General features: G+C 33.1%; 5 protein-coding genes and 1 long non-coding RNA gene across 7 annotated transcripts; 4 read left to right on the forward strand and 2 right to left on the reverse strand.

Moving 5' to 3' along the window:
• The first annotated feature begins 24,159 nt into the window (after positions 1-24,159).
• On the forward strand, positions 24,160-31,210 carry LOC126662226 (cellulose synthase A catalytic subunit 3 [UDP-forming]). The gene is made up of 14 exons (XM_050356134.2): positions 24,160-24,477; positions 24,792-24,987; positions 25,152-25,375; positions 25,456-25,570; positions 25,668-25,872; positions 26,467-26,733; positions 26,857-27,202; positions 27,286-27,423; positions 27,660-27,785; positions 27,867-28,079; positions 28,251-28,515; positions 29,356-29,558; positions 29,655-30,005; positions 30,364-31,210. Exons 2-14 carry the CDS (start codon positions 24,801-24,803, stop codon positions 30,946-30,948), a joined length of 3,225 nt encoding a protein of 1,074 aa, XP_050212091.1. The 5' UTR covers positions 24,160-24,477; positions 24,792-24,800; the 3' UTR covers positions 30,949-31,210.
• A 3,127-nt stretch (positions 31,211-34,337) lies between these two features.
• Positions 34,338-36,380, forward strand: LOC126661037 (uncharacterized). Of its 2 annotated transcripts, none has more exons than XM_050354790.2 (3): positions 34,338-34,475; positions 35,304-35,534; positions 36,093-36,380. In XM_050354790.2, exons 1-3 carry the CDS (start codon positions 34,347-34,349, stop codon positions 36,222-36,224), a joined length of 492 nt encoding a protein of 163 aa, XP_050210747.1. In that variant the 5' UTR covers positions 34,338-34,346; the 3' UTR covers positions 36,225-36,380. The 2 variants fall into 2 exon arrangements, with proteins under 2 accessions (XP_050210747.1, XP_050210746.2); XM_050354789.2 differs by having other exon boundaries at positions 34,353-34,475; positions 36,081-36,380.
• Positions 36,381-37,739: 1,359 nt separating this feature from the next.
• LOC126661602 (pentatricopeptide repeat-containing protein At3g51320-like) lies at positions 37,740-39,673 on the forward strand. Its single transcript, XM_050355455.1, has 5 exons — positions 37,740-37,871; positions 38,020-38,133; positions 39,190-39,246; positions 39,396-39,533; positions 39,611-39,673. Exons 1-5 carry the CDS (start codon positions 37,740-37,742, stop codon positions 39,671-39,673), a joined length of 504 nt encoding a protein of 167 aa, XP_050211412.1.
• Positions 39,674-45,388: 5,715 nt separating this feature from the next.
• LOC126659694 (protein DETOXIFICATION 43-like) lies at positions 45,389-53,335 on the reverse strand. Its single transcript, XM_050353020.2, has 14 exons — positions 53,225-53,335; positions 49,396-49,497; positions 49,191-49,312; positions 48,693-48,977; positions 48,195-48,400; positions 47,793-47,928; positions 47,595-47,691; positions 47,411-47,511; positions 46,927-47,090; positions 46,554-46,625; positions 46,348-46,464; positions 46,167-46,262; positions 45,948-46,069; positions 45,389-45,584 (listed from the first exon to the last, which is right to left on the reverse strand). The coding sequence occupies exons 2-14, from the start codon at positions 49,470-49,472 to the stop codon at positions 45,533-45,535; spliced, it is 1,647 nt and encodes a 548-aa protein (XP_050208977.1). The 5' UTR covers positions 49,473-49,497; positions 53,225-53,335; the 3' UTR covers positions 45,389-45,532.
• Positions 53,336-56,143: 2,808 nt separating this feature from the next.
• Positions 56,144-56,997, forward strand: LOC126662150 (uncharacterized). Its single transcript, XR_007635695.2, has 2 exons — positions 56,144-56,310; positions 56,504-56,997. It is a non-coding gene; the product is annotated as an uncharacterized LOC126662150 (long non-coding RNA).
• A 75,394-nt stretch (positions 56,998-132,391) lies between these two features.
• Positions 132,392-139,672, reverse strand: LOC126659459 (uncharacterized). The gene is made up of 3 exons (XM_050352752.2): positions 139,073-139,672; positions 133,560-133,745; positions 132,392-132,874 (listed from the first exon to the last, which is right to left on the reverse strand). The coding sequence occupies exons 1-3, from the start codon at positions 139,610-139,612 to the stop codon at positions 132,587-132,589; spliced, it is 1,014 nt and encodes a 337-aa protein (XP_050208709.1). The 5' UTR covers positions 139,613-139,672; the 3' UTR covers positions 132,392-132,586.
• Between the last annotated feature and the right edge of the window lie 4,507 nt (positions 139,673-144,179).

A 144,179-nucleotide genomic window follows, 5' to 3' on the forward strand; every position in this document is an offset into this window, starting at 1 on the left:
ACTAAGAACAGGCCCAAAACAGTTATGGGTTGTACAAGCCCAATGTGATTAAGTGATTAATTATATATATATATATATAAATATATAATTCGTAATATATATATATTAATAAATATATATATTAATTCGAAATTTAAGGATAAGTGTTTTCCTTAATTTATTATTTTTGGAAGATAATAAATATAGTAATTAATATATATGGATAATTATCAAAAAGGAGTTTTTGATAAACATAAACTTGTAGAATTGCAATGAGATTGAAATTCGAATTTGTCTCAAACCCTAGTGTTATTTATCACTATAAATACTCATTAAGCAGTTGGTTTGAGAATCACGAAATTCATTATTCACTAAATCACTAAAATTCGAAATTGCTTGTGAAGCAATAGTGCTAGCACACAAGCACTAGTTTTGGCTAAGGTCTGTTCGTGTGGATACTCGTAGAGGACGCATTCTTTTGGAGGCGTTTCTGATCCGAGGCCAGGTATCACCAAAGTGAACCACCTCCTTCCTTCCTACATTGCTGTTGAATTCGACATACAAGTAAGTAATTATTCTGTTAATTCGAATTACATGGATCTTGGTTTGGGTTTTTGGATAAATTTTTGAAATTCCGGTGCGTTATGAACCTATAAAACCCAACAGTCTGAAAGCTGACAGGGTATAGTAAGACCCCATTAACTCGTGATCGAATCGTTAGATCAGTTTGATAATGGGATATGATAGTCTCAAGACGGTTATCTAAGTTTTAGCCGTTGCGATCGTTGAACGGAGCGTTAGAAGATGCTCGATTATGGAGATGTTGTCGTGGAACTTGCGTGAAATTTTGGCGGTAAGCCAAAAGTGCAAGTGGCAAGAATGATAAGCATAAACTTTAATTAACTTGGAATTGTCAACATAAGCTCCATATATGTATATAAATGAATTTGAAAACTGTAGTGAGACAGTAATTTCAAAAGATGAAGATTCCGAGATCCGAGCCTTATGACTATGAGGTCTAGGCTGGCTGGTAACGGAGTATACATGTCATATACATGTATTTTGAATGTCGGGTCAGAAATGTATAAAGTATGGCCGACTAAAAGTGGAAAAAAATGTTTAATGAACATTTTATTTTCAAAGTGAAATGTTTTGAAAACGGAGCTAAAGTTGATAGTCAGTTAATTAAATGCGATAGTAACAGCTATTGTACAATTATAATAACTGTTAGCTGCGAACAAGGAAGCTATGTGTATGGGAAAGCGGTTAAAAAGTCTAATTAACATTGGAGGTACCGTAAACTAGTAACGGGAGTAAATTTGTTCTATGATTGTGGAGTAAGTTGGAAGGTGTTTCATGGGAGATGATTAGTTTATAACTACCCCTACACCTATACGACCACATCATTAGTGAGAAAAGAGATTAGCTATTCAATCTGTAACAGGAAGTTACTATAGATTGATAAGGGGGAACAGACATTCTATACAAGGTATAGAATCATAAGGAGTATAAAAGATGAGTAGTCTGTTTTTGGAACAAGAGTCCAAATAGACGAAGCGGGTAAGGTTAGAGATTGAAAATACTTAACCAACATTACCCTAAAACGATACAAAAAAAATTTGTAATAAGATTAAAAATCTTAATTATAAAATATACAGTAAAATGTACGATCAATAATAAACAGTGAACTCGAGTTCAAAGAGTAAAAGAGAAAGTGAATTCGAAGGTGATATCCTTACACTTGAGCTGATATCCCATAAGTGAATTCAACATTTGTACTGTCTATAATGAAGTACAATGAAAAGGAAAAGTAATAAAATGTATTAAGAATACAAGTTTGGCTAGTTGCCAACTTCAAGGACGATTTCGGAAACTGAAAAGAGGTCGGATTGAGTTCGACTCTTCACGGAAGTTGTAGAACACATTGCCAACTACAAGAATACCAAATTTATTTGGTAAACGGACGCTTCGAGATAAGCGATCCGGGTAGTCAAAGTAAGCTCGAAGAGAAATAGCATAAGGGAATAGCCCGAGGTGAATGAGTATCAAGATTTCTGATAACATAAGTCATGGTTATAGGTTGAGAACCTATAAGTGAAAGTATAATGAGATGAGATGGAAAGCTATGAGAGGTATGAGATGCAGTTAGAGGAGAACTGCAAGATGCTAATATAAGCATTCGTATACTAGAAAAGAATATGGACTATTAGGACAAGTAAAGTAGAGATAGAAAAGTTGATAGACAAAAGATAGTAGTGCACAGCTGTGCAATTGTGCCATAGACGACAGCAATTGTGCCACAGATGACAACAGTATTGTTTATGTTGTGCCATAGAAGACAGCAGTAATATTTATGTTGTGAGAAGAATAGAACATGAAGTGGAAAGAGTATTATTTGGTTGTATAAGTAAAAGAAGAAGTATATGTAAATTCGAGGACGAATTTATATAAGGGGGAGAGAATGTAATAACTTGGAATTTTAAGAGATAAATATTGCCACGTGTCTAATATTTTATTGGACGGGAGTAGGTAAATTAAATTTAAAGATAAATTTAATTTACAAGTATCCCTAAATTAATATTGTGGCAATAGGAATTTAAATTTAAATTTTAGAAGATTAAATTTGAATATTTATATAGTTAACGGGGACAATATAGACTTATGAATTGGGTGCAGAATAATTCATAAGTCCCATGCGAATAGTTTTGGTGTCAATACTCGCATAATAATTTTTAAAAATTATCGTGAAAATTCGATAAAATTTAGGAGTAGAAATTTTATCAAGCGCGGTCAACGTGGACCTAATAAATCGAAAATGATTTATTAAAAATAAAATATAAGTCGGATGAGAATAAAAATTATATTTTTATTCTTTTTATATTTTATTTGATTTTTGGGTAAATTTTCACGAAATTTGAAAGTCGTTTTCGTTTGAGCTACGGACGACTAGTTTAGAAGTTAGTTTGAAGTGCATGATTGAACTAGTACTAAACAGCACTTTAACCTTTACTATATATATATGTTATGTTACATTAAATGGATACAGAAAACCATTTCTTTCATTTTGAATGAAAGAATAGAGCAGCTTTGCTCTCAGAGGCGAGGGCGATTAGGGTTTCGGCCAATCCGTCCGTTTCTCGATTCTAACTCCGTTTCTTCGACGATTACTCAAGTAATCGAGGTATTAATCCCGTATTAAACTTTTATTTCGATATATTTTTATATATTTCGATATATATATATATATATATATATATATATATATATATATATACGTCCGAATTACGTTTGGATTGTGTTTTTGTGATTTTGGACATTTGATAACACGTTTGCAGCGTTCCGGGCGTTCCGAGCACGTCGGAAACGCCCCAGAAATCGTGTTTCCGGGGCTGGAAACACGGCTGCACGAACGTGCAGCAAATAGGCTGCACGAACGTGCAACATTGTTGCTGCACGAACTTGCAACTGAAGCTGCACGGTCGTGCAACGACCTGCTGTGCCATGCATAGTAGGTCCGTCGCTAAATGACTGTTTTCTAGTAGTGAATGATCTAGATTCCTAATGTTCAAACGTTAAATCCGGCTAAACCATTTACAACATCTAAAATAATCGCAGGGTCTAAACAAAGGTTCAAATCGCACATCAACACCAACACGGAAATTAAGCCAAAGAAAGCAAGAAAGTAATGTCCTTAAGTGATACTCCACACAATGAGGTAAACGAGAATAATAACTACTATGGCATAACTTAACCAAAAAGGAGAGACTTTATAAGAGCACAGTAATATAAGTCATGAATTTTTTTTCCACACAACTAAAAGCCACCCAAAAATCATGCAATAAAACAAATCATCATTAGAGTAGGTAAACAACTTAATATCAAAAGAATTTAGCATGCAACATCTTATCTGATCAACAAATTCATACCGAGATGGCAACAAACTCAAATAGCTCAGAAATGATTACAATATTAAATAATATAATAACATGCTCAAAACGTCAAATTAGATCAAGACAAATTCTGATATTGATCCGTAAGTACGCATCCAAACCTACTTGAAAATATAAAATTAACAAAATATATTTTGAGTTCATGTCGAGCCCCACAGTTTTAAAAGTCATTTTCCGGAAAACTGCTTTTATAAAACAATGGTTATAAATTTTTCCAAATGCCTCAATTTATAAATCATCGAGTTAGCCGAGTAATTAAAACTTCCAAGCTCAACTCCAAATTTGGGTGACCCAAGTCAAACCCGCAATAACCATTTATAAAATGTATAGACACATTTTCAAATCCGGAAAAACGCATTTTAAAGCAAATTTCAATCTTTTCGAAATAAGCAACTCGACGTCACCCAAATAACAAACATCAAACTCATCACTCAAGTGAGAAAACATTTTTTTTAACCTTTTCAGAAACACAAGCTTCAGTCAAAACTAGCAAATCGAGCACAAGACCAACAACACTAAAATGTTGACAAACCAAAATATGGTAAAATTACAAAAGTAGTATTAAATTGTCAAAACGGTAACGCCTTTAAAAAAAATTAGTTCAAAATAATTATTTTGGAAACACCAAACTAGACGTAACATTTTACTTTTTGAGATACGAGAAATTCATTTTATTTCAAAAGAACAACCCTTCTGCAATCCTCAGTCAAAATTAAAAATTTGAAATACATAAATTTCATTTTACCGGTAAAGTACTACAATCATATTTTAGTGTGTCATGTACAGACTACCCATTTGACTTTTTGCGTCAAAACACCAGTTAGGCAAAAATAATTTCTTTAAGGTAATTTAAAATCAATACATGTTCAGCAACGTAATCCACAAAACGGGATAAAGATTTTTCAGTAAAAAAAATCATTTAAACCCGAAACAATGTCAAAATCTGACAAAACATCTTTTTTTTTTTCAAAATCGAGACTCTCGGCCAAAGCCAAAAGTACTCACAAAATAATTCAACGTCAATATTTTTATTAAAGGCATAAAAGCCAGAATACTATCACCCAGTAAAACGCATCACCAACATGATAAGGAAAATAACATCATGCCCAATCATGAATTAAAGCAATTTACCAAAATAAAATTTCCCGAGAAATCAAAGGCAATTAAAATCACCCAAGTGAAAGGTATCAACAGCAAAAATATTAGCATCAAATCAAGACATAAAAATGACTAGCTCGACACACTCCTATCGGTGTAGGCAGAAAGTTTAAAATTAAAAGATGATGTTTCAAAGACAAGACACGAATCCTAATTCCGTAGTAGTACCTATTGTTAGTGATATGCACTAGGTCAATCATGTTTGACCATGTTTTGACTTTATCATTTTGTTATTTATTGATTGGCAGTTTTTATCATTTTATATTAATGATTAAAATACTTGAATGGTTAATTCTTTCTAAGGTCATCAAGTATGTGACTTGATACTAGAACCCTTAGGTTTAATAAAAGAATTATATACCATCTATCCCTAGTCTTAATAGAACATTGAGACTAGTATGATGTTGACTGATGATTATGTTTTACTAATCATGTATATGAGATATTAAGTCAAATCATAGGTGCTATTTGAGAAATAAGGCACTGGATGACCCACTGTGAGAATACTACATAGATCACTGTCATAAGTAATTCTCATTACAGTTCTATTAGTATAATCCTTTGACCTTGAAATCATCATGGATTTCTACATAGCTATTTCATGTTTTGATACAGTCTTACATTGTCTTTAACAAGATAATGGAATAGATTGTCATTGGATATGAAAGTAACTATGTGAGAAATGTGATTGACTGAGAAGGAATTTGTCCCTCATTTATTTGAGTAAGATATCTATGGGCCCCTTGAAAAACATAGGCTGAAGGAAATGCATGGCCATACTAATTGATAAGGAGTTATCATTTTAAGTCTACTTAGAGTCAAGAAACTAATGATTGAATATTATAAGGATGACAGGACTATGCCTTATATTCAATCAGGATATCGAGAGACAAAGGGATTAAAATATTATTGTAAATGGTTAAATCGGATTATCGATATTCGTATAACTTGGGTAGTCATAATGTCTTGCTAGAGACCACTTATGACTTGTGGGCTGAAATAGAGATTTCGAGCCTACTGCCAACGTTATATGAACCTACAGGGTCGCACACTAAGAACAGGCCCAAAACAGTTATGGGTTGTACAAGCCCAATGTGATTAAGTGATTAATTATATATATATATATATATATATATATATATATATATATATATATATATATATAATTCGTAATATATATATTAATAAATATATATATTAATTCGAAATTTAAGGATAAGTGTTTTCCTTAATTTATTATTTTTGGAAGATAATAAATACAGTAATTAATATATATGGATAATTATCAAAAGGAGTTCTTGATAAACATAAACTTGTAGAATTGCAATGAGATTGAAATTCGAATTTGTCTCAAACCCTAGTGTTGTTTATCACTATAAATACACATTAAGCAATTGGTTTGAGAATCACGAAATTTATTATTCACTAAATCACTAAAATTCGAAATTGCTTGTGAAGCAATAGTGCTAGCACACAAGCACTAGTTTTGGCTAAGGTATGTTCGTGTGGATACTCGTAGAGGACGCGTTCTTTTGGAGGCGTTTCTGATCCGAGGCCAGGTATCACCAAAGTGAACCACCTCCTTCCTTCCTACATTGCTGTTGAATTCGACATACAAGTAAGTAATTATTCTGTTAATTCGAATTACATGGATCTTGGTTTGGGTTTTTAGATAAATTTTTGAAATTACGCTGCGTTATGAACCAATAAAACCCAACACCTATGACTCAATAACAACTTAACATAATAAACAAAGAGCATGCGAATGGCCTTGGTTTAAAACCAAAGCTCTGATATCAAGTTTGTCACGACCCAATTTCATGAATCGTGACCGGCGCTAGGGTATGGGTATGGTCGTACCAAAAACCCGTAGCAAGCCTCGCAGAAATCAATCAAACACATCAACCTACAGAAACTGCTCGGGGGCAACCGAGACTCCAACCTAAGTCTAGCAATTTATATTACAGTTCTAATACAAATAACTTAAATATCCAAAATGCTCAACAACATGTCTTAAATATAATATTAAAATAATCCAGAGTAAACATGCCACTAATAAATAATCGATCAAATTGACAATCCCAAAGTGCAATAACAAATGTAATATATAAACTAGTTCTACTGCGGTTTAAGAGTTCGAAAACAGTAACTAGTTAAATTAACATAAAACCTCTAAGGAATCAAAATAATCGGAGTGGACCAGCTTTCTAATCATAAACCTGGAAAATTTGGAAAAACAACGGGGTCAGATATACTGAGATGAGTTCGCAATACTATTTACATTTATTAAGTTTAAAACCCTTAAATCAAAACATTTTATACTAATATAGTATGATTATGGGAAACATTATTGAAATGATCCCAGCATAAGTATGACATAGCATACTGATAAACTCAGAGTGGACGGGAACATATCCTCGTCAAATACCAGCGTAAGCAAGACATTAGTCTGCCGATCCCAGAGTACTTACCGGTGCACACAGTCTCGATACAAGCCTATCGAGTAGCTCGTTTAAATCCAGATCCATAATCGCTTAAAACAGTTTAAAAGCATTTATAATACTAAAATAAATTGTGTTACTTAATAAAGCGCTAAATAGCACTACAAACTCACTGCTTGCTAATCCACGTGAAAACCTGGCAAGCGACAAAACCTGAATCGATTCCGAAGTACGTACAGTCGACGAGTCTAAGAACAGAGTAAAAACAATTATTAAAATCAACCCCTAACTCTAGAGAGTACTAGACACCACATAGGACTAGCACAATACCGAGTCAAGCATAAACATAACTAGAATAGAATGAACAATTAATCACGTAATGACCCGAGTCAAAAACGAACCACATCGAGTAATCCAATACTCAAAAAATAAATAAGGCAAGTCTATTGGGTTTCCACTTTAAAATTCGCTCCGGAGAATATTACTTAAATAATATTTAAATAATAACTTAAATTCATTTCCTCAAATACTGGGTTAGCCGAGTTACCAATAACTACCAAGCTACCTCTCATGTCGGGTGACCCAAGTCTAACCCGACCCAAAATATTTTATCAAAATATAAATCAGAGTTTTTAATTCCCAAAAATAATATGATAAAATAAATATAATCATATCCAATTATAAACCATTGTTTATAATTATAGAAACCACTTTGGTAAAATAATAAATCAAAATTTAAAACGGAACCCAATAGCTTTAACTTCAAGTAACCCAAGTTACAACCAATTTACTTAATTAAAGTAAATTAAGAAAATAATTTAAAAGCTAAATTGAAATTTAGTCAAATTGGCACGCCAAACCAATATTTTAATAAATTATAATTACCCAAATAATTATACGAATATAAGTTAAAATATAATTATCGTTTTCCGATTATAATTATCAAAACAATTAAAATTATAAACGAAACTATCATTATTTTCATTTTTAAAATAATGTTAGCTTTAATTAATTTAGAATCGAAACGATAATTGAAAGTCCGATATAAAATCAATAATTATTCAAATCAATAATCTCATTTGAACATAATTGAATTATTAAGAATAATAAAGAAAAAAACAATCAACCCTTAACCAATAGAATTTAAAGATTATAAATGGCCAACAATAGAATTAGTTTCTGGGCCAAAAGAACAAAACAGAAGAACATAAAATCATAACCAAAGATAACCTCATGCACGGGAATTCATTACCAAGAAAAGAACTTAAATTAACAATATCCAATTAAACACATATAATTATCAAATGAACACAATTCACAGCTAACCTTCAATCAAGGCAAAAAGAATAACGTTCATTCTGCCAATCATAATCATCACAAGACTCAAACTGAAAGTGGACAAATCAATATACCGAAATCAATCTCCATTGGATTACAAAACTTCCGCCAAGAACAAAACATTGGACACAGATAATCAACAAATTCCTAAAGATCAAAAGAACACTGCCAACCCACATTTGAAAATAAATCAATCCCCCCACAATAAAACCCGCTGTAACAAGAACCATGCCCAGGAAATAATAACAACTCAAAACCTTAAATTCAAACCTTAGAATCATTAGTCACTCAAGGATAAATAATTTATAACCATTAAAACGCATGAGCACATCAGTTTGAATTTGAACCAAAAGGCAGCAAATAACATTCCAAAAACAATGAAACGACGGCGATTGAAACAGAGAGATTAACGTACCGTTTTGCGATTTCGAAGTTTTGGGATTGAAGAGGAAGACGTTAACTACAGCAGCGAGGAAACGGTTCTCAATTTGGTATTAAAACGAAAGTGTAAGGATCAAGGAACGAAAGTGACGCTAAAGAACCAAAACTGAAATTAATGAGAAACTTACCGAAAATTAAAGAGCCAAAATAGAGGGACTTGCAACGATGATTTCAGTATTTGATTAGCGTTTAGAGATGGCTAGAGTTTAGTGATGAATAATTTAGGGTTGAAAAGTAACGTATAAATAGGAATGGAAATTAACGAATTATTTAAGGAAACAATATGGTTTGATGGGCACTACTACATGTATAAACAATCAAGGAAAATAATAAGAAGAGGGTCTTGTGGCCCATGCAAGAAAGAAAAGAACCCTCTAGTCCAACCAAAGAGACCCAAATGAGAAATTGATCAAACCATGGCCAAACGACCCAAAATACAAACCAAAATATTTACTCAACCTACTAATCGAACCAAGAATTTGCAAAACGATCCAAATTTATTACCGGAAACTCATCAGAAAATTTTAAAAAATACGGGATATTACAACTTGTTTGGATGAGAGTAGGTGAGGGGATTTTTGATACGAAAACGCAAGTTTTGGGTTTATTTATACCAAAAAAGAGGCGAGATTGACTCATTTGATATTTTATGCCAACTTGAGGGGGTGATTTGATCCTTTGTTCAAAAACAAATATATGGATTACATATGACTATGGTGAGCTGGTTACAAGATACAGTTCATATCTATAAACGATACAGAATGTGTTTTGGACTTTTATGTGTCCATTATCCACTAGGTAATAAGCACAAGTATAGAGTGTTGATTTTTCGTAACGGTATATCATGTTATATATTTATCATTATTGTCAAATCCAAATTGGACCAGCCGTTTCGACCGAAAAACCTGCAAACCGAATAGGTTAACGGTTCGGTTTGCACTTAAAACCCTTATAATTAGAAACCCGATGGTTTTTTACTAAACCGTCCGGGTTAACCGTTAAATTGGAACAATTAACCGTAAAACCCGGATCCTGTTTGATTAGCAATAATTGAAACAACATAATAGTTAGAAATCAACGGGAATGTCAGGAATCGAACTTAGTCCCTCAAAGAATAGAAAGTTTAGTCACTAAGCCATCAAACCAACTTGGATTTTTGTATATTTTCTTGTTACATATTGTATAGATTGCTGTAATTTCAAATAAAACTTATTTTTAACATCGGTTTAATTATGGTTTGACCCCTGTTGAACTTTAATCTTTTAACACTTTAATATCATCGATTCAAGCATCGGGTGAGGTTTGACAACATTGATATTTATAATAAGTTAATGAACATTTGTAATAATAGAATATTCAATTATCATTTTGTTAGTGATATGCACTAGGTCAATCATGTTTGACCATGTTTTGACTTTATCATTTTATTATTTATTGATTGGCAGTTTTTATCATTTTATATTAATGATTAAAATACTTGAATGGTTAATTCTTTCTAAGGTCATCGAGTATGTGACTTGATAGTGGAACCCTTAGGTTTAATAAAAGAATTATATACCATCTATCCCTAGTCTTAATAGAACATTGAGACTAGTATGATGTTGACTGATGATTATGTTTTACTAATCATGTATATGAGATATTAAGTCAAATCATAGGTGCTATTTGAGAAATAAGGCACTGGATGACCCACTGTGAGAATACTACATAGATCACTGTCATAAGTAATTCTCATTACAGTTCTATTAGTATAATCCTTTGACCTTGAAATCATCATGGATTTCTACATAGCTATTTCATATTTTGATACAGTCTTACATTATCTTTAACAGGATAATGGAATAGATTGTCATTGGATATGAAAGTAACTATGTGAGAAATGTGAGTGACTGAGAAGGAATTTGTCCCTCATTTATTTGAGTAAGATATCTATGGGCCCCTTGAAGAAGATAGACTGAAGAAAATGCATGGCCATGCTAATTGATAAGAAGTTATCATTTTCAGTCTACTTAGAGTCAAGAAACTAATGATTGAATGTTATAAGGATGACATAACTATGCCTTATATTCAATCTGGATATCGAGAGACAAAGGGATTAAAATATTATTGTAAATAGTTAAATCGGATTATCGATATTCATATAACTTGGGTAGTTATAATGTCTTGCTAGAGGCCACTTATGACTTGTGGGCTGAAATAGGGATTTCGAGCCTACTGCCAACGTTATATGAACCTACAGGGTCGCACACTAAGAACAGGCCCAAAACAGTTATGGGTTGTACAAGCCCAATGTGATTAAGTGATTATTATATATATATATATATATATATATATATATATATATATATATATATATATATATATATATATATATATATATATATATATATATATATATAATTCGTAATATATATATATTAATAAATATATATATTAATTCGAAATTTAAGGATAAGTGTTTTCCTTAATTTATTATTTTTGGAAGATAATAAATATAGTAATTAATATATATGGATAATTATCAAAAAGGAGTTTTTGATAAACATAAACTTGTAGAATTGCAATGAGATTGAAATTCGAATTTGTCTCAAACCCTAGTGTTATTTATCACTATAAATACTCATTAAGCAGTTGGTTTGAGAATCACGAAATTCATTAGTCACTAAATCACTAAAATTCGAAATTGCTTGTGAAGCAATAGTGCTAGCACACAAGCACTAGTTTTGGCTAAGGTCTGTTCGTGTGGATACTCGTAGAGGACGCGTTCTTTTGGAGGCGTTTCTGATCCGAGGCCAGGTATCACCAAAGTGAACCACCTCCTTCCTTCCTACATTGCTGTTGAATTCGACATACAAGTAAGTAATTGTTCTGTTTAATTCGAATTACATGGATCTTGGTTTGGGTTTTTAGATAATTTTTTGAAATTCCGCTGCGTTATGAACCAATAAAACCCAACACATTTATCTTTATATCATTAAATACCATATAGCATTACAAAAGTCTCATTGATTTGGACCCTTATGTGACTGTAAGGCCCCAAAATCTTGCACTTGCAGCTTCGCTTCAATCCACTTGCTTTCGGTCGATTACCGATGCCGTAAAAACTTGCTAGTTTGCATGATGTATGTTTTTTCTCCTCGGCACAAATTATGTAATAAATTTCTGAAACATGAGAGATTTGTTTGTTCATTAATAAAACCAAATAGATTAAGGTTTTTTTATTTTCTTGATTCGCAAATTTTAATCATGAAAATAAAAAAAATCTATATCTTTGTGATATGGGAGTGTGAAGTAAAGATAGAAATTAGGAAAATAGAGTTTGAGGTAATAAATGAGACTAACTGAACATCGAGCTGTATCTTTTGTAGATTCTGCTTCACTCTAATAGTCTGCTAATTAATAGTTGTAATACTAATACTATCTATTATGTCTCGTAATTTTTTTACTATGGATAATAGTTTCTTAATTACACTCGGTACTTTTAATATCCAATCTTATCATTAATTTTGGGTGATGTGGCAATACCCAACTAATGTTGAGATTTTTTGGAAATTTGATTAAATTGTGATTAATAAAGAGAAAATAGCATTTTGCAATTTAACTAGTAGTGTTAGTGTAATGATATAAGTTTAATTTTGGTAGATGAATTATATGTTAACTTTCTCCATATTTGATTTTTTTCTAGAACTTGAGATATGACTACATATATTTAAGTTATTTTTATTTTCTTATTTATAATACATAAATACATTTTCATCTTTGAACAAAGAGTTATTACCAGTCAACGGACTGCGACAATATTATTTTAGTGTTTTATGTGTTTTTAATGCAATTTTTCTAAATAAAATTAAAAGCGTTAATTTTTTTTAGTCTGGTTTTTAAATTTTTACCATTGTGTAAGCTCCTAGGGATCAGGGGCTAAGGGCATTAAGCTAATGAATTTATCTTTTTCAAGACAACCTGATTTTTTATATTAATAAGGGATAATGTCAAAAAAAATGACACACTTTACATGTTTTTTCATTTTAATCACGTAGTTTAAATTTTGTCATTTTCATGCACGAATTACCACTTTTTTCCAAATTCATACACGGTGCTGAGATGTCACGGCCCATTGGTGTAATTCACTGAGGTGAAGGTCATTTTACACCAATGAATGAGTGCCACCTCAGTGCCGTGTATGAATTTGACAAAAAGTGGTAGTTCGTGCATGAAAATGACAAAATATACACTGTGTGATTAAAATGAAAAAACATGTAAAGTTCGTGATTTTTTTTTGGCATTAACCCTATTATCATCAGATATTAATTATAATTTTCTCTTGTAATAACAATAATAATAATAAACTAGTACAATTTCCGGAAAAAAAAAACAATAGCATAAAACTAACTTAAATAATTGTAGAATAACATAAAATGAAATACTAAAGGGAAAAGGGTTATTTATGCTCTTAAAATTTGACTCCAAGATCAAATAAGTCCTAACGTCCGAAAATGTTCAAATATGCTCCTAACGTCTTAAAAAATGAACAATCGTACCTCGATTATGACAACCAGACCAACTGATTCTTCGTACTCAACATATAATTGAAGGTAATTCATCTGAACTTTAGGCTACTATCTTCAAGGTGCGAGTTTAACGAGCGGGAGAGTGATTTGGCCCATAGAAGCAAGGATGCGGAAGGCCTCCACTTCTGTCCATTTTGTGAAAATAATTAACTGCTACAAAAAATGAAATTTTTTTAGTTTTTCGACATTAGGAAGGCCCCCATGATATCTATCCCCCATGTTGCAAACGGCTATGGACTGTTCATGGGTTTTGTTTCCTGGGACGGTACGTGTGACCTATTCCTATGCTTTTAGCAATTATCATATTTCTTGACTATTAATTTTGCGTCTGCTTCCATTGTTGGCAAATAGTATTCTTATAGCGATGATTTCCTTGCTACCGCTGTTGGTCCTTCTTGTTCTCCACATATTCCCTCATGCATCTCCCGCAAAAACATATTATCCCTATCTTTTTGAAACATATCTAGACTAGTGGTGGCTGATTGATGTTCTATATAATGTGTCGTGATAGATAACTTACATGCTAGCCGTCCTTCTGAGCTTTTTCGCCTCCTTCTAGTCAACTGGGGTCTCTCTCGTTTCAAGGTAATTCATGATTGGTTGTATCTATGGGTCTACCTCCTATGATTAGTAGTTTGCTGGTGTGTCGACTGTTGGGATGCTTATTTCTTATTTTAACTCCAAGAGTTGAAATTTCTCGTTCTTTTCTAAGGTTGCATTTTCTACCAGGTCCGCTTCAGCATTGTCCTCCCTTTCTATTTTGATGATCTTCCACTATCCTCCTTTATTTTTTGTCTCTCTTAGTATTTCTTTTTCTCTTTTTTGATATTTTTCCAGATTTTTCTCTTTTATGGTGAAGGTTCCTCCGATTTGTCCTATCACCAGTTGAGAGTCGCGGTAGATTTTTATGTTTTTTGTTCTTACATATACTGCTAATGCCAATTCTATCAGGAGTGATTCGTATTCTGAACATTGTTCGTTGTGCAAAGTCCATGCTGGTTTCCTATTCGGTTCGCACCTTGTGTGGCCCTTTTTGGACGACGCCTGTTCCTGTTGCTTTTTCGTTCTTTGCCCCATCTATGTAGAGCTACCACTGAGTGTCGGGGTTCGTCTCTATTTTTAAGTAGCTAGTTAGTTCAACTACACAATCTGTTAACGTTTGTGCTTTCATTTCTTATCTTGACTCATATTGGATGTCATGTTTTCCCAATTGTACAGACCACTTGACCAGTATGCCGGACAGCTCGGGTATCTGGAGCGCTTGTCTTAGTGGTTGGTTGGTTCGTACTACCACTGGTGACTTTGGAAATATGGATTTAGCTTCTTAGCTGCGAGCATTAGTGCTAGCACCATCTTCACGATTTATGGGTACATATTTTCGGCATCTTTCATCATTCGGCTGACGTAGTATACCGAGAGCTGATGTTCTCCTTCTTCTCTTACTAGGATCGTTTTTATAGTGTCTTTTCATACCGCGATATACAAGTACAGGACTTCTGATTCTGTGGGTCTGCTCAGCAGCGGTGGTTTGAGAAGAAATTCTTTTAAATCTTCGAACGTCTTTTCATATTATTTTCCCCATTTGAATGTCTTGTTTTTTAATGTGTTGTATAATGAAATAGATTGTCGTTGAATATGAAAGTAACTATGTGAGTGGCTGGGAAGGAATTTGTCCCTCATTTGTTTGAGTAAGATATCTATAGTCTTCTTAAAAGATATACTAAAAGAAATTTATGGTCATACTAAATGAATTGATAAACAGTTATCACTTTTAGTTTATTTGGAATCAGGAAACAAATGATTGAATAATGTAAAGATGACAATATTATGCTTTATATTCAATCTGGATTAAATATTTATTATAAAAGATTAAATTGAATAATTAATATTCATATTACTTGAGTAGTCATAATCTCTTATCAGATGTCACTTATGACTTCTGGGCCGAAATAAGAATTTTGGGACCACTGCCTAATTATATGTACAGGGTTGCACACTAAAAATAGACCAAAAATAGGAAAAGAGTTATCTTATTTATAGCTATATTTAATTATTAGTTATTATTTAAGGATAAATGTTATTTTAAATATAAATAACTATTAGTTAAATAAATTTTGAAATTAAAGATAAGCAATATCTTAAATTATTATCTTTTGAAGATAATTAGTTAAGTATATTTATCAAAAGGAGTTTTTATGATATAAACTTACATAGTTATCAAATATGTAGTGTTTCAATGGGATTGAAACACACGTATTTGACTCAACGCCTAGTAGTGTTGTATGCCTATAAATACACACTTAAGTGTAGGGTTTTGAGGTATGAATTTTTGAAATAAAACACAGTACACATAATTCAAAATTAGTTAAAAATCACATAAATCGAAATAGCTTTGAGAAGAAAAGATGCTAGCACACAAGCATTTGTTTTGGTAAAGGTCTGTTCGTGTGGATACTCGTAGAGGACATATTTTTTTGGAGGCGTTTTGATCTGAGGCAAGGTATCACCAAAGTGAACCACCTCTCTTCCTTCTTACATTGGCTTTTGAATTCGACATTCCGTAAGTTTTATTTGTACCACTGTGTTTGTCTTTTCAAATTACATGCATCTTGTTTTTGGATTTTTAATATTGTTTTTTTGAAATTCCGCTGCGTTGTCAACCTAGAAAACCCAACAATACCGGCAAACACTTGGGAAAAAAACAAACAAAAATACATCAGAAAAGCACAGAGCATTACACCAAGACCATATGTCCTTAGTTTCTCAAAATTTTCAAGACTAAATACCACCTCAGGAGTGAGTTTCTCCAAGGAAGCTAGTTTGCAACACTAGTTGCGTGTGGTAAAGTATCATGCTTGAATTAGCACTGACGTAGAGAGCAGTGGATGGGGGCACATATCGATATTAAGAAGGATAATTGTATAATACCGTCATTCACTTTGAAAAAGCCTATGTTGTCAACCTTAATTCTGGAAGGGATAAAGGTTAGTCACTTATCAATAATGGTGGTCGATTTCGGGATAAAATAGTATTAAGTCGCTGATAAAGGGTGAAAGAGGTAATGGCAGTCTTAAGCATCCTTATTAGCCACCATCGTCCACTGTATAGGTTGTTCTAGTTCCTGATTCGTAATGGAGACAACAATACAAAAACACGCCGCCACCAAGCTCTTTCTCTTTCGGGCAACAAGAGCCATGATACCTCAAACTTTCAACAACATGCTAATTGATGGAAGATGATTTGGAATTGCAACACACCATAAAAAATTAAGCATTTTTTTAGAGAGTGGGCATCAAGATTATCTCGTGCAACTCAAGCTTAGTTCGAAGATGAATGCTGATATCACCGCTGTGTCCTCAATTCAATGTTGAGGAAAAAAATTGAGCATGCCCTTATAGACTGCCAGCATATCCAAGGTTTGTGGTTCATTTTGGCAATGAATTTAAAAATTGACGGACAGTCTGGACAAACAATGGAGAATTGGGTTTCTCATTGATAGGGCTACTATAGAGTGAGAATTTTTGATGTTTTAGTGTGTCCTTTTGGACGATTTGGAACAATAGGAATAATTTGGTCTTTAGCAATAAGAGATGGTAGGCTAATAATCACCCACGGCCCCTGACTTTAGGGGTATCTTACGCTAAACCCCCTGATCTAAAAAAAGCTGCCGTAAACCCCCTAAACTTTACCTAATGATCAGCTAAACCCCTTTTACCCTAAAACCGCCCCAAAAAACCGCCCCAAGCTCTTTATTTTTTCAAAAATACCTAAAATACCCCTAAGGTCAATAATAAAAACCAAACCAACCTAATCTAACCAAATCTAAAATCATTCACCTAACCAAATCAGATATAAACCATCCAAATGATACTTAAATCACCAATCAACTCAATTAAATCAAACCATCCAACCGAAACTTTCACCCGCCGCCGCCGGTTTTTTCCGGCCACCACCGTCCATTGCCGGAAAAAAAATTATCCAAATAATAACTCCTTTAATTTTAAAAAATAATAATTATTATTTTTAATTAAAATTTTTTTTTTAAAATTAATTTAAACCCACCGCGGTGGGTCTGCTCACCGGAGAGCAGACCCACCACGGTGGGTCTGCTGTGCAGCAGACCCACCGACCGGTGGGTCTGCTCTGTGCAGCAGACCCACCGGCGTGGGTCTGCTGCAAAGAGCAGACCCACCACGGGTCTGCTCTTTGAAGCAGACCCACGGTGGGTCTGCTATTTGCAGCAGACCCACCGGCGCCGGTGGGTCTGCTCTTTGCAGCAGACCCACCGGCGCCGGTGGGTCTGCTCTTTGCAGCAGACCCACCGGCGCGGTGGATCTGCTGCAAAGAGCAGACCCACCGTGGGTCTGCTGCAAAGAGCAGACCCGTGGTGGGTCTGCTCTTTGCAGCAGACCCACGCCGGTGGGTCTGCTGCACAGAGCAGACCCACGCCGGTGGGTCTGCTGCACAGAGCAGACCCACCGGCCGGTGGGTCTGCTGCACAGCAGACCCACCGTGGTGGGTCTGCTCTCCGGTGAGCAGACCCACCGCGGTGGGTCTGCTCACCGGCATGAATTAAAAAAAGTATTTTTTTTTTATTTTTTTATTTAAATTAAAAATAATTATTTATTTAATTTTTAAATAAATTTAGGTTTGATTAGATTTGTTTGGTTTGATTTGATTGGGTCGGTTTTAAGTGTGGTTAGATTGAAGTTGTCTGGTTTGTTTGTATTTATTTACAGTTTTGAAGGGTATTTTGGTCAATTTATGCGAAAAGGGGTTTAGCGAGCGCCGCCACAAAGATTAGGGGGTTTACTGATCGTTTTTTTTTATCAGGGGGTTTGTCGTAAGGTACCCCTAAAGTCAGGGGCCGTGGGTGATTATTAGCCGAGATGGTACGAAGCCAATTTGTTTCATGCAGTTACAACATTACTTCAGCAAGCATTAAAGAAGCTTGGGCTTGTTCCTGCGCAACAGCATGCAACACACACCACCTGAAAACTATTGCGCAACACACACCACCTAAAAACCACTGCACAAATGCTGGCTGAAAGTAAACTCCAAAGTAGCCATGTCGAAGGAGAACCAATATGTCGCAAGGGTCGTGATTACCAGACATAATTTTGATGCGATGCTCTATCACATGACTCGCTTATTACCCGATGTTAATGATGTAGGAAAGAGAAGAGCTCATGGAAATGAGGTTCAGAACGAAGATGGCTTCAAATGCCAAACATAATAGCATTCACTTTGTATCGACTACAAATAAATTAATAAAAGTTATATATATAATGTCATATTTATACATTTCATCATATTTATACAATTCATCACATAACTATAATTTTTCGCCATAATACTCTAATACATACATATATATAAAATAAGGTACTCAAATAAAATAAGGTACTCAAAGAAAATCACAGTCAAAAAACTAAGGTACTCAAACAATTTATATAGTAAACTTTACAACTTCAATAAAAACAAATTAAACAAAAAAGGAGAGTCAAATATTAAAGAATGAACTGTTGAAGCAGGCAATTGTAAATTTAATTACTTGGCCCTGGAAAATGTCTATTTCAAAAATGAGATAACAAAAGGTAAGAAATAGAAATGTTATAATGATTTCTACCAAAAGGAGTAGTAATGTATTCAAACGGGTTTCTTTGAATTGAAACCTGCAAGTGCTTGCTCATTGACATTATCTATAAGAGGAGATGAAATAGTTGTTTGTATGGGAAATTGAAAAGATTTGGTAGCTTTAGATTATTGTAACGTTTTTTTAAAGCAATAAATGGTCTTATAATTGTTGTAACGTTTTCTGGAGTAACATATGATGTTGTTTTAATGTGAATTTAAAAGTTATCAAGTAACTTACGGTGTTTAAAACTGTAAGAAAATGAAAAGTTGTGAGAATTAAAAAACTAATAAGTTTTAAAAAATATTATAGTACACATGTTTGAAGCATAAGAGTCCACATGGCAGAATTATGTTGAAAGTGTTTTGGAAGTTCAGAATTATATTATAGTATAGAGTAACGTTTTCTGGAGTAACATATGATGTTGTTTTAATGTGAATTTAAAAGTTGTCAAGTAACTTACGATGTTTAAAACTGTAAGAAAATGAAAAGTTGTGAGAATTAAAAAACTAATAAGTTTAAAAAATATTATAGTACACATGTTTGAAGCATAAGAGTCCACATGGCAGAATTATGTTGAAAGTGTTTTGGAAGCTCATAATTATATTATAGTATAGATATAAATATAGATATAAATTTATAAATTGAAATAGAAAAAAGTATACCATTCATCTTTTTAAAATTTATTTATAAAAATACTGTAAAATTTTAAAAATTGCACTTCATATTTTATTATTTAAACATTTTTATTTTTCTTTAATTTTTATTTATTGTAATACTACATTTAAGAAAAAACACTAGAAACACTAGAAAAACATTAAAGATACACTGTCGGAGTTCGGTGACCGGTCGACAGAATGTGGCTGGAAAAAATTTCGACTAGAGGGAGGTCAACAACGGTCAATACGTGGTATGCTCACTGTTGACCCGTAAATTATCAATTTTGTTGATTATTGTGTATGAGTGTTTTTGAAATTCTTTTTTTGATGTATCTTTTTATTTTTGTTGACTATTATGTACAAGTGTTTTTTTTACAATTAAACTAAGACTTTCATTAATTCAAATCGGATAACAAAACATCCACCAAACAGTTCGGAGCATCGTTAACCCACTCCCTTCGTCCTGACATAGAATTTGTTGTTCTCACAAAAGTATGAGCAACAAAATTCGTAGAATGGTAAACAAAATGAACTTTTACATGCGGTAAGGTTTTTAGAATGTCAACACTATCACAAACTAAACAAAGGATGTAAGTAGTAGGCTGTCCATCAGAGTACAACCATTGAACAATTTGCAAACAGTCCACCTCTACAATAACATTGCTTTTATTCTTCTCCTTTATCCATGAGAGAGCCTCCTTGAGGGCCCAAGCTTCAGTCATAACCGAAGGTAGCTTTTCCATAATTGTATGAAAAATCGCTTCTACCCAGCAGCCCCTAACACCACGTTCAAAAGCAACATAACCAGTACAAGGGGCAGTCTAAAAACAAGCGGCATCAACATTTATCTTTGTCCATCCCTCCTCTGGTTTTTCCCTACTAATAGTGCCTCCTCCAAATTCTTTATTCATAGCCAGCCGTGTAGAAGATTTTTGGACCATCTGCCATTGATGAAGGACGCAGGTAACTCGATTCACCACTTGCTTTTTGATGCTCCTTAATCTCATTCCACAACAGATTGTTCCGCACATGCCACACGCTCCATAAGACCATCACAGTGAGGAGTTTAAAGTCTTCCTTTTTTCCTGTGAATATCCAGTTCAGAAAATAAAGCAAAGAATGCCAAGGATGAGTAATAGAATTAAGACCTACTAACAACCAACAACGGTTAACAAAAGCACAATTGACAAACAAATGAGACACCGACTCCAAATCTGCTTCATACAACAAACACTCATAAGTGATGTCACATCTTTTGCCCTTAACGCATCCCTTGTAGGCAACAGATTACGCATCGCTCTCCATAAGAGCACTTTGCATTTTCCAGGAATTTCACATTGCCATAACCATTTCTAGAATCTCTCCTCCCCGTTCTCAAATTACCAGCATTACCAGTAGAAAGACGGTATGCACTTCTCACCGAAAAATCACCTTTCACTTCTGGAAGCCAAATCGGCTTGTCTTCTAGAGGTCGATTGCTCAGAATAATCTGGTTAATGAGCTGCCTGTCTTCCACCGAGAAAAGAGCCTTTAACTTAGAATTGTCCCATTTTTCTACATTCATTGCCATTTAACATAAGCGATTCAACTCTATTATTCAACACATCATCATCTAAATTAGGTTTCACAAGCCCTGATTCACTATCCGGTAACCATCTATCAATCCTAATACGAACCATGTTGCCTTTACCAATTCTCCATCTTGTACCCTTTCTTGAGCATCTATTAAAATTTCTCCGCACATAATTAACGGTTTCGAGTTCAATTTAGCATTAAGAAAATCTGAATCATGGAAATATCTGGCTTTGCAAATTCTACTCACTAGAGAATTTAAAGACTTTAGGAAACGCCATCCCTACTTTCCGAGCATTGTGAAATTGGAATCTCTAAGTTTCTTACACCCCATACCACCAAACTGTTTCGGCATACATAACTTATCCCAATCGCTCCAGTTTATGCCCCTCGACTCTTTATTCTTCTTGTTTCCCCACCAAAAAGAGTTCAACATTCTTTCAATATCAGCAACAATATTGAAAGGGATAAGAAAAACATTAAAATAGTAATTTGGGATAGGTAGTAAAACTGTTTTAATTAACAATTCCTTACTAGCGGCAGAGAGGAAATTATTTTTTTCAGCCTTGAATTTGGGCCCAAATACGGTTCTTTAACATGCCAAAAACAACTACTTTATTTTTCCCAATCGTAATCGGTATACTTTCATTGCTTTTTAAGTATATTTTCGGCATACTAATACCGAAAAATAAACCATAAACAAATCTAAATTAAATTTTTTTAGTGAAATAAACCAAAAATAAAAATTAAATCAAAAATAAACCGGTTAATTTCCGTTTACTATATATTTTTTTTTATATTTTTTAATCCAATACTTTTATAAATATTTTTTTCAGTACTTGAAAATTTATTTTTCTTGCCAATACTTTCGTATTTTTTTTGAATAATTAAATTAAGTAAAATCCCTTGAAATATTATATAGTGGTAACTTCCTGAAATACATGTTTTGTTAACTTATTTGCATCTTTACCTGCCAAGTTTTGATTTTTCTTTTTCACCTATTTTTATTTACGAAAAATACCCTTTTGTTTTTTAAATTTCAAAAATACCTTTTTTTCGGTTTCCAATTTTGATTTTCGGTTTTTTCGGTCCGGTCGACCAAAACCGACCGAACCGACTGACGGTTTTTTCATATAGTGTAAGATTAGCGTATATAGTGTATATATAGTGTATATATATTGTTAATTTTTATATTTTATAGATTTGTTTCTGGAATTTTTTTATAGTGTAACAGTAGTGTATATATAGTGTTTTTATGGTGTTTATATAGTGTAAGATTAGTATATATATAGTGTATATTAGTGTATAAGTAGTGTATATATAGTGTATTTTTAGTGTATTTATGGTTTTTGTAGTGTTTTTGGTGGTTTACACCATGAAACATTGCAAATACATCATAAACACTGCAAATACACCATAAACACTGTAAATGCACCATAAATATAGTAAAAACGGCAGAAATACACTATATATACCAAAAATACACTAAAACGTAAGTATATTATAAAATTACTACAAATACACCATAAATCAATTTTTTCTTTACAAAATCAGTAGCAAAAAACAAATTTATGAATAAGAGAAGACAAAATAAATAATTATATGAATAATAGAACAATTTTATAAACAAAAAATTATAGATTTACAATAATTTATTTATAAAATATTTAAATCATTACAAAAAACCTAAAAAATTACACAAATCTAAAAACGAGTCGAGAAATCCATAGCGCGAACGGAAGAGACGAACGGATTAGCGCGAACGGAAAAACGACCGGAAACGACGAGAAATCCATCGGAAGTAGACGAACGGAAGCGCGACCGGAAAAACACACGGAAAAGACGAACAGAAAAATAATCGGAGGAGATAAACTGAAAATCAAATGAAAAAGAAGAAGAAAAGAAGAAAAAAACAAGAGAGAACTTTAAGAGAAAAAAGAGAAAAAAAGGTGTCTATGTAAAAATTTAACTTAAAATGAGATAATGCTTCTTTATATAGTGAATATTTTTTTTAAATAAGTTAGCTTATTAGGTAATGTAAGATAATAGGAAAAGATGGAACAAAATGGTGTAAATACTTTACCAAAAACAAATATTTGAAAAATAATCCTTATTATATACATAGAATACACATATTTTAAAATGGGAAATTGGAAAACAAAATAAAACGGATAATATAAAAATAAAAAAAATTACATTTTATGTAAAGTTTTCTTTTAAAAGCAAACAACAGATCCAAACTAAATAAAAAAGACAAAAAGAGTTGATAAATTCTTACAACAACAAATACAAGAAATAAAAAAAATTAATGATTGGAGAATATATGAATGAATGTTGTTCTGTTTTTTAAAATTTAATCTCATAAATTTTTAATTTTTTCACTCACAATTCTCACATGCAGTGTCGGTGGACTTCTCCACTAGGTGTAGTGTCGCTTTCTTGTCTTATGAGCAGCACATTCATTTCCAGCTATCTACACTTCTTTTTTTATTCAATACATTAACATTATTTGACAAATAAATAAATTACAGATTCAGTATCAAAAAGTTGTTAGCTTTTGTATTTTAATCTGATAAATATCATCATCATCATCTTCAATCTTTCATTTTCTTGTATCAGTTTATAGATTTTTCTTGAGATTTTTTTGTGTTTTTCTTGTGAGATCTGATGAATTTGTGAGTAAAGTATACTTAGGGGAACCTCTAATTTTCCAAACCCTAGACACAGCAGCCGCAGGTCAGTCCATCTCTTCTTCTTCTTCCTTCATTTCCTTTTTGGTCTGGTTAACAGAGGTTTTAATTTAAAAAAAAATGCCTCAAGTCACAGAGGCGCACGCCTCTGGCCTCTCACCTGAGGCGGCAGAGGCGCGCGCCTTTGTGACTCGGCCATCGCCTGAGTCGCCTCTTATGGCAGTATCTTTGTGTAATTATTATAGTAAATTTTGGTGGAGAAATAGTGCTGTTTAGATATTTTAGCTTTTGATGCTTGGTTGATTATGAGTTGCTGTTCAGTTTCTGATATGTGTGCTTTTCTAATCTTTGGTTGTGCAGTGAAAGGCCATGAAGAATGTAGGTGGACAGATCTGCCAGATCTGTGGTGACAACGCTGGAAAAACTTTGGATGGTGATCCATTCATTGCTTGCGATGTTTGTGCCTTTCCAGTATGTAGACCTTGCTATGAGTACGAGAGGAAAGACGGAAATCAGTCTTGCCCTCAATGCAAAACCCGATACAAGAGACAAAAAGGTTCTTTGAATATAAATGTTAATGCAGATTAGTAAACTTAGCTTGTTGGAAATTGAACAAGTCGTAAACTTAGCTTGTTGGAAACTGAACAAGTCGTAAACTTAGTTCAATGATTTTACTAGTTTCTGTGTTTATTTTCGGAACTGATTGTGGGATGACTCCAGGTAGCCCTGCCATTCTTGGTGATGGAGAAGAAGATGGTGATGTCGATGATGGTGCTCGGGTTTTCAGTTATTCTACAGAAACTCAAAACCAGAAGCAAAAAATTTCAGAGCGCATGTTAAGCTGGAAAATGAATTATGGACGAGGAGAGGAGGAAGTTGGAGCTCCAAATTATGATAAAGAGGTTTCACATAATCATATTCCCCTGCTCACCAATGGACATGAGGTAGCTTAACAAGTATCTGGTTTTGTCACTCTCAGTGAGCTTGAAAGTGAACTTAACTTTCAGCTATTGGCCTCTTTTAGGTTTCTGGAGAGCTGTCAGCTGCATCACCCGAGCATATTTCTATGGCATCTCCTGGAGTTGGTGGTGCAAAGCGCATCCATACCCTACCTTATTCAGCTGATTTCAATTCCTTACGTACTATTCCTTCTCATGGAACATGCTCTATATTTATGTTTGGCGAATCATCTCTGTTATTGATTTTACATGTTGGTCACATCCTTTTTTTTTGCAGCTAATGCAAGGGTGGTGGACCCGGTAAGGGAGTTTGGCTCGCCAGGATTGGGCAATGTAGCTTGGAAAGAGAGAGTTGATGGCTGGAAGATGAAGCAGGATCCAGTTAAGAATGCTGTTCCTATGAGCACTGGCCATGCTCCATCTGAAAGGGGTGTTGGAGATATTGATGCAGCCACTGATGTGCTGGTGGATGACTCTCTTTTGTAAGTTCCAACATCTGATGCAAAAGTCACTTTGTTGTAAAACAAAAATGGTGCTTCACGCTGCATGTTTTACAAAAGGTTTCACCATTTGGGAATCACTATGCTAGAAACCCTCACACCGCCTAGAATCTTTACTGATATTTCTCATACATCAATTTTGATGGTGAAGCTTATCGAATAAACAATTCACCTAAAAGTTTAAGATGTCATTATCTTTAACTCACCCTGCACTTGAATGCTCATTAGATTTGAAGTTTGTACAAGCACAAGCCTACTTTATCTTGTGCTCAACTCAAATATTTAATTAAACAAATAGGGTGGCCAAAGATCGAACTCTACATCTTTTGGTCACAAAGACTCTTTACATCTTATCAAATAACCAATTCACCTAAAAGTTTAAGCCGTTAGGTGAGACTCCAACTATGGCTTATTATCTCTATTTCTAACAATGGTGAGATGAAGGGTTAGAAGCTAACTACACAAAACTAATTGTATGTTAGGCTTTATTCATGTACAATATTCTTCTCTGTTCTGTATGTCTTAATTCCAGTTCAAGAAGGGTACTTCTTATGCTTGCACCCTTTGGTTTTGCAGGAATGATGAAGCTCGACAGCCTCTATCAAGGAAGGTTTCAATTCCATCATCTAAAATTAATCCCTACAGGATGGTCATTGTCGTTCGGCTGGTTGTCCTCTGCATTTTCTTGCATTACCGACTAACAAATCCCGTGCCTAATGCATTTGCACTTTGGTTATTATCTGTCATTTGTGAGATTTGGTTTGCTATATCCTGGATATTGGATCAGTTTCCTAAGTGGCTGCCTGTAAACCGTGAAACATATCTTGACAGGCTTGCAATAAGGTATAGTATTGTCTATATAAATATCCTTGTGTACTGTGCTCACCTTTCCTATTCCATGTGGTTTTAATAGCTAAAATTCTGTCATATTAAGACCACTAATTGATTTTTCCCATATTTTTCTAGATATGATCGTGAAGGAGAACCATCACAGTTAGCTTCTGTTGACATTTTTGTCAGTACTGTGGATCCATTAAAGGAACCTCCTCTTGTGACAGCAAACACTGTGCTATCAATTCTTGCAGTTGATTACCCAGTTGATAAGGTCTCTTGCTATGTCTCTGATGATGGTGCTGCAATGTTGACATTTGAAGCTTTAGCGGAGACTGCAGAGTTTGCAAGGAAATGGGTGCCTTTCTGCAAGAAATATGCCATTGAGCCACGGGCTCCAGAATGGTACTTTGTGCAGAAAATTGATTACTTGAAGGATAAAATTCAAACATCATTTGTGAAAGAACGCAGAGCTATGAAGGTAGATACTGAGACATGCATGCTCTGCTAATTTTTTGGAGTTTGTAAATTTGTCATGATCATGGTCATTCTTTTGCTTTGCAGAGAGAATATGAAGAGTTTAAAGTTCGTATCAACGGGCTTGTTGCAAAGGCAACAAAGGTTCCTGAAGAAGGATGGATTATGCAAGACGGTACTCCATGGCCAGGAAATAACACCAGAGATCATCCAGGAATGATTCAGGTAACAACTTTTGAGTATTCTAAAATCTGTACACTAGTTGCATTCTTGAAACTCACTAAATGGTTTTTGGGATATTTGTGTTTTGGTAGGATTAGATACTGTTAATTCTGTATTTACCCTGCTCATTGTTCTGCATTCAATTTTGCATCTTTGAGCTGCCAGGATTTAGTTCCCTTTATTTTGGTATTTAGTTTATGTTATCATTATGCCTCTAAATCCTTGTAATTTTGTTTCAGGTTTTCTTAGGCCAAAATGGAGGTCTTGATGCTGATGGCAATGAGCTGGCACGACTAGTTTATGTTTCTCGTGAAAAGCGGCCTGGGTTCCAACACCACAAGAAAGCTGGTGCTATGAATGCCCTTGTAAGCAGTTAAAAAAATAACGTCAGTATTTTCTTTTAATCTGTGGGTTAAACTCACCACTAGTCACATCCAACATTGCAGGTCAGAGTATCAGCTGTTCTTACTAATGGACCTTTCCTGTTGAATCTTGATTGTGATCATTACATAAATAACAGCAAGGCTTTGAGAGAAGCTATGTGTTTTATGATGGACCCGAACCTTGGGAAACAAGTCTGTTATGTTCAGTTTCCGCAAAGGTTTGATGGTATTGATAGGAATGATCGATATGCTAACCGCAATACTGTTTTCTTTGATGTAAGTTTTTGATTTCTTCCTAAATTAGCAACTCTTGTTCAACATTATTACACAATGGGTTACTAGCATATTTTCTTACTGTGTACTATGACTTCATGGCAAACATGTTACAGATAACTACTTGTGTCACTTCCCATCAGTTTTAATGTTACTAACCGTATGAAATTCCAGATCAACTTGAGGGGTTTGGATGGCGTTCAAGGTCCTGTTTACGTGGGTACTGGATGTGTCTTCAATAGAACAGCCTTGTATGGATATGAACCTCCTCTCAAAACCAAAAACACAAAACCTGGACTATTATCTTCTCTTTGTGGTGGATCACGAAACAAAAGTTCAAAATCTGGTAAAAAAGGCTCAGACAAAAAGAAATCTGGAAAGCATGTAGACCCCACTGTGCCAATTTTCAGCCTGGAAGATATAGAAGAGGGAGTTGAAGGTACATTTGTCGACTTCCATTTTTCCATTATTTCATTCTTGATACAGTGATAATACAATATCAGTTCAGTTTACCTTGTCCTATTTAGTGATTTATTATAATAGTACTGTTAAGATTGATGTGTTGACAATAATGGATAGAATAAGCAATGAATATGCTTCTAGATAAGGCAATAATGGATAGATTGAGAAAAATGATTATATTCAAGAAAAAGTAGAAGTTATTTCTATTGAAGAGAAGTTACAAAAATATAGATTAAAATTGTTTGGTCATGTGGGTTGTAGACTCGATGATGCTCGAGTTAGAAAGGTTAAACATTTTAAGTCAAATGTAGTGATGAAAGGGAGAGGAAGACCTCAGCAAATTTTGACAAAAGTTGTTCAAACTGATCTAGCAGCTCTTGGTCTTTCTGAATAGGTTGTCCAAAATCATATTGAGTGGAGAAAGAGATTCCATGTAGCCAGCCCAATTAGCTTGAGAATAAGGCTGATTTGAGTTGAGATGAGCAGCTCAGCAAATTTTGACAAAAGTTGTTCAAACTGATCTAGCAGCTCTTGATCTTTCTGAATAGGTTGTCCAAAATCATATTGAGTGGAGAAAGAGATTCCATGTAGCCAGCCCAATTAGCTTGAGAATAAGGCTGATTTGAGTTGAGATGAGTTGCTAGATAAGGCAATAACATTATTTTGGGATTTTTGTTGGTCAATAGCTCTTTGTTTACGGAGGCTGCATTCGAGCTCAGATGGCTTGAATTTATTCAAAAGACAATCTTTGGGTTTTCGATTAGCTGATTTTGTTAGATGTACTGACTTTATCTTTCCATGAACGTTGTTAATTCAGGTGCTGGATTTGATGATGAGAAGGCACTTCTGATGTCACAAATGAGCCTGGAAAAAAGGTTTGGCCAGTCTGCTGTTTTTGTTGCCTCAACACTCATGGAGAATGGCGGCGTTCCTCAGTCTGCAACATCAGAGACTCTTCTTAAAGAGGCTATTCATGTTATTAGCTGTGGGTACGAGGATAAAACTGACTGGGGAACTGAGGTATGTTGATTGCTCTCTTTGCTATGCTCTCGCTTTATTATGTTTTGGCTGGCTTTATTCTTCTATAAGCATTAATGCTGATCTCTTGGTCTACAGATTGGATGGATCTATGGTTCTGTTACTGAGGATATTCTTACTGGATTCAAGATGCATGCTCGTGGTTGGCGTTCAATTTACTGCATGCCCAAACGTCCGGCCTTTAAAGGATCTGCTCCTATCAATCTTTCAGATCGTCTAAATCAAGTGCTTCGATGGGCTTTAGGTTCTGTGGAAATTCTTTTCAGTCGGCATTGTCCCATTTGGTATGGTTATGGTGGTAGACTGAAATGGCTTGAGAGGTTTGCATATATAAACACCACCATTTATCCAATTACGGCCATTCCGCTTCTTGTGTACTGCACACTTCCAGCTGTGTGCCTGCTTACAAACAAGTTCATTATTCCACAGGTCAGTGATACTTTTAGTTATCTGCAGATTATATGCAATCTATGTTTTATGGAAATGGAAATATTGAAATTAAAAACACTGAAACAGAAAATGACAAATTTTACTTCAATAAATCATATGTATAATTTTCAGAGTTTCAAAAGCTTTTCTGGTAAATGACAACAAAAAGCCAAAACGTAGCCAAAATGTGAATTAGACAAATTTCCATGTATCATATGAACAATTACCTCATAAGGACCGCCGAATTATAACCATTCATTATGCAATCATCAATTTCTAATTTGTTATTTCTGCAGTGTTTCCTGCATTAAATTAAAATGTACTAAGTTTACCTGTGCTCGACTTATTCTGGTTGCAGATCAGTAACCTCGCAAGTATATGGTTTATCTCTCTCTTTCTTTCCATCTTTGCTACCGGTATTCTGGAGATGAGGTGGAGTGGTGTTGGAATTGACGAATGGTGGAGAAATGAACAATTTTGGGTTATTGGAGGTGTTTCAGCCCATCTTTTCGCTGTTTTCCAAGGTCTACTTAAAGTACTTGCCGGTATTGACACAAACTTTACTGTCACCTCCAAGGCATCAGACGAGGACGGTGACTCCGCTGAACTTTATCTATTCAAATGGACAACTCTTCTAATCCCGCCCACAACTCTCCTCATCATTAACATTGTTGGCGTTGTTGCCGGGATATCCTACGCCATCAACAGTGGTTACCAGGCGTGGGGTCCTCTCTTCGGCAAGCTTTTCTTCGCTTTTTGGGTGATCGTCCATCTTTATCCTTTCCTCAAAGGTCTCATGGGTCGTCAGAATCGGACACCAACCATTGTCGTGGTGTGGTCCGTTCTACTCGCATCTATTTTCTCGTTGTTGTGGGTGCGGGTTGATCCTTTCACTACAAGAGTAACGGGTCCAGATATTGAGCAGTGTGGAATCAACTGCTAAAGATAAAAATCTGATACCTACAATCTTGAAGTAAGCATTTGTTGCATATTTTTGTACTCATTTTGATCAATTTGTATGTATTTATATAATGTGTATTAGATCATATACATAGGTGAGGTATTAACTTATTTTGTTGTGCCATGGGATGGGATAATCAAACTGTAATATTGTGGATATAAACAAAGTTATGGACTCCAGCGGAAAAAGAAATATAGTTCTGCATGTTGTATTCTCACATGCAACCATTATTTTAAAAGTTGAACCGGTGGCTAAAAGGGTGATTTATTGATTTATAGCTTAACCTGTCGGACTAATTCATCTGGGTGGTTCAATTGGTCTGTTTTTTTTGTGTTCCTATAATTTCAAACCCATTGATTTCTTGGGTCAAAATTGATCACAAATTGAACTAGTCCAAATTCTGATAAAAATTCTGATCTGTTGGAGTTTTTGTTCCCTCTCTTATTTTGTTTGATGTTCATACGCCTAAATTGGTTTGCTTGTCCTCTCAACCAAAAAAAAAAAACTGATTTGCTTGTATATACATGGAAAATGTTCAAGGGGATAGTCCCTAAAATAAGTTGATATAAAAACTCAATTTTCTTTTTTTTTAATAGTCCTTGAAAAACTAGAGTTAAATATTTTTTTTTGTTTTAATAATATAATATATAAAAAAATTAATTAATTGGTCGGAATTCAGTTCTAGGTCAAAACTCGGTTTATAGTTGGGTCGGGATTTGAGGTCAGGCTGGGATTCATTTCAGTTAGTGTCAAGACTCGTGTTTGATTGGCGTCATGATTTAGGTTAAGTTTAGGTCGATTTGGGGTTTGGATTCGAATTTGATTTGATTCATTCAGAATTTAAATTCAGGTCGGGTCCGAGATCAGGTTTGAGTCAGGTCAAATTTTGGTTTTGGTTAGATTTGAACTCGACTACAAGATCATCACTCCATTCGAGTTTGAGTCTTAACTATTTTAGTTCAAATTGAGTTCGATACTCGATATAAGTTTGGAGTGGTTCTGTTAGGGTAGGACTCGAGATTCATGAGTTCTTTTTGGACTCTGTTTCCATTCATTGTATTAGTTTAGAACAATTACTAGCATTTTGTTACATACAACTTTCTCAATAAATTCTCTAAAATTATTGTATATTAATTTTTATATTGATTGTTTGTTGTTTTTTAAGGAAATATTAATTTCTATACGTAGTTTTTTTTTATGAAAGAGATTTAATTTTTAAAGTTAGTTATTTTTTTTTATGAAATAGAGGTTTAATTTTTAAAAAAATTATAAAGCTAGGGGTTCAACTTAGAACAGATACCATTTTTACAATTTGAATAAGTTTAATAAATTTAGATCAAACAGTGAATATATGTTAATTATTTTGTTAATTTTTAAAACTAGATCAAGCTATTTTTTATTGATCAGTTTTTAATTTATTAGAACAACAGATTAACCCCTTCACATGCATTTGAGATTTTATAAAATATAACTTATTCAATTTTTTGTTTGCCAAAATTATAGATAGCTTACTGTTTACGTCAAAATTAAAAATATGGCCCGAAGGCCATAAAAGCCCTTATTCTTTTAAAAGATAGAAAAAGTTACGTCGATAATTTCAAAAATTTCAGAGATTGATTTCAGAAGATTTGACCTTTGAGAAGATTAATTTCAAAGGTTTGACCATTAATTTCAGAGGTTTTGACCTTGACCTTTGACTTTGACAGAAGATTAATTTGATTTTAGAAGATTTGACCTTTGAGAAGATTAATATCAGAGGTTTGACCATTAATCTCAGAGGTTTTGACCTTAATCTTTGACAGAAGATTAATTTGATTTCAAAAGATTTGACCTTTGAGAAGATTAATTTCAGAGGTTTGACCATTAATCTCAGAAGTTTTGACCTTGACCTTTGATAGAAGATTAATTTGATTTCAGAAGATTTGATCTTTGAGAAGATTAATTTTAGAGGTTCGACCATTAATTTCAGAGGTTTTGACTTTGACCTTTGACTTTGACAGAAGATTAATTTGATTTCAGAAGATTTGACCTTTGAGAAGATTAATTTCAGAGGTTTGACCATTAATCTCAGAGGTTTTGACCTTAATCTTTGACAGAAGATTAATTTGATTTCAAAAGATTTGACCTTTGAGAAGATTAATTTCAGAGGTTTGACCATTAATCTCAGAGGTTTTGACCTTGACCTTTGATAGAAGATTAATTTGATTTCAGAAGATTTGATCTTTGAGAAGATTAATTTAGAGGTTTGACCATTAATTTCAGAGGTTTTGACCAAGATTTGACCTTTGACGAAAAGAAGATTTCAGAGGTTAAATCTTGGAGGTTCAAATAATATAACTTGGGAAGCAGAATCTGAAGCTCAAAAGGCCAGAAGCCTAAAGGTATATTTTGTCAGAAGCTCAAAAGGCAAGAAGCTCAAAGGTATTTTTGCCAGAAGTTCAATTGGCCAATGCCCAGTAAAGCGATAGTTCAGAAGCAGTTTTTAGAAGTGAGAAGTGCTGTGAAGACGTGGGCAGTTAAAGAAGCAGTTATCACCTAGCAGTTTTTGCAGACGCTATAAAAAGAAAAAGAAGACAACGATTTGAAGCCCAGTCAGATTCAACAAAAACTCAATACTCTCAGGAGATCATCACAATCAAAATCTTTTATTTTATGAAATTCTTTGTAAACACTTTACAGTTTTCGCAATATCAATTTTTTATTTTTGACATTATTTCAGCAGTAGTTTCATTTACAGTGTTGAATTCTACATTTTAATTGCAGAAGTTTATTCTTATTTTCAAAATTCTTTAGGAGTTTTTTTTTTTACGAACCGTTTATATTTTTTACGTCCTTTAAAAATCAGTCACAATCGCTTGATCAATTTTTAATTTTCAATTTGAGGTCTGACCTCTGGCACACTCGCACACACTTAAAAGGCACCAACCGTTTTCTTGAAAAACAGGGAAACACTTACATAAAAAATACAATAAAGACATTCAAAAAATAATATACAAAGTTGTTTTTATAAATAAATTGTTTCCATTGTTATATACGTATCAATTTCTGAGAGATTAGCCACTAGAAAAATTGGGAACAAGAAAAGCAAAAGCCAGACCACAACAAAACAGAAAAGAAGGTTGTAGTTTAGGCATCAACCCAATCATAAATCTTTCCCGACACAACCGCTTCATTCATTATTGTTTATCCATTTCAGTTCTTACCCTTAACCCATCATGCATGCAATCCAGATAACGTGTACACCCAATAATACTCTGCATGCGTCATCACTGTCCTTATCATCACTCCCCTCCTCCAGATCTTGCCACGTTTCCTGCCAAGACCAAACCCTGCCCTGGATGTTTGAAACGTGGCAATGTCTGTGATTATGATATATATATATGCGGTATAAGATAATGTTGCAATATAATTTGGCGCAAGAAAGTGAAAAGAAATCAGTTGAGTTTCCCGCCAGAATGGCAGTGAGTGAAGAACCGATTCTTTGTCGGTTGGACCGTTTGGATAACATGGTTAGTGTCTTCATTCTAATTCTTTTTAAGATTCTTACAAAACTTCTCTTGCCTTTTTGTTTTTTTTAATAAAGGTGAGTTTTTTTTGATTTTTTTTGGGTGTCTTAATTTCATTTGTTTGATGTTTAACTATAAGAAAAGGAGAACTGGTATGATCAATGAATATTCCCAACTCTAAAATTGTCAGAAAAATGTGTGGTTTCTTTTTAATACATATAATTAAGTTTCAGAAGTAGAATGCAATTACTTGAAAGGTGTTTTCTATTTTATTATTTTGCAGATAAATTTTGTTTTGCTTATTTATTCCTAATTATAAGTTTAATAATCAAATGAATATTTAAATAAATCATAGCTAAATTAAATTAATAATATAATTATAATAATTTATGGTTTTTGATGATTATAATTAGCATATTAGAAGTAATTTTAGAAGTAATTTATTTTACAAGTATGGACATTTATTTAATAAATTAAGGTTATAATAAGTGGTTCGTACAATTTTAATTTAATATCTATAAGTTGAAACAAATGTGTTATGGAAGGAGGAGTTTTTAACGTTTTAACTAAAAAGTGTATTCGTATAAAAAATTAATTCTTATTTTAATGAGTGAACATCAATATCTGTAATATTTATACTAGCACAAATTGAATTGGCACTGAAAATAGTCAATAGTTCAAATCTTTTTCCTAGTTCAAATGCCATTTCTTAGTCTCTAATTTACTATATGTTATCACACTATATGTTATCTTAAATTAAATTATTGAGATAGTTTTTAGTGATACATATAAATAGTGCAAATATTAATGTTTTTGTAAAATATAATTCAGTTGAGGCAGCTAGAAGAAATAAGAGGCAGCAATAGATCACCGAAGAGCTCATGTGCATCAACACCGTCCAGTGGGACACTTACAAGTGAAGGACATGGATCGTCCATTGATTTTTCCCCCAAAAAAAGCTTGGAAAAGCACTGCCGTCCGATCAACCGTGTGATCATCGACACTGAAGTCAAAGGCACACTTGTTGAAAGACTGGACCATGTAGAGGAGCGTCTTCTTAAGGTAATATAATATGTGATACTTATTTTTTTTATAGTAATATGATAGTTATTAAATGTGCAATTTAAATTGAACTTTATTACCAAATTCAATTTGAAAGTAAAAAATGTTTTTTTTTATATAATTAAAAAGGTTTAATTTAAAGAGCACAATCTAGTTTTTTGAATTTGTGATATGGGAGTGAGTAATTCACTCACTCTATCATTTTGATCGATTATATGGTCATTGCTTGTTTTCTTTTTTCAAAATTGGTAATCGACTTTTAAAATTTCAATTGTTAGTTATTAGTTACCGAGAATTTACAACCTTTTGGTGTATTTAAGAGGCGCCTTAACCATTCAAAGTAGGCCCATATTGGCTGGTCATTGCTTGGTCATGCATTATAATCTTATCCTTTATCTTTTACTGATTTAAAAATAATTAATATTATTTTCGACTGATCGACGTTATTCTATTTGACTCTAAATTTATAACTTAGAGATGATATCAATTCTTTGTTGTTTAATTTATTAGAAAGTAAATTTATGTAAATGATGTGTATTGTATCAGTTGTGTGTGCAGTTAGAAGGAGAATTGGAGGGTGAGAGGAAAAGAGAAGAGGAAAGCCCAGAGAAAAGTGGAAAGAAGAAGGGACTCAAAGGACTTGTTAAGAGTATGGTTAAGGGCAAGAAGAATCATAAATCAAAGGACTAAATTTTTTTTTTTTGAGGGTTCTTCCTTTTTGGTTTGTAATCTTTAAATTGGATACACACCTGGTTTTATTTTTTTGGATGTTTGTTAGTTATAGTGTATGATGTAAATGTGAAATGTTAAGAAGTTGTGAAATAAGTACTTTCAATTTTGATGCAATCTTCAATAGTTTAGAGAGCACAAGCAAACATGATCATAAGAAATCATACAAATTTTATTAGAATTATTATTTTAATTAATTGGTATAAATAATTAATTATAATTTAGTAAGAATGTGACAATTTAAGTTCAATTATAATCTTATAAAATGTATTTAAATTCAATCATAATCTAATAATTAGTATTAGATTTATATTTATAAATTCATTTAATTTGTTCTGCATTACTAACTTTTATCACTCTCTTTCATGTACAATAACATCTGCTTGTTATTTGAAATTGAAACTCCCCCTGAATATAATTGTGATGTGATATGCAGGGCATTATTGGCGGGCCACTGAAACTGCCAAATAGACAATCGGGTAATTAAAATTTCAGACCAGATCCGTTTTAGTATCGTATTAGATTATTATTTTGTTTAGTTAGTAAGAATAATTGATTATAAATTAGTGAACATATGACACCACATGATTATGAGATGGGTTTAGATTCAATCATAATTTAACAACTAGAACTAGTTAATAGGTGGTTTGAATCTTCCTATTTATAAATTTATTTATATTTATTGTTGGCAAAACACATACTTAGGTCGCTGCACAATAACGTTTTTTTAAAGTTGGGTCCCTATATTAAAAAACGTCTAATTTTCATCCTGCACTACTATAAACGTTCATTTTAAATCCTTATTTCTATGCGAGTAAAGGAAATTCAGACGACGTTATATATTAGCATAATTATATTTACACGTCATTAGAATGAAAAAAATATACTTACGTAATAGCTTATGTGTCATGACTTTGACTTTTTCTTTAAAATAACACCTGATCATTCTCTCTCCTCCCCACCTCCTTTCTCACCTTTACCTTCTCCTCTTTAAACTTTTCTTCTCGAGCTCTCTCTGTCGAATGAATTAGCTAGATTTTTGAATGAATTAGTTGTATCTCGCATTAATTGGAGATCTACATATGCTGAATCGTGAACCTCTCCGTCCTTTTGATATGAAATGGAAAGCTTATGTCACTGAAGACTACAACGAGATTGAAGGTTGTACCTCGTCGTTCATGGTGGAAGGTTTTAGAAATCCGGTATATTGTTTGTGGAGGAAAGAATGGATGTTTCTTAGATCAGTACATGGCGGAGATGCGAGCGATGCCCAACTGAAGAATGAAAATGCGGTGGAGATCCCACCGGAATGATTATCGGAGTCCACAGACTCTTGAAATATCTTAATCTTCGTAGCAAGCATTAATTTTCAATCTCAAACTCATATCAAGCTATGGATTTTCATTTTGAGATGCTTAAAAATGGGCTACTTCCTAATAGTTGTTCTTTTGTTTCTCCTTTTCTGCTTATGAAAAAATGGCGAGTGTCCGATCCGGGGAGCAGTGTCACAGACAAGGTTTGAAGAATGGGGTTGAGTATATTTTGCCAGTGCAGAACTCATTAACTCATATTTATGGCTGTTGTGGGCATGTTGAGTTTGCTAGGAAGGTGTTTGATGAAATGTCGCAATGTCTTGGAATTCAATTATGAATGCATATGCTCATTTGTGTGAAGTGGGTGTTGCTCACAATATTTTTAGAATGATGCTTGAGAAAAATGTGTATCTTGAAATATTTTGATTTCTGGGTGCTTGAAGATCAATAATACTAGGCGTTCATTAATGTTATTTAGAAAAATGGGGATCTATGGTCTAAGAGGAGATAATACAACTATGGAAAACGTGCTAACTGCTTGCTGTAAGTCTTCTATGGTAAGCACTAATTTTCAAATTAACAAAAGAACCTGATAGTGATGGTGGTTATGGAGAGTATTGGCGGTGGTTATGAAGATTTGGTATGATGGTGGTGGTGGTTATGAAGATTTGGTATGATGGTGGTGGTTATGGAGAGTGTTCCTCTGTGCCAAATGTATAGATTAGTTATTAATTGGTTTTATGCATTTGAAGATTATGTTTAATTCATCTTCAAATTAGGTGACTACCTATAAATGAAAAAAAAAGTAAAAAATGGTTCTTAGAATTATGGGGAAGAAGAGGTATTAAGAAAAACATAAAACATGATCCTTATAATTATATTGAATTTTTTTAAGCTATAGCTGAGCTGATGTGTCATTCATTTAAATAGGCCATTCTCAAAGATAATTGCGTGCATTCCACTCTCTGATAGAATGTGACAGAAGGATTTTAAATTGATGTTTTTAATAGTGTAAGACATATTTTTAATGTTTTTGAGTGTAGGGACTCAAGTTGGAAAAAAGTGACAGTGTAGGGATTCAAATATGTATTTGGCCTTTATTTTTTTAAATAATGTGTGGTCTTTAACAAACTTTAAAGCATTAAAGATGTGCCCGAGTTTTTTTGGATCAATAGATTTGCCCGAGTTATATTCTTTACTTAGAAGAATTAAATAAAATACCGTGCAAATATAATTTATTTAGTCTTGATTCCACATTTCTAAGAATTAAAATGATACTTTATTCGTCCCGAATTGATGAGCACTATTTTTCAACGATAATGTATAATTGATATAGATTTTATAATTATTAGTATATATTTTGTAATTAGTAATATAAATTTATGTTTGGAAATGCTCTAAGTCCTATATTTGGCCATTACTTCAACTCTTATAATTAATAGCTTTGTTTTAGTTTTTCGTTCTAAATTTTAAGTTGATTATCTTTCATCAACATTTCTGTTTTGAAATTTTTGATTTCTCTTGAATATGTTTATTTTAAGTTGATTAATCTTTGAATCAACATCTTCAATTTGAATTTCTCAATTTTTTTTAAGAATGTCTACCGAAAATAGTTTGAAAGAACTTATAGTAAGAATGTGGCTATCAAATTTACAGAAAAGAACTATGCCGTATGGGAATTTTAATTCAGAATGTTTTTAGAAGGAAAAGAACTTTGGAATCATATTGATGGGTCGTCTTTTCCTCCTAAATATTCTAAAGAACTAAATCAATGGAAGGCAACTCAAATCATCTCTTAGATTTTAGCATTGGTTGAAAGTCATATGGTGATATGGTGAACAATTTACGCTCCTTTGAAACAACTCAAGATATGTGGAATTATTTGAAGCATGTCTACCATCAAGATACATTGCATGGCGCTTTCAACTTGAATTTGAGATTAGCAACTACAATCAAGGCAATCTATCTATCGAGCAATATTATTTGTAATTTCTTAATTTGTTGAGCGAATATTCTAGTATTATCTTTTCTAAGGCACCAAAGGAGGCCTTAATCGGTCTTCAAGAGGTTCATGAAGATACTAGGCTAAGTTTTTGATGAAATTACAACCAGAATTTGAGGTTGCGCGGGCTAGCTTATTGAATAGGAATCCATTTCTTACGTTGGATGCATGCTTTGGTGAATTATTGCGAGAAGAGCAAAGATTGGCTACGCAAGCTATCATGGGTGGTTCTAAAGAAACATATGATGTTGTGAATATTGCTTATGCTGCTCAAGGAAGGAATCGAGGAAAAGCGCCAACGCAATGTTACAGTTGCAAGGAGTTAGGGCATATTCCCCGCAGTTGTACTAAGAAATTTTGCAATTATTGTAAGCAGAATGAACATATCATCAGGAATATCCTACACGCCCACAAAATCGGCAAGCTCAAGCCTTTCACACAGCCACTTCAGGTTCTTCACCTACTACCACTATCAATAATCACTCTACAATTATTCCAAAAACGGTACAACAAATGATTCTCTGAGTTTTCTGCTCTTGGGCTTCAAAGTCAAGGTAAGCTTGTTCCTTATTCTTTGTTTGTCGATTCTAAAGCCTATTTGACTAGTTCAACTGATTTTTTGCACAATCTACGACAATATGCTGGCTCTCAAAATATTCAAATTGCTAATGGACGTAATCTTTGAATTACATCCATTGGTGATATTGGACCTTCTTTTCGTCATGTATTTGTTTCATATGGATTGTGTACTAAGCTTATCTCGGTTGGAAAAATTGAGGACAATAACTATGCCGTGCACTTCTCTCGTAATGGTTGTCTTGTGCATGATCAGATACCGGGGAAGGTGATCGCAAGAGCTCTATTGGCAACCTCCATTGATGAAAACAAGTACTGGCATCAGAAGTCTAGGCAGGACTGGGTTAAATAGGGAGACAAAAACACAACTTACTTTCATGAAAAGACAAAGAAAAAAAAGAAAAAGAAATACTATTAATGGATTATGGTCTGACTTGGGTGAATGGACTACTAGCAAGGAAGAGATAAAATAGACCATTTGCAAATTCTTCAAGAACATCTTCACAAGCAGCAACTCGGGATCAATCCATACATTCTTAGATGGCTTTCCAAGGAAAGTAACAACAGATATGAACCATTCCCTAACTAAACCTATCTCAGCCCTGGAGATAAGGAGATCAGTCTTCTCTCTTCACCCCACAAAAGCCCCTGACTAAGATGGTTTCACAGGGTTTTTCTTTCAGAAATTTTGGCCAATAGTGGGAGAGATAGTAAACTTTGCAGTACAAGACTTTTCAAAACTGGAAAAATGTTGAGAAGCATGAAGCATACCCTGATTGCTTTAATCCTCAAAGTCCAGCATCCTCAGAGAGTTGGAGATCTGAGACCAACCAATCTTTGCACCACATTCTACAAAATTATTTCCAAAATCCTCTCCCCGAGACTGCAACTGATTTTTCCATTCATCATGGATCAACATCAAAATGCTTTCATTCAAGGGAGATCAATCTCAAATAACATCTTGATTGCCCATGAAGTAATTCACTTCTTGAAGAACAAAAAGATCGGAAAGCAAGCCTCCATGGCCATAAAGCTAGACATAAGTAAGGCTTATACATAGTGAAATGGGACTACTTAGCCCAGATTTTGCAAGCTCGGGGCTTCAACCAAATCTTCATTGACTGGATCATGGAATGTGTCAAGACAGTTTCCTACTCTATCATCATACATGAGGCACTTATGATTATTTTGAACCTAGTAGAGGTCTAAGGCAGGGGGATCCTTTATCTCCCCTGCCTTTTGTTTTATGTGCTGAAGGACTGGGGCATAAAATTAAACAAGCAACCTCTAGTAACATCATCCAAGGGATCAATATATCCAGATATGGCCCTAGCATTAGCCACCTCTTCTTTGCAGATGATTCTATCATTTTCTCCCAAGCCATCAACTAGAATCCTGTCTGAATATGGTAATGCGAGTGGTCAAATCATCAACTACACCAAGTCAGCAGTGTTTTTTTAGCAATAACATAGACATGGGGGCCAGAAGGTCCATAGAAGCAACTTTGAATATTCAAAATATTAGCAATGAAAGTACATACCTAGGCCTGCCCCCATACATCATGAGATCAAAACAATCATCTTTTAAGGAAATCATCAACAAGATTGAGCAAAAACTGTTAGGATGGAAGGAAAGCTTCCTGTTTCAGGCTGGCAAAGAGACCCTTCTCAAATCAGTTATTGCTACTATCCCATTCTACACAATGATGTGTTTCAGACTTCCAAAATCTTTGTGTTCTAGAATAAACAACCTCATGCTAAGGTTTTGGTGGGGAAGCACAGATCAAAAGAGGAAAAGTAAGTTGGGTAGCATGGAAAAAAATGTGTAGAAGCAAATGGGAGGGAGGACTAGGCTTCAAGGATTTAAATGCATTCAATCAAGCTCTACTAGTTAAACAAGCACGAAAAATTTCACAAAATCAAGACTCCCTCCTATTTCGGGTGTTAAAAAGTAAGTACTTCCAATCTACCAGTATATGACAGGCTCCTCTTAAAAGCAACTCTTCCTGGAGATGGAGAAGCCTATTGCATGACATTCAGCTCCTTAACCAAGGAAGAAGATGGCAAATAGCCACAAGGGAACAGATTGCGACTCTTAAGGATCCATGGGTCCCATCCCATTTCCCTTTACTCCCAAGGTTAAAGCCTAACATCAGAAGGGATGAAGTCCCAGATCAAGTCCAAAATCTGATAATTCAGGAATCAAAGAGATGAAATGAAGACTTAGTCAAATATTTATTTATTGAAGAGATGTATCTTCAATCCTGGCTACTCCTCTACCCATCTTTCCAGTCTCAGACAAACACATCTGGCATCACAATTTCTCTGGCAACTTCACAGTTAAATCTGGATACCATATAGCCCTTAACCATCACCAAAATCCCCAGGACTCCCAAGTCCCAGACATGAAAAATAGTCATTGGAAGTCTCTATGGAACTTTAAAAATTCCAAACAAACTCAAAGTTTTCTTGTGGAAAATTCAGGTCAATGGTATCCCTACAGCTGAGAACCTCAACATAAGGCTTAATGGACCTCTAGTCTGTCCTAGATGTGGCATCCAGGAGTCCAGGATCCACCTTTTCTTTCTCTGTGACTTCAACCAGAGAGTCTGGTTCCTCCCCCCCTTATCTCTCCAATCAGGGTTACTGACTCAAAGCTCTTTTCGCCAAATCTGGATCTCTCATGGCTGAGTTAAGAGCATTAGATGACTCAGGCTCGAGTGAGAAACACTTCTGTTACCTCTCTCATTTTCAAAGAAAGCAGCTGAACAGTGGAGAAGACAGTGTCAAATGCTTCTGCATTTTGGTAGGAGTTTGACTTGGCCAATGATCTTTCTGAGGAGACTCTGGCCCCCGTCACTACCTCCACTTCCAGAGTGGATTTAGGGAGGGACTCCAATTCCTCATCCTTTGGACTCAGTTATCATCAAGTACGACACAGGGACTTGCACTCAGTTCAAATTTGGCTCCAGGTATTGCTAAGAATTGTCTGGGTCAACAAATGGGATCCTTCTCGGCAGTTTCAGACACATCTGGGATCTAGGTATCTTAGAATTCCTTACTCTCAGAGAAGCAATGAGCTGGACGAAAGTTAAATATCGAAGGACATGCCGCTATGGTATCTCAGTTTATAAACTCAGGGATATCTTCCTCGAGTGCTAGCCGGGGTATCTGTCAAGATATTTGGCACCTTTCAACTCTCTTCGATTTCTGCAACTTCTGTCACATAAATAGAAAGGACAACTCAGAAGCTCATACTTTAGCCGAGGAAGCAAAAGCAAGGTTCAAATGGCTTCTGCAGACCGAGCCTAGACATCTCTGATTGTCCTTTTGTTATCTCTTCTATCGTTGGAAAAAAATTACTAACGGTAACAATAGAAATGCTCCTAATTTTTACTCATAACAATATCAAACTTCCGATGACCATTTAAAAAAAGCACTATTTAATCAAACGAGTGTCAAAACTGATACAAATATATTTGGTGGGATGTCGCGAACAAAGATATTTTTTACCGGCCGCTGCACTGTCAATATATTTTGATGAATTCAAAGTTAATCGATTTCTCCATTAGAAATCACCCAACTTTCACATATTTTAGTTCATTAACGGTTCGTCGCCCTTCGTCACGTGCCAAAATCCGACTGGAATAATTATTTATTCAATAGTACATTTATTGAAAAAGTAGGCAAATAAAAATGTGCCTACTTACACCATTTATTTAATGTATACATACAGTGGCGGAACCAGGATTTTTTTCCAACCCGGGCTAACATAAAGGCGGCAATCTCGCTCGCGAGCTACTCGAAATTCGGCTCGATAAAAGTGACCTGAACTCGAATATTTGAGGTTCGTTTAGTAAATGAGTTAATTTCAATCTTAATAATACTAGACTCAAATCTTGCGAGTAAGCTCGTTCATATATATATATATATATATACTAATTTAATATATTATTAGTTTAATTTTTAATTTTTCAATGTCTAATTTATATATTTTTTTATTAAAAACAGAAATTGTATGGATTATTTAAATTTATTTTACATATAAAAGAATGTAATATTTAATTTTTTAGTAAATTATTGAGTAATTTAGTTTTGATGTAAATTTATTAAATAAAAATAAGGCTCGATTAAACTCGTGAGCTTTTTATAAGCTTGAGAAATACTCGATACGTAAACTTAAAATTCAACTCGAAAATAAACGAGTTAATCTAAATTTTTTCAATATTCGACTTGACTTGACCCATTTACGCTCCTAGGCTAAACTAGATGTAAATAATTAACATATAAACATTATTTGCATAAAATTTAGGTTCATAAAAAATCATAGCCAATATTACAATAACTTTTTCTATTAATTTCAATCACCACAGGACAATTGTATTTAGCTATACTATCACTCAAGAATATCTCTTTCATTTAACTAAGCAAATCGGTTTTGATAACTGTTCATTACTGAAAATGTTATTTTAATTGACGCTAAAAATGCCTTCATAATTAAATTTATCCAAATATTTTAAGAATATAAATTTAATAAAATTATTAAAAAAAATAAAAAATTAAATCAATATGTATAGTAAAATAAAATAAAAAATTTAATTAAAATAAGAGGTGCTTTGATATTTAAAGATAAAACATTAGGGAATTATTAGAACTATAATTTTTGATTGAAGATTTTAATTTGATTTAAAAAAGTAAAAATTGAAAAATATTCAAGTTAAGGAATTTGGAAAATTAAGGAAAAATTTAAATTAAAGAATTTTAAATTCTAAAATTAACTTTTATTGATAATGAAAGAATCAAAAACAAAAGGAAAAATTAGTGTGATAGTTTTTTTATTGAAAAAATAATTAGAATTGTTTTTAAAAAAAGGGTTGCTGCACATTAAAGAGAAGCAGGCCCGTCCCCACATTTGTTTATGACAGATAAAACAGATAAGAGGCCTCTTGGCCCATTATTTTGGGCTATAGAAGCGCCAAAGCCTTTGAAAGTTAATGAAATAAACCCTAAAAAAATCAGTCTTCTTCTCCGTTGTATCAACGACACAGCCACAGCCATGGCTAAATGTTTGAACTGAGAGCTGCTGCCACTCAACTCCACCGCGCCTCCACCAGTCCGCTTTCGATTTTCCGATTCCAGCCCGGGCTCAAGCCTACCCGAGCCTTAACGTAGTTCCGCCCCTGTATACATACATGATATATATACATTATGTAATATAACCTGAGGCTATATATCTAAAGGCAACAAAATGTATTTAGCCATAAATACAGACGACAAGGAAATATAAAAACTGCCTAAAGCAGAAAAATGGATAAGAGGATGTATAAGTCTACTACCTAATCAGAAATATCATAGTAGTATTAACTTAACATTTCCTTATTAAAACAATCTTCCTCTTAGAAACTTCCAAGGTCCGGTTCCTGTTCCCATCCTGCACATTTTATAACATTATTATATTGTTTTTAAAAATTTAATTTTATGTAAATTGATATCGAGAATTTAGTTTTTAAAAATAATATGACAAATAATGTTGCAACATATTCTTATACCATATTTTATTCGGTCGCCAAAGCAGGTTGGAAAGTGATGAAGTATGATCCATATGATAAAATTTATTTATTTTTTTGATACCAAATTGATACGAAATTCAAGTTTAGGTTACAAGATTAGAAAAAAATGTAATACCGAATAATAAACTTTTAATTCTATAAATTCATTAATTTAGTCTCTCAATTTTCTTAAATTTATATATGTGTAGTTTATTGTATTTCTAATTTTTTTGTTAATTAATTACCTCCATACACCAGCAAATGTACGTAGCCCCATAAAAATGGTGAGAGCAATCCATATTCCAACAAAACCACCACTTTTAGAAAGAACAAAAATGGCTGCAATACTTGCTACAGCTACTACAACCTGGTGAACAATTTGGCAATAAACCAACTAATTTGATCAAGAAATGAAATTAGAAATATTAATTTTATTTATTATGGTATTGAAATGGTAGACTGACCATGGAATAAGCAGAATATGCAAAATCAGAAGCACCAAAGTTTACACCATCAAATACAAATGCTATTGAGTTAATAGGCTGTGTAGCTGCAACAAACTGATCACAAACACAAAAATCAAAATTTAGTTTAAGTTAGCTACACATATATATTTATATATCAGAGAAAATAATATTTTCTTACAGGAATGCCTAGGCTTATAATGTGAAGAACATTAGGATCTTTTGAAAAAATTCCAGCACCATACTGGAGACCAACTCCCACTGCAACAGACAGACCGAGACCGAGAACAAAACTCATCTGCACAATATAATCATTCGGATATTAATATTTATCGCATAATATTGTTTTTCGTGGAAAATGAACGAATACTTATTCATTCTTCATACCTGTAGCACCCGGGTTGCTGCCGCGGTTGCCTTCTGATAGTCTTTCTCAGCAAATGCACATGCAATAATTGCCTGAAAGAATAAGCAGACACAATTGGTCACTTTGGTCTAATCTGTGTCGATAATGTAGTGCACACACACTACTAGTACACATAATGGCAATAGCCAGTGGCGTAGCTAGAAAAGAACGAATTATAAATAAAAACAGTTTAATTGACGATTTTTTTCATATGGACCAGGACGGGATTTAGAATCAATTTTTTTTTTAATAAGTAACATATTCAAAAGCGCTACAATAGTTACTATAGAGTGCGCGATAAACAAAAGAAAATTCGAAAATAAACGAGAAAAATGGGAAGTTTGTGGTCATAACCTGTCCAGCAACAGCTAATCCATCGGCAAGGAGAGACGATGTCAACCAAACCTGTAAGCAAATCTGGAAAGCAGCCATAGTTGTGGAGCCTAGCCTTGCTGTTCTTGATGCTGCCAATGTTACACATATTGTGGCTGCTATCACTCTTGCTAATAACAGAAAACCTGTATATTTTCCAATTACACAAACAAGTTACAAAAGAAAATAAAGCAAACTGCAAATTTTTGAAAGTTCGCAGACAAAAATAAGGATTATTTGCATATAAAATCTCAACGAGATTATTTGGTGTCGTTTCATTTATTAAAAACTGCCAAAATCTGACATTTTCTGATGAAGGAAAAAGAGTTTTCGATTAGAAATGCCGAAAAGTAAAAGGCGGGCGAGACTGCGAGGTGCAACTTTCAAATGGCATAATAGCTAAAAAGATGAAAGGTTAGATTTTCATATGCAAATATTCAAAATAATAAAAAATCTAGTTCTATACCGTTTTTCAGAAACCGACTGAATTGCAAATCTTTAAGACTCGGTGGTAAGAGATCGATCTTTTTCATCAATGTCCACAATAAGATCAATGACATCAAGTACCTAAAGTGAATCATTATGTCAATATAGAGCAGACTATAACTTATAAGCATCTAATTAAGGTTGGTAATGGTTGGATTAATTACTGGGAAAGAACATGTGCAATGGCTGCACCACTGACTCCTAATCGGCAGGCAAAGATGAAAATTGGATCCAGAATTATATTTGTTAAATCTCCGGCAACTATTGAAAACAGATCATAGCCAATTGAGCGAAATGAGTTAGTTCAAATCTATCGAAAACCCGAAAAAGAATGTTAAGAGAAAATTAAATAAGCCTCTTACCAGTGGCATATAAAGGAGTTTTTGTATCTTTGAATCCTCTGAAAACTCCTTGCATAGCAAGGCACAGAAGGACTGCAGGAGAACCTAGTGCTCTTAGTGTCAAGTACTTTGTAGCTGGGGCTAGCATAGGGGAACCCTGTTCAATTTTCACCAGAGTGAATAATCATTATCTACGTAACGCGGAAACAAAAACAAAAGGACTAAGCGGAACATGTCGAAACAGAAACGGGTGAAATGATATTTTTGTATAAAAAAATGTTAAAAATACTGTTTTTGAGTTTCAAAAGAACTTTAGGAAATGGAAATGAAATGTCGACATGTAGGATTCGAGAAGTTTCCGTGAAATTATGTCATATCAAACTTATCAGAACCTTTAAATGCCAAGAATTCAAAAATACTTACAGAGTTTACACCCATGATACTAAGCAGAGGTTTTGCACAGAATATCAGGAATATGGCTTGTACAAGACCAAGCATTGCTCCAACAATTAGAGCAGTTGAAGCTGAAGGTAAGTGTCGCCTTTTCTTACTATTTTCTGATTCGTCGTTGTTGATAATCTTGGCTTCTCTAAAACTAGGAGTCTCTGATGTTGCTGCCTTACAATGAGCTGAAGAAAATATCCAGATTATTAGTATTGAAGTACATTGGAAATGCGGGTTGAAAAATTTCGCACAACTAAATTGTTAGCGCAGCAGAAAATAAATGGTTAGCCCACTAAAAAATTGAGCGATGATAACTGTTATAATTCAATGACCGAAGAAAACTTGGAAATGTTATGGAAATACTGCAATTATATCTTTTATAAGAATATATTGTAAATATAGAGTTCCGGAGTTTGAGAAGTATTTTCTCGGGAACAGAACAGAAATGCTTGAAACTTAAGACCGGAAACGATTTACCATCATCCGGAATCAGATTTTTCTTTTCGTGGTCTGCAGCTGATCCTTTCTCCAGTTTCTCAAGCAAGACATCCTCAGGGACGACTGCTTTCGTGTCACGAGTTTTAGTCGAATCTTTGTCTGAATCTTCTTCTTCTTCTTTTTTCGATTCGTTACAGATCTTTTGAACTGTATCTTCTTCAGCAACAAAAGATGTTGTTATACTGACCAATGGGAATATAGTAACCTTTGATGCTTGATTAAATATAGCTATAGAAACCCCCACTGCAGCTAATTCCACCGGTCCTGCATTCAAGAATATCACAAATTCACATTCGTAATCGCAACACATTTCAAGATTTCGACGATTATTCAGCATGATATCATAAGAACATAATCAATCTAAATAACACGAAAACGGAACACTTACATAGAGTGTCGGAAGTACTTTCAAAAATGAAACATGAAAACGTAGTACTCGAAAAGTTTCCGAATAATAAGTAATGAATAAAAAGGTACCTAAATGGCCAATGAAGGCAGTGTCAATGAGTGAAGCAACAGGATCAGCAGCTAAAGCCATTGCAGCAGGTACCGCAATCTTCAGTATCTCCAAACCGAGTTCATCCATTTTGAAAACAAGCCTGCAATTTTACAAATTTAGCCAATAAAATGTAAATTTAAACAAAAAAAATGAAATTTTAATTGTACTTAAAGAAGTACGTACCTTGCATCTCTGAAGAAAACCAGCAATGGTATATTCCATTTTCTTTTAGTTAGCTGCAAATCACCATTCTCAGCCATGATATCAACTTGTAATGATCTTAAACTGTTCCATAAACAAAAATGTTTAGCTCTTAGAATCTGTGTAATTAACATGAGAAATTCATGAAAAATAATGTTGGCATTAGATATAGGAACAATTACTATCAAAATTCATGTTTTTTCCTTGTATTTTTTTAAAAATTATTTTCTTCTAACATTCTAATTTCATTTTAATTTATATGATCATATAGTAAGTGAGTTCCAGCCATCTAATATCTAAATGTTAGAGAAAGACAATATTTTTTTTAAATATATACAAAAAATTGATTACAAATTAAACATTACCATTTCAAAAAAAAAAGAACAATTAATAATCCATTGTTTGAAGACAAACATTAAGAATATTCTTAGGCGGAGTGCAGTAGTAAGACATTATAACCAGTGGCGGATTTTGACTTTAAATTTTGGTGTCAAACTAGATAAAAACTGAATTTTTAAAGAACACTGAATTATAATTTAGACATCAATAAAACCTCAAAGTTTATATTATATATATATATATATGTATATCTGTACATGTATATATATGTATCTATACATGTATATATGTATATATATATATATGTATATATATATATAAAATTTTTAGAATGACCAAACTATTCCTATATTCTAGTAGGGTAATTTTATCTACATAATAAAAAATATTGAAACAGCTATTAGCTGTTAGGTTCAAAAAGTTTCAAAAAACTCTAAAATAAATTCACCAAACACTTTAGTGGAACTTTTTGAACAAGCAAAAGCTAAAAATTCTATCAAAAAGCTGAACCAAACACCCCCTAAATATACCTAATACTTTATCATTTAAGGAAGATGAACTTTCAAGTCATTATCAAAAAAAAAAAAAAACTTTCAAGTCATTAATTTTTTTTTTCTTGTTAGTCACCAAACTTTAATATTTTTTCATTTTGGTATTTTTCAACCAAAAATGTCTAGGTGGCTGCTGAAATTTATTTATTTTTACCTGAAATCTTTTCATATATACATAATTTGGCTTAAAAATTCATTTCTAAAATAAAATTATGTATTTGTGAGAAATTTTCAAAGTAAAACTAGCAAAATCCGGTTGCCATATATCAACATTCGACTGCTACCTAAGTTTTAGCCAGAAAATACCAAAATTGAAAAAAAGTAAAGTTTATTAAAAGAAATAAAATAAAATATAATGACTAAAATGAAAAGAATAAAAAGTTCAATAACACACAGGATTAACTACCCAAGAAAGGGGCCAAAACTTTAAAAAGTAAATTAAACTTTTTTATTATAAATAAATATATAAATGATACTTAATAAAATTTTCAATTTTTGGATGGACCATGCCCCCCAATGCCCTAATAAAGATTTATCACTAATTATAATTTCACATGAGAGTTTCAGGTTCAATTCTCATCTGCACATTATAATAAAAAAAAAACATTAAGAGTATATATATATATATCAAAATTCAAAACCAACCTTGTTTTTTAATTACTATGATACATACAAAATAAATAATACATCCCCCACCTCATTCTAAATAAGAAAAATTTTATTTTTGTTATTGCCATACTAATTGATAATTTTCAATTATAGAATACTTTTTATATTATTTTTCCTCTTTTATTCTCTTCCATTAATATATTTAAATGCATGTATGCAGTTGGACATCCTCTAGTTGCTATATATCAAATAACTTGTTAAAGGAAGTTTCTTTAAATAATTAATTATGCTGACTGTGTGACTAATTAATTCCAAACAAAAACACCTCAATAAGTATACTTAATTTCTGATAAGAAATTTTTGGTGTCTTGCCAAAATTGGTGTTGCTATAGTCATAATCACCTCATGTTATAGTGTCCATTTAAAGCATGACAAAATGTGATAGTGCTATTCAGTCCTTAGAATTACTTTGCAATTTCAGTATAATTTTAGATTTTATTTTTATCTTTTATTATAAGAGGAGAAGATTTAAATTTGAGAAATACATGAAAATATGCTACAAACGTAACTCATCACTCCAAGTCATAAGGACATCTCACTCTAATGTACTAAAAAGGAATAATTTATACTAGCCGAAATTTTCTTTTCACTTTCAAAAGCGTCCTTAATTTTAATTCGCATTATAGTTGTTTATAAACTTTTATTTAATGATTTGGTTGTTTCTACCATATATTTTTTTAATTCCCTTAAATTTTTTATAACGTGTCACCTGATTTGATAATATATATTATGACATTTCAGTCAGGTGGAGTCCTACTTAACTTATTAGAATCTCAAAGACTCTCCCAAAGATGTAATTGTTTAAGTATTTTTAATGGATTAATATAAAATTGAGATTTTCTATAGGTTCACTAGAATTTAAGCTGGCTGAATTCTATTAAATTGGAAGCTAGATAACACATTATTAAAAATTAAATTATTAAATAAAAATTTATAGACAACTGAAACATGAATTAAAGTTTACGGACTGTCTGGAAATAGAGAATATAATTCAAGGATAATTAGTGAAAATTACTTCTGAAAAGTTTTCTAATATTTTTCTGAATTTAGATTCCAAAAATTAGAATACAAATTACTAAGAATGTAACAAATTCTTTTAGACAACTTGAACTTTTTTTTTTGCTAAATCTTTTTATGTACTAAATGATGTTTACTCCATTATTACTTGAGTTGGGCGAATAATTTGACTCTACTACAAAAGAATCACATGGCCAGGCGGATATTACACAATGAAACAATGTGGTAGATTAAATTAAGGAGTATCCTAATTGTTTCTTAAACACAGTAAAGTGTAAAATCATTGCCTTAAATATCAACATGCTCCCCTACTTTACACATATTAGTCAATTTACACAAAATTAATTTTATTATCAAATTAGTAAGCAATTGAGAGGTGAGGAGTCAGCTGGCATAATCTAAGTGATTAGTTCTCATTGGGCTTACTGTCGGTACTCATTCTTTGATTAATCTTGAAATTTTTTCTACAATTTTTTTTTTAAATGTTTACAAGTATTTATTTTTCATTTTTTTTTTATAAAAATATGCTTTTTTTTTTGTAAATTTTTTAATAATTTTTAAGAATGTACTGTATAAATTAATTTTTAAGAGAAGCGTATTTATTAGAAAAACAAAAACATTTTTGCAAAAAAATTAATTAAAGAGCGCAAGAGAAAGTTCGCATTTAGCGACGCTTTTAAGATTCAAACAATAGATCTCTATTACTTAGATTTTATGAAAGAATTAAGTAAGACAAGAGACAGACCGTCAATGACCTAATTGTTTCATCTCACTCTTTTTTTATTAGATATCCGATATCTTTTTATAATTATTACTTATCTTTTAGTTCCGCCTTAAGATATAATTTTAGCGTCAACGAATGCATAAATTCAAAGTTTGTCTCCTTCAAGGTAAAATGATTGAATTTTACATGATCTACAAGCCAAAAAAGCAAATAATATAAGTCTATTTCACTTACCCTTCATTTCTAATAGCAATATGAATTCGAACTTTATTATTTAGGAAATTATATAATGAATTAGTAGCAATTCAGTTACATTAGTAATTTGATCTCTTTTTTTAAGAAAGTGATTGCATAAACATGCATTTATTAAACATCAAAACATGTTCACTATACATATAGAGTTGATAGCAGAAACCCGTAAAAATCAAAAACATCGAAGATTTAAATGTAAAAATGGTTCGAGCAACAAAATTTCAGCTAATTGATGGCTAATTATGATTTGTGGACGTACCCTTTTAATTGCAGGCCTTGATTCTTTGATTGTGTTAAGAGAGAGTTTAGTTTAAAAGTAGAAACTCTTTCCACCAAATTCGATTATCTAGTTTTCGATGCTCAAATGCCTACCCATTTGTTTCCTTTTATGTACACTTCTCCCTACTTTTTTTAATCAATTAATGATATAAAAATTGAAAAAAAGTAAATATATAAAGAGAGAAAGTGGGGCAAATAAACTTTAATACTTATTTACGTAGAAATAAAAAATGCCCAATGAAAAAGTGACCACAGTTTCCATCACAAATCTGTCACAATATTTTATGATAGAAAATGTCATCACCAATTTGTCATAATTTTGTGATAGAATTAAATTTGTCCTAAATTTATGACAAAAAATTTCCATCACAAGTCTATTACAATTTTTTGACGGATTAGCGACAAAAGTTACCATTATTTTTTGATGCATAATAGTATCATAAATTTATGACGAAACTAAATCGGTCATAAATTTGTGACGAAAATTACCATAATAGTATTTTATGACAGTCTGTGACACCTCTTTTTGGACAACAGAAAGGCGATAAGAAATTGGAACATCCAATTGATTTCTAAAAAATTAGCCAAGGTGATGAGTTATTGGTCTGTATGAAGAAATTTAAAAGGTTAGATATCTAAAGCGTTGAATTGTAAATGTGCAAATAACCTATAAACAACAAAAGAATTATATATTTAAGTCCGAGAAATTTAACTAATTCCAAAGCCTTAGAAGATTATAGGTCAATGTGTTAAATTAAAAGAATAACGCGCAAAAATTAGAAGTTAATGACCCTGAAAGCCATGCATTTTTGACAATTTCAGGGAGCAAGCCGGCTCTTTCACCACATTGTTTATAGCATATATATAGTTTAGTTCAAAAATTAACATTAAACAATTCATAATTAACCTATACTTACCCTAGATAACCCAAAACATTATATATACCACATTTAAGTATTTGCCTTAGGGGGCCAATTAATGATAACAAAAACCTAATGAAAAATAAAAGCAAATACATCTAAATTGCTGAGATCTAAAACCATCTAAACCATACCTTATTCGTTAATTCAATAAAAAAAGTTCAATAATCAAAGAACCACCAACTACACGAAGATCAAGCACTAGATTTTCCATCCAGATCATCAGAAAACGAGTTAAAAATTCAGAGGTACTTTCAAAGATCCAATCCAATCCAAACCGCATACGTTTTTATTTTTATCTATTTTATGCATTCAAATAAATATTGATGCTTAAAATGCTTATTTTTAAGTGTATTAGTGTTATTTTTTCATATGCTATGAAATTTGACTTTTGGTGATTTAATCCGTTTTTTGACTTAAAAATTATATTTTTATGTTGTTAGAAAAAATGAAATATAGGGTATTTACAGATTCGTTTGAATTTGTTGCGTAATGTTTGTAAACGTTTGACTTAAATTGCTAAAAATGTGAAACGTTTGGTTTTGTTTCGTAACGTTTTAAAACGTTTGGCTTAAATCGCAAAAAATGGGAAACGTTTCTTTTTGTTTCGTAATGTTTGTAATGGTTGGCTTAAATCGCTAAAATGGGGAAACGTTTGGATTGGATTTGTTTCGTAACGTTTGTAAACGTTTGGCTTAAATCGTTAAAAATGTGAAACGTTTGGTTTTGTTCCGTAATGTTTGTAAACGTTTGGTTTAAATCGCTAAAAATGTGAAACATTTGGATTTATTTCGTAACGTTTTAAACGTTTGGTTGTTTTTCGTAACGTTTGTAAACGTTTGACTTAAATCGCTAAAAAGGTGAAACTTTTGGATTTGTTTCGTATCGTTTGTAAATGCTTGACTTATATTGCTAAAAAGGTGAAATGTTTGGATTTGTTTCGTAACGTTTAACGTACAAATCTTGTATGTTAATCGTCTTAGTATTTCTACTGCATGAAAATCAACTCGAAAGCAAAAAATCCGAACCAAAAAGTGTCGAGGCCGACATAGCGCCAGCACCATCTCACCTGATTGTCCAGACGTCTGCACCATCTCACCTTTTTGTCCAGACGCCTGCACCATCTTGCCTTGAAAGTGCAGAATCCATTTTTTTAACCCGATTCGGCCATGATTTGATTCAGATCCGTTTTCATATCTCTAAATCTAAAGAACTATTTTTCTAAAAATCCTAATAGTTGTTTTTAATGTATTTTCAAACTAGAGTCTGATTCGGAGATTACACAATTAGAGGTTTAAAGGTATTTTTGATCTTATTTATATATAAAGCATTGTTTGAGCATGTTGATATTGATTATGGGCTTTCAATGCATTGTCGTATCCATTTTTAAAAGGTTCATTAAAGATAATCACTAAAATTCGTTCCAAAATAATAATTAAACATTTAGAAATGTTAAAACTACCATGAAAATATAATTAGTTGGTTGTATAACTATTTAAGGGGGTGAAATAATTCTTTGTTCAAAATTAATTATTATGTGTTATTTGCTGGAAATTCCAGGATTAGATTTTCGCCTAAGATTTATGTTTCCTGTTTGATATGACCGTCACATAGAGTCATATGCTAGTTATTATATTATAATGCATGTTTACAATATCGTTAGTTATTTTATCATAGGCCAAACCCATTCTGGGGTCCCTCTACTCTTCACTTTTTTTTCAAGAAATCCTTCTACTTTAATTTGTCGTTTCTTCGTCCCTCTATTATGATTTTTTTGATTTGAACGTCCCTCGATGGACGGAATGCGGAGAGTGTGTCACACTCTCCGTTAACTGACAAATTGCCGTTAAATATTGACATATTACAATAAAAAAATGAAAAAAATAATATGGCTAAAAATCAGGGATGAATTGACGCTTTTTCCCATTATCCTCTTCTCTCATATTTCTCATCTCCAGCTATCCTCCATGGCTTGTCATTCAAGACCATTCTCTTTTTTGTATTTCTATCACGATTTTCAATCAGTAATTTAAGAAAAACAGCAATTAAAGTGGGTTTTTCTTTTCGCTTTTCATTCTCCTTTTCTAGCTATTTAAATTCACTTCATTTTAATCTTTTTCGTCACTGTAATTCACAAGAAATCAATGTAAGTGAGTAAGTTCATTTTGTCTGAAATTTGCAGGTTCTGTTGAAGCGAGTTCAACTAATTTTTCGATTCTGAACTATTATCTGTTTGTTTATGTTGATTCTTAAGTTGGCCGTAGTTGTGATATTAGCATTTGTTTTTGTTTTTAAGCTTCAAGTTCTAATCTTTTTATGTCTGGATTATTAATGAACAGAGAATAAGAAGCAGCATTCAACAAAGAGTTGGAACTCTTCAATTCTCTTTAATGGCGGCATTTAATAAGAAAACCCGGTTGATGAACATCGATAAACCAAATATGAATCTCAGACTCTCTTTATTTTTGGGGTGGAATTGCTTCTATCTGCCCTCTCCCTTTCTCTTAGCTAATTTCTCTATTTTTTTAGGGTTTTACAGATTATACAACTACCTTTGCTTTCTGCCATTGATTATACAGTTGTTTTTGTTCCCTCACTAATTTCTATGCCTCCTCTCATGTGAGTTTTGCGATTACAGACGGATCCAATACTCTGCTTCCGCCATTGATTATATTCTTATTTTTTAAGATTTCGGTCTTTTAATTTTGTTTCTCTCCTTTTGTGTAGTTATTTTTCTCTTAAAAATGGGGATTCTGGTTATGGGTCAATTGTATGTTATGATTATTATTATGGTTACTGGTCAATTGTAAAATTGAGAAATGTTTGTTTGGCAGCAGAATGGACATATACATATGGTTAAGGGAAGAAGATTGGAAAAATGATAAGTTTGCCATCCAATTTTTTCATAAAGGGATAAACTTCCCCTTTTCTATTATGATCACAATTGCACACTCTCAATAACGGAGAGTGAAGTACACTCTCTTCATTTCATCCATCAAGGGGCATTCTGATCAGAAATATGGAAGTAGAAGGACGAAAAAACGACAAATTAAAATAGAGGGACCTTCTGAAAAAAAAGTGAAGAGTAGAGGGACCTCAGGATGGGTTTGGCCTTTATCATATTTCATTTTTTTAATATTTTTCTGTATATGGTATTTGTCTATGAGTATTGAATTATATATGTTATTGCCAAGTATAATTTGATATGTTTGACTAGGGTGTTCTATGAAATCGATAAAATTAATAAGATGAAAAATCTCATGAGTTGGTTGTGCCCACGAATATAAATCGTATGGTCTAATTCACAATATCTTATGCATTCATAAGCGAGTGGAGTATTCATTCGGTATAAAAAGTATTCCCAGTACAACTAGGTAGAGGCTACTTTCTTGAGTAAAACCACTAAGTTGCCATAAGTTTGAGCAAAAATAGCACCTCCATGCCCCTTTCCGCTTTCAATGGTGCTTCATTGGGAACTTTTTAATTTTTTTTAGAAAATTAATAAATAAAATTTAATTTTTTGGACATGATCACCAGATTTTTCATTTGTCAATATTATTAATTTTCCAACCATACCCACACCGGTTGCATCGTAGTAGATCTTCTCTTCTCATATGTTCTATAGTAAGTACCCTTTGTACCCCGATGTTTAAAGATGATCTAACAAACCAATGTTGCACACTCCATAGCTGGGATGTCTTATTGAAAATCATCACTCATAGCCTAGTGTAATTCGGTTGTTTGTACTCGTAAATGATAGAGACAAATAGGTATACTGTGAGCTAGCGGAGCGGGTTTCGGGGGCGCTCGCCCAGGTTTATGGCTGACTTCTAACACGCATATGAATCGATCTAGACTGGCATGTGAATACAGAGCAATTTCTCCTATACAAGCATCTAATCTTGAGGTTTCTATCATGTAGACGTCAGAGGTGAATTTTATTCATTTTGCATGCACAAAACCTAAACCGAATGTATATGTGCGATTGATTTTATATTTGTCATCTAAAATAGAAGATCTAGAGAGGGCTTGGAGCGAAGAACGTCGGAGGCAGATCATAAGGACTGGTGCTGCTGGTTCATCAATATGGCTGCGGTGCCACTAAAAGCTGGTCTGAGGCATTTTTCAGGGGGGTTCGGGATTCGTCCGAAAAACATATGCAAATACAGTCAAAACGCACAAGGAAAGGTCTGGAATACTATATGTTTGAAACATATACATTATAAAAATAAAAACTGTCATAAATCATGTTTTTGAGATCAAAAGCATGACAAATTATGGCAACTACAGTTGTTATGGCAGTTTATGAAAATTTTACTGAAAACAGATAAACATGCATCTTAGATGACATAATTAAGATATAATTGACATATGACAATAAAAAATGATAAAGAAGAGTATTGGATTCTTAGAAGTACAGTTTGATTCCTTAGCTAATTTTTTGGCAATCCGAATGAAGAATTCAGTTCTAGATCGAAGAGTAGTTCATTTTTGATCGATTGAAGCGTATTATCTTGATTTTAGACTGAAATCGAATATGGTGTGTGTGTTTGTGGAGGGTGTATGGTTCGGCCACACTTAGTATTTTTAGGGTTTATATTTGTTTTTTTCTTAATTATGAGTGCCACCTCTTGATTAGTGTGATAAGGTTAGTTTTTATAATAATTATAGTTTAGGGTTAAGTTTTCAAGAGTCCAAAGTGAGTTAGTAGTGTGCCATTAAGTGTTAGGATTGAGTCAAAAGTCTATTTTAGGTATTTAGTTGATTAAATTCGTATTTATCTACGCATGCCATAAAAAAGGTGGCAAAAAGTCTATTTGGTGCTTGAAAGTATCAAAAAGGACTTTCAACGCCATAAGGGTATGGACATGGTAAATTTCATCCACGAAATCTATAAATTGGCTCATAAACCTCTAAGGCATTGCAATTAGTCCAATTTTTTGGACTTTTATTGTAACCCCTTTTGACTTATATGGGCTATTTGCGTCTAATTACGCTTCAATCCCTCAAGTTTATCACTACGCACTGATATAGGATGTTTGAATTCAAACATGTGGATCGCTAGCTCGTCACCTGGACGAATTTCTCTAAAAATCATCATGGAACGCTTCAGTCCATTATTACTTTTTACCTGTCCGGAAAATAGGTGTCTACAGTTTGCCCCGTCTTTGACAGGAATAAAGTAGGTCAATTTGTGTCATAGAATGAGGCTCTTTGTTCGAAAAGTGATAAGGATACTGTCCACTACTAAAGGTACTCGCCGGTGGCTTGGTAATGCTCTAGTCTGAGCATTACCGGTTGAGGTGCGTTGTTCTGCTTCCAGGCCTCTAGTATTTCTTTACTCTACATCTGTTCAAGAGTAATACTTTTCAGCTGGTCTGAAGGTCATCCGCTGGGTTTTGGACTACCCGTAGTGTGCTCCGTGGAATGGAGCCTTAAATTCTCAGTCGTCATGAGAGTGATCTAATGGCTTGGACTCCTAGTATATATCTTGTCCGGTTCTTTTTAGGTTTGCAGAAGGGACATCATCGCCTTGGCCGTCCCAAGGGCCATCCTATTGCATGGATGCCTGGTAATTATCATGTCCGATGCCTCCTAGGTTATTAAAGGTGATATCACCCCCTTGGCCATCCTAAGGGTCATCCTATTGCATGGATGCTTGGATTCCGTAGTTATTCCGCAATTATAAAAAATGTCTGCAGTTTATTTGAACTATTGCAAACAAAACTTGTGACATCTTCTTCAAAATAAATTCTCCTATGTCCAGAGTCTTGCATGTAGGGCTAAACCGTTGTTACACTATTATCTATCTTGCGTTCCACAAGTACTACATGTCCTAGCGTCTTTCTACCGTTGGCTGCTTGAAATTGATCCCGTCTTTTGGGAATGTCGTCCCAGGTTTTTCTGGCTGTTTTAGATCTTTTTGGTTCTTCAGGATTTTTTCTGGTTGTTTTGGATTTTTTCTAGTTGTTTTGGATTTCTTCTAGTCGTTCTGAATTTCTTCTGGTTGTTCTAGATCTTTCTGCATTTCTTCTAGTCGTTTTAGATTTCTTCTAATTCACTAGGGGTAATCGCTCATTTTAATCTGCAGGGGGAGGAGTCTCGTCTGAGCTGTTGGGAATGACTGTTTGGCATACTGAATAGCTGTCTGAAGATCTGGTAATCTGATTTGGAGATCTAATAATCTGAAATCTGATCTTATGTCCTCTTTCGGGCCAAAGTTATGTCTCTGAGCAGTTTTGTCTTTTGATAGCGGCGTTCTAACCTATCCTGGCTGAGATGATCATATTTTCAAGATGCTGGGAGATAAAGAGCCGTACCTTACGATATGTCGACGTGCACATCCACTACTATGGTCGAATCCCGAGGAGTGGTTACGACGTTGATCAGATTTCCCAAACCTTTCTGTTCTATCCGCTGGGGACCACCTTGTTCTGTAACTCGGGGTTGACTATTTCCCTTAGTGTTCTGCCGGCAGTGGAGGATTTGGATGAGGTCCCGACTTATGATTGGGGTTTCTTCTTCTCTCACTTGCTTGTATGTCAGCATGTATTAGGTTGCCCGTGTGGGATCCTGTCTCTATGGGATGTGGTGTTGTTGTGCACGTGAGTTTCCTCTCCGACCCCTGCTTTTTGCATATTTTGGCTTGACCATTTTTCTGGCTTGATTATGTATCCCTTTTCAGATTTGGGCCATTTGGACTGGCGTTTTGTTCGGATTTAGTCATATACCACTGGCAAGTTTTCCTTTATTGAGATTCTGGGATTTTTCCCATACTTTGACTCGGGATCAGGGATTTGCTTATAAGAGTTAGCTGAATGAAAGAGCTACACAGATGACCTTGTGAGACCCCTTCTTCTGGGTAGATTGTCTCTGGTAGGCGTTGTGGTACATAAGGTGCTCATTATTTTTGATGCTTCAGTAGAGGAGGCTTCCGCTAAGCCTCATGCATGTACTATTTTTCTTGGATCTTTTGTCTTTACGGACTACTTCATTCATCTAACTCCTTTTTTTTCCTGTCTAGTGCCTACTCAGGGACGTCCCAGACATGGATCTCGTGCTATTTGTGCATGGTATCAGTTCCCAGATCTCATGGAGAAGTCCTGGCAGGTGAGTCGGCAGTTGCTAGCTCTTCTAGATTTGTTCCACGGTTCGGTATGTCGGATGCTGGAGAGCGATGCTCGCTATTGGGATGATCATGGGCGTACGGAGAGTTCCGTCCCTTCTAGATATGTCAAGACTGTTTTCTCGCCTCTTAGTTGTACTCATGCAAGTTTTATATGCTTGTGCTTTCGTTTATATTGGCAACTGTTTTCCATCATGACTGAGCGCTTATTTCTGGTTTGCAGGTGCCCGTGTCTGAGGCTACTCAGCTGGCTAATATTGCTTATTTCTGGCAGGATCAACTGTATAATTTATCTGCACAACTGGCTAACATTCGGGTGTTTGATATAACGCTCGATGCCTCTGGACTCTAAGCTTATGAATTCATAAAAATTGGCCCAGCATGGCCGTTCTAGTATTATGACGTTTGACTTGGTGGGACCCCTATATGCTTGTTTCTAACAGTGTGTGCGCATTCAATAATCACGTAGCGCGACAGGAAAGTGCATAAGAAATTCTTTATTTGCAAAATTTATTGATAAAAAATTTTGTTTCATTGTCTCATGAATTATGCTTTTAAGATTTACTGTCATTTGTCCATTATGTTCTATGTGCTAGTCAATAATAATAACATGCATGTATGATAAAAAATCTATTTTATTGACTGATTGAATAATAAGCACAATTGAGATGCTTTATGTGTCAAGCGATCATACCCATGCCGTCAACTAGTCCTTATAGATTTTCATAATTGATTATTTACCTCTCTCTCGCCTTTTGTTTCACACAACATTGTAGCTAGTCAATAATCTCTAGGAAGGCTTCAGTGATCTCCTACTCTCACTATTCAGATTATCCTACTCTACGATACGTGTTTAGGTGTTGGACTTTCATTAGTTGGTAGGAAGCTCATCTCTTGGCTCCTATCAGTTTGTGATCTTTAGTGTTTTCCGATTTGTAATGATGGACTTTGGTGTTGTAAGAACTATGATTTGAACTACGGGCTTGTTCTTGCACCTTGTTAGTGCTGTTTTAGAAGTCGGTAAGACCCGAGCTATTTTTGGATTAACCCTTTTAGAAGGTGTTTTATAATATCTGGTTATTGTATTTTGAGTATTGGAAATATTGTTGATCGAGTGAATGTTTGCGCGTTTGTGTGATTGGCCTTTCGGGGGATATAATCGGTTTGAAATTTTCTTTCGGCAATGGGAGTAGTACTTTCGATCTAATAGAGATAAGAGAACCATTTTTTTTTGCATAAGAGTTTTTGGGATCCAAGACATAAGATTTTAAATTTTGAGTTAGAGTCTTGTGTGTTCCTTCGTGTGCACCTACTTATGTTATTGTTGTTTATGTGTTTCTATGTTTGTTATGTGCGCACTATGTTGTTTTTATGCTTGAGATGCTTTGTGTTAAAATCGAGAACAATTTTGTTTTTAAGTTCGGGAGAATGTAATACCCCGTAATGTTTTTGTTATGTTTTCGATTTGGTTTCGGATTGGTTCAGGTTAGTTATAGCATTGTGACACCTTAATTGAGTCTTAAATTGTATCTTGTATGTGTCACATGTGTCATGTGGGTTTTCAATAATGATTTGATTCGTTTCCGAGTAATTTTAAAGCTGTATTCGCATGTTTTCCAAAACTGCCCTATTTTAGTAAAACGTTGATATCTCTCAATTGCAATGTCGGATCGGACCCCTCTTTGGATCTGTTGTTTCTGAGGGGATTTACTAAAATCAATTATTTTGGATCATTGTTTGGATCATTCTAACTTTATAAATAACTATTAAACCATTGGGCTTTAATTGAAGGCCAAGTAAAGCCCGCGAGAGTCTTTAAATAGAGCCCCTAAGTTGAAAACCCTAGACCCCATTCGACTCCAAACCATAAAAACAAATTTCCTCACTCAAATAACTTCATTTCTTCTTTCTAACAAGTTCGGGTGTGATTCATTACGCTAAGAATATGATTTTACATCCTACTCGCAAGATCTAAGCGATTTCTACGTTGTGTTCTTTGTTGGGAGCTTCTGAATTCAATTGAATTCGGTCCAGCCCCTTGAATCTTGGGTTAATACATCATTTATATTATTTTTCATCATACTTTGGTATTGTTTTTTTGTCCTTTTAATTCCTGGATTCATTGTTGTGTGATATTGCCTAGAAATGCATAATATATGGTTTTGATGAAGTGAATCGTTGCTATTGTTATGTCATGCTTATGATAATGAAATTATATGAATAAAACTATCCAAATCAATTAGAATGCAATAATCGCTAAAAAACCCTAACATTGATGAATCATGCCAAACACTTTCCAAAACATGTAACATAAGTTTATATATGTCCAAATCATCATATGTATGATATTTTTGATGGATTTGATGCTTATGAACTGGTTTTGTTAGTTGTGTCAACGCTTTGGCATGCTCTCGATTGTTTTAGCTTAAATTGCGTAGAATGGTGAATTTGAGTTGTTTGAAAGTTGTAATCGCATAAATATTTTGAGATGATGTCCTACTGTTCTAAGATGATATATATGATGTTTATATTATTTAGGATCAGTGGCTATATGATTTGAGTTGTCGAATGGATGATTTGGCTTGTTTAGAATGTTTAGGCAATTTCTAGCGAAATTGCATTATAAATTTTATAAGGGAAGTTGTCATGAATTTAGATTTGAGTTGGTTTGGTATTTTAATTTAAGTATGATATACTAATGATCTAAATTACCTTGGAATATTGAATCATGTTTGTTTTTATACGTGCGGCTTAATTGACGAAACTAGATAATTTTACGCTTAAAGGCTATGACTTTGGATTCAATGATTTGTAATGACTTAGGATCTGATTTGCATTAATATTATTGACTTTGGCATTTTTTTAATCTGATCTAAGGTGTTTGGGTTTAGCGATGCATGTTTAGACCTGCATTGCTTTAAGTGTTGCAAATGTTTATTTGGCCAATTTTTGCAAGAAGCATGTTATTTGATTTCGAAAATTTTGCTATGGAATGTGTTATATCAAATATGTTTAGTAAGCATGCTAGGGATTTTGTATGTTCAACATTGGCCTATTTGACTACAATTGTCCTTTGGGGATTTTTATCGAACACCTTGTGTTCATGTGGATTAATGATTGGTTTGGTGAAGCTATTGAGTTCTATTGCTTTTCAAATAATGAGTATGATTTGTTGAATAGTTTTCCCGATTTTAAAACTTTGGGTTATACCTTGGAAATATTTGGGTCGGTTTATACTTGGGTCGCCCGACATGTGAGGTTGAGCTTGATAGTTATGATAATTTGACTAACTCATTACTTTGGGATTTTGAACTTGGCTTTATGATTTTAACTAAGTTATTCGATATGGTTTCCGGATTATATTTTCAATGTATGAACTCAAAAGTACTTAACCTGTTGTAAGACTCTGGGTATGCTGAGTATGTATGAATACGCTACATTGGTTTATGCTTTGGCATTTTGGCTGTATAAGTGTGATGGCATTATGATTGCTTGTACTTTGGATTGATTGATAATTTTGCTAGGCCTATGTGATGTCTAGTACTCTCTAGAGTTAGGGGATGATATTAATTATGATTTATGATTTGTCCATAGACCCGTCGATTGCTCGTGCTTTGAACTCGAATCATGTTTAGTTACTTGCCAGGCTTTTGTGGGGATTCGCAAGCAGTGAGTTCATATTTACTATTTATCACTATATTAAATTAATTGTATATTTTTTCGTATATATATATGCAGTTTCGAAACATTTTCGAACTCATTATGGATATGGATTGAAACAAACATTTTCGAATTCATCAGTTTAGAAACATTTTCGACCTCTGCCGTTTTCCCATTTTTCAGGTTTATGATTTTGAGCGCACCTGATTGATCTCCGGTTTTCACTCTCTTTTGGAGATCTGTTTTTACTTTAAATAAATATGTCAAAATATTTAACTCTTAGACCGCAGTAGTAATATTAGATGTCTTAATGTTATTTCTATACTTGTGTTTTGTTGGATTGGTCCAACTGTTATTATATACTTGACGGAATGATATTACTTTGGGTTGTTATTTATATATGCCATGTTTTTGCAGTTTCGGAGTTGAGCCAAGCATTATTATATGGATGTTATTAAACTACTAGATTTTTGGAGTCTCAGTTTCCCCCGAGTATTGATTTAATGCAGGTTTTATTGTGTTGTTTGTTTATTCACGAGACTAGTTACGGGTTTCGGAGCTACCACTCCTTTACCTATGACTTTTCCTTTTTGTAATTCGATAAATAATCGTCATTTCCTTTGGTTATAAATAAATTAATAATATCTTCCTTTTTATTCCCACCCTCATATTCCATTTACTTTTTTTTTTCTTATGTTCCTCTTTGTTATCTTATACTTCATGCTTCCACATTGCCAGTTTAATTATTAACGGAGACTCAAAAGTCACTCTTCGCGAATCCTTCACCAATATATATATTATGACATATATATGTTCATAGGGCGAATCGTTCACCAATATATATGTTATGACATATATATGTTCATAGGACGAATCCTTTACTGACGCCTGTTTGTTAGTACTTCTGGTCTTGATCTCCTTTGTATACATACTAATGACTTCGTTCACTTACATTTACCTAAAGTCAAATGTGAGATACCATGATAATATACATGTTTTCACCTCTTCGGCGTCTGTCTAAGTGTTCTGCAACCTACTTTAAGTATATGCATCGTTTACTCATTTTACTCTCGTCATCGACCACTTTTAATTAATGTTAAATATGCTTGTTTTACTTATTTTTATGTATAACTATGTGCGACCACTAATTATATATATCTAATAAAATTCTATCTTTCTATTAACCATTTATACCCCTAGTGATTAATTTACCTTATACTACCGTTTAACTAACTTTATTTTTACACGCTTGAATTTGATCAAAACCCACTTCTCTAACAATTTGTACTTAAAATTTAATGTATTATCTTAAAGTATAACATGGTATTTTAATTAAATTATATCCGCTATTGAAATCTCTTCTTTCTCATCCTATGTGCTTTCTTGTTTTTCCTTATCCTTTATTTTAAATATCCTAAGGATCTCTTTAATTTCAGGTCCTAGGTAGCTTATTCTTTTGGACTTATTACATTCTAAATTTACTTACATATCAAAACAAATCAAATCCTCTTTTGCCGGCTTCAAATCTTCCTTCCAAAATCAAAGCAAAAGTCATCTTAACTTTCTTTGAAAACCATTAGTACAATTACGCTTCATAGTGATGACACCTCTTATCATTAAAGAGTTGCTATTTCAAATCACCTTTTCTTTACTATTTGCGTATATATGATGCATGATCTATCATTAAAAAATGGTTTTATATAGAAAATACATATATATGCTAATATAGTTATGCATTCCTATCGTGATTTGAATGACATGCCTTATGCAGGGTCTGAGCACAATTATACTGTATAAATCGTAAGACCTTTACATATTTGTTAAATCGTAAGTTTCTTCAGACTAAAAACTTTGTGACATTCCTATCCTTTCTTTACTTAGATCATGTTATGCGCATTATCACCAGTTCTTATCCTTATAATACTATACTACTTGATTAATTATTTTATGACTTTTGTTAAAGCTCGATCTTCATCACTTATCAATATATAAGATATCACTTTAACCTTACATTGTAATTCACGTTTCACATATATATACCACACTTGCGATGCCTACTAGATTTTATTTATAGGGTCCCTATTACTTATCATATGACAATGTTTAAATCTTAACTATACATTATGTGAGAGGCTATTCTCATAGTTAGTATATTCTTTACCATTTTCTATGAGTTATCCTAAAGCCCTGCACTTAATTCTTTTTCTTAAGTTAACACATATGTACCCCTCTTCCATTTAAATCTTTCATTTAATTCTCGTTTACATAGCATATTATAACTTATATTTATCAACACTTTAAGCATAAACTTAATGTAAAGACTATACACATATGTAACATAATTCTTGGAGATGCCTGACTTGGCTCTCTGGGCTCTCGGATAACTATACCCTGCCCACGCCCCCTAATTCGTCGCGCACTACCCCTACCCCTAGCTACAAACCTAGGGTTGTACCATGTGCTAGGTCCAAGGGCACCAAGTGGTTTGACCTCTCAGGTCGGTTATAAAAAGGTCGAATGGGATTACCTTCCTGTTCGAGATTACCAATATCTGGCGGGCTCTACCAGACACAAACCCAAAATGATCTGATGTGTCATCAAACAACTCGATAAAATCAGGTCCAAAGCCTATTATGTATCTACGGTTAACCTCCTCGTTGCCCGTATTCATCTCAAGAATTTTTTCTATCATAAGAAAAAACTCAGTCGTGTATGCCCCAACATAAAACATACCCCTAGAAAAGGAGCCTAGTTGCTATCTAATATTGTTCAGGCTTGCCTCAGCCTGGCTCTCTCTCTAAACCACGTCTGATCTCAAACTAGGTAACTCTGTATCTTAGCCCAAAACCAGTCACCTCTAAATCCTCCAATGTCTGGGTCCTATGAAGGATCTTCCGAAGGGTCCTCTGATGTCTCCCTTTCACTCTCCTCATTGTACTCAACCTCAAGTGTCAAACATCTTCCTTGAGCCTCAAACAATTCGTTAATATTTGACATTAACCCATTCTGATGAATTCAGGTGATCCATCATTGCCTGTCAAAAATCCATTTTGATAAATAGGAGGTGCTTCCTCCTCACTTGACGTAACATGTTCCTGAGCTCTGCTCGGCCCAGACATGCTGAAATGTAAACAATTCTAGCGTGAGATACTGCATATACCCAATCGTACCCATACGTAAAATAACCATCACATAGCATGCCATATATAACTCATGAACGTGTATCCTAATGAATTAAGTTAAGGATTTACGAAGACAAACAAATATGGATCAAGAAATGACTCGAATCCTATGTGTTGCAGTAGTTCCTAGGTAGACTCTCACATAAAAGCAGTGGTATCCTAGACCAATTGCTCTGATACAAACTTTGTCACGACCCAAATTTATGAGCCGCAACAGACGCTAGGGAATGGGAGGGGTAGCTCCGAAACCCATAGCAAGCCAAAAACTACTATAACTTTTTCGAGATAAATCTTTATTGGACTTATCAAAAATGTTTAGGAAAAATCGGGATTATAACGTTTGAAAATCGTGCAAACATCTCCTGTTAAAAATATTAAAACCACCCTGTGCAAAGTAGAACATTATTTTGGGAAATAAACTTACATATATACATATAACCAAACTACCACATCGAACATATACATAACTAACATGCTGACCAGTTTCAAGTATACACATATGGTGTCTGACTACAAGTAAGCATCAAGGTCTAACAAAAATAATATAAACAAACAGCGCATATCTACATAAGCCATACACAAACCGCCGCTAAGGCCTCGACACTATCAAAAGCATAAACTACTACAGCGCTAAGGGGAGTCAGAAGCTTTACATGCAAAAAGAAGACTTCCGGATCAAAAAGTGGTAGTCTGGTTCGGTCCAAAACACTAAACACCTGAAACGTTTAAACATCAGCGGGGTCAGACATTGCTGAGTGAGTTCACAATTTTCTAATAGTATTATATAAAATAAGATCACATAAATATAAAAACATATATATAAAAATATTCCAATATTAGATCCGATCGAAATCCTAAACCCAAACTCAATCAAATTCTATGCATTTCAATCATCACAAATCAAATCAAATCGATGCGTGTGGTACGATCCCAAGATAGTTCAACCGATTTAACCGCTTCCATGGCTTGATCCGAAGTTGTGGTTCCCAAGATAGTTCAAACGAGTTAACCCACTAGATGCGGGTCCCGAGATAGTTCCACCGAGTTAAACTCGTATATACTATATATAATCCTCTTTTCCATTTCATGATATAAAAAAAACTCAAATCAAATCCCAATAGACATCTAGACTCGTATCAATACCGGTGATCACACCGTCCTATTGACGCCCAATAAGTAGCTCGTTTCCTCGGATCATAATAACAAATGCGTAATATTAAAATAATAAACATTATAAATCAAACATATGTTATGCGATACATTTGCAGTAAGCAACATATAATAAAGTTCTTTTACATAAAATACACGAGAGTAAATCAGAAACTCACTATGACTGCTATCCAAAAACACATAAGTGTGGCACGTCGCTTAATAGTCTGAATACTTCGAATCGTCGGTCAAATAGCTCGTAGGATCTATATTAAAAATTTAATGGTATATCATTCCTTATCGATAAACTTAGCTCTCGTATACAACCTTAAAGCCTAAAGTTCAAGTGCTCGTACTTGAATTCGATACCATAACTTTCTTTTAAACTCTTTTCTTCTTTTATTGAGCATATAAACACTGAGCACTCTTTATAGTTTAAATCACAAACTTTTTACATTTAATGGTTTGTTTCAAACCAAAATTTACTTAATCCATCATTTTAATACCATCTTTAAGTTGCCTATTCAGTTCACTAGATTTTTCGGTATGAAAGGAGTTTAACAGAGTCGGAAAAACAACACTCGGGCTGTCTTCAGCCGGTCTGCTCGTCGAGCAAGACCAGTCTGCTCGCCCGAGCAGACTCGTAGTCTGCTTGCAGAGCAGACATGCTTGCTTGTTAGAGCAGAGTACTGCTCTTAGAGAAGTACCTGCAGCTCTTAAAAGCAGGTCAGGATGAGGCCAGTCCTTGGCTTGATCTTGGCTCCCTCCGGCCACCATTTCCGACAAGTTCCAGACTTTTATTCTCACTCAAGCATAAACACTTCATATTCCATGAAAACTTCACCTCAAAACTCATGCAAAATCACTTAGAAATGTGCTAGAAATCTTAATTAAACTTGTTCGTAAAAAATCCATAAAAACCCTAAATCTTATTCATCAAGAACAACCATGAATCTTGATTACTGGCGTTTAATATTTAGCTCCAAAGTGATGGTGAGAGAGAGGCGCAACTTATCGAAGAAGGAATCGTTTGAAACGTAGGTCAAATTTGCAAACCGTGGCTTCCACCATTGATGATTATTGAAGAAGAGGAAGAAGATGAAAGTGAGGTAATGAATGTTCTGGATTCTTCGAGTCAAAAGGGATGTGCTTATATGGTGTGGGCTAATTGTCCAATTATATCCCTCAATTCTTAAGGCAATTCCAATTGTTCAATTTCTTTTACTTAAAAACTTCAATAACTAATCCATCTATTTAACCAAGTCGTTTGCGTATCGTTTTCGAATCCATTTTATAAAACGACTTCAAAAATTTATAGAGTCTCTTTAATAATCCAATTAATATTCAATACGGGCGTTAATACAAAGTTATTACTTTGGGACATTCACTTTATTTTATAATATGTTTCTCAAATTTTCTTTTAGTCCCGACATACTTTATCTCGATGAAGCTCTAACTTCATTTTTCCATTATATAATTTGATAATTAACCCGACCTATTTAAAACTCCATCTTCCTTCAAAATTTCCAAGATTTCTCATATTTTCACTACTTCAATTGCCCAAAATTGGTAACATGCCCATTTTATATTTCTTTAAAATACGGAATATTACATTTGTATAGCCATCGTGGCTGGTACTGCAGCAACTACAATAATATTAAGTCAGAAAAAGAAAAAAGATAACAAATGGGCTAAAACAATGGAGATAGCGAAGGAGCTGTTTTGGCGTTGTTATTTCAAATTGCACCATTTTTAATACTGATAATGGTCTCAAGATCAAATCTTGGCCGACTTTGGAAAATGACATGGCTTTTAATTTGGGGTTTAAAATGTGGAAGAGAAATGGAGAAGATGATAGCAAATTTGCTCCTTCAAATTTCCTGTCATTTTAATGAAAAGTGTGGAATTATGCAATTTTATACTACAAATTTGGAACGCTCATGCAATGAGAGTGAAGTACTCTCTGCATTCCATCCATCGAGAGACGTTCAGGTTAGAAAAATTATTAGAACAGGACAAAGAAAGGGTAAAATAAAGTAGAGGACCTCCGAAATAAAAATCGTAAAGTAGAGGGACTTTCATATGGGTTTGACCTTTGATTTATGATAAAATAAAATAAAATAGTAAATTTTTACTTGTATTGTCATAGCCAAACTTTCAAAATTGGCTGATTTACATTTTGAGATATTAGAAACCTTTTGTAGCTATCGTCGAATTAAAGCGAAAAAATTGTCATGTCACTCGCTTCGACGTGGCGAGTGACATGATAATTTTTTTGATTCGGTTTGCAATTGACCATAAAAAAATTTAAATATCTAAAGCCGATTTTAAAAAATTTGTCTATAATTAAGGACACCCTAAAAAATTTGGTATTAAAAAAATAAAGGGTTTTTTACACAAATCCCCTAAAAATGCAATAGTGTTGTATTTTTCCCTCAACATTTTGATTTTGGCAAAAATCTCTCAAAAAAAAAAAAAGTTTTCAAAACTCTCTCATAACCCAAAATAAAAGAAAAATAAAATAAAAAGGACGAATTTGCCCCTTTCATCACAAAATTACACAGAGAACTGTCACCAACACAACCTTTGAATCGCATTCACACTTTCCTCTTCACCTATTGACGCTCACCTCACCGGCCACCTCACACACCCCCACACCAACCGGACAACCACTGCCATCGTCATCATCACTCTCCGAATGGCGATCTGCCCACGCTACATACTACGCAACATCCGATCAACGAGACGTCGTCGGCGGAGCATGCGGCTACAGTGACTTAAACAGTGCGGTTACAAAATAGCGACAGTATAAATGAGCGAAACATTGTTCGAAAGAGGGCAGATTTGTGGGGTTTGTTTTGAATTGAGATGAATTGATGATTTAAAGTGGTGTATTCTATACTCGAGTACAATCGCCGCCTGTGCCGCTAATATAAGTTGGTCTCTTCTTCTGCAGGTCTATTAGATCTAATTTGAAAATCAAATTCTCTTGTGGTTATTTGCATCTCGACGGAAAAAGCTATCGTTATTTCTCTTAGATCTGAATCATCACTTATGTTTTAAAGGATAAATTTATAGTGAACATGGTCTGTTGAGTTGTCAATTTGGGTTTGCAATTAATGAATTGATAGGAATTTACAGTCTCTGATGAACAATTTATAAGACTATGTAATGTTATAGGTTTGATATTATTTTTTCTTCAATTTACTTTGCTTTTATTTTAATTTTTTAATTACAAACTTGTTACTGCTTAAGATGTGGATTATGTTGAAATTTTGGATGTCATTAGTTATGAGATGCAATTTTGGGTGTCATTAGTTATGAGATTGATCACTGACTCTTCTGCAATTTTGGGTGTCATTAGTTGGGATGCCTGTTTTAATAGTACAAAAATTGATTAATAAATTGTAAAATATTCTCAAAAGCTTATTCAATTTTTTATTTTAAATTCTCAGTAGATTAAATAATTTATAATATAATTCTAACTAATTAAATATAAAATTAAAATAGTTCAATATGTGGTATTATTTCAAGTTCACATACGGTTCACATCAGGTTGCGTTTCAGTTTTATAAATTACCAATTACATTTCATTTAAAAAAAATTGTTCAATTCTTATAATAGACTATATTTCTATCTTTAGGTTGCAAATTGTCTTGTTTGATATGTGTGTTTTATGTGTATGTTATGGTTTTGAGAGTTTTTTATTTCTATTTTTTAGGTTTCTAATTGTGTGTTCTTAGATATATATTTGGCGCCTGTTGGGAAGCTTCATGCAATAGTGAGAACTGTGAAATTGTAAAATACATAACAAATATTTGAAGTTGTACCTTTTTTCCATTTGAAAAGTTTTAGTATTGCTGTTGGCAAGTAAAAAATGTTATGGTTTTGAGGTTGCTCGGTATTTATAAGTGATAGTTGAATTTTGGTTTGGATGGGTATCACTTATCGTGGATAATTGCAGCTTTCTGCAGCTTATAGATGGTTATAGATGAACATTTTAGAGGATTGAATGGTTCATTTATTGGCTTCCAACTTAAAGATAAGATATTATCAGTTTTATTTGATCATTGGTAACAAATTGAAAAAGGATAGAATTTTTGTCAATCAAAACCATAATCTTGATTGGCTTGTTTTTGAAGATTTGTAAAATATTCTCAAAAATTTATCCACTTTTTTATTTTAAATTCTCATAGATTAAATAGTTTATAATATAATTTTAATTGATTAAATAAAAAATTAAAATAATTCAATACGTGGTATTATTTCAGGTTCACATACAGTTGACATCAGGGTGCATTTTAATTTTATACACTGACAATTACATTTCACTTAAAAAAATTAATTCAATTCTTATAATAGATTATATTTTAAAATTCTCTTTATATAAAATGTCAAATAAAATTGTAAAGAGTATCAAGACAATTTTTATTAAAAATTGAATTAAGATAGTTCAGCTGATATAGGTTCACATCAGGTTGATTTTTGGTTTTATAGGCTGTCAAATATATTTCACTTGAAAAAGATATTTAATTTGTTATTACAGTATATCTCAAAATTCGCTTATATAAAGTGTCATTTAACATCGTAAAGAGCAGTAAGACAAATATTATTAAAAATTAAATTAAGATAGTTCAGTTGATATAGGTTCACATCTGGTTCACATCAGGTTGATTTTCGATTTTATAGACTGTCAAATACATTTCACTTAAAAAAGAGATATTCAATTTGTATATTACACTAAATTTCAAAATTCTTTTTATATAAAATGTATATACTATTGTAAAGAGTACTAAGACAAATTTTATTAATAATTGAATTAAGGTAGTTCAGTTGATATAGGTTCACATTCGGTTCACATCAGGTTGATTTTAGGTTTTATAAACTGTTAAATACATTTCACTTAAAATAGATATTTAATTTCTATATTACACTGAATTTTAAAATTCTCTTTATATAAGATGTATTTAAAATTGTAAATAACAATAAGACAAATTTAAATTGAATTATGGTAGTTCAGTTGATATAGATTCACATTAGGTTGATTTCCGGTTTTATAGACTGTCAAATATATTTCACTTAAAAGAGATATTCAATTTATGATTACACTAAATCTCAAAATTCTATATAAAATGCCTTTTAAGATTGTAAAGAGTAGTAAAACAGATTTATTAATAATTGAATTAAGGTAGTTCAGTTGATAGAGGTAGGTTCACATACGGTTAACATCAAGTTGATTTTTGATTCTATAGACTGTCAAATGCATTTTACACAAATTCATGTTCCATACGTAAATACAAAATTAAAAGTAAAAAATAAACCAAAAATAACAAAAAAATGTTAGAAAACTAAATATTCAAAAAAAAAAAAAATCAAAACAGAAAAGTGAATAACTACAGTGTATGGTTCAATATCCTTGATCCATTCAAAATGAAAATTAACATCATCACAAGACAAACTCAGCAAGTTATACTTTTTTGTTAACCAATTTTGAGCATAAGTAACCATTTATCTAAATTTAGTGGTACGAATTGGCGTGTAATCACATCGATATCACTAGAAGAAACAAGACAAACAATTATATAAAACATCTGTAATGCTTAAAGTTATTCAATATATCTTTTAAAATTATTAATCATGATAATAAAAATATAACAATTGAGGACAAACATCACCATCATAAAAGAGAGAATTTTAGGGATCTTTTACATGCTTTCCCTTTCATTCAACATAATTCAAGACTCTAAGATTAAAAAGAACAGAAAAGAATAAATTGTTGCCTTAAATCTATGTCTAGGCAAACTTGTTTTGCTATAAGATGTTGATTTTACCAACCAAGTTTGCAGTAAAATGGCAACTTGTGTCAAGATCTGGAATCAAAGTCCCCTTCAAAAGAGTATTAGTAAAAAGAAACTAAAATAAAAAACTGAGTTTAGGGACAGAAGGCTAGATTCATTTGCACCTAATCCAAACAACAATTCCTTCAACAAACCAAAATCAATTTGGAACAAGAAATTTGCTACCAAAATCAATTTGGAACAAGAAATTTGCTACCAAAATCTCTCTCTACCAATAAACAAAAACCCCAATTCAATTAAAATCAATATCAATAAATCACAAGTGAAACTAAAATCAATTAAAACCTATTATCACACTGAGAACAGCAAATTTAATTCGAAGTAGACAATCAATGGCGGAACCACCACCGGCCGACCGACAAGCCACCGCCGACCATTTTTGATCGAACCAGAAACCACCATGATCGGAGAAAAAGTCATCACCTACTGGACCGGCACTTCCAGCCACCATAAACTCTAATTTTCAAGTAATCAATGGTGGAACCACCATAGGACGACCGACGAGCCACCGCCGACTATTTTTTATCAAACCAGAAATTTCCATCGGAGCAAAAATAATCACCTCATAAGAAGTGGGGTGTAATAATTTAGTGTATCAAATACATAATAGGCTATATGTACAATAGGGTTAAAATGGGAATCAAAAATATAAAGAGGTAGGCATGAAAAGCATTTTTAAATTTTGAGAGATTTCTGCAAAAAGTTAAAACATGGGTCACTAACATAAATTTTTCAATATTTGAGGAATTCAATGTAATTTTCTCAAAAATAAATGCCCAAAGTTTTTCTTTCTTCTCTGCAATGAATAATATGTGGACATGATGTTGAAGTATAACATTATGAAAAGTCGAATTCCACTAACCAAACAAGCAATAACATTGTTGTATATGATATAGCCCAATCATTTGCTCCAAATAAAAATCATTTACTCCAAATAAATTAAGCAATAACGTTGTATATGATATAGCCCAATCTTAAGCTATTTGTACTATACTTTTTCTTATTTATCTTATTTTTTGAAAATCAGTTAAAATTTAATAGTATTTTTGTACTTTTATTTTACGAATATCAAGAAGCTTTTATCTTGATAAAATCAAACAAAATAAAAAATTGCAATCACACATCATTATTAGTTATAACATCGGGAGTAAATTATTTTAAAACTCCTCATATTTATCATAATTTACAGTTTGATATCTCTTATTTTAAAAATTAAACGATTTGATACTTCTGTTTTAATTTTGTTAACTATAAAGTCCTTCTCTTAAATATAGGTACTAAATCATTAACGGAATAAAATGTGAGGTACCAAATCGATTGAAAATGAGGTACTAAATTATTTACATAATTGAAACTGAGATACCGAATCGTTTATATAATTGAAACTGAGGTACCAAATCGTTTGAAAGTAAATTTTAAATTATTAACGGAACTAACAGAATCTCCTCATCGTTGACAAAATAAAAACTGAGGTACCAAATCGTTTGATTTTCAAACATGAAAGGTACCAAACTATATATAAATTATAATAAATGTGAAGGGTCTTAAAATAATTTGCTCTAATATCATTAGTTAACATTCATACAGCAGTAAAAAGATATTCTATACATAATTAAAAATTAAATGAAATGACAATTAATTTAAAAATCATGCTTTATCACGCAGTTTAAATTTTCTCATTTTCATGCACGGACTACCACTTTTTCTCAAATTCATGCACGATGCTAATGTGGCACTCATTCATTGGTGTAAACTGACCTCCACCTCAGCGAATTATATTAATAGAGTCATGAAAACTCAGCACCGTGCATGAATTTGAGGAAAAGTGATAGTTTGTGCATGAAAATGAGAAAATTTAAACTGCGTGATTAAAATGAGAATACGTGTAAAGTTAGTGGAGTTTTTTGACATTAACTCTTATTTTATTGCTCAATTATGTACATTAATTTTTGGCGTATGGTTGCACTTCTTTTTTTATTTTAAAACAAAAATTTAAAAAATAACTAACAAAATAAAATAGAAAAATCTGATAAATTATCAATGAGCTATAATTCAAGCGGTACAAGCACTGCGCATAAATCTGTTAGATCGTGAGTTCAATTCCTCAATACAAATATTTTTCTTCCCAATTATTTAAAAAAACATCCGATAAATTTTAATTAACTTTTAAAAATTAGATTACATAAACATGAACCTTTAGATGGGTTTGCCATAAATTAATAAGTGCTTTGAGTAGGTAAACCTTCAATGGTGGGCTACGTTGGATCTCCATATTATACCCCCACGCTTCTCCAATTATATTTGATCAATTTTTTGTCTCTTTCTCGTAATATTTTTAATACAATCTGATAAGTTGGCATTAAGAAATATAAATACTATATATATGCATGGAGTCATTCGCTTAATGTTATTATGCTTTTTGTCTTCGCTTGTTTTACATGTTGCCATTCGCATAATGTGCTATTTATTTCCTAAATATTATTAAGGAAAAACATAAAAATTATAACAATAATTTGTTTGGGAGTGGTAATATTCAAGAAACATGCTTATTATTCGGAACAAGCCAAAATTATATTATCATTTTTATCTGATCATGAGGTGTTCTGAATAGGTTCCAACTATAAAACGGCACCTTTAAACCTTTCACATTAATTATCATTTTTACTTGACTAAATTCATCATAAAACATAGTGCTATTGGCTTTTATTCTTTCATAAATATCTAATCGTTTAAACAGTCCCTTAATTACTTATTTTATATAGTCCTATTATAGACGGAATTATAAAAAAAACGTCGTTTTAATTGGCATAAAACGACGGCATTTTATGTCAAATAAACCACAAGCGTATAAAATAAAAAATAGTTAAAGAATTAGTTAAAAATATAAAATATTTATTACCGATCATATAAAATATTCATCAAAAAAAGATCAAATTAAATAGAACTCAACAATAAAGGATTATAGAATGAATTTGGCCTTTTTGTTTCCATACTAATGGAGTAATATTTTATGTTGATGGGGCACTATACTCCACAAAAAGTATAGAAAAAATAAGAGATAATAAATAAGGTACTATAAGGTACAATTGTTAATTTCACCAATTAATTGAAAGGGTGTACAACATTTTCCGGAATCATTTAAGACGCACAACTGATAACTAAAACTTTTGAATAGAAAAGGGAGGAGCAGACAAGTGGTCGAACCTTTGGAATGTTTATTATTTTAATTGTATGAGAAATCAAAATATCATATGCGTTATAATTATTTGTAAACATGTAACCAAAAATGTTTAAGTTACATATACCGCATGCGAAAGGCTATTTATAAAAATATCATTCTAGATAAAAGTATTTATACAACCACAAAATACAGAGAAAATAATAATTGTGACCGGATCGGCTATTCGGAGGGTTCGCTCGTCCAAACTTATGTCTGACTTCGAGATCTGAAATGATTTTGAAAAATATAGACTTGTCACCTAGCTCAGCTAGAAAATCCTTTTCTACCGACTGGATAACTTCATTCGCTTATTAGTTAGATTATTGTGACCAAAAGACCGGGTTCGATGGACATACCGAAACTCTTATACTTGGCATATCGATCATATTTTTATGTGCAGGACACATCTAGTTATCTCAACTCAACAATCATGCAATTCACTAGATATAATATTGGAAACGTAAACACGCTTAAAAGCTAGTAAACAACTAAAACGCGCATATGACTCGATCTGGACTGACATATGAGACATGTAGAATGTACTCCTAAGCATTCATCTAATTTTGGTGGTTCCTATCACCCATCAGATAGTGGTTGGTCTGTACCATTTTGCATGCATAAAATCCAATCCGGATGTATAAATGAGGTTGATTTTATTAAGTCATTTCAAATGCCTATACAACCATTAATTACATTTTCATGGCAATCTTATGATTTGTAAGTGATTTGCTGGATCTGCTAGATTTTACTAAGTTAACACGGTGAGGTTCATTAGCCTGTTAATAATGGATTTGATCATGCTTTGAAAAGCGTATAAACAATTTAAACATACCCATGTGCAGTTGATAAACATACAAGGTTAGAAAAACTTTTAAACCTTGTAGACCCGGAGTGCCTAGCAATCATATGTCGTTTGAAAGTCTATATGGTTGGAATCTTATATTTTGATCAAAACACGAAAGTTCTTCGTATCTCTTATATGATTCTACTAGTTTGGATCCTCAGAAGTACCGTTATTTGTTTTATAGGGATCCGAATGTGGAATCTATCTTTAGATTAATGTGCAGCAATGTGTTCTTGAATGATTGAAGCATTGTAGCTTTATTTAATCGGATGGTGTGTGTGTGCGCGATAGGGGGGTTCGGCCAACACTAATACTTCCTAGGGTTTGTGTGCTTTTCTAGTGAGTAATTTTGTCGACCCTCATCTAGGCTGATTAAGGGTCCTATTTATAAAGGTTAGGTTAGGTTAGGAGGGTTCTAGCTAGAGTCTAAGTCATGTTAGGATTTTGCTAGTCAGAATTAGAGATGTACGAGGATGGTGAAAGTGTGTAGAGTGATAGAGTTTTAGGATTAGGAATATCTTTTACTATTATCATTAGGGTTTAATTAATTATAATTCGTATTTCACCTTGCATGCTAAGCAAAAAGACAATAAAAGTTCATTTTGGTGCCCAAAAATATTAAAAATGACTTCTGCGACCCTAAAGGTTTGGTATGGTCAGCTTTAGTCCGTCAAACTTGCAAATTGGTCCATAAACTTCTAAGATATTGTTACTAGTCTAATTTTTTAGACTTAGATCACAGCCTCTTTGGAGTTTTATAGGCTATTTGAAGCTAATTACGTTTCAATCCTTCAAGTTTGTAACTGCGCATGGATCTGCCTAGCTTGAATCCAATCAAGCGGACCACAAGCTCGTCATTCGGACGAATTTCTCTAGAAATCATCATGGGACGCTTTAGTCCCTTATCACTTTTTACCTGTCCGGAAAATGGGTGCCTACAGTTTTTCCCCCTCTTTGATTGGAATTGGCAAAGTAGGTCAATTCTTGTCAAAGAAGAAGCTTGCCAATCAACAAGCAACAAGAATATTGCCTACTGCTGGAGGTACTCGCTCGCTGGTGGCTTAGTAATGCCCTAGCCTGAGCATTATTGGTTGAGGCGCATGCTCCTGATCCCATGCCTCCTAGTTCTAGACTACTATGCATCTGTCCAAGAGTAGGTCTTCTCAGCTGTCCTGAAGGTCATCCGTTAAGTTTGGACTTCCTACTGTGTGCTCCGTGCAATGAAACTATAAACTCTCAGCCGTCCCGAGAATAATATGGCTTGGACTCCTGGTAGTTATCATGGCCAGTACTTCGTAGGTTTGTAGAAGGGACAACATCCTCTTGGATGTCCCAAGGGCCACCCTAGTGCATAGGTATCTGGTAATTATCATGTTCGGTGCCTCTTAGGTTTTTTTTATGGAACAACATCCCCTTGGAAATCCCAAGGGCCACCCTATTGCGTAGGTGCCTGAATTTTGTAGTTGTTTCACAACTATTGGAAATGTTTAAAGTTTATTTGAACTGTTGCATATAATATGATGTCTTCATGACATCAGATTCTCCTCTGTCCGGAGTCTTGCATGTAAGGGCAGGTCGATGTTATGCTGTTCTAGGTATTGCAATATGCAAATAATGGTGTGGCGATGTCGTTCTATCGTTAGCCGTTTGAATTGAATCTGTCTTTCTAAAATGTCCTGCTCTATCAAGGCTGCAATCTGGCTGGTCTGATGTAGATATAGTCAGGTCTGATCCATTGGGAGGTAGTATTCTGGTTCGTCCCCTGAGGAGGTAATCTGCTCTGATCCGCTGAGGAGATGTTCTGGCTTGTCCACTGAGGAGGTAGTCTGCTCTGATCCGCTGGGGGAATATTTATTGTCCAGCTTTGCTACGGGGTTGTATTATGGTCTATCCGCTAAGGAGGAGATCTGATATAGTCTTTTATTCTATCTACTGGGAGATATTGGTTGTCCTGTTCTACCGAGGATGAAATCCGGTTCGGTCTTCTATTCTGTCCGCTGGGGAAACATTGGTTATCCAGTTCTGCCGAGGATGAAATCTTGTTCTATCTTCTATTATGTCCATTGAGGAAGTGTAGATAGCTTGGTCTGATCCTCTAGGGAGATGTAGATGGTCCATTAGGGAATTTATCCGACATTTTGATGGTTCATGCTGTCAAGTTTGTCCGTATAGGATCTAAAACCCAAAATTATGGTGCTCTGAGGATTTGAAAGTCTAAGATCCGGTATGTTGAGGATTTGAAAGTCCAAATTCTGGTATGACCTCTTTCGAGTGTGAAATCCCAAATGCCACCTTAGAGGGGGGTGAATAAGATATTTTAAAAATTAAAGAGGTTTAGAGATAGAGGAAAGACATAAGAAATTTAGAGTGGTTTGGATCACAACTCGATCATACTCCACTATTCAATCAAAGATTGAGATTTTGATAATCCACTAAATATAAGTGTTTTAAAGTTTAACACTAACTAATATAAATAGATTTTGTAGAGCTTATCTCAAACTCACAAAGTGATTTTTCAAGGCTAATCACAAACCTACAAACACTAAATGATTAATCAAGAATTGATAATTAACAAAGAAATGAAAAGCAATCAATACAAATTGATGGACAATAAATGTTTAGATAAGACAACTGAATGCTTGTAATCTTTGGTTGTTGATAAAGTGTCTAACCAAATAAATATGGTAGACAAGGGGTATTTATAACTCCAACAACAAGCCTTTGAATCTTCTAGAAGGAAGCTAAAAAATGTGCTGAAAAGCACTGGCTAGCGCCCGCTACCCTTTGGGGTCGTGCCCGCGACCTCTGATGTCCTCTGACAATACAACGGTTAAGTGCCACTTGGCACCTCTTCATTGGGGCATTCAAATATGATCGTTGAGGAAAATAACAGTTGGAAAGCTCGCGCGCTATCCATCTGAGTCGCGCCCAATAAGGACCTGAGTAGCGCCCGCTACCCTTTAGGGTCGTGCCCGCGACCTTTAATGTCTTCTGACAATCCAACGGTCAAATGCCACTTGACATCTCTTCATTGGGGCATTCAAATATGACTGTTGAGGGAAGTAACAGTTAGAAAGCTCGCGCGCTATCCATCTGAGTCGCGCCCAATAAGGACCTGAGTAGCGCCTGTTACTGATATGTCGTGCACGCAACTAACTAAAGGTAGCGGGCGCGAAAAGCTACTGGAAGCCAAATAATGAAATTTTTCAATTCTCGCTAGAAACTTCCGAATCACTCCACGATGGTTTTAATAGGTTCCTACACGCTAATAAACAATATTAGAACCTTTAAATTGATTGTCAAAAGTCAAAATTGAAGAGATCAAAAAGACTTGGTCCGACAGGGTGTAAAAGAAAATGACTCTAAGCAACTTTCGCCTTCCTGTGGGCTTATCTCCTATAAGTCTTATGAAGGTGGAGTTCCCTAACTCAGTTTTTACCTCCATTTCTCTCTCTTATTTTATTCTTGTCCCAACTAAAAAGTTGTATTTTCTTTGATTTGGTAAGTACGGCGCCACAATGGAGGTTCAAGGAGCTGTGCAGGGATTCGAAATGATATGTTACACATGATGCTTTATTTTTACAGGTGGGCCAGGAAGTCCAGTGTTTGTTGTGTTTTGAGCATCACATTTGTACATGATTCTAGTCTGAGGTACATTTTTATGAACTTTTCCATTAGGTAGACGTTTCAATTGCTTGAATGTTTGAATTAGCGCTCGAGGTTGCTAACAAATGCGCAATACGCATGTTAGAAAAGTATTTTGGAGGGCGGGGCAAAAACACTGGTACCGCCGCAAGTGCAATTGGCGTCGTGGTGCTGGCGCTAGTTCTTCTCATGTGCGTGATCTTTGGCTGATATTTTGACTTCTGGGCCTGCTTTCGGACGATTCTGTTGTTGATATTTGACAAAGCTGAGATTCTTATGTTTTCAGGTATAGAGGCGTTACGCACTTCTGGTAACTTCATTGATGCTCAGACCTGGTATAGTTCTCTGCCCCTTGTTTTTCAATCTCGGGTAGATGCTGTAGGTTTTGGCCACTTAGTCGGCGCTCTATTTACCGCAACGAGGGTTAGTAATAGCGCTTCTCTGCATGCTTTGATTTAGAGGTTGATAGATATGACCCATACTTTTCATTTTCCGGTAGGAGAGATGACAATGACTCCACTTGATTTTTCACTTATGACTGGGATAGCCTTTCACAGTCAGCAGGTGTTATTCGATAGTGGTTTGGCAATTTACGATTGACGTGATGAGGATATCTTCGAGATGCTGGGGTTTGTGCTGCATGTGAAGGGATGTACCCTTCGGTATACTGAGCTGTATGAGCGCTATCAGGGGTGTGTTGTTGAGAATAACCCAACTCGTAATACTCGGTAAATACGAGATCGAACCCACAGGGAGTGAATTAGGAGCAATTGATGAGAATGAATTTTAGTTATGATTCAATTCATTTAGCGAAACACAAATGGTTGAAGTTTCAAGTAAGATTAACAACTAAATAGGAACTAAACAACTAAACAATTAAACTAACAATTCAAGCAACTATAATAACAACGAGTTTAATCAATAAGTAAAAGATGTCTAGGGGTTGAAATTATTTCTAGGTCATGCATACATAGTAATGGATAAATTGGTATCTAGCAAGGGCTGAGTTGTGCCTAGCGCACCGTTCCCGCTCTCTCGAGCCTCTAAGAACGACAAAATCAATAATCAAGTAATCAATTAATGCCTAACTCACTCTCGTGATACTAAACAAAACCAATTACCCAACATCAATTAATCAACAAACTCAAGGTCACCTAAATCCTAATCCACTCTCGTGGTATTACAATCTAGACTTCTAATTCCAAAGTCTATTCACCTAACCATTTCTCAATGAGTCAAGCAAACACTAAATCATGCATTAGATAGCTAAGCTAACACAAGCATTAGAAACTAGAATTAGAACAAGCATTTAACCAATCTAACATACCAATTAACACAACATGAAGGAAATCATCTCAACCCCCAAACATGGGGGATTAGCTACACATACTAAGAGCTAAATTAACAAAATCATAAATGGAAGACATGGTTAAAGAGTACTTACAATAAGATGAGAAACCCACAAATAAGAGTTGCAATAAAAAATAAAACTTGTTCATCCAATAAAGCTTCAAAGATCTCAACAATGGTGGAAATATAAAAATCTGGAAAGTCTATTGATGAAGAAGACTAAAACTTAGGGATTTCTAAAATTAGGAGAGAATTCAAAAGTACAATCATAGAATAAAGTCTAGGGAAATCTTCTAACCTAAAATAGAGGTAAGGTTGCTTTTATAGTACTTACAAAAGAAGGAAAAAGACAAACATTCATTTACACATGTGTTGGGCCCAAAATAGCAAATTAATAAAGTCTTATTGCATCTTGAAATAAGATTTCCCCTTTCCAGCAAGCCCAAGCTCGAATAGATCTCCTTGGGCTAAATGAGGAGCTCGATTCGAGCTGCCATTTTCTGCTCCGGATCTTAATCTTCAAACCTTCGTAACTCGGTGTAGAAATGTCCGATTGAGTCGATTCTTGAACCGTTGGAAAGCTTAGGACGTCTACTTTATCTTTCATGAAGAACACGAGTTCGTTTGAGGCTTCTAGCTAGTCCAAATAGGTCAAATAGTTCTCAGGGGTCAGCTTTTCAGATTTGCAAATGAGCTTCCGCATCACTTTTGTCGTCTTTTCCAACTTTTGCACCAAAATGCTTCTGCAATGCTCCTAAGTACCTGAAATACTAAAACACGTAATAAGGCATTCGAAATACCATAAAACCGTGATAAAACATTAATAAAGCATGCGGAAATGACACTCTAGATAGGAGTAAAATACTCCTATCAAACCTCCTCACACTAAATCTTTGCTTGTCCCCAAGAAGTGGAGATATTTGATGTATGGGGTATAGATTTCATGGGGCCTTTTCCGGTATCATTCAAAAACCAATACATTTTGGTATGTGTGGATTATGTTTCGAAATGGGTGGAAGCGGAGGCTTTGCCCACTAACGATGCTAAAGTGGTGTTGAGTTTTTTTAAGCGGCTAGTGAATCGGTTTGGGACCCCTAGAGTGGTCATTAGTGATGGCGGTTCGCATTTTTGCAATCGGCAATTTCAAGCTCTTATGAGGAAGTACAATGTGCATCACCGGGTCGCCACGCCTTATCACCCCCAAACGAGTGGCCAAGTTGAGGTTTCGAACCGTGAATTGAAAAGAATTCTCGAGAAGACGGTGAATGGATCCTGAAAAGAATGGTCTTTAAAATTGGATGATGCATTGTGGGCGTATAGGACGGCCTACAAAACTCCACTTGGGATGTCTCCGTTCCGTATTGTCTATGGGAAGGCATGTCATCTTCCTTTAGAGCTTGAGCATCGAGCGTATTGGGCAATAAAGAAGTTGAACTTTGATTTTAAAGCGGCGGGAGAGAAGCGATTACTTCAATTGAATGAGTTAGATGAATTTCGCTTCATGGCATATGAGAACGCCAAGCTCTATAAGGAGAAAACAAAGCGATGGCATGATGCTCACATCTCCCCAAAGATCTTAGAGGTTGGTTCGTTTGTACTTCTTTACAATTCACGTTTGCGGTTGTTTCCGGGTAAATTGAAATCTCGTTGGAGTGGCCCATTCAAAATCCGGAATGTGGCGAATCACGGTGCGGTGGAATTGGAGAACTCTAAGGGTGAAACTTTCAAGGTTAATGGCCACCAGTGCAAACCATATCTTGGACCCTTGACGAATCGGGTGGAAGATGAGATATCTTTCACAACTCCTACATGAGTCCACCGTGAGACGGTCGAGCTTTCGACTTTAAATACAAAAACTTGTTGAGAATAACCCAACTCGTAATACTCGGTAAATACGAGATCAAACCCACAGGGAGTGAATTAGGAGCAATTGATGAGAATGAATTTTAGTTATGATTCAATTCGTTTAGCGAAACACAAATGGTTGAAGTTTCAAGTAAGATTAACAAATAAATAGGAACTAAACAACTAAACAATTAAACTAACAATTCAAACAACTATAATAATAACGAGTTTAATCAATAAGTAAAAGATGTCTAGGGGTTGAAATTATTCCTAGGTCATGCATACATAGTAATGGATGAATTGGTATCTAGCAAGGGCCGAGTTGTGCCTAGCGCACCGTTCCCGCTCTCTCGAGCCTCTAAGAACGACAAAATCAATAATCAAGTAATCAATTAATGCCTAACTCACTCTCGTGATACTAAACAAAACTAATTACCCAACATCAATTAATCAACAAACTCAAGGTCACCTAAATACTAATCCACTCTCGTGGTATTACAATCTAGGCTTCTAATTCCAAAGTCTATTCACCTAACCATTTCTCAATGAGTCAAGCAAACACTAAATCATGCATTAGATATCTAAGCTAACACAAGCATTAGAAACTAGAATTAGAACAAGCATTTAACCAATCAAACATACCAATTAACACAACATAAAGGAAATCATCTCAACCCCCAAACATGGGGGATTAGCTACACATACTAAGAGCTAAATTAACAAAATCATAAATGGAAGACATGGTTAAAGAGTACTTACAATAAGATGAAAAACCCACAAATAAGACTTGCAATAGAAAATAAAATTTGTTCATCTAATAAAGTTTCAAAGATCTCAACAATGGTGGAAATATAAAAATCTGGAAAGTCTATTGAAGAAGAAGACTAAAACTTAGGGATTTCTAAAATTAGGAGAGAATTCAAAAGTACAATCATAGAATAAAGTCTAGGGAAATCTTCTAACCTAAAATAGAGGTAAGGTTGCTTTTATAGTACTTACAAAAGAAGGAAAAAGACAAACATTCATTTACACATGTGTTGGGCCCAAAATAGCAAATTAATAAAGCCTTGTTGCATCTTGAAATAAGATTTCCCCTTTCCAGCAAGCCCAAGCTCGAATAGAGCTCCTTGGGCTAAATGAGGAGCTCGATTCGAGCTGCCATTTTCTGCTCCGGATCTCGATCTTCAAACCTTCGTAACTCGGTGTAGAAATGTCCGATTGAGTCGATTCTTGAACCGTTGGAAAGCTTAGGACGTCTACTTTTCTTTCATGAAGAACACGAGTTCGTTTGAGGCTTCTAGCTAGTCCAAATTGGTCAAATAGTTCCCAGGGGTCAGCTTTTCAGATTTGCAAATGAGCTTCCGCATCGCTTTTGTCGTCTTTTCCAACTTTTGCACCAAAATGCTTCCGCAATGCTCCTAAGTACCTAAAATACTAAAACACGTAATAAGGCATTCGAAATACCATAAAACCGTGATAAAACATTAATAAAGCATGCGGAAACAACACTCTAGATAGGAGTAAAATACTCCTATCATGTGTCCTAAGGAACAGACCCAAGGTCGATCAGATTGCCCGAGTCTTTCTATTTTACTAGTTGGGGACCATGCTCTTTTTGCAACTAGAGTTTGACTCTTCCCCTTTGTGTATTACCGGTGGTGGAGGACTTGGACCAGGTTGCGTCCTATGATTGGGGGTGTGCTGCCCTCGCTTATCTATACAGTAGTGTGGATTAGGTCATCCATAGGAGATCCCGTCTTTTTGGGTTGTGGCCCTTTTTGCATGTGAGTTCTCTCTCTGTCCCCATGTATTTTTTATGCACTTTGTTTGTACTGCTCTCTTAGATTTGATTTTGCATTCTTCTTTTTTCAGATTTGGGCTGTCCAAACTGGTACCTTGACCGGATTTGGCAATCTGCCAGCGCCGGGTATCTCGCTTTTATGATTTTGGGATTTTTCTCGTACCTTGACATATCGTCAGGGAGCTGAGTGCAGAGGATGGATGAACGACTTAGCATGGATATATGTAAGGGACAATCCCATTCTTGACTAATTTTTATTTCGATTGCGATGCTTATTTGTAACAATTTTGCAGGTGCACTAATCTTGAAACACTCCTCTTGAGAAGAATTGGCCTTGTTGGCTTCGGGGAGCAATTAGCAGATCTAGAATGCGTTATCTGATACATGGTCCGAATTTTCGGTCTTGGTTTCTGGGTGAGCGTGTGCTCCACTTGTGGTCGGTCCCCATTCTCATCTGGTGCCTAGGGAGCCGCCATTAACAATGTTGCACGGTGGAGACGTCGTATTGCCTGCTCTTTGTAGTGACTTGAGGGGCTATCCTTCCATAGAGCTTGTGTCCGCTCCTCATCTGAGCTACATGGATGATTTGGTGAAGTATCATCTTTTGGGTAGATTGTCTCTTGTTAGCATGCCAGGACGTTCAGTGCCTGTTGTTCTTGATAATCTTTATAAGCAGGCCGCTATAGAGCCACAGGTATGTGCGACTTCTTTGGTTTCCATATTTTCTAGATTTAATGCTAACCCGTTTCTTCTAGTGTCTTCTTAGGGAGTACGTAGGCGTGATCTCTTGGGCGAGTTCCGGCTTTGAGCCATCGGCTGCAAGATCTTCCGGAATGGTTTTTGGTTCGTTGTGTCAGATGCCGGAGAGATTTTTCCGCTATTGTAATGCGCGTGGGTCTATGCAGGATTCCATTCCTGATGCGTATATCATTCATTCCTTTGTTCCCGTTGGTTGTATCCATGTAAGTCTGTTGTTCCTGCTTGTGTGTTAGTTTGTGCTGGGGGATTTCTTGGCCCCTTGATTGAGTGTCCATTTATGGTTTACATGTGCCGCTGTATGAGGTGATTCAGCTGGCTGACGCGGCTTACTACTGGCGGGAACAGTTGTGTAGTGTATCTGCACATATGAGGGTAGATATGCAATATAGTTATGCTATATTATATTATTTATGCATGTATGCATGCATCTATAGTTCTGACTGCTCTTTGGTTTGTTGTAGTATCATATTGAGGATCTGGAGGGCCAGTTGCGGCAGATTGATCTTGGCCCTACTGATGGTGGAGCTGACGACTTCCCTCTTGGATTCCCCGGTAGTGGAGCTGGGCGCTTCCCGATCGGTGGGTGCGGACTTTTTACCTCTGGGGGTCGCGAAGACTTGGTGCTTCCGATGGTGCAGACTTGGTGCTTCCGGTGTTGCAGACTTGGTGCCTCTGGTGCTGGATTGGGATTCTGACAAGTTGCTACTCCTCTATACTTGTTTGATGTTTCAGATATTGTCCTATATTGTAGTGATCCTATGTATGGTACATCATTGTATTTGTATGTCCGGATGTATCGTCCATTTTCCTTTAGTAGTATTTTGCCTTATTTGTGTTTCTAATTTTGCAAACAATGACCCGATTTTTGTCTTTTGTTAAAATCGGTTAAGTCTTTTTTTGACTGGGAACCTGTCGTATCGTACATCTTACATGGTAGGGGCCTCCTGCCCCATACTATCCAAATGAGTAAGCCCGATCCCCTCATGATGCTTGGTCAATGAGGACTGGATATTCCCCTTCTATCTGGTTGATAACTGCTATCTGGATTTTCGTCTCTAGATAGCGGACGTATGTCGCCTATTCTGGAGTTTTCTGATAGTGGAGGCCTGATGCCTGTTCTAATTTTGGTATTTGAGGCCCGATGCCTATTCAGAAGGTTTAAGGACTTAGATTCCCCCTGTTATCTGGACGTCCATCTCTAGATAGCGAAGGCATGTCGCCTATTCTATTGTTTTCTAATTAGGGGAGGCCTGATGCCCGTTCTTGTTTGGAGGCCCGACGCTTGTTCTAGTGGTGGAGGCTTGACGCCAGCTCTTGATTCTGGAGATGTATTATGAGAGTAAAGGCATGTAGCCTGTGGTGAGGACTTTTATTCCCCCCCTACTATCTGGATTTTTGTCTCTTGATAGCGGAGGTATGTCGCCTATTCTTATATTTGCTGCGAATTTGGAAAAAATTGGCCCCATTTTTCATTTTCCTTATGAAATTGGCCATGCTGCTTGCTTCTGGACTATGTGTTGCCCCCTCATTGAAGCATGCAGTTTTTTTGGATGGGACTTGTATGATTCAATGAAGAGTTTGGTGTTTTTCTTGGCTATTCTAAATGTTGTTGTTTGACCCCGGTGGCACTCATCTGTTTTTTTATAACGGTCTAGCGCATTTCAATATTTACGTGGCACGATTGGAAAATGCATAAGAAATTGTTTTGAAAATTTGATTTATTGCTAAAAACTTTAGTTCCATAGTCTCAAAGATTGCAGTTTTAGAATTTATGGTCCTTTGTCCTTTCTTTCTAGGTAATTGTGCTGATCAATAATCGAAACATGCATATATGATAAAAAAATCTATGTTAGTGGCTCATTTAATAACTGGTATAATTGAGATACTTTCTGTTCAAGCGATTATACCCCAACCGTCAATTAGTCCTTTTGGATTTTCATAATTGACTATATTCACAGTGAGTGCTTTACATGACATTGTCGATAATCCTAAGCAGGTCTTTTAGTGCACTCCCACTCTCACTACTTAGACCATCCCATTATAAGATAGGAATCTGTTGGGCGGTGGCTGGCGGGGAGCTCTCTCTTCTGCTCCAATATGGGTGGGATAGTCCATTTAAACATATGCCTCACTCTTGGAAAGCTTTTTGTGGCCAAATCATCTTAGCGAGTAGATCGAAACCCATTTACAGGTCGTCGTCCTTTTTGAGACAATTTGGATTACTCAAATTCTTCAGAGATAATACCTATTGAGACAAAATTATCTCTAGTAGTTATTCACTCCCTTATACCGGTTATTGAATGATCTGGATTTCATCGTATATGCACTTATGATGATTGAAACTAGGGTTAATTTCTAAAAAAATCACGAACTTTACACGAAGTTTCATTTTAATCATGACCTTTAAAAGTTGCCATTTAAAGGCATGAACTTTCATATTGTTTCAAATTCATCATTTTAGTGTATTTTTATCGACTAAATTCTTCACTAAACCATCAATGAAAGACCCAAGTTATTGATCAACATCAAATCTTATTATATTTCAGTTAGATTATCTAGGATTAGGAATTTTTAGTTAGATAAAATACACCGAATTTTACTTTGGTGATAGATTTGAAATAAAATGAAAGTTCGTGTCTTTTAATGACAACTTTTAAAGGTCATGATTAAAATGAAACTCCGTGTAAAGTTCGTGATTTTCCTAGGAATTAACCCATGAAAATAACATGTTCGTTAGGAAAGACATCACACAAATGAGTCGAATTATTGACTCTGAAATTTTAAACAAATTGAATAAACAAATTGTTCAAAAATATCTGAATGCAAAAAAGAGAAACTCCAGAAGTCATTACTCGTTTCAAATAAGAGAATTGATCTCTGAATGCCCTAACGTGGGCTGGGTTACCACTTCCGAATGTTGAAATTAACGGAGGACTCCAAGTTAGTTATAGAGACTTCCTCGGAAATCTGATCCAGCATCATCAATAGGTATGTGTAGTTAAAATTTCTACTTCTCCATTTGGCTATTATGGATAGTTGAAACCTTCGCCGTTCAATTCTTTTGTTCTGGAAAGCTAGAACCTCCATTGTTCTGCTTAGTTGTCCTAGATCACTGAAACTTCTGTTGTTCCATTCAGTTGTCCTGGAAAGCTGAAACCTCCGTTACTCCATTTCTTTGAATCTTTCGCCGTTCCATTTGGCTTTTATGATCACTAAAACTTCTGATGTTCCATTCAGTTCTTCTGGAAAGTTGAACCTCCATTGTTCTGCTTGTTTGATATGGATAGCAGGTTATTGGAGATGAACTTTGACATCAATTATATTGGCACTAGTTCCGAGACTGGCTTGGAAAACGGGATGACAAGGATATACAAATCTTCTAAATTACTATTTGCATATTTGAGACGCTGGTACTATTGCAATCATTTTTATTTTTCTATTTTTCTTTTCAGACCTAATATTTTAGCCCGAATTGCCCTTTTAGGTTCAAATCAGTAGGCGTTTTCCCAAATTTGCATGAGCCGTCTTTTGCCAATTTTCAACTCATAGGGATTTCTGGTTACGTTAGTAACTTGCCATGGTCAGGACTCTCGATTTTGTCCTTCGATCTAGATGTTGTATCATTCGAAAGTCTGTGAAGGTACTTGTAATCCCCTCTTTATTCATTTTGGAATGAATTATTTTGCTGGTCCATGCCGATCTTGACCGCAAATGGCACCTCTTTGGTTGATTTTGACATACCGATTGAACTACGTGTAGTGCTTCCCGTGTTGATTCTGATATTCTGACTGAACTGCGGTTGGCACTTCCTGGTTTTATTTTAATATTCTGGCTGATTTAACTGATCTGAATCTTCTACTAGATAAATATATTCTGGAAGGGAAGTTGTTCACTGATCCCTCTAACTATCTGTAGTTTTCTAATTCGTCGAGCTTTCTAAATTGCCGATGTTGGAGTCGTAAAGGACTTTCTTAACCATTTTCTAATTCGCCGGCTGTTTTGATCGCCAATGTTGGAGTAGTAGAAGACTTGGTAGAAAGCCTTTTCTAATTCATCGGCTGTCTAGATCGCTGATGCTGGAGTTGTAGAAGACTTGGTATAAACCTTATCTGATTCCTCAGTTGTTTGGATCACTGATGCTGGAGTCGTAGAAGATTCTATAAAATTGTTTTCTAATTCATCAGCTATCGGGATTGCCAATATTGGAGTAGTGGAAGACTTGGTAAAACCTTTTTTTGGTCCTTTGGCTCACTAGACCTCCGATATTGGAGTCATGGAAGACTTGGTAGAACGGTTTTCTGATTAACATTCTAGGTGGGTACCTAATAGAGCATTTAGTAGAATAGCTGTAAGACAACTGGTCAGTGCATGATGCATGTATGCGGATGCATCCATAATGGGTTAGAATATGATGTACAATATTCAGGATGCATGATATGCATGATTATGATAATGTAGTGTTACGCAATCACATAGCACGTAACACGTAGATAGAACAATTGATATTATAGAGGCATGTTGTTCCTTCCAATCTTATTTCTCCCACACACGTGTTCCGGGCGAGGTTTACTTCCTAGGATTTTTTTGGTCTGGACATTTGCATCGCAATGCTAAGGTCGACGTATATCTGCAAACTCTCTTCTATTAGTTCTAAAACAAGCAAGCGACAGTAGCTAATATAAGAATTGTTTCTCCCCTTAATTGGAAGGTGTTCAAACATAAAAAAAGGTACACTGGCGATCCCCTTGAAAGAACATCTGGCAAATAATTGAGCCTGTCGGATGGTCAAGTGAATGGACTGTCACTTGATTGGACTAGATATTGGGGCTTTACCAATTAAATGGACTTTACTTGATCGGATCTGATATTTAGATCTGGCGTAACGGGATGTTTATATAAATTTGGTTTTAAAAACTGAAAAAGTTGTTAGGCCTGACCTAAGACTGAGATTGAAATGGGAATTTTTGAAAACAGATTCAGGATCCTTACATTGACATCGTACCTCAAATACAAATATTATATTGGGTATTTTCGTAGAGGGTAGTGTCTAAGTTGGAATGCATGTAGGCTAAATCGATGATTTTTTCTAGTAACCAGTTTAAAGCCCCCACAAAAAAATATACCTTTTATATGTCTCCTCAATCACGAGTACAAGCGACCGAGGTACTGCGCTTTGAGTGATGATACACCGTATAAGACGTTTCAGACATTGAAGTGCAACTCTAAAACGTGAAATTTGCTACGAGCATTGGGGGGCTGGTGTAGGGTTTCCTAGAGAGTAGGATGAGAAGAGAAAGTCTAATGTAATGCAGCAGGTGCAGATGCGTCTAGTAAATAATTATGATCGATAAGACACATATGATTATGTCCATGGAAACTGTCTCTAAAAACAATTTTGAAAACATTTTGAGTTTATGTTTCAAAAAACAGTTTTATCTTCCCTAGTGGAGTTGCCACTATGAACGGAGCGGCTATTTAGGGGGCTCGCTTGCCCAGGTTTATGGCTGACTTTGCAATCTGGAAAGTTTTGAAAAATGTAGAGTCGCCATCTAGCTCAGCTAGGAAATGCCTTTTCTACCGAACGTATAACCTCACTCGCTAATGGGTGAGATTATCATGCATCAGACCAAAAGACCAGGTTCAATAGACATTACCGAAACTCTTGTACTTTGCTTGTCGAACATATTTTTATTTCAAAACACATTTGATAATCTCGTCTCAACAATGACGTAATTCATTGGATACAATACTGGAAATGTAAACACGTTTGAAAGCGGTAAATAGCTAAGACGCGCATATGACTCGATCTTGACTGGCATATGAGACATGTAGCATGTACTCCTAAGCATTCATCTAATTGTGGTGGTTTCTTTCACGCATCACATAATGGTGGGTCTTTACCATTTAGCATGCATAAAGTCTAATCCAGATGTATTAGTGAGGTTGATTTTATGAAGTCATCTTAAATGCCTATACAACCACTAATTACATTTTCATGGCAATCTTATGATTTCTAAGTGATTTGCGGGATTTGCGGGATTTTACTAAGTTAACATGGTTAGGTTCATTAGCCTATTAATAATGGATTTGGTCATGTTTTGGAAAGCGTATAAACAGTTCAAACATACCCATGTGCAGTTGATATACATACAAGGTTAGAAATACTATTAATGCTTGTAGACCCGGAATGCCTAACACTTGTATATGATCTGGCAGTCTGTATGGTTCGAATCTGGTTTTGGTCAAGACATAGAGATTCTTTGTCTCGTTGATACGGTTCTACAGGTTTTAACAAATCCCGATTCTAAGTTCAAACGAACCCGGGATTGCGTCTGGATTTGCTTGTTTTGTCGGGTTTGAGTTTCGAGGCCCGGTTGGCATGGTGAATTATAATTTATGGCTTCGAGGCCGGATACAAGTTGGTTGACCCATTACATATTAGAAATGTATCCTACAACTAATTACAAGTCCGTGGGCTCAAATGGGGACCATTTTCGAGTTCAAATGAACCTGAAAACACAAAAAAAGTGTAAAAGCTATTAATCGAAGATCTGGAAAGGATCTGGGAGAAAGAACAACGGCACCACCATAAGGTGATGGCGCCACCATAGAGTGGCGGCGGCTCCATGGAACAGTGGCGGCAGCGCCACTATGATTTGGCCGAAGGTGCTCGTAGTTTTTAGGTTCGGTTTCATGCAAAAACACTCTAAGACGATCAAAATATACAAGGAAAACATTCTGGAACGTATTGGATTGATAAGCAATGTTTAAACTTGATTTAATTAATATATTTATAACAATACTATGATTTGATAAGTAATTTGAAATTATTTTAATAAATAATTGAATTTGTTCACTAATTTTATGGACTGTTTTGAAAGACAAATAAGTTTAAAGAACAAATCAATCTAACAATTAGACCCTTTGACTCAGTCCACTAACAGTGTTAATTACCAGATGGGGATATTAGTTAATTTAATCAAATATCAGAGGCTAAACGATTGACTTTTTAAAACTCATGGGGAACTAGTAATTACGACCTAATGTTAGGGGGTAACTAGTAATTATCCCTTTAAATTTTTATAGCTTTTCTTTTTTTGTTGGAAAAATTAAATAAACTGCAAATAATTTTTTTCATACTATATTTAAAATTTATTTTTTATCTAATTTTTTTTGGATGGTTAGATGGTTAAAAACTGATAAATCGGTTAACCGCGGCTTGTAAAACACCAAAACTGAAACCTAAACCATTAACCATAATTTAAAATCAAAAACTAAACCTAAATTTTTGGACCAATTAGCCACATTTTTTGGTTTAATTTTACGATTTCGGTTCGAATAATCAATTTGACCGGTTTTTGTTTCACTCCTAATCCTTAAGTTAACATAAGTATTAATTAGGGTTAATTTTAATAAGATATCAAACGTTTGCGGATTTTGTTAGTTATAACCAAATCTTTAAAAATCGGAATTTCTATTTTGAGATATTTGAAACCTTTTCTAGCCATCCGTTAACCAAACCAAAAATTTGTCATTCATGAATGGGCTAAACTAGCTGATTCAGATTGGTTTTGCTCGAAAAGGTTCCAAATACCCTATATCATTCAAAATCGGTTAGTTTAGCCCATAATATTTTTGGTTTGCCTCGCGAATGGCTAGAAAAGGTTTCAAATATTCCAAAATAGACTAAACTACGATTTTAAAAGATTTGCTTATAACTGATAGAACCTACACAAGTTTGGTATTTTATTAGCATTAATCCTATTAATTATATAACTCTGTATAAATTAAGATGATAAATTGATATTTAAATCGTACAAACAATATTATATTCAACCAGATTCAGCCATGGAAATAAACTTGTTTAGTGATGAAGCTCTTTTTTTGGTTTTCTTTAAAAAAAAAAAAAAAAAAAAAACTTGTACATTTTATTGTTGGATGTTCAAATTGTTGGACATTATATTCTTGAAAACACCTCACAACATAAGAAAAACAATAAACAAAATCCACATTCAACATGGATATCACAAAGTCATGTCCAATTAAATTAATATAATTTTTGTCAAAATTAAATGGCTAATCCCTTGAAAAACCCCTCACTTTTCAATTTTCTTTCATTTGCACCCTCACCTTTTAAAATCCTCAATTTTACTCTAATTTTCACCTTTCACTTTCAATTACACCCTTAAATATTAAATTGACTTATTTTTACTTCAAAAAGTTCAAATTAATACTTTATATTTCAACAAATATTATAAATAGTATCTAATTTAATTGATTTTATGGAATTAAAACGGTAAAATTAAATAAAAGTGAATGTGAAATTTAGTAATTTTTGAAATATTTTTTAGAGGAGATGCTTTTATTGTTGAAATTTTAACATTTAGTACTATTTAGAAAATGAGTAAAAATAAAAAATATTGATTCGAAATTTTTTGAATGAAAAAAGGTCAATTTAATATTTCGAGGGTGCAATTAAAAGTGAAAGGTGGTAATTAGAGTAAAATTGGGGATTTTAAGAGATGAGGGTGCAAACGAAAGGGAGTTGAAAGGTGAGGAAATTTTTAGAGAATTAGCCAAATTAAATTAATACAATGACATCCACTTTTGTATGGCAACATAATTGATTGCCTTTTTCTTTATTTTACAAGACCAAATTCTTAGGAATTAAAGCAATAAGGAACATTTTTATATGATGAGTTTGTGACACAAAAAAGATTATCTTATATAATGTCATAAAGCACTATCAAATTCTTGATTAAGTGAAAAAGATGGAATCCACTTTCGTGTGGAAGCCACACTGCTTTGCCAAATCAACATGTCGTGATATGTGACTCATTCGGTGAAAAAAAAGGCAGCCATTTTAGTGCGGGATGTGGCCATAATAAATTAAAGAAAAAAACTGGTTCGACTAGCTTCGGCTACTCAGTCGGTTCTACAACCGGCTCTACTGAGTGAGCCTCCCGTAAAACGAGAAAATACAAAATATGGTAAAATTGACAAATTTTTAACGTCAGGGTACAATTGAAAAGAGGCTAAAAGGTTTGGATTTTTTGAAGTATTAGGCCAAAACTAAAATTAAATAATCATATTTAAAAAAAAAAAAAAAAAACTTGAAGGCTACCTTTTTTTTACCGGGAGAAACTAGTGATATCAAAATTTAGATTTTAAATATGATATCTAGATACTATTTTGCTGATTGAAGATTTCGTTTTACAAAATTGATATTGAAAAATTTATAGGGTGGACTGATTTTACTATATGAAAAGTAAACAAGAAGGTTAAACTAGTTCAATAAGGATACGAAACAACTTTAGCGAGAGAAGACAATTTGTTCGTGAGTTTTTTAGTATGAGAGAGGGCTTATTCGAAGGCACATAATACAATTCTATGAAATTTTTCCGAAGAGGTGTTGAGAGAGGTTATAAGTGAAACAATTGTTGCCGCTTTATGAGAAAATTTGGAAAGTAAGTTTCAGAAGAAATCTCTTACAAACTGATTGTATCATAAATAATTCTCAAAGTTATAATAATCAATTTTTATTTATTCGTCAAGTAGTGGCAATTATTCATATGGAGATGTATAATTAGAATTTTTAATGGTGCTCTAATTTTGATGAAGCATATACTACAATATGATATTTATATCTCACAAGGATTGTGGTTGTAAGAATAACGGCAATTATTCATATGGAGATGTATAATTAGAATTTTTAATGGTGCTCTAATTTTGATGAAGCATATACTACAACATGATATTTATATCTCGCAAGGATTGTGGTTGTAAGAATAACGGCAATTGTCCAATCCTTGGAGGAACTTGATGATAAAATCTAGTTGTGAAATCCTAGATTGGGTCACATTAGTGAGAGAGGACTGAATTTATTAAGTAAATAAGGGTTGTTACAATAAGAAAAAACAGAAAAGCTGAAGTTTTATGAGATTCGGTTTTAGGCAAGCAACACAGGGTGAAGTTCAGTTTTGGAAAGCACACTTCAAAAGAGATTCTTAATTATGTTCACTCAGATTTGCTCAAGTTGAATTCATAAGAAAGTATTGTGTTTTTTAACCTTTATCGATGACTACTAAGGAAAAATTATGTTGTATTTTCTGAAATCAAAGAACAAAGTATATGTACGGTACAGGGACTAGATGACCATGATTGAAAAACAATATTGACATACAGGTCTAGACATTTAGAACCGATGGGTTAGAGTTTTATAATGCACCATTTTATGACTTCCACATTAAGGAGGTATAATAAGGCACCACAATGTACGGTTGTGAGCGGAGCGGGCTTTGGGGGCAGCTCGGCTTATGGCTGACTTCGGATCTGAAAAGGTTTTGAAAAATGGAGTCGCCACCTAGATCAACTATGAAATGCCTTTTCTACCGACTAGATAACCTCACTCGCTTATGGGTGAGATTATCGTACATCGGACCAAAAGACCGAGTTCCATGGATATTGCCAAAACTCTTGTACTTGACTTATCGGTTACATTGTTATTTACTGGACATATCTGGTATTCATCATCTCGACATTCATGCAATTCATATGATAATGTACTAGAAAGTAAAGGTGTATGAAAGCGATAAATCATGTTAGATGCGCATATGACTCGATTTGGACTAGCATGTGAGGCAAGTAGCAGGTACTCCTAAGCATACATCCAACCCTGGGAATATCTATTAAATAAGAGACATGTGGATGGTTAGGATCATTTTACATGCATAAAGCCTAAAACCGGATGTCTAAGTGAGTTTATTAAGCCGTCTTGAATGCCTATACAACCTTCTAATTATATTTTCATGGCAATCCTATGATTTCGAGGTGATATGTTGGACTTGCTGGATTTGATTACTAATTTAGGTGGTTAAATACTTTAGCTTGTTAGTATTGGATTTTAACATTCTTTTGAAAGTGTTTAAACATTATAAGCACACACAAAGCAGTAAATATACATACAAGGTTAGAGATACTTTTAAACCTTATTGACCCGGAATGTCTGGCACTCGTTTGTATTTGGGTGTCGATATGGTAAGAATCAGGACTCGGTCAGACCACGTAAGTTCTTTGTCTCATCGATACGGATTCACTAGTTCAAATCAGGGTTGATTCCGAGTTCAGACGAACCCGGTATCGCGTCTGGAAGTTGTTGGTTTCGTTGGGTTTAGGCTTCAAGGCCCGGTTGGCTGGGCAGCTAATAAATATGGGCTTCCAGCCCCGATATAAATTGGGCTTGACCCATTACAAAGCAGAAAGAAAGACTATAACTAATTACAAGTCCATGGGCTCAAACAAGGCCCTATTTCGAGTTCAATCGAACCGGAAAACACGTTAACAAGGTCTGAAGTGATTTCGGAAGATCTGGGAGTCGATTCTGGAAACGAGGAACGAAGGAACCATGAAGTAAAAGAGAGTGGTGGCGGCGCTATGGCATATTGGCGGCGGTACTATGGCATATTGGCGGCGGCACCACTGCTGGGGTGATGGCGGCAATTCATCGTTTGGCTCGGTTTTTCATGCAAAACAATGAAAAACAAAGCTTAAAACGCACAAAACAGGTACTAGAATTGAAATGTAACATCCTAAACACTCAAAAACATCCTTAGAGCATGTTTTAAGCAGATCTGAAGGCAAATATGTAAAGAACATCTGGCATGGAAAAAAGATAGTATATGGCTAAATATGTGCTTCTACCTACAGATCTGATCAGAATTGGCATGTGAGGGTATATAAAACATTTAAAACACCCCAAAAATCATGTTTCTAATTTAGATATTTTCTAAACATGGAATAAACATAATCATGGAAATTTATTAGAAAAAGCAATTAAAACATCAGACAGTTAAAACTACAGATCTTTGCAGATATGGCATGCAAACATGTGAAAGAGTAATAAAGAATATGATTGGGTCTTCAGAAGCATCGTTCTGATTCCTTGGCTCATTTTCTGGTCATCCGGATATGGAATCCAGCTTCGAATCAATGCGCAACAAGGAGTTCTTGATTGATTGAAGCGTAGAAGCTTGTTTTCTAATCTAGAATTGACATGTGTGTGTGTGTGTTTTTTAATGTGTAGTTCGTCCATCACTTAGATTTTTAGGATTTGGTGTTTGATTTTTAGGATTTGGTGTTTGTTTTTTTTAATGTGTAGTTCGTCCATCACATAGCTTGTTTTTTAGGATTTGGCATGCGAGAAATATTTTATTGCATATGCATCCTAATATGGATCCTGATTAAAACCCTAATCCCAAATTCAAATACCATTTCTATATTGCATATAAACGTATCTATCATTAATCGTATCATCCACTGTGGCACAGTCCCGAGAGATTCATAACTCTACCCAATTAACCAGTGTCATTCTTAATCCCAAGTTGTGAGTCCCTGGAGATTTACAACTCTACCAAATTAACTCACTAGATACTGGTCCCGAGAGACTACTCTACCGAGATTCCTGTCCCGAGAGCCTCCACCGAGTTAACCTCATATCCCAAAATCAATGTCCATCTTTTCCCTCTTCGTTCATTTCATTCACATATACATAGAGCTCAAATCAATACTGGTGATCACATAGTCCTATTATCGGCTAATAAGAAGGCACATTTCTTGGGATTTATATTGGTTTCAAACCAATGTATATATGCAATTCGTATAAAAAATTTGAGATATAACGAAATGCATTTTTAAATACGCAAAAGTAAATACATATAAACTCACAAAAACTGTTATCCCAAAATGACCACGCTAGTTAGAATTGTCAAGCTCTTTGAGCTCCTGATGCAACAGCTGGATGATCCGTTGGATCTAATATAGGATTCAATCATTAGCACATAATCACATAATGAATCCTATTCTAGAGTTGACTCTAGACACAATACATACATGTTGACTGCTAACCGCAAGGTATCGCACAAGTAATATAATCCAGAAGTACGGATATCGATCCCACAGAGACAATGGATTTAATGACCAATTTTTAGAATTCTTTTGACCGGTTAACTACGAAAATGGTTTGAGAGTTTTGTGACCAAAATAATTAAAAGTAACCAAGTAACAAATAAATTAAGTAATTAAAATCAATAAAGTAAAATTAATTAAAAGATGATTTTTGTAAATAATAAGAGTAAAGGTCCAAGGGTTGATAATTCCGAATAAGAATATAAAATCATGAACAAAGAATCGAGCTATTCTGAAATATCGAATCCCGCTCTCTCGAGCCTCAAAGACCGAAATGATCACAACTCAGTTGTATTGCCAAAATTATAGTTCTGGCTAGTCCAATGCACCCATAGCTCTCTCTCGAGTTACCACAGATAAAAATAAACAACTAACCAATTTATAGGCAAATTACTCACTCTCGTGTTATAATAAACCTAGTCCAATGATTAAATGGTATTTATTAAGCAAACCCTTAAGAACACATATTCGTTAACTCACTCTCGTGTTATTAATTCATACGTTGTTGATTAACTGATCTATCTTAATCACACTCTCTCGAATCAATAATTAAAACATGAAACAATGAATGAATGGATCAAAAACATTCATACATGAAGAATATTAATCAACACCAAATTTCAACACCTATTAATTAATCGATAATTAACTCACTCTCGTGTTATTAAAAATCAATTAACCAACTAATTTGTGATTATGAAGCAAACTCAAGATTACTTAAATTCCAACCCACTCTTGTGGCGTTGTCCTTTAAGTTTCCGATAATTTAGATCTATTTGATTAACAATTTCTCAATTAGTTAACTAAACATGTATCATGAATCAATTTCTCAATTTAACTCAAGCATTAAGTTCAATAATCGAAACACGATAAATCACCAAAATATCCAAGGCCAATCAATTATATAAATAAACGTTCATATCAACCATCGAACTAAAGGTTTAGTTACCCATTGTCATATGAATTATAATAATGGATAAGGTATACCTTGAGTACATGAGAAAATAGAAGATAGAAATAATCTATACTAAAGAGTATTTGTAGTGGCTAAGCCTAAGTCTACACTAAGTTATGATCTGATTTCTCTACACAAATGGGGTCTATTTATAGAGTTATTTGGAGTGGAGTTCAAGCCAAAGATGTCATCCTTCCATATGAGTCTTGAATCATAATCAAGTTGAGAATATCTTCTTTCCTTTTAAAGTGGAGTAATGATCAAGTCCTTCCATAATCAACTTGAGTGGACCAATCTTTAACTTGTCTTGTTTCTAAAAGAGCATAGCTTCTTCCCTTAATGAGCTTTTATCTTATTTCCAAAGCCCACTTCTTTGTGAGCAAGTCAAGAAAGATCACTCTCTTAAGTGTGAATGCAATATTCTGCTGATTATGGAAGGTCCGATGTGATAACTTCAGAATTTCGTTACCTTATTCCAATGCGAACACAATTTTTGCGCATATCCAGGTGTCAGCCGGCCCTTGGCCGGCCTGATGTCGTGGGCCGGCTGAAGGCCGGCTGACCTGCTGGTCTTTGATTCTTGACCGGTTCGATTCAACTCGAACCGGTTGGCATTGGGTTTGGCTCTGGTTTTCAGAATTCTTCCGGATTTGACTATTTGACTCTGTTTCAATCATAAATACCCAAAAATGATAAGATTTAATATTTATCCATAAAAACTACAAAACACGAAAACCTAACATATAAGCTCTTATTTTACGCATAAGTACTAAAAACTAACGAATAAATGCTATAAAAGCTACGTAAAATAATAGCTTATCAATACACTTATAGAACATATTCAAAACTCGTCATATTCGTATATTTTCTTCCATTTTAAATTGTAACATCTTTTCTTTACTTAACTTGATCAATTCATAGCTCGTTTAACATTACGTATCATTACTTTTTCAATGATTCGGAATGTCCTTGTTTATGTATTAATGTCCGTTTGAACCAAATATGAATGTATCGATCAAAATAGGCCGTAAACGCCCATCCCCCTATTGTCGTTACAGTGCGGTCGCATATCATGGGCTTTGCGTTCACACAGCGGCTGTGCCTACACACAGCCCCGGGATTTACTCCCCGGGCCTCTCTGACCACCTTTCGACCCTCAAAAACGTCCATACACACCAATTAAATAAAACCCAATCCGCATCCAAAACGTTATTAATGTGACGTTTTGATTCGAATTACCTTAAAATAAAAATATAAACTTATAAACATCGATTCGAATCTAAAAATTGCGTTTATTACCTTGATTATGTGCGGACTATCGAATAAATCAGAGTTAGAAACGAGAAATTGATCGAACAGAATCAAACCCTACGTCACCACTGCCACTTCGTGCGCTGGAGAAGAAGATAGCAAGTGAAAATGAGTTTCTGGACAAACTCATTTCATTTGCATCTTCTGTATATATATGGGGCTAATCCTCTGAAACCACTCCTCTTTTAACCCCAATTCTTTTGCAACCTCACGTTGCAAAATCATTAATTTTACCCAAATTATGGCCTTTCGGTTTCAATTGCACCCGCAAGCATCAAATTAACCTCTTTTCACTTGAAAAAAGTCCAAATCAATACTTTATATTTTAGAATATATACTAAATAGGGCTTAGTGTTATATTTAAATTAAAAAACTATTCTTTTCAAATATTAAAAACTTAATTATAAATTTTTATCTAATACAAATAAATATTATTATTTTATAAAAGTTCACATCCGATTTCATTCGACCTTGTCGTCTTATTTGATAATTTATAGTTAATTAAATTAAATTTTTTAATATATTGTTTATATATAATTAAATTTTAATTTAATTAACTAAAAAATTAATAAAAATCCTCCGCCGACATATTCCAAACCACCGTCAGTTCGCTGCCGATAGTCCCCCGTTGTTCATCCTTCGAGCATGTCTTCTTCCTCCCATGGAAGCCGACCTCTTCGTTTTCCATCGGAGATGATGTGAGATTTGAAGGATGTGCAATACGTCTGCCGGTGATTGTGCTGAATTCCTCTACTAAACGAGGGTAAAGATAACTATATGAGTGAGCCTTGGGCTACTAGCCCCGGGTCCACTCTGATTAATCAATCTTCTTTTGTGGACGTCCGGTCGTGAGGAGAGCGTTTTGCACCATCAAGAATCTGCGTTACCTCCCCGTTCTCAGAGCTAATCGGAGGATTTAGAGCGCAGCTACCAAAAGCCAGTTAGCTCTGAGAACATTGAAAGTAAAGGAGATTATGTGGTGTATTTCTTGCTAGGGGAATCCCATCTTTGTTTCCTTTTGACTTTTATTCTTTTATTCTCTCTTGCTTGTGGATGCATTTATGGTTGTTTTATTTTGCCTTACAGCTATTTCTGTCATCGTGATGTAATGCTCCTTAGAATTTGGGCGTCAGTTACGCTTCATTTGTTTTTAGCGGTTTCTCTTATCCACGTGGTCTGTCATCTGAGATTCTTGCTTTAAAGATATGTCATTTTGGTTCACTCTTTTCTTTTTATGCTTTTTGTCTTTTTTGCCCTTCTCTTATATTTCCAATTGTCGTTTTTTGGTTTGTTCTCTTTTATAAATAGTGCTTCTTCCGAGATCATATCTCTTTTCTCTTCTTTTACTCGCTTTCTCCCTGTTTCTCCTGACGAGGCTACTATCAATGGAACCTCGAACTCGATAAACAGAAAGTCGTTTTGCTTGGTTAAAGGTTATGGATAGCAAGTTGTGAGTTTATGTTTGTACTGTCGTTTATTAATACTGCAAGATTTTATAAAATACTTTAAATTGCATTTAAACGTTTTGAAACCTTATATATAAATAAGATGAAACAAGCTAACTATTGGGCATCAATAGAACTTTGTGTACATCAGTTAAAATAAACGCAATAAACATAAGCTATCAATGGTAGTACATTATGTATCCATAATGTACAACCAATAACGAATAAGCTATGAATGACAATACATTATACATCCATAATGTACAGCCTATGATAAGTAAGAAGTATATCTATTAAAGATATAATATAAACTGATGCGAGTTGAGCTCGGTGTTCTATCTCGGGACTGCATCAGTAAGTGATTAATGCAAGATAAACTCGGTGAACTATCTCGAGACCGCATTAATCGAGATACGAGGATGACTCGGTGGAACTATCTCGGGGCATGTATCTCACCCATTTTAGGACTAACAAGTAAGCTTTGAATGAATACGTAAGAAATACGAAGTGAATAAGAAACATAATGTATATGAAGCATAACGATTATAGGGTTTCATCTGGTTCAGTATTTGGATGCATAAAAGGTATTTGTTCTTTATTAATTACTTCAGTATTGTATGAACTCACTCAGCGTTAGGTGACCTCTCCCACAGTGTCTTATTTCAGGTGAAAGTATTTTGAAGTATTGGGCTTCCATTCGTATTCCGGAAGTCTACAATTTTTTTGAACAGAAGTAAGCCTTACTTCCTAGCGCTGCAGTAGTCAGTAGACGTCAGTATATGAAAATGTTTTGATTTTAAACGGCTTTGATTGTTAAACTCTAATATGATTTGTATATGTTAAAGGTTTATGAAACCTTATTTTAATCTGTTTGAATCCTGCACCAATTACCCATGAATGGAATTGGTTTTTATGATGTGGTTTGAGACAGGGCAATGCTGAAATGATGTATCACATTGTAAGACCCTAGTTTCTAAGATTTGTTCCGCATTGGATTTCAGAAAGAGATATGGTATTTTGATATACATGATTGCATTATTTAAAGATGTCTTCTTTGAAAACGTTTATGGTTGTTTTGCGAACAATTTATACTCGTTTTTAGGCTTGCTACGGGTTTGGAGCTACCACTCCCATTCCCTAGCGCCGATCTCGGCTTGATATTTCGGGTCGTGACATGTATAACTCTTCTGAACTTCTTTTCGGTGGGATGTTCATGAAAAACCTTATCACAAATTCATGGTTTAGCTGTTTCCAAGTTTGAATGGTCCCCGCTCTTAGGCTATTGAACCATCGATGTGCTGTGTTACTAAGGGTCGTGGGAAATGTTTTGCAGAGTATCACATCAGTTACATCCAGGAGGAACATCTTGTTGTATAATTTTGTGACGTGGTTTTCAGGGCACCCCGCTCCATTAAGTTTGTCAAAGTTTGGTATCTTGAACCTTTCTGGTAACTTCTCAGCAAGGATTTTGGCGGCTAATGGTGACTTTCCTCGTGTAGGGCTTCTAGTGTTGATGTGCTCCCTAGCCTTATCTTCTGTTGCTAATTTCATGGCTTCCGCTATTAGCCTTTGTACTTCTAATAGGTCCATTCCTTCCATTGCTATCTTTGATTGTCTTCTTCTTCTTGTCTTCGGGGTGGCTTCTTTTATTTCTTTGTTCTTGTCCCAGTTGTCCTCCACTTCCTCTTTATTTCTTGGCCCTTCCCTGTCCTGATCCGTTGGTCATGTCGCCCCGTCACCAGAGGTTCCTCCTTCTCTATGCTATGTCCTCTTGGTCTTCGCTCATTCTTCTTCCGGATGTCCGCGATCTAAGCGCGTTGGTGGCTTCCTCTATTACCGTTGCTATGTCTGTTTAGAACCGCCTCATAGCTCCATCAATAGTCTGGTTAATCACCTCTTGTAGGGTAGGGTCAAAACTCCCTCCTTGCTTAGTCTCGGGCGTTCCGAATCCCTAGAAGTGAATCGGAGACGTACGTCCTGGCGGGGGTGGAGGTACTATGGTGTAGGAAGTATCGCCAGTTGTTTTTTGTAGGTTTGGGTTGAGCGGGCCTTTTTCTTTGGTTAATGGGTTTGGTGGGTTTTTATTGGTTTCCGTCATCTTTGGGATCCAATCACTAAATTTATATTGCGAACTAGGTTCCCACAAACGGCGCCAAATGATGGATCTGGAGATGATGTGAGATATGGAGGATATGCGTTACGTCTACCGGTGATTGTACTAAATTCTTGTACTAAACGAGGGTAAGGCCACTCCGATGCTTAAGTTAGTGAGGTTTAGATATAAGGTATATGATCTGATGAACGTAAATCCTAAAGTAGCGAGATCGTTACCTTTTATAGATTTTCCCGTGACCCTTTACTTCTTAGCGATGTGGGACTTTGTGTTTTCCTAGTTTTCCATCAAGGACTATTTTGAATATTAGTTAAAATATGAACTATTGAAAAAACAAAAGGTCAATTGGATGCTTGAGGGTGCAATTGAAACTGAAAGACCATAATTTGGATAAACTTGGTGATTTTGCAACATGAGGGTGGGGCTAAAAGGTGGGGAGAGAGGGGGGGGGGGGGGTTCAGAGAATTAGCCTATATATGGCTAAATATCACTTTAGTCCTTGATGATTAATTAGTCACTTTAACCCAATTACTTAATTGTCGACTGTAAACAATTATTATAACTGTCTCATAATTTCATGAAATTTCACCGATAAGTTCTTAAAATTATATCGCGGATATTAGTATTACAAATATTATCCCGGAATTTATATTTTATTTTATATTAATTTTTTAAGATTTTCCTTGGTCCCGCTCAAACTCACTTTAGCGGATAATATTTTCCGAACATAATTATTATTTCTCGATAATTAAAATATACCCACTTCGGATATATTCTTTAATATTTTAACCTAAATTTGAATTTTCACGACTCAAAAGTTATTCAATTAGGACACGTGACATGATTTAACGATGTAAAAATTGTGGGGTATTACACAGAGCTAAATGTTCAGGGAATATCTAATTTTTGAGGAAAATCACACCAACACTCCTAGCGAAACGACAATATAAAATAATATGAGACTGCATTTTTACCATACCGCAAAATGAACATAAATAATTCTCCACTGAGATAATAAAATGGGTCACCGGAAAATTAAGAGAGGAAATCCTACTGCGAAAAATAAGTCAAATAAAAAACTTAACACGAGATGGTACTCAAGATTTTCAGACACGTTTAAACGGAAGAAGAGAAACAATATTTTATACTCTCTCCGGTCCATAATATTTGTCACATTTAGCTTTGACACAATAACTAAAAAACAATTAATATGTCTTAATTTGTAAACACTTTTACTAAGTTAACTATACATTTTGAAACTTGTTTACATTTATGATTATCATTTTCATTTGTTTATTGTATTCTTTCAATAAATTAATGGGGAGCAAATATAGAAAAATAGCAATTAATGCTATTTTGATATTCTAACATGACAAATATTATGGACCAAAAATATTTTTCAAATGCGACAAATATTATGGATCAAAGGGAGTATATTATTAAGAAGAGAAACTATGTAGTTGTCATTAATATATGACAAAAAGCTTATTTTTATGATTAGCATTGAACTAAAATAATGAGTTGAAACTTTTCGTTCATTTGAACTAATTAATTGAATTGGAGCCAATTAGAAATTTAAGCATATATGCCATCAAGTTTTATAAAAATATATGAAAAGCTACCATTCATAAAAGAGAATTTTATCTTATAAGTAGTACTGCTTTTCACCACTATAAGCAATATGTATATAATGCAGTGCATTGTTGCTGCCCACAAGATTAAAAGAAATTGTGATAAATGTTTATTTCTCCACTATAATCAGCTCATGATATGATTATTAGGATCCTGTAATTTTCAAGTTTTTAAAAAGGATTAATGTTTTAAAAGTATCAATAGTTTAAGGGTGATGTCCATTCTAACAATATTTTCAAAATAGCTTTATTTAGACTGATTTCGTGCTGTTTATGTTAAATATGATTATTTAAAAAAATTAAATTTTACCAATGTCAACATATTTATTCACAAATGTTGACATGTCACCTAAAAATCAAACCAAACTATTAGTCATTAAAACTCGGTTGGTCTATTTTTTTTCTTTTGGTTAAATGCCATAAATGATTCGGTTTAAATTTTAGTTGACATGTCAGCATTTGTTGTTAATATATGTTGAATCAATATTTAAAAATGACTATAATTAACACAATATATATAAAAACGAGCTAAATGAAGTGATTTAAAAATATTAGTTAGAATTAACTTCATCCGTAAACTACCAATAAAATATTAAGCTTTTAAGTGTGTGGATAAGAAAATTGAGGTGTTTTTCTTCTATCTTGTGTTTTATTCTTACCCTAGTATTAATTTGTTGTTGCATACTAATGGATATTGTTGAGTATAAAAACTTGCAAATGCTTTAATTATTTAATTGGGTGGTTCAACTTACTTCTTGAGGAAGTGGATTCAAGAAAGCTACATGGTTTAACTTATACAACAATAAATGAATTTCAGAATGGTAGACTGTGGAAAATATTATATTTATATTTAATTAGTGTTTTAGAGACTCGTGTGTACTAATGCTCAATTATAATAGTCAGAGATAATTTTTTTGTTTTGGATAAATATAATATTCTCTCTTTTCTTTTTCCTCTTAGATAGAAAACCTTAACTATCAATGATGTATTTTTACCGTTGGCGGTAGCCATTCATTTTTTTCCTACTATATTTACATAAAATAAAATAAATAACCGATTTTTTTCATTTTTTTAATTTTGTTGGTAAATTTATCAACGAAACCCATCATACCAATATATATCAAATCAAAAATCAGAGATAAATTAAAAAAATTCAAGACTGAAGATCAAATTATTTAAAGGTTATATTAATTTTTTTATTTTTCTTTTATTTTTTATACTTTTTATTAGAGAAAATAACAGAAAACCCAACAAAAATCTTTCTCTTTTCACTAATTACAATTTAACTTATAATGTTTTCACTGTTACCACTTCATAAACACCAACATTCTTCATCTATTTTCAACCACCACTACTTGATCTTCAAGGCTACACGTGTCCAACGAATTTATCCTCTATCTTTCTAATTCCTTTCATATATTACGGTTCATGCCACCGTGCTTTTGACCTTCATCTCTTTGCTTGGCCGGAATTCACAGCTGATTTTTTTGCCGGAGTTCAACCACCACCACTTGAATAAATTCCTGTTTGTATTTGTGTATATATCAACAGGTTATGAGTATACATCCGGCGAAAAAGCTTCGTATTGTTCTATTGATGCCTACAATAGAAGGTTTTCACTAGAAGATTTAGGATATGTTTTTCCATGGCTATTTAGGAATTATATGAAACTAGGTCGATGCCCGCGCGGTGCGCGGCTGATATTAAATAATTTTAACTTTTTATGAAAATTATTTTAAATTGTGATTTATAAAATATTATTTTAAATATATATATATATATATATATATATATATATATATATATATATATATATATATATATATATATATATATAAATTAATTTAATGTTATTAACATAACTTTAAATTACTTCATTTATATAACTTACATCAAATTAAATTATCAATTTATTAATATCAATCAAATTAAATGATCAATTTATTAATATCAATAAAACTATTTCATTTATTAATATAATTAAATTTATTTATTAAAATTTTTACAGAAACTCAACATACTAAATACTTATTAATGTTTTTAATATATTAAAACTCTTGAAACTCATGACCATTTAGCTTTTAATATATATCAGCTTAAATGCAAGTAATTAATTTTAAAAAATATATTATATTTTATAATTATGAATAACATTTTTAATCTCTTCAAATTTTATAACTTCAAAACATCAATAAAATAAATGGATTTTGTAATTTTTAAACATCAATAAAAACACCTCAAATTTCATAACAATAAATTTTTTATGGTTCTATAAATATAAATTATAGTTAATTAAATTATATTTCAAAAACAAATCTTATTATTAAAATAAAATTTTGTAATTAAAAAAATTAATTTATATAATATTACTTTAAGTATTTATACTGTTCAATTAAGAAATTTCTTAATTTACTGTATTTAAATTAAGTTTAAAATGATTGATATAGAAAGTCTTTATTTATATAACTTACATTCAATTAAATTATTTAATTTATTAATATAAATACATTTTATAATTACATATTACATATATATATATATATAGTTGAAAATAGATTAATTGTATGAACGGTTAAAATTTCATAATTTAAATAAAACATAATTGGCAACTCCAAATTGAATTTTCTCGCAAAAAGCAAAACACTCCATCAAAATTATTATTTTAGATCATACAAACATAACGGATTAGATTTTAGAATTAGAATGTATAAAGAAGTTGGAAAATGTAAAATCCAGACATTATAGGGATCCATCTCCTACAATTATTTCTCTAAATCCTAATCAACAGCAGCTAACCAACAGCAGAAATTCTTAATAGAAGCATAATATGTATAGTGAAAATTAATGTGAGTACCACCAAAAAAAACTGTAAAAGAATAACTAAAAAAGAAACACAATAAAGGTCAAAATCAACTAATTACAAAAGCCACAAAACGATAACACATTCAACAACATTAGGCATAGAGCAAATTATTTAGAACATTTTGTTTTCTTGTATAAACTTCAACCAGATTATTTGTCTTCAGAAATTATAATCAAAAAGCAAATTGATATTTGTAATTTTGGTACAATAACTTCAAATTGTCCTTTAGGCTTCTATAAACCTTGCTGTGATTCATCAAATGAAGTTGAAAAAACATGTCATATTCAAGATTCAGACTTAAATAATGTTCAGATGTAGTTCAAATTTTACTCGACCTCAATATTTTCAATCTCATGTGTAAACCTTTCCTGCAAATTACCTGTGTCATACTTGAAATCTTAGACAGGTTTTCTTTTTTGAAGAATTTCCTTACATGATAAGAATATACGGTGCCCGATAAATACAATTTTTGTATACCTATTAAGTTTAGCACATATCTAAATTCAGGATAACAAATTGAAAAATAGTAGAAAATTTAAAGAAACATCACTTTCAGCATAAACAGATCATGAATTGAATAATTACATTACAGTTATTTACTCAGCTATCCTAGAAGCCACCAAAATTAAAAAATAAAGGGTTAAATGCTAATTCATACACCAACTTTGACCTAATTTGCAATTACAACATAAACTTTAAAACTTGGCAATGTCAGTAACCAACTTTACACTTTTGGCAAATCGGTACACCAAACTCAAAAAACACTAACGTGGACATTGTAATAAACCGCCATTTGTCGTTTTATGATTGGTCGGTGTACCAATTTGCCAAGAAATGAAAGTTGGTTACCGACATTGCCAAGTTTAAAAGTTTATGTTGTAATTGCAAATTAGGTCAAAGTTGGTGTATGAATTTGCATTTAACCCAAAAATAAATGAGATGAGACAATACTTATAAAGTTCATGCTACTTATATATAGATTATATATTGCTGAAATAAATAGAGCAATGGAAAAAAGAATATCAAAAGAAAAAAACCGGTAGAATAGAAGAACTTACCTGAAGGAAGACGAAGAATTTGTTTAAAGAGAAACGGTGGGATAAGAAAGTTAAAGAGTTTAAAATATAATATAAGACAGAGAATTTAAAAGCATCAACATGTGTTTAAGAAAGTTGAGATTTATAAGAGTCCACATAGCTGAAATAAACAATGGAATATAGAAACTCAACAATTTCTACCGGAATAGGAAGCTGAACAGATTAAATTTTGTGTTTAAGAAGAATCCACATAGCGTACATGGAGAAGTCCACATGGCGAAATATTGTTAACTTTCTTTTAGAGTTCAGGATTATAGTATAGTATAGATTAGAAAAAGAAAATGATATTTTATTTTTTTTAAATTGTCATTATTCTTCTTGATTTAATGGTGTACATATAGCACTTGAATTTATGTTTCAGTTGCTAATTGTTCAATTCAAAAATTTTAATTTATGATTTAATGGATGTTTTTAGTTTTTGATTTTGGTGAATAATTTCACGGTTTGGTTTGGAGCTACTAATTATGACACTCAATTTTTTTGGTTTGGGACTGCTAATTATGACACTCAATTCTTTTTCATTCTAAAATGATTATTTAATTAAACTTTTATTTAATTAAATATTAAATATTTATATTAATGTTTTTTAAAAAAACTCAAATTATTATAATTTATTTATATATTTTAATTATAGAACGAATCAAAAATAATTTATTCTACATAAAATTTATAAAAAAATTAATTTTAAATTTATAAACTATATATTAAAATATACTATTGTCAAATTACGTTGAAAATTGAAAAAATTATCAAACATATAATTTGATACATTGCTGATATATATTTGATACATCAGTGATACATATATGATACATTTTCGATATATATATATTTGATACATTTCCAATACATATACGATACATCTCAGATACATATGCGATATATATCAAAAATTGGTCCATCTTCAAATATTTGAAATTAAAAATAAAAACACCCATGATACCAAAATTTAAACTTTTCTACCATATTTCCATAATTATCTCAACAGCCAAGCAACCCCCATATATGTATTTTATTTTTTGACTTTAATTGTAATCTAATTTTTTTTTTATATATGATGGATACATCTCCGATACATATTTGATACATCTTCCATACATATTTTTGATACATATCTGATACATCTTTGATTCATTTTTGATACATCTTTTATTCATCTCCGACACATGTTTGATATATGATCGTTCAAACACTTTTTCTTGTGTTTTAATACATATTTGATACATTTTTAATTATTATCTGTTCTTTATCAATTTAATTAAATCAATCGACAAATTTGATCGGTTTGACATATAATTTATACATGATATATACATTTATTTATATGTATTTTATAGATACATCATAGATACATAGTTTATACATGATAAATACATTTTTACTACACAATTTATACATGATAGATACATATTTGATACATTAATTGAATTAACTAATTAATTTGATTGGTTCGTTTTTATATTTAGAAAATCTTATAAACATATATGTAATAATACTAATTAAAATGAACTAATTAGTTCATTTTAATTAGTATTATTATATTTATGATTTTACATATATTTGATCGGTTCATTTTCATGATTTTACCGAAAGTCCAAGGTGGAAGAAAGGGAAAAAAACGAGTAGAAGTGCAAAATATTCGATAAATATTTGATACATCTCAGATACACAATAGATACATCGCTGATACATAATTTATACACGATAGATATATTTTTAAATGTATTTAAATAGATACATGATAGATACATTTTTCCTAAATTTATATACTGTATATTTTTAAAAAATATATATTTAATAGATACATTGCTGATACATATTTTATACATGATAAATATATTTTTAAAATATATAAAATAGATGCATTGTTAATACAAATTTTTAATTATTTTATTTTGTATTTTTATATTTTTAAAATTTGATTATTTTTTTAAAATATATTTATATTTATATTTTTAAAATTTAATTATTTTATTAAATATATTTACATTTTTAATATTAAAATTAAAATTTATATTATATATAATAAATAAAATAAATTTTAAATATAATTTAACATAAATATTTCATATTTAAATAAACATTTATTAAAATAAAAAACAATTACTTAAAAAAGCACGCATGCATCAGTTTAGTACTGATGCATGACTTAGTAGGGCTGACCTATGTGTCAGCCCTACATGGCCTGACGCGCGTCAAGTCAGACCCACATCAAACCTGACGCGCATCAGTTTTTTTAGTAATAGATTTTTTAATATAAAAATATATATTTAGAAGAAAAAAAATCCATGTGTCAATAGTGGATAGTTTCTATTTATTATTGTAGAGAAAGAAGAAAGAATCTTTAATAATACACGTATCTCTATTCTAATGGAATGGTTCTAATGAAAACTTTTTGTGTTTTATGGTAAGAATGATAAATAGGTGATATAAGTGGTAATGTGTGTAAATGCATGTTACTTTTGTTGTATTTTTGTGATTTACTCTTTTTATTATGGTGATGATTATTTTTTTTTTTGAAAATTTTGTTGCCTTTATATATCAAAAGATTTTTTGTCTTTCTATATCGAAAGATATGTTTGTTGTTTTTTATGAGGTTTTGGTGAGATTTTTGTTAGACAACAAAGAATTGGATTCTTACGATTGTAGAACAGTTATGTAATTTTAATTTTAATTTTATAAGGCAATCTGCGAACAAAACTTTACTTCTTATTCTATGTCAGGTTATTAGAAATAGTTATACCCTTTTTAAATTCTTACACTTGTAATTTCTTGATATTAATAGAATATTATTTTGATTGTCAAAAAGAAAATATAATATTGCATACATAATTTTTAAGAATGTACTAATGCTCAATGATGATAGTCAATGATAATTTTGCCGATTTTGAATGAATGATTTAAAAACTTTTTAAAATTTCCTGATCAATTTATATTTTGTTATGAATAAATTATAAAAGTTTATTTTGGTCTTTCGTAAAGTATTAGGGCTTAAATTGTAATTTTAACTATCTGTTTATAAACTTTCTTTTAAATTGGATTTAATTTGTCATTTATAACTTAATTGAAAAATTTAGACAGTTGTGTCAAAAAAAATTAAAGTTTTTTAATCAATTTACTTTTTTTATAAAATATATTTTAAATGTCTTTTTAATCTAAATTATTGATTAACCATTTATTAACTAACAGTGTACTAAAAACACAGTCATTGGTATACTTTTAGTACACCATTGGTTAAATAGCAAAAAAAAATAAATTAAACAACAGTTAACTAACGTTTTTATTAATAATATATTCAAAATAACATTTATTACAAGTTACTAAACGGTTTACCTAATGCTAACTATTGGTTCTCATAAGCATTTCTTTAAACACTTAGACTGCAGGCAGTGCAACACCAAAAATTGAACCACCATCACAATCACCACCGTTGTTCACAAAAAAAAAACCAGTTAACTAACGATTAGTTAAATAGCAACAAAATAAATTTTATTACAAAAGGTCCACCACCTTTGGCAACGACAACCAGTTAACTAATGATTTTATTAGTAATATATTGAAAATAAAATTTATTACAAAGTTACCCAACGGTTTATCCGGTGGACATTAGTTTCCCAACACTAAAAAAAATTACAATTCTCATAAGCATTTCTTCAAACACCTAGAGTGCAGGCAAAACATTGATTCTATCTATACAATCACGACAATCTATTGTTAGAGAATTTTCACTCGCTAACTTGTAGTACTCGACAAGTCGAGGTCGAACCCACAAGGACAAGAGGTTTAAAGTGAACGAACACGGATTTTAAAATTCGATTCGGAAAGCAACAAGTAAATTGATTTGAAGTAATAACTACGAAACTTTAAAATCAATAAAATCAACAATTTACTACTAAGCAAGCAATTAAATAACTAAACGATCAAATATTAAACGGGAAAAACAAATAGGTGGAAGGCGTTTAGAGGTTTCTAACTAGGTTTGAAAACGTTCCTAGGTAACCGGGGTTGATTTGGTAAATTGGTTTGGGTCAAGTCTTTCTAAAATGCCTAATCCGCTCTCTCGAGTCCGCAATTAGAGCTAATTGAAATTAAATTAATACCGCGAAATCTAAATCGCTCTCGCGTAATTAGATTTCGATGATACTAATTGAATCCAATCACGAAGCTAACCTATAACCGATTAAGCCCTAAACCGCTCTCGCATGATTAAGCCCTAATTAAGTGATTTGCTAATTCCGGGTAATTAAGTGACTCTCGCCTAATTAATTAACCTTTTAACCTAGGAATAGGGGATCAATCTATCATAGGCATTAAGCACACAAATCACTACAAACCCTCATACTCAATCAAACCCTAATCAACTGATAACAATCAACCTTCATTAATGTAACACCCCGTATTTTTTCGGCTTGTTACGATGAGTTTTTCAATGTGTTTTGGGTTAATGTTTGGTGGTTTAGTTCCTTGGAACTTTGGTTTAGGTTGCACAATAGTTATTTCGATGTTTGGGCTTGTTTTGAGTGTGGTTCGGGCCGTGTGGATCGACCTTGGGCTTAAGGCCCAGAAAATCAATAATTTTGGAAGCAGGGGGTGTATCACGGGCGTGACAGGAGCATCACGGTCGTGATACACCATCACGGGCGCGAATCAGTCATCTCGGGCGCGACGCGGCACTGTAGGGTTCGCTGTTTTGTTATAAATAGCTCCTTAACTCGATTCTTTCAGCCCTTTTTCATCCTATCAGACCTAATGCGACCCTACACTCAGATAAACCCTATTTTTATCATTCCTTTATGATCCTTGATGGTTTTTAACAATTGATTGGTGATTGTTTATCCGTTTTACGATTTCTACGCGTTTTGCTTGTGGTGTTCTTCGTTGGTGTGATTGTGACTCTTGTTGCTTCTGGTCCAGACCCTTACCTAGGGTTTAATACTTATATAATCTTGTTATTCTCCATTCTAAGGTAATTATTTCCATCTCTTATGTATTGGTGAATCGTTGTCTTGTGTTTTGCGTAGAATTGCATGATTTAGGGTGTTTTGGAGTTTGGAACTTTATGATTAATGGTCTGAGATTTATGATTTGAATATTATGTTTTAAATGGAGTTTAATATGATTATAATATGATGTATCATGATTGGAATTGGATTTGCATGATTTAAACAACGAATTGGCTAATTCTAGGTTTGTATGAAATTGATTCGTTTAGGGATTTGTTAAAGTGTTGAATCTGAGTTATTTGGGATATTATGTGGTTATACTACAATAGCTAATGATCTTATGAGTTAGGATCTTGAAGTGAGATTTGGGTTTGATCTATGTTGTAAAAATCTCTACGATTTGCGAAATTGACAATTTTACGAAAGTTAAACGCTACGATTGCAAATTGGTTTCAAATGCTATACCTACTGATCTAATATTTTCTATATGATGTTTTGATGTTTTTAAATCAGTAGTAACATACTTTGGTTCATCGATTGTTGGTTTTGAATCGTTTGGCTAGTTTAGGCAATTTTCGGCAAATTGCCAAATTTGATTATTTGAGTGCTTTGCCTTAATATTGGTTTTGATCAAATTGTTAATGGATGTAAATACGTTTTATAAACTATTTTGGACATTTATAAAATGTTAGTTTTATCTTATGTTGTTTGGTAATCGATGGTTGAAATGGTATATAAGTTATGGTCAATTTTACAAAGGTGTTATGTATAAGTTAATATTTCAGATTTAAGTTTAAACCTTTAAAAGGTGTTTAAATCCAATTGATTTTATTTAAGGTGTCATTTTTAAGTGATGTATACTTTGGGTGAAACTTGCCAAGTGTTGGCAAGCTATGTGGCTTATTGCTTTTAAGGTTGGCATTGTTAAGCTAGGGATTGAGTTCTTACTTTCAAATGACTTTGGTTTTATTTAAGGATTGGTTTTAAACTCTGATTTTCACTTTGGCTTATGGTTGGGTCGGGTTAGACTTGGGTCGCCCGACTTGTTGTGTTGAGCTATACTGCAGTTAAGGCTAACACACTACTTTGGAAAACTCTTTGGTTTAAAAGAACTATTTAAGTTATGGAAAGGACTTCTGTTTTGCTTTTAAGGATAAGAACTCATCTAAGCTAACTTGCCTAAATTGTTTAAAGTGAATGATATGAATTCTTTGGTTTGTTTGGTACATGGATGTTTACCTTACTTGGGTTGTACTTTAGTTGTGTTCAAGATGCTAGTCCTATGTGAAGTTTAGTATTCTTAAAGTTAGGGATTGTTCGGATTTTGACTTATATATGTTTTAGACCCGTCCACTGCTCGTGCTTCGGAGTCTACGCAGGGTTAGCTGTTTGCCAAGTTTCACGTGGACAAGCAAGCAGTGAGTTTGTGCTTACTATTTACCGCTTTATTAAGTAAATTGTTATTTTAGTATTAAATATATATATTGTACGTATATTTCGAACTGTTTTTATATTATGACTTCTAGTTGGAACATGCTACCTAATGGGCATCATTAGGACTGCGTGCGCACCGGTAATGATCTGGGAAAGGTAATTATGGTAATGTGGTAACTCGGTGTGAGCATAGCTCTCGGGACCAAGTAGAGTAACTCGGTGTAGCTCAGCTCTCGGGACTCTGGTATAAGTGTGGTCAGTGGTAACTCGGTGTAGCTCAGCTCTCGGGACCAGACCTGTTGGATTATGTTTATTATTTAGAATTGTGGATTAGGGTTCCAACTATTATTCGTAATATCGTATTTAAACGTTTTAAACGGTTTCAAAGGTTTTCCACTTAATAAATGTAGATAGTGGTATAAACTCATCTCAGTATATCTGACCCCGTTGTTTTCCCAATTTTCTCCAGGGTTATGATCTGAGAGAGTCTGGTGATCTCCGCATTTACTTTTCCTCGGAGGTTTCTTTTATTTTTAATAAAACTATAAACTGTTTTATTCTTAGACCGCAGTAGTTACTAGACGTCTTTATTATTATTATATTTTTGTCGGATTGGTTCGACTGGTTTTATTGCTTTGGCATGTTATATTATTTACATTGGTTGATGATAAACCTATTTTAGGCTCGGGATTGAATAAGCATGTTATATAAACTGTTGAATATTATAACTGTTAGTTTTAGGCTGAAGTCTCGGTTGCCCCCGAGCATTGGTTTTCTGCAGGTTTATGTGTTTATGTGATATATGGAAGGCTAGCTATGGGTTTCGGTACTACATCACCCATACCCTAGCGCCGGTTGCGATTCATGAAAATGGGTCGTGACAAACTTGGTATCAGAGCTTTGGTTTCAAACCAAGGCCATTTTGCATGTTATGTGTTTACTGCTTAAAGGCATGTTAAGTGCTGTTGTTGTGTCATAGGATCTACTGCGGAATTAGGATTCAAGTCTTGTCTTTGAAACGTCATCTTTTGGTTTTCAAAACTTTCTACCTTCACCTATAGGAATGTTGAGTGTCGGTCTTATGTGTTACTGATGCTTTACTTTGGAATGTTTATTGCTTATACATTGGGTGATTTGTTGGCTGTTGTACCATATATGAGATATACTTTCGGTGATGTTTTGTTGGTGTTGTACCTTATATGGTGTTTACTTCGGGTGATGCTTTGTTGGCTGTTGTGCCCTATATGATGTTTACCTTGGGTGATTAGTTGTTGGCTTTTACGCCTTTGGATGATTTTGATTATAATTTGATTGCTTTCACCTTGTTGGTGAGTACAGTTTGGTTTGGTTGTGTTATTGAGTGCTAAATACGTTGGCACGTACTATGATACGTTAGGCGTTGGCCTTGTGTGGTTTCTAAAAGATTTCGTGTCAAATCTTTAAGCATGTTTTGTGGGTTTATGATGTTTGACCGCACGATGGTTTTATAGTTTTATTAAGAAAATTATTTTGATTTGGTTTTTATTTTGACACGAGGGCCGGATGAGCGGTCTGGTCATAGTACATTGAAAAATGTGATTTTTGGTTACTTTGCAAGTAAACTGAGTTTCTCGTATCTTAGAATCTTACGTTAGACTTGGTGTTGACAAACGGTTGTTTTTAAAATAATATTATTTATGAGCTTTTCCCACCGTATTGAGAGTTAATATTTTTGGCTGTTATTTTACCATGTTGTGGTATGTCGACGTTTGAAGCGTCGTTTGGTCATATATTTGGTAATTATGTTTGGCTTGCTTAAGTGTTTACAAAATGATTGTTTGAGATCAAAGATTTTCTCACTTAAAGATTTTGAGTTGATTTCGATACTTGGGTTGCTTGAGCTCTTATTTTGAAAAGGTTGAGATTGTTTTTTTTTTAATTTTATTTGAAAGACTTTTTCCGGATTTATAAATATTTTGAATAAGTTTTAAAAATGGTGGTTTTGGATTGACTTAGGTCACCCAAATTTGGGAGTTGAGCTTGGTAGTTGTAATGACTCGGCTAACTAGATGGTTTTATGGATTGAGATACTTTGGAAATTTTAAAGCAATTGTTTAATTGAGGAGATATTTTCGGATATTGATTTTGCTTTTAACCGTGGGGCTCAACTAAAATTTGGAAGTCTTCTAGTTGACTTTAAACTTCAAAATGAATTTTGATACGTACTTTTAAAAGATGATATATTATAGGTTTATTTTGTTACGGAGATTCGAAATTTATTGTATCATGTCTTGATTCGTCCTTTAAGTATGTTTGGGTTATTGTGCTTAATGGCATGCTTGGGAGGTTTATGGTTTGTATACCTCACATGTTCGGTTGAACTATGTTAATTGTTTTTGTTTTATCTCTTCGTGCGGAGTAGCACGTGAGATGAATTATTTCACGTGGTCATGGTTGGCTTACCTTGGTGTATGGTTTTATTTTATGAGTAGGACCATCATTTAGACCCTGTATTGCTTTAGTTTCGGTTTTGGATTATGCTGGGTTTGGTGTGTTATTTTGTGGATTTGAGATTTTGGGGTTTCGATATGAGTAAGATGAAGAAAGTGTTTCTTTGGTGGTTTTTGATTATCTTGGACAAAGATGTTGGAAATTCTTATTCGAAGAGATAGATCGGTGTATTAATACACTGGCGTTTTTCATCCAGATTGGATGATGCGATGCGGGAACTGGTGGTTTGTTTTGTAGAAACGTAGGTGATATATTGTTTTTCCTTGAGTTAAGTTTAAGCTTAGTGAAAGTTTTTTGTCGCATAAGAGATTTTATAGTAGTTATCGGTTTGAATTGTTATGTTAGTATCACATGATTTGGTAGATTGCAAGTAAGGATTGAGAAATGTTTTTGAGGTTATCGAGTGCACATCTCACAGAGTGAAACGTCTAGCAAATGTTATATTAATAAACTGATTTCAAATGAAACTTATTGAAAGTATTTGAAATGTTTTTATCACGTAATTGTGCCCAGACATATCATGAACATGCATTTTTGTATGTCACGAATAGGGGATTTCATTGAGCACTAAGTATGTTCACTAAATAATAAGAAAATAAGTAATTTGTACATGCCTAATAGTACATGCATCACGTGCATTGAAATGGTTAGAGTTGGATGCAACTATTTGGGGATGAAAGGTGTCATCACCCTGGCGCACAATTATGTAAAATGGATTTCGGCAATAAAGAATTTTTGAGAAAAATGTTTTGAAACAAACTCGCGAGTCACTTTGGGATAAATATATTTATAAGGTTGGATTTCAAATGATTTTGAAACTGTTACTGAAGGGTAGCTAGACAAAATACTCTGTGATGATGGTGGTGAATTGAGGATGATTATGTTATGAGTGATTGGTTTGTTGTATAACAAATTTTGTACTTGGTAGGGAGTAAGAATGAATATAACATTGCACTCGAGTTATTATTATAATAAGTATGATAGGATTTTGAGGTCGGTTTGGAAGGCCTTTGTGTTAGCTTACGATTTATGAATTGAGGTTATTAGATTAAGGGATTTGGTTATGCTCGACGTGTGTGTTTACGCCGTGATTTTAAAGGAAGTTTGTTTTTACATATTCGTTTTTGTATAATGTTTTGGTATACTCGTATAAAAATATTGTGTGAAAAAAAAAAAAGATTTTCTTTACAAATATTTTCTATTTTGACAAAAGGATAAATTTTTATCAAGCATTGATTTAAAGAGAATAAAAATTTTGTTAGTTGAACTATTTTATATATTTGCAAACTTATATTGAAACTAAGGTGTAACTCCGGAATTCAAAATACGGATATTTTGAAAATGTTGATGTGTTCACAAATTGGAGGTTTTTCCAATAGTAAAAGTATTTTGATTTTAAATATAAAAGGAGTTATAAGATATTAAAATCTTTTAAAGAGAAGTGGGAAGTTGTAATGTTTTGTGATTTGAACTATTTCCCTATAAGTTTGGTTTTGAGCATAACCAATGACCCGATTACGGCGAATGTGATCTAGGTGATCTCTTCTTAGCAAGGTTACAGTTATTTTTGGTGAAACAATTTTGAGAATTTTAGCTTGGTTCGGATTTATGAGTTAGTTGATTTGAGAATCGCGATGAGTAGGTTTCGACAACAAAGGTTGGTTGGTCAATACTGATTGTGAATTTTTGTTGTAAAAAAATTTGATTTCGCTTCATCTAATTGTTGAACCTTTTGTGTGCGGCATAAAAATTTGGTTTGTGTAAAAAAAAATTGTATGTATGTTGGTGTTAGTTACTTTGGGTAACTTCGGGCTGTATGTTTTCTTATTGTATGAGTGGAAGGATCTTTCTGAATTAGTCGGTTTGTATGTAACTTGGAGATTCGTTATCATAGGTTAAAGTGATTTATTCTTTGGAATATCAGTATGTGAGTATGTGTTTATTGATTCGTTAAGGTTGATGGTCTTGTCGAGCTTAGTCCTTGTCGTGTGTACAACTCGAATTTCATGATGTTTTAAAGTTGGCTGATTTATATTGACGAGAACCTTATCTAGTTAATTTTGGACTAGACCGTTCATTTGATATAACGAGTTATTTATATCTTTGATATGGGATAATAGGCGTAGAGATGTTAAGTAGGTGGCGAGGATTGCATGATGTTATTAATGGGGATTTCGAGGTTTTCATTTGAAGTGTTAGATTTTGGTATTGTAAGAATTGCGATTTGAGTTTCGGGCTTGTCCTTGCACCTTGTCAAGGTTGTCTTGATAGCTGTTAGAACTCGAACGAGTTTAGTAACCTTCCTTGTGAGCATGTTTAATGTTTATAGTTGAATAATCTTGGAGGTTTATATTTTGTTTAATCAAGTAATAGTTGGAGTATTGAACTGTTGAATTTATAATTTTGCGCATACGTGGTGTGGAAATTTGAGTTGTTGTTTTATGTAAGTGGTGATTTGAGTTATCATTCGAGGTACAACGTGTCGAGTTGTGGTTATGCAAGTGCGTAGGTTGATGAGTGGAGGAATGCCTATGGTTTGAGTTTTATTCGGTTATATAGTTGGGGAGTATACGTAGGGGACGAAGTCCATTATGTGGAATCGTTATCTTTCATTCCTTGAGGTACGTGGGGTTTAGCGCTGCTTCGAATGTTCGATGCTATTTTAGTACTTTGGATTTGTGTTATATGTTCTACTTTGGTTGCTTTGTGCGCGTATATTGTGTTTTGTGCTTTGTGTTAAAATCGAGGACGATTTTGTTTTTAAGTTGGAGAGAATGTAACACCCCGTATTTTTTCGGCTTGTTACGATGAGTTTTTCAATGTGTTTTGGGTTAATGTTTGGTGGTTTAGTTCCTTGGAACTTTGGTTTAGGTTGCACAATAGTTATTTCGATGTTTGGGCTTGTTTTGAGTGTGGTTCGGGCCGTGTGGATCGACCTTGGGCTTAAGGCCCAGAAAATCAATAATTTTGGAAGCAGGGGGTGTATCACGGGCGTGACAGGAGCATCACGGTCGTGATACACCATCACGGGCGCGAATCAGTCATCTCGGGCGCGACGCGGCACTGTAGGGTTCGCTGTTTTGTTATAAATAGCTCCTTAACTCGATTCTTTCAGCCCTTTTTCATCCTATCAGACCTAATGCGACCCTACACTCAGATAAACCCTATTTTTATCATTCCTTTATGATCCTTGATGGTTTTTAACAATTGATTGGTGATTGTTTATCCGTTTTACGATTTCTACGCGTTTTGCTTGTGGTGTTCTTCGTTGGTGTGATTGTGACTCTTGTTGCTTCTGGTCCAGACCCTTACCTAGGGTTTAATACTTATATAATCTTGTTATTCTCCATTCTAAGGTAATTATTTCCATCTCTTATGTATTGGTGAATCGTTGTCTTGTGTTTTGCGTAGAATTGCATGATTTAGGGTGTTTTGGAGTTTGGAACTTTATGATTAATGGTCTGAGATTTATGATTTGAATATTATGTTTTAAATGGAGTTTAATATGATTATAATATGATGTATCATGATTGGAATTGGATTTGCATGATTTAAACAACGAATTGGCTAATTCTAGGTTTGTATGAAATTGATTCGTTTAGGGATTTGTTAAAGTGTTGAATCTGAGTTATTTGGGATATTATGTGGTTATACTACAATAGCTAATGATCTTATGAGTTAGGATCTTGAAGTGAGATTTGGGTTTGATCTATGTTGTAAAAATCTCTACGATTTGCGAAATTGACAATTTTACGAAAGTTAAACGCTACGATTGCAAATTGGTTTCAAATGCTATACCTACTGATCTAATATTTTCTATATGATGTTTTGATGTTTTTAAATCAGTAGTAACATACTTTGGTTCATCGATTGTTGGTTTTGAATCGTTTGGCTAGTTTAGGCAATTTTCGGCAAATTGCCAAATTTGATTATTTGAGTGCTTTGCCTTAATATTGGTTTTGATCAAATTGTTAATGGATGTAAATACGTTTTATAAACTATTTTGGACATTTATAAAATGTTAGTTTTATCTTATGTTGTTTGGTAATCGATGGTTGAAATGGTATATAAGTTATGGTCAATTTTACAAAGGTGTTATGTATAAGTTAATATTTCAGATTTAAGTTTAAACCTTTAAAAGGTGTTTAAATCCAATTGATTTTATTTAAGGTGTCATTTTTAAGTGATGTATACTTTGGGTGAAACTTGCCAAGTGTTGGCAAGCTATGTGGCTTATTGCTTTTAAGGTTGGCATTGTTAAGCTAGGGATTGAGTTCTTACTTTCAAATGACTTTGGTTTTATTTAAGGATTGGTTTTAAACTCTGATTTTCACTTTGGCTTATGGTTGGGTCGGGTTAGACTTGGGTCGCCCGACTTGTTGTGTTGAGCTATACTGCAGTTAAGGCTAACACACTACTTTGGAAAACTCTTTGGTTTAAAAGAACTATTTAAGTTATGGAAAGGACTTCTGTTTTGCTTTTAAGGATAAGAACTCATCTAAGCTAACTTGCCTAAATTGTTTAAAGTGAATGATATGAATTCTTTGGTTTGTTTGGTACATGGATGTTTACCTTACTTGGGTTGTACTTTAGTTGTGTTCAAGATGCTAGTCCTATGTGGAGTTTAGTATTCTTAAAGTTAGGGATTGTTCGGATTTTGACTTATATATGTTTTAGACCCGTCCACTGCTCGTGCTTCGGAGTCTACGCAGGGTTAGCTGTTTGCCAAGTTTCACGTGGACAAGCAAGCAGTGAGTTTGTGCTTACTATTTACCGCTTTATTAAGTAAATTGTTATTTTAGTATTAAATATATATATTGTACGTATATTTCGAACTGTTTTTATATTATGACTTCTAGTTGGAACATGCTACCTAATGGGCATCATTAGGACTGCGTGCGCACCGGTAATGATCTGGGAAAGGTAATTATGGTAATGTGGTAACTCGGTGTGAGCATAGCTCTCGGGACCAAGTAGAGTAACTCGGTGTAGCTCAGCTCTCGGGACTCTGGTATAAGTGTGGTCAGTGGTAACTCGGTGTAGCTCAGCTCTCGGGACCAGACCTGTTGGATTATGTTTATTATTTAGAATTGTGGATTAGGGTTCCAACTATTATTCGTAATATCGTATTTAAACGTTTTAAACGGTTTCAAAGGTTTTCCACTTAATAAATGTAGATAGTGGTATAAACTCATCTCAGTATATCTGACCCCGTTGTTTTCCCAATTTTCTCCAGGGTTATGATCTGAGAGAGTCTGGTGATCTCCGCATTTACTTTTCCTCGGAGGTTTCTTTTATTTTTAATAAAACTATAAACTGTTTTATTCTTAGACCGCAGTAGTAACTAGACGTCTTTATTATTATTATATTTTTGTCGGATTGGTTCGACTGGTTTTATTGCTTTGGCATGTTATATTATTTACATTGGTTGATGATAAACCTATTTTAGGCTCGGGATTGAATAAGCATGTTATATAAACTGTTGAATATTATAACTGTTAGTTTTAGGCTGAAGTCTCGGTTGCCCCCGAGCATTGGTTTTCTGCAGGTTTATGTGTTTATGTGATATATGGAAGGCTAGCTATGGGTTTCGGTACTACATCACCCATACCCTAGCGCCGGTTGCGATTCATGAAAATGGGTCGTGACAATTAACAACCCCTAAACAAGGGGTTTAGCTACTAATCACAAACATACTAACAATAACTAACAAGCAAGAAATAAGAATAAACATGGTGTAGAGATTAATTACCTTGTAATAATTGAAGACCCAAAACATAAAATGGATAATGAAGAATAATCAAAATGAAAAGAACAATAATCTTCTATTAATTAATAACTTCAATCCACAATAAAGCTTGATAAAACTAAGAACAAAGGGAATGTACAAAGCTGAGAATTATGAACTAAGATGGGGGCTACAAAATTCTAATAATAGTGCATAACCCTAAAATGGAAATAAAGTGGTCTTTTTATAGTTCAAGGACAACAAGGGAATAAAAATACACTATATGACAAGTCTAAATGAGGTAGCCAATCAAAATAGATCACAAAATTGTCCACATGTGCCTTTTTAGCTCCAAATCACGTATCTTCATTAATGAGCTGTTTCTATCGAAATGAAGTGGTTTCTATAGAAACATGCTTAGGTGAAAAGCTCACTGGATGCATTTTTGACATGGTTTCTGAGGAAATCTCGATAGAAACCAATCTGTCTCGATCGAGACAGACGTTTCTGAAGAGGTTTCTGAGGAAGTTTTGATAAAAACAAGCTTAGGTGAGAAGCTCACTGGATGCATTTCTGACATGGTTTCTGAGAAAATCTCGATAGAAACCAATCTGTCTCGATCGAGACAGATGTTTCTGAAGAGGTTTTTGAGGAAGTTTCGATAGAAACAAGCTCTGACTTGATCACTTCTGCTTCTTCTAGTCTTGATTGCTCCAATTATGCTCCAAATTGCCCGATTCTCGCCAATATGTACCTGAAACACTTCGACATGAAAATGAGCAATAAAACACCTTTAATGGACACTAATCATGGCATAATCACATCAAAATAGACCCACATAATAGGTGTAATTCTACACCTATCATCTATCACCAACCTCCACAATGAACCCAACAAAACTCAAGAATCCAGCCACAACAAAGAACAGAACAAATCCAACCGGAAACCAAATCGGAGCCCCGCCGGACGGCTATTCCAGGTAGAGTATGCCATGGAGGCCGTAAATCAAGGCTCAACGGCAATTGGACTCCGATCTAAGACTCACGTAGTTCTCGCATGCGTTAATGAGGGTAATTCTGAGCTCTGATCTCGCCAAAAGAAGAACTTCAAAATTGATGACCACATCGTTGTTGCTATTGCCGGTCTCATTGCCGACGGTCGTCTCACGTGGTTCAACAGTTGCTTCCTCTCTGTTTACTTTTTGCTATCATGACTTTTATTTGAAGAAATTAGGTTATGAAAAGATTAGAAGAGCATTTGACATTTGTGTAAAATTCAAAGTATAAAAATCAAAAAAGAAAAGAACAAATTGTACTTTTTAAAAGAGAAAGATATGAACGTAATTGTCTAATAAGTTCAAAATTTGTAATATTTTATCTAATTAACTCATTACATAATCATTAACAAAACCCAAATTAGTAATTTTCTTATAATTGTTTATAATTGTAGGTAGTAATAATTGCAAGAGAAAAAAATAATCAAATACATTGCATCAAAATTATTATTATAACATATGGCAATCTCTTTATTTCTTAGAACAACAACTTTTGCTTTGATCTTATTGTGGTATTTATTATTTATTTTTATACATTTATTTTTTTATGATAAACACTTGTCACATTATCATACAATTTTTAATATTTGTTTTTTTATTGTAAAATGATTATTAATTTAATTTTTTTTAATTTGAAAAAAAAATTATTGTGTTATTTTTATTTAGAATAACTTTTATATTTTGTAATTTTTTATTTATATATACACATTTGTCATTTAAGATATTTATGTTTTATATTTAATTTTTTTATTTGGCTTAATAACCAAAAAATGTCAAACCTATACGTTTTGTGTCAGTTATAGCCAAAGCTTTAAAAATCACAAGATTTAGCCAAACCTTATATGTTCTGTTTGTTTTTTAGCATTTTTGAATCGAACCAATTTTTTTGACACCATGTCGTCCACGTCACTGTCAACTAAGTAATTGGCTGACATGGCAGCTAATATATTTAAATTAGATTTGGCTATAACTGACACAAAATGCACAGGTTTGATATTTTTTGGTGATTAGAGAAAATTTTAAAATCAAACTAATTTTTAAATTTAATAATTAATAAATTAATTATATCATTTATAAAATTCATATATATTTAAACATAATTATATTTTCTATTTAATAATAAATAAAATTAAGCTAATATTTTACTAAATCAAATAATTTATTTTATTATATATTTTAATAAATATTTAATTAATTTAATTAATAATAAAAATTAAGGGATAGTTTTAAATTTTTAGCCATTTAAATTAAAAAAATGAATTAATGTATTACTTAGGAATTAATGTTGAATTAAATTTGGTGAAAGTGTATATTGTTCATGATGATTCCGAACTTGATTTATTATTTTCAATGTTGTTGAAATCGTATTATGACTGAGCTTAGGTAATAAAAAAAGTTATTATGTGTAAATTAAGGTAAGTTTTCGGCTATGCAAACTAAAATGACACATGCGTCAATGCTTTATAAATATCGTGACTTCACTTTATAGAAAAAAATGATAAAAAAATTACACATATCCTTTAAATAAGCAATGATCTATTGAGTAATTATTTTTCCGTTTATGTGTGTGTAGTTGAATTATGAACACTGTCGTATGTTTGTTATGTATATTACTCTCAGGTTGTTCGTCGGAATACGAACAATTGGGTCTCAAACGGTGGCGGTGTCGACGGACCGACATTTGAAATTTTAAAAACATAATTTTTATAATGAACATGACATTTTTTATTTTTAATAAAATTTAAATTAATTATATATCCATCAAATATTATAAAACAATTTTATTAGAATTAATTAAGTTTATTAAAAATTAGAGTAATTTTAATTTGTGTTAAATAAAAAAATATTATTTTGTTAAATATATATGAATTTTATTATAATATAATTAATTTATTAAATATTAAATATAAAAATTAGTTTGATTTTAAAATTTTTTCTAATCACCAAAAAATACCAAAGTATACATTTTGTGTCAGTTATAGCCAAACCAAATTTAAATATATCAGCTGCCATGTCAGCCAATTGCTTAGTTGGCGGTGACGTGGACGACATGGTGTCAAAAAAATCGGTTCGATTCAAAAATTGCTCAAAAAAGAAACAGAACATATAAGGTTTGGCTAAATCTGCTGATTTTTAAAGATTTGGCTATAACTGACACAATATGTATAGATTTGGTATTTTTTGCTGATTAAGCCTTATTATTTTTCTATTTTTTATTTATATTACTTATTTAATGTTTTTTTTATCATACCAACACAATAAGTGATGGTTTTTAAAGTTAACTTCTTTAGTTTCCATTAATTCTTATTTTATAAAATAGATCTATTGACATCATTTTTTTATTACTTGTTGGTTTCTTTTTTTATTGTCCGTTGGTTGCTCGTTTGATGTTTATTGGCTGGCTTTTTGTTGATCGTTTATTACTCATTGTATTAGATATTATTTACTCTATTTTATTTGTTGCTATTTACCAACTAACATTATAAATATATTTTAATGATAAATGATGCTTGCAACTTCTCCTTTTTTTATGTGAAACATGGATAAGGAAGTAACTACAATAATTTATGACAAGATGATATAAGTAACTGAAAAACTGTCAAAGAGAAACTAAACGTGACAAACTGAAAAATACAAAAATTATGTCAAAAATAATTATTCTCCTTTTAAATCGAAGGTAATATAATTTTATTTCTATGCTCTCGTTGCATATGTGCATAATGTAAATGAGTAGTATGCGTCTTGAAAAAAATTATTTATATTTTTTTATTTGATAAAAAAATTTAAAATGATTATATATTATACTATTGACAAGTGAAAAATTAGACAAAAAATGTCAATATATAATAACTTTAATAAAGTAATAATAATTTATTAATAAAGAAAAATTAAAAAAAGTGACAAGTGTTTCGATATAAAAAAATGTGTTCATATATATAAAAAATAAATATTTAAAAATAAACAAGTGCCTTCTTAATGTAAGTGAATTTGTTAAATATTTTTATCATAATAATAGCATTATCAGAAACAATAAAATATGCAGTTGTTGAAATTTTGAATAGAGAAACAAAAGTTCATACATGTCAAGTTCTCTTACAGTAGTGTATTTTTGTAAATATAAATCAATGCAAAAAGCATAAAAATATTAATATAAGAGTCCATATGTATTACAATATCTATATAAAAATTGTATGATGAATTGCAATATTAAAGAGTGTATATTTGGTGAAATGTGACTCAATATAAAATGAATATTTTGGCAAAGTTAATCATTCAAAAAACGTATTTTGGCTATTGTGTATTTAGAAGCGTATAAATTCTAATGCTTGTATTAAATCAAGTATATGTGTGTTTTTTTTTTTGGCACAAATGGGTCTTATGAACCAAGAGGAGTATTATAAAAGGATGAAACTTATCCCTCATGTAATTCTATTTCATGGAATGCCCCAACAATCAATTTTGTCGTTAGACTAATTAAATTTTTATTTTTTAAAAGGGTTAATTGCAAATTAAATTACGAACTTTATCCTAATTTGCAATTACAACTTTAACATTAAAACTTGACAATATCAGTAACAAACTTTTATTTTTTGACAAATTGATATATTAGATCGGTATACCGATTTACAAAAAATAAAAGTTGGTTACTGATATTGCCAAAGTTTAAAATTCGTGTTGTGATTGTAAATTAGGGTAAATTTCGTGATTTATTTTACAATTAACCCTTCTTAAAATGATAAAAAATAAATAAAGAAAACATCTTAATTTTAACTATGATCATAATAATATTGAATATATTAATTTGCAGAGCCAATAGTACTTACAAACACATAATTGACAAATACTTTAAAAATTCTTACAATTAATGTCATATACTATAATATATTCTTATAGTAATTGCACAAAAACAAAATAATAAATTAAATCTCTATATATAGAAGAAGACATGAGCAGGATCAAGAGAAGGTGCAGGTGCTGTTGAAAGCTTGAGTTGGATGTTTCTTATCAAATTTACTGTCTAAGACTACCAAACATTGTGCTTGGTGATGGAATTCGGGTCTGATGAAATTTGAAAGGACCCGATAATGAGAGCTTAATTTGACCCGAATTAAAATGGGTAAACCGTTTCCTGATTCAAGCATGTCCTCCATGTTTCGTCCTGCTCCATACAATGGTTTATTTCTGGTTCCCACATTCAATTGGAATAATGTTCTACTTTGACTCTCACCATATAATTTGGAACCCTGCCACCCACATTTTGTATACAAATTAATTTTATGCACTATTTGGGAATCTATTTTAAATTTTAATAGATTTCAAATAAAATTTATTTATATATGAATTCGTTTGTTTGGTAATTTTAGAAAACTTTAATCATTCATAAAATATCTCTATCGTTTTTTATTTTCCAAATTTTCAAAATCAATATTATTCAATTTTATAAATTTTAGTTTCAATTATACCTATTTTTTTCAAATTAAAGTTTTTACGCTCTAAAAATAATTCAAATATATTCTTCATATGTACACGTAGACTAAATTCTTTGTCCTTTCAAAAATATTAAAGGCTTATCCAAACTACGTGGCAGATATAAAAGAGATATTTGAACCAATTTTTAGAGAAAAGAGAACTTATAATGAAGTTGGAATTATAGAAAGATTAAACTTGAGCTGCCAAGAGGTTAGAAGTGGACTTAGATATAGTTTACATATCATTTAGTCCGGACTTAAAGTTTTCGTCAATGATTATAAACATTCATTTTAAATTTAATTTTAGAAGCTAAATAAAACTAAAATTGCAAAATATGATTTTGACTATATCCATAACCTTGTAAGCATTTAATTTGAGTGAAAAATATATAAGTTAAAAGTTTGATTTTTTTTTTTTTTTTTTTGGATCATTTGCTAATGGAAAAATTGTTGAACTTACTCTTGACATAGCCAAAGGGAGACGATTGAAGAAGAGTTGAAGAAGAGGAGGGTGAATGTGAAGGCCAAAGAGCTTAGATTTGTTGTCAATGAGAAGATTGATAGAGAAATTGCATGTTAAGATGTTGGTGGTAACGCCAGTCCCGTCTATTCCTTCGCCCAATCCAAATTCTCTCATTCCTGCCATCTGCATGTGCATATAACAATTATTATTGGCTTTTTTCTCCTATTTTCTTTGCTTAGGGGTCACAATGACACCAAATTATTTATGGAGACAAACTCTCGTGGTTCAGACTTGTATAAGTCAATTCAATTGCAACTGGATTGAACCAAATTGGTAAATTAATGATTCAAAATCGAACTAAATTGATAAATTAATAATTCAAATCGCGCATGGGAATGAATTTATATAGTAAAATTGCACCAAATTGATTGATAAAACTCGCATTATGTATACGAATGTCATAATTTAAAAGGGGAACATATGTGTTATATATTTTGTTCATCTTCTTACTTCAAACAAATTCAGACATATCATATATATAATTCTCTAAAATTCAGATGAAAAAATGTGTTCAATCAAGATTATTATAATATACAATATAGTTTATAAAAAATATACAAAAGTTTGCTTTTCTTTCTATAAAGATGTGCTTCTTAAAAGCCGTGCAATAGTAGTACAGCTGTTTTAGTAAGGAAAAATGTATTTTTATATGGTCAAATGTTGTAAAAAGACCAACCTTTCACAAAAGTTTCACAAAAGTTCTAATCTTTCAATTTTATCGATTTTGGCCAAAAACTGATTATTTGGTTTCTTGAAATCAAATAATCTGTTTATAACCAAAATCGACAAAATTGAAAGGTCAGGACTTTTGTGAAACGTTTATAAAAGATTTGGTCTTTTTACGACATTTGACCTTTTTATTAAGTTGTAAAGAGGATAATTAATTAAATGAAACTTTTAAGAAAATGCTTATTACACGTAACCGTTGTTCCACGGTATTTTTATAAAAAGTCAATAAACATTAATAAAATTGAAATATTCAATGAGTAGTTTTTATTATTAAAAATTTTAATATTATAAACGAGTTATTAATTTGTTACAAGTATATAAATTATTCTTAAAAGAAATAATTAGGGCTTTGTTCAAAGATACTTGAAAAAATGGTCCACATGACAATTATACTCCTGAACAGTAACTTTTAGCATTTATACTCTTTTTTTATTTTTCAACTTACAAACATACGCCGTTGATGTTTTGTCTTTTGCTGCATCTGATTACACGTTCTTTCTTTAATTATATAACAAACCTATTCCTATATACATCTTATATTAGCTTTGGAAAAGTTATTAATTAGACTCTGACATATCTATTTTGATTGGCTACTTTTTAGATTAGTCTGTAGAGGGTTAACATTAAGAGAACCAAAAAAATTATTTTTCATCTCAAACATAATTTTTTTCTATAAACAAATTTGGACAGATTAAAAAAATAAAATTTATAAATTATATTTCAAAAGCAACAATTTTAAATAAAAGATAAAAAAGAATTACTAGTTTATTGGTTACTCTTTTAATATTGTTATTATTATAATAAAAATATTTAAATTTTCTATTAAAGATTTACTCTATTTTCTTTTAATATCAAAACACTTATTTATCTTTGAATATTTATTTTATTTTAATATGACAACACTTGTCATATCCATTATAATTATATTTTTTTATTTTTCTCTATTAATATATAATCAAGTCACTCAATATTAGTTTTGTTTTTTAATTTTACAATTATCAATAATCGAATCTCTTTTATCTTTTATTATATTTAAATATCATCTATTTTATTTAATTAAATATTATTTTGTCAAGTAAAAAACATAACTGATATTTTTAAGATGTTTACTACTCATTTATATTATATATATGCGCTATGCGAATATAAAAATAAAATAAAATTATGATTGATTTTTAAAGGGGGATAACTCTTCTTGATAAGATTTTTTTAGTTTTTAATTTGTTGATCTTTAATAGTTTTACGGTTGTTTGTGTCGCTCTCTCTTCATAAATTATTATAGTCATGTTTTTCTTGATAATTCACATAAAAAGGGGGCCTAGTAATGAACATCATTTTAAAATCGGAGCACAAGATATTTTTATATCCTTTTATGCCTTTTCTCCTTTGTATATTTCAAAATAAATAGATAGTATTTAATTTATCAAATATATTAATTATTACAAATTGTTGTATTTAAGGGTATCCAAAATAATAACAAACTCACTTTCCATATTAATATGAGATTGTGACAATTTTATTTAGCATATTGTATGATAATAATTAAGAGAGGGGTGTTTATCTCACTTAACCGTTGCGCCACGTCATTTTACAACAAATCAATAAAAATTTGTGACACAGAATTTTTTAGTTATTATTTTTTTTATCATTCAATTTTCCATATGACTAACGCACTATAGATTTGTTGCATGAATGACATGGCGCAACGGTCGTGTTGTATAATTTTTCTTAAGAGAATGGTAAGCGCAGACATGACTTCAAAACTAATATTTTATAATTATCTACCTTGTTTAATTTTAAATTAGTTTATTAAGTGTAGAGAAGTTAGAAGGATCTTTTTGCATTCAATTGTTATGATGTTAGGGAATAGCAACCCATAAAAGAGAGTAAACAATATATCATACAATAAGCAACCAACGAGTAATCAAAAGTAACCAATAAGCAACCAAACTGCAATCAATGAGCAACGAAAAAACAGCCAATAAGCAACAAAAGATCAACAAACAATAAATCAAAATTAAAATTAAATCAAATTTAATTTACACGTATATCTCTTTTCATTCTTTTTAATGTACATCTAATAAATTATTACTTTAAAAAAAAATTATAAATTTAATTTATTTAATTTGTCTAAACTTTTTTATTTATATAATTGGTATGGTGGTGGAGGAATAGAGAGCGATTTAATATATATTCGAATCAACATTTTATTTTGTGTCACATTAGAGTTAAATATGTATTAAAATAAGATCAATATACTCAAATCTTATAAAATTCCAGTTGTTGAATTTGCAATACTTTTGATGTCGTCATCGTTTATATAACAAGAAAAAAATGATTGAAAAAACGTCACGTCGAATCATTAACATTTGCTATTGTATGGAGTTTTTTTTTTGAAAGAACAATTGCATAGAATTAGCAATTAAAAATATATTAAGCTAACATAAAATTTATGTTCAGTAAAGTAGAATAGCAAATAGCTTATTTTAAAATATGGCATAATTTATAAACCAAACAAATACATAAATAATTAAAAAACAAAATCTTACTAAAAAATGAGATAGTTCAGATGAATAGTAATTTTTAAGAATGCATAAATGTAAAAACAAAATAATTATAAATGAAGAATTTTAAATTGGAATTAAGAAAAATAAGGTTTAATAGAATAAGTAGTGACACGCCAACTCAGAGAAATTCCATTAAAAATATAAGGCCAAATAAAATCAATTCTTTTAAGAAACATCATATGTTGCTCTTATTCTTTGATGGAATAGTATTTAATACAGCTATTTGTTCTATTTAAATAAATGAGGTATATTTGCAAACAAAATTTGAAAAAAAGGCACGCTTGATATGACTTAAAGTGACAGAGTATTGTTGCAAATAATTTGGAAAAGAAGGTAAAGGGTGTAATTTCCTCAAATAATTAGGATAGAAGAAGCAGTTGTAACCCAATAATAGCAGGCTAGAAGGCTGCTCCAACAGGCTTATAACAGTATAGAGTAAGGCCCAGAAGACATGACATGCCTGCCTAATTAACTCACTGATATTGACCAATCCAACTTATCCGACCCTACAAATGAACAGTCTTCTTATCAAAAGGATAAAATTGATGTTGGGAAATTTCTGTAATCTTGGACTATCTGAATTTTGACAGACAAAACGACAATGGCCATGAACTTATGTTTAAATTCAGATAGTTACGTTTCTAGTAAAGGTTAACTCAGATACTTATGTTTTTAGTGAAGGTTAACTCGGTTTCTAGATTTGTGATTCTGAATCTTAATTAAGAGTAATATTCTCTATTTGGAGTGAATTACTTTTTAAATTTGTTCATGCTATATAATTTTATGCTTAATTGATCTAATTTTTTCTTAATTGATCAAAATAAATAGTAATGAGTTGTATATATAACTCCGAATAACAAGTTTACGGCCGGATTAATCCTTTTTTCATTTCGTTTTCCATAATAATAACTTTTTTGCCTGTAGAGAAAAATAAAATAAAAAACCAACTAATGTTAACTTTAGATTAGCTTGTACAAAAATTCATTAAGTTTGTGCGATTTTATTATCAATTTATCCCCCTAAATTTTCAGTACATAGAGATTTCATACGACTGGAAATAGTGGCATAGCCAGAAAACAAAAATAAAAGGGGCAAAATTTAATATTTTTTTATTTATTATATAAAAAATAAAATTTATTACAATTAAAGTGGTTAGCATGAAATATTTTGTAAATAACTTGTATCGATTAAAATAAACTTTACATGACAAATTGTAATTTCTTTTAAAAATTAAGGGGGGCATGCCCCCCTTGTTATAGATGTGGCTACACCACTGACTGTAAAGGTATATTTGAATCTGTCTGTAAAAAAAATCATTAAAGCTTTTTTGGTTAATGGACTATGATTGAAATAGAATAATTATTCTATATATTATAATTATTCCTTGCTTAGTTCATGAAATGATAACTCCGTTTAATGACTATTATATGATTTTATGAAATAAATATTCATCCGAAAATATTAAAAAAATAGTTATTTCATTTCTTATGGAATAACTATTATATTCCATACTATTTTATTAATTCAACTAAACATAGACGGTATGTATTCATATATTAATCATTTAATTATCAATTTACTCCATATACTTTTAGTTCATGATCCATAGTTAGCCCATCAACTTATTTTCAAATTGATAAAAGTTCCATAAGCCCCTAAAGTTATTTTTAAAAGCTAGGTAATTAGAAAATAAAAATTAATTTTAGAGCTAATTGATCATAAGCTGCAAATTCATTTAGTAAATTGATACTTAAATATCGATTCAGACTATTCTTTCTATTTTCACACATAAACTTTAATTGGCAATCCCAAGTCCTTAAATGACTGAATTCCAACTTATGTACTAAATACTTAAATAATAATTGAGGCACTCTATATCTCGAGATCACAATAAATATTATTCATTTATGTAAGAGAACCACTAGTATCCCTTTTATTTTTGTGTTTTACATAACTGAAAAACACTTATAAAAAATAATTTCAGTTGACGAAAAACTAAAATGTGAAGGGAAAAATAGTAATTTTTTAAAATTTATAGAAAAAACAATAACTTAGACCTAAAATCATAGAGCTGATAAACTAATAGTAGTAATTAACCATAAACATATTGACGAAAGATAAATAAAATCATAAATAAATAAATAATGTAGGTACCTTGATGGACATATGAGGAGGGGGAGGCTTAGTAGCAATATAGAAAACAAGCAATGCAACTCCCAAACTCACTAGCAATCTCCAACTCAGTTGCAAAAAAATCCAACCACAAGAAGAACTTCGCTTAAACGAGCAAAATCTCCACCATAACCCATTTTCCCTCGCATAATAATACTCATCATCGTCCTCGTCCCCTTTACCATTTCCGTGCCCATCGATGATGATCAAACGGTTAACGCCATTCTCGTGATCACCATTAATCTTTTTCTCGGTCAAGAACGAGTTGTTCGAGCCGCGAGAGGACGAGTAATGGGAGAGAGTGAACCTCGAGGCCTCCGGGTTCTTGTTCAGGAGAATCGCGGTGTCGGATCTTGACGGAGAATGAAATGTGGATTCGAGAGTGTTGATTTGGGTTTTTAGGTCGGAACTATTTGCATGGGAGACGGTTGATGGACTTTGAACGTAGTATGGACATGGAGGGTATGAGTGGAACAGTATAGTTTCTTGATCTTCACTGTCCATTTTTCTATGTGTGGCCATTGGAAGAGAAAAATGGAGATATGGGATTTTTTTCTGACAAAAGGATAGAGTAGTTATTGAAGGGGTTTTAAATAAGATATATATAGAGAGAGCAAAAGGTTGCTTTAGCTTAATCGGAAGGGTAGGGTTAAGGTAAAAACCGTACGATTAATAATGTTTGCGGTTACTGAATTATAGTATTTTTTACAAAATATTTACCAAACATTAAAAAAATAATTAAATAGTTATCAAATTATAATCTTTTTATAAAATAGGTATTAGCTTGCTGACGTGCATAGACACTCATTTGTTGATGTGGTCGAGGCAAATATGTAGAGTTCGGTGCCATAAAACGATTAAAGAACTATAAACTTTTTACATAATGAATATTAGCTTGATGATATGGACGTGGTAAAAATGTAGAGTCAGACATCAGTAAAGATTTTGTAAAAACAACTAAATTAATTAATGATTTTGTAATTTTTTATAATTCAATAATCATTTTGTAAAATAACTATAGTTCATAAATATTTTTTTTTATAATTCAGTAACTATTTCATAGAAAAATCTAAATTCCAATAACGTAAAAATATTTAATCCGAACTTGACCCTATAGCAACCGGTCACTTTGTAGGTTAATTTGGTCGACACATTGGACAGTACAATGTCCCTTAAGATTGAGAAAAACAATGCTGCTTTTGAACTTGTAATGAATGTTGTTAATCATAATGCTTGCAACTAAAGCTTATATTGACCACCATCCTTCCAATTTAACGGTTTTAATTACATTAAATTGTCTAAATTCCACAACAATTATTAGGAAACTAAAAATCAAAGCATTTCTTTCTGGCATAGTCACCCAAAATGATCAAAAATTCTAATACCCTAAACGGCATCGTTTTTGTTTATTAATTCTACGAATTCAATAATTTTATTTTACATATATAGACAACTATTGTTCAGTTGAATCAATACCTTGATTTTTTTTGGGGTGCAGTATATGAACTGTCCTCAACAGTCTCAATTATACGACATTTTCAAGCCTTTCACAATCAGATTAATCCACATTTAAGCTGGGTAGATTCCTTTCGAAAAGCCAAATTTTAGCCCCAAATTTTAAACGACTACGTACATGAGTACGGTTTGAACTTGCAACCTCTTACCAATTCACATGCGCTTTGAAAATATCAATAACTTAATTTAATTCAGGCATCCATCACTAAATAAAGAAATCAAGATATAAATCCTAACCCATAGACCTATTTATTAGGATTAGCTTTACACCGAATTGTCAATGTCTTTTAATATATAAATCCTAGGAATGATGGCAAGATAAGCACGCTTTAGCAATTCCCATCTCTCCTTTTGATAGTGTGTCTCATTTTTATATTTGCAAAAGGACCCTTTCTAGGCTTAAACTGAAACGGAAAAGCCAGAGAATTATATGTAATCATATGTTTTAATGCCTTTTACTCCTATATTTATTTGGTTGTACTGTCGATTCTATTTATGTTCAGTTCAGCATAAATATTGAATTCACGTGATGCATCGGGTACCAATGAATATATTTTAGGAAAAACCCATTTGTAGGTCCTTAAATTATATCTGTTTAGTTTATCTGGTTCTAAAACTATATTTTATCCTTATTTGGTCCTTCAACTTAACGAAAAATCATTTTTCGGTCCCTACCTGACAAAAACGACGCCGTTTAGGGTATTAATTTGCATTTTCAAAAATAATAAAACAACGTCGTTTTTATCATTTAGGGACTTTAAAATGCGTTTTTCTTAGTTGAAGGACCAGATAATAACAAAAAATAGTTTAAGGACCAGATAAAAAAAACAGGTATAGTTTAGGGACCTGAAAATGAGTTATTCCTAAATTTCAAAAAAATTATTTCACATTACCACAAAAGATTAAAAAAAATGCTAAAATCAAGTTTTTCCGCAAAAAAAACACCAACAAAGATTCATTTGCCCTCTGAAATTGACACAAAATTTCAATTCAATTCAAACTCACGATTTTAAAAAAGCACCTCGATCGTGGTATTTTGTCTCGTTTTACCCCTTCATCTATAAATTGTCCATCTGCCACGTCATCTCCAATTTATATATAATGTTCCAATCATTTTTTGACATATTATCCGAGAGGGTAAAACGAGCCAAAATTTCAAGTTCATGGTGTATTGTTTTTTCAAAATCATAAACTTGACTTTAATTAATCTTTGTGCCAAGTTTAGAGGGCAAATTAAACCTCTATTGGCAAAAAATACTCCCATTTTTTCACTTTTAGGTCAATTTATGAGGTCTTGTCTAAGCATCCACAATAGCTAAACCCAAAATTGAAGTAATAAGCATTCAAAACTACAAGAAATTCACTATATTGTAACAAAAAAAAATTAGTGATAAAATAATTTTTGGCATAATATGTAGGTTTATTGTGCCAAAGAATTATTTGATAACAATTAAGGTAAAAATAAACAAAATTAAGACAAATTAATATTTTGTCAAATATTTTATCACCTATAATTTTTTTTGTGACAAAATATTTACCACAAAAATTATTTTAACACTATAAATTACAAAAATAGTTGTGAGGGCGAAACTGTAAATTCCCTATTATTGTGTATTATAGGGGCGGTTTTAAAAAACTAAAACTCACTCAAAAGTCGTTGTACTATTGATTTTTATTTTATTTAATTCTTATCAAATTTTTTATTTTAAAACTCCCTATCGTTCTTATTTTATAGATTTCCACGTCCTTCTGCCAGCGGAATTCGGAATGTGATATCAAATGTGTCCAAGTTGAAAATAATATTATATAATTTATTTGAAATTAACATATATATTTGTATTACACTCCAAATTTTGTTGACAAAAGGACTCACGGATATATAAAAGAAGAAGTATAATACTACTAGAAAACAATGGATTTGCGACGAATTTTATATCCGTAGCTAATTTTCTATTTTCCGACGGATTTAGCGACAAATTACTCAATCCATTGCTAAATCCAAAATATAAATTGCGGGATGTAACCCGCCATTATGTCCCGGTAGAAGAAAGCAGAAGACGTCTCAGTTGAAAATAATGTGTGGGCGGCGTGGCATGTAGAATGGGGTACTAACGCAGCGAAGAATAAATCAGCAACAGCGCGCGCTAATCGACTCAGCGAGCCATGCGGACCCGGGACCGGACCAGTGCGCCATACTTGAGGCTCTCGATTGGATTTGAAGCACAAGGAAGATATGGTATATAACATTATAATGTTCATTAAGTATATTTTTGTAGTTTCTTTTTGTTTCTTTTAACTTAAAATTTACTATTTGTTTCCTAAGCTGAGGAGTTCGGTCGTGAACCGACAATGCCATAGTTGGTTCTCTGGATGCATATGACTAAGGGTGATCGGCCAAACTTTGTTGATCAGAGATCCAGAAATACAATGGTAAGTAAAATAGCAACTTAATACGCTTTATTGATTTAATTTTATATTTGTTTAAGTTGTAATAATTAAAATGTAAATATGTGTTTGGTAGATGGTTGGTACATATAAATGTAAATATGTTGCGGGATGTCCTTGAAAAATGGGTGATGATCATATTACAACGAAAATGCTGCCAAATTTTCATTAGAAATTTAGAGTTAAATAGTATTGTGCTGTGTAATTTTAAGTATTTCATTTTTATAGGAGTGTTTCAATGAGGAGTTTACCGCCACGTCCCAACCGGTAGAGGGGAGTACAACTTCTACACCGGTCGACCAGAACCAGTTGTTCCTCTCTCTCGAAGGGGTGAAGAAGCAGTGGATATACGAGATCGGGTCAGCTGGCTCATCCTACATCGCTTCCCGCAACCAGACTTGCCGACGGGGCAGCAGTTCGATGTCACATCAGGAGGTAGAAGATCGAATTCGTGCTGAGGTGCGCATAGAGATGGAGGATAGTATGTTGGAAGAGGTCGGCAAGGTCCGTTCTGATTTTGAAGGCCAACTTTGTGTGGTCCGCGCCGAAATTGCAACGCAGATAGCGGAGGGGCTACGCTCAGAGATTGCAAAGATACAGCTTCCCCTTGGCCGTCCGCGCACTAGTAGACGATGAGGACACTAGTTATTTGTAGTGTTATTTCTGTAATATGTAAACACTTTTATTTTGTATGTTTCTAGGATTAATACATGTAAACACTTTCATTTTGTATGTTTCAAGCTACCGGGTTTTATATTATAAAAAAACTTTTATTGCTTCAATGAGTTTATAAATTTTATATTTAACAGATTTCAGTTTTGTATCGACGGAAAATAAAATATGCCAGAAACCGCGGAAATTTTGCCAAAATTATTATAAATTTAGCGACGGATTTTTCATAATTTAGCGACGGATTTTAGTAGCTAATTTTGTGAACTTATCGACGGGTTTGCTTTGCTTTAGTGACCGAAATCTGTCACTAAATCGAGGCAATTTGGACGGATTTGCCTTGATTTAGTGACGGATTTCCGTCGCTAAAACAGCCAATTTGCGATGCATTATTCCGTTATTGCATTAACTACAGAATAATCCGTCGCAAAAAATGTCGCAAAAAATGGTTATTTTGATG

The sequence above is a fragment of the Mercurialis annua genome, linkage group LG8 (assembly GCF_937616625.2).
Source record: "Mercurialis annua linkage group LG8, ddMerAnnu1.2, whole genome shotgun sequence".
Classification (NCBI taxonomy): domain Eukaryota; kingdom Viridiplantae; phylum Streptophyta; class Magnoliopsida; order Malpighiales; family Euphorbiaceae; genus Mercurialis; species Mercurialis annua.

What these genes read in the sequence shown, in the direction of transcription:
- LOC126661037 (XM_050354790.2), top strand. Translation starts at nt 34,347, where the DNA reads ATGCGGTATAAGATAATGTTGCAATATAATTTGGCGCAAGAAAGTGAA. An exon ending in TGGACCGTTTGGATAACATG is followed by an intron (nt 34,476 to 35,303) that starts GTTAGTGTCTTC and finishes AATATAATTCAG; the next exon opens with TTGAGGCAGCTAGAAGAAAT. An exon ending in TAGAGGAGCGTCTTCTTAAG is followed by an intron (nt 35,535 to 36,092) that starts GTAATATAATAT and finishes TTGTGTGTGCAG; the next exon opens with TTAGAAGGAGAATTGGAGGG.
- LOC126661602 (XM_050355455.1), top strand. Translation starts at nt 37,740, where the DNA reads ATGGCGAGTGTCCGATCCGGGGAGCAGTGTCACAGACAAGGTTTGAAG. An exon ending in CTTGCTGTAAGTCTTCTATG is followed by an intron (nt 38,134 to 39,189) that starts GTAAGCACTAAT and finishes TACCGAAAATAG; the next exon opens with TTTGAAAGAACTTATAGTAA. An exon ending in GATTAGCAACTACAATCAAG is followed by an intron (nt 39,534 to 39,610) that starts GCAATCTATCTA and finishes ATCTTTTCTAAG; the next exon opens with GCACCAAAGGAGGCCTTAAT.
- LOC126659694 (XM_050353020.2), bottom strand. Translation starts at nt 49,472, where the DNA reads ATGGCTGAGAATGGTGATTTGCAGCTAACTAAAAGAAAATGGAATATA. An exon ending in GTTTTCTTCAGAGATGCAAG is followed by an intron (nt 49,313 to 49,395) that starts GTACGTACTTCT and finishes GTAAAATTGCAG; the next exon opens with GCTTGTTTTCAAAATGGATG. An exon ending in TGCCTTCATTGGCCATTTAG is followed by an intron (nt 48,978 to 49,190) that starts GTACCTTTTTAT and finishes TCTTGAATGCAG; the next exon opens with GACCGGTGGAATTAGCTGCA.
- LOC126659459 (XM_050352752.2), bottom strand. Translation starts at nt 139,612, where the DNA reads ATGGCCACACATAGAAAAATGGACAGTGAAGATCAAGAAACTATACTG. An exon ending in CTCCTCATATGTCCATCAAG is followed by an intron (nt 133,746 to 139,072) that starts GTACCTACATTA and finishes ATGCACATGCAG; the next exon opens with ATGGCAGGAATGAGAGAATT. An exon ending in TCCCTTTGGCTATGTCAAGA is followed by an intron (nt 132,875 to 133,559) that starts GTAAGTTCAACA and finishes TGTGGGTGGCAG; the next exon opens with GGTTCCAAATTATATGGTGA.
- LOC126662226 (XM_050356134.2), top strand. Translation starts at nt 24,801, where the DNA reads ATGAAGAATGTAGGTGGACAGATCTGCCAGATCTGTGGTGACAACGCT. An exon ending in GCAATACTGTTTTCTTTGAT is followed by an intron (nt 28,080 to 28,250) that starts GTAAGTTTTTGA and finishes ATGAAATTCCAG; the next exon opens with ATCAACTTGAGGGGTTTGGA. An exon ending in TATAGAAGAGGGAGTTGAAG is followed by an intron (nt 28,516 to 29,355) that starts GTACATTTGTCG and finishes TTGTTAATTCAG; the next exon opens with GTGCTGGATTTGATGATGAG.